Raw genomic sequence first — 138261 nt, 5'->3', positions numbered from 1 at the left:
CAACTAAATAAATTAATTAAATCTTTAAAAATAAATAAACAAACAAACAAAAAACAAAAAGGACACGTAATTCAAACTCTCTGACCCAGTAATCTCACTTACAAGTAGTTTTCCTGCTTCCAAAGAATATCATTCTAGGAATGGATAGTGGTGGTAGTTGCACAACAACATAAACGTACTTAATGTTATGAAATTGTACACTTAAAAATTATCAAAATGGCAAATTTTATGTTATGTGTATTCTACGACAATAAAAAATATTTAAGAATTCAACCAGAAGAAAAGAAGGCAATAAATCAAAATTTTAAAAAGTGATTTTTGTTCTTCTTTTCCTACCCCCCAAAACCCCCATGTTGCATCTCCACTTCCTCATATCAGGGAGATCATATGATAGTTTTTTTTCTCTGACTGACTCACTTCACTAAGCATAATATCCTCTAGTTCCATTCACGTCATCACAAATGGCAAGATTTCATTTCTTTTGATGGCTGCATAGTATTCTATTGTATATATATACCACATCTTTATCCATTCATCTGTTGATGGACATCTAGGTTCTTTCCATAGTTTGGCTAAGAAGAAAAAATGAAAGAAGATGGGATCGGGAGGGCGACAAACCATAAAAGACTCAATCTCAAAAAACAGACTGAGGGTTGCTAGGGGGAGTGGGGGTGGGAGAGGGTGGTGGGGATATGGACATTGCGGAGGGTATGTGCTATGATGAGTGCTGTGAAATGTGTAAACCTGGCGAGTCACAGACCTGTACCCCTGGGGATAAAAACACATTATATGTATATTTAAAAATTTAAAAATAAAAATTTTTTGAAAAGTGATTTTTGTAATATGTTGATTTAAATGCTTGTGTGACAAAATTAATTATAAATATACATTACCTATATTGTTTCCACATCTAAAATAGTCTGCTCAAGCTGGCTAAAAACTTTGAAACTATATTCTTATTGGAGAGGTGGGATTTTTCTTAGGTTTGATATTGCCATATATTTGGGCACGGCAATATTCAACTAAAAATCAATAGCCATCTAAATTAATATTTAATGAATAGAAAAACAAAGACAGCTTTAGCATGAAGTGACTCAGAAATTTTGCCATCCACCAACCACTGAGAACTATCTGAAGAGCTACTATAGCAAATTGAGAAATGTACCAAGAAAGAGAAAGACATGGAAAAAATTAAAGTGGTAAGAGACAAAAAAAAAAAAGAAGCATATTCACAAGATGATGGTTGTCACATTATTTTTAATTGCAAATTAAATAGGAAGTAATGGAAATGCCCAAAGAGAATGAAGAAATTAGCTAAATTATGAACTATGGTACTCACTCTTGAGTGAATATTATGCAACCATTAAAAATTGTAAATACAGAAATTCTTTTTTTTAATTTTAATTTTTTTATTTTAAGTAATCTCTATGCCCAATGTGGGGCTCAAACTGATGACCCCAAGATTAAGAATTGCATGCTCTCCTGACTGAGCCAGCCAGGCACCCCTTAAGTACAAAAACTCTTATAACAACATGGAAATACTTATGGCTTGTGTTAAATGAAAAAAATGGGACGCAAAATATTATTCACATTATGCTCATCAGCAATAGAAATGTATATGTATATATGTGTGCAGATTGAAATGAAACACGCAAAAATAAAGCCAGAGTTGAGACTGAGCATAGAATTATGGGTGACCTTCCCAACCCCGCCATTTTCTAAACGTTCTGTAATGCCATTTCATTGTTGTATCAGTTATCTATTGTTATGACACAAATTATCCCCAAATTTAAAGGCTTACGACAACAAGCATTTGTTTTCCCACAGTTCTTGTGAATCAGAAATCCAGGCACAGCTTTCCCAGATGCCTCAACCTCTAGGACAGCAGCCGCCTCAAGGCCTGAGCAAGGAAAGATCCACCTCCAAGAGCACTCAAGCAGTTGTTGACAGGATTTGGTTCCTCTGAGGTCCTGGCATTGCGGGCCTAGGTTTCAAACTCTCTGTCCCCCGGAAGCTGACTTTAGTTCCTTGCCATGAGGCCCCTCTGTAGGGCAGCTCAAAACATGGCAACTGATTTTCATCAGAGCAAACACAAGCAGGCAAGCCTGATGGAAGTCAGAGACTTCCTGTGGCCTAATCTCAGAACCAAATCTCATTGTCTTTACCAAATTTTTTGGTTGGGAGCAAGAAGTCACTAGGTCTAGCTCACATTCAAGGAATTAGAATCCTTGGGGCCATCTTAAAGGCTGCCTACCACAGTGGTCACCAAAATAAAAGACTTGTGGGGCGCCTGGGTGGCTCAGTGAGTTAAGTGTCTGCCATCAGCTCAGGTCATGATCCCAGGGTTCTGGGATTGAGCCCGGCATCGGGCTCTCTGCTCAGCGGGGAGCCTGCTTCCCCCTCTCTCTGTTTGCCTCTCTGCCTACTTGTGGTCTCTTTCTGTGTCAAATAAATAAATAAATAAATAAAATCTTTCTAAAATAATAAATAAATAAAAATAAAATACTTGTGAGATAGAGCTCTTCTTTTCGTCATCCATGACCCATTATTTTTGGGGAATAGAATTCAGCAACTTCTTTTAATACGCATGCCTCTAGAAACTGGAAATGTCAGCAAACCTGCTTTCCCCTCAAGTCTCTAGAAAGGACCGTACCCCTGCCAACACCTTAGTTTTAGGCCAGTGAGACCTGCATCAGATTTCCACCTCTGGCACTGCAAGATGATAAATTTGGGTTGTTTGAAACCACTAAGTTTGTGATAATTTGCTAAGGCAGGAATAGAAAACCAATAGAAGCCACAAGCCAAACAAATCACAGAAGTGTAGCTTATTCAGTCTCCATTAGATTGAATGCTATTTTCCTTGAAGGGGTTACGTGGAAACACAAGAATTCTTCGGGGCCTGGCTCACAGGACTCCTGTGAAAGCAGTTTAAGCCTGTCATTGCAATCATTAGAAGGAGTCACAGAAACAGTGGTCTTCAATTTCCCATTGACTTTTCACACTGAGTCGTGATAGTAACTTTCATCCAGCACAGAAATTGATTTTAGTTAGCGCAGAAATTGGAAAATATATGCTTGTTTATTTCAATAGAAATGAATGAAAAAATAAAGACATTTAACTTCTTCTGCTACTCAAGGAATACAAAGCCTGTTCTTGGCTTTAAGTCCAAGAATGCAGGGACATTTTGGCAAAGGCAAGGGCAGGGAGGCAGGCAGGCAGCATGGAAGGAAAGAAGGAAAGGAGGAAGGAAAGAAGAGAAAAGGCTGTAATGTCCAGGTAAGTAAGAGGGATCTGGACTATAAACTATAAACTATAAACTATAGATGGAATCCCATTAACCTACATATTCTAGAAAGATAAAGAAGCAAGTCCATCCTCCAGGGATGGGAACACATGATTCCAAATAGTTTAGCCATTTTATTTTTAAGATTTTACTTATTTGACAGAGAGAGACACAGTGAGAGAGGGAACACAAACAGGGGAGAGGCAGAGGGAGAAGGAGAAGCAGGCTTCCTACTGAGCAGGAAGCCTGATTTGGAGCTTGATCCCAGGACCCTGAGATCATGACCTCAACTGAAGGCAGATGCTTAACTGACTGAGCCACCCAGGAGCCCCTGGTTTGGCCATTTTAAAGCCAAGGCTGTAGTGTGGTTGAACGGGTAAGTGCAAAGAGATAGACTTCTCTTACTCGAAAATTCCATGGGATTTTTTTTTTTTTTTCCTTTCCACTCCATGTCAAGGGTCTGTGAATGGAGACTGACAGATGAACTGGGATGTTAAGAGGTAGATTTGCCTGCTGATGGACTCGCTGAGCTTCCATTAACACTTCAGGGAATTATGTGCAACAATCAGTGGGTGTATATATCCCTAATATTCTATTTCTAATTTTTTTTTCAATGAACAATTATGTTTAGTCAATCCCCAGCAGGATTTGTTGGTGAGAGTGCTGTTTTCCTAATGCAAGTTTCTTTTCAGTTAGTCAAGCTAAAGCTGATGACCTGTGTTCACTTGGTGATGTACTGTTAGATATGGTCAGTGTCTACCTAAATGCATTGGTGAATTAAATCTTGTCTGGGAAGATTTGCTCATTCAACCTAGGGATTAGAAATTATATTGACCCAAGAAGCAAGACTTGGTATATTTAGTCTGGGATCTGTGCCAAACATGCATAGCCAGGCCAAGGGATTAGGGAACCCTGACATCATTTTTACTCCAACCCCTTATAAAACATCAAGGTTAGCAATTATGTTACATCATCTGAAAGATACAATTCCCAAGTTTCAAATTATTTTAAAATTTTTTGTGTGGTGCCTCATTCTCAGATCGGCAATATTCAGCGCAGGAAGGGAAAGGAAGGGCCTAGAAGGGGGAAGAAACTGCCTTTAGAAGGACCAGCTGATGTGCTTACTCCCCTTCTGTGATGAGAAAAGCAATACACGGAGAGGCTAATTAAGTAAATTATGGAAAGGTACAATCGAATTGGTAGCAGGATTAGTATTCCAGCCCATCCCTATCTGGCTCCAGATCCCATGCTCTTATCTTGTTTCCATTCATTCTATCTTTGCGGGAGACAAAGGGGGTGTGTATGTTTCATTTCAGTTGGAGAAGTAAGTGAGAACTTTATAATAATGGAATGAATTCAGAATCTCCCAAGAAAAGCTGAATAATAACTTCTGACTCAAACTCCCATCCCTTTTTTAGACAGCCATTTCCCTCCTCTTCTGCCTTTCCTTCCTAATAAAAGCACGAATGAAATTAAACATTAAAACTCCAGGAGGAAAAATATCTCCAGGAGGGCACAGATTGTCATTTATCTTTGTATTTCCAGCGCCTTGTACTTACCTGGCCCAGATTAGGTGCTTGTCACCAGCTTGTCATAGGAAAAAGAGAATGAATTAATAAACCGGGGAAGATTGTTCTATTTATAATGCTTATTGGAACTGCTGTTTCACTTTCAAATGTAGGTAAGTATTTTGTTATTATTTTAAGTCAGCTATTAAATATGTTAAATACTCCAAATTTCTGAAATGTGTTACTAAAGACTGATTCTGGACACGGGATTTTTTTTCCCTCCCTCACTACACACAGACACAGAGACACATTTATCTGTTTTATATTTTTATTATACTCCCCAAAATTTTAATTCAGTTTATATTCAGAGGTATAAACACTCTGAGCTCCAAGTAACTTCTCAGAAAGGGCCTTTTTAAGTTGCATTAATCAAAAAGATTTTCAAAAATGAGAGCCTTCATAGGTCTCTCTAAACCGTAGGTTATTCTTAGGAACGATTTATAAACTGTCCAATTGTAATGTAAAACACAGTTGAAATTATGGGTAGATGCAACAGATATTACCATTAACAAGGAAAAAGGAAAAAACAGTAGTTTCTATTTAAAATCTGGTTGTACTTGAAACAGCTAGATGTACACAACCCGAGACAACAGTCAAAACCTTTCAAAATAATATGTAATGATGGGCTGAGAATTCTACCCAAAATGCACACCTAAGGTTTCCTGAATTAGACTTTTATTTAGAAGCAAGTATGGTACCTTAAGTGTCTTCTAGCAAAAAGCAAACAAATTTTAGAATTTTTCTTGTAAAGCATTACATGAAATGCCTGGTTTCCAAGTGAAAAAAAAAAACCAAGGAATTGTAATTACAACTAAGTCTTGCTTCAGTGAAAAAGCCCATTTCCAGAACATTTGTTCTACCAAAAGTGGGACCTTTTCTATGCAAGACTTCAGTTTATATCCTTGAGAGTAGAGATTTTGTCTCATAATTCCACCTTTGGAGGATGCATTGGTATAAAGAATGTCAATACACATAGGTCACACATGAGGTGTGTTTGGATGGATTATATATTCCAACTGTACTTCACACAACAGGCTCGCTCTCAGCCTAAATGAAGAGCATTTTTAATAAGAAGGTAATAGGACTATAGAGATCTTCGTATGGCATAAAAATACATGGGGAGGTGTATTGTAATGTGAATAAGACTAATTGATCATCTTATTGGAGAAACACTTATCCCAAGATGAAAAATGGCCACATTGTTGTTTGACATTTGGATTGTCGATGACTTGACCAGAAGAAACCTTAGTCAAACACTCCAGAGACATGAACAGTTCAAGAGAGCAGCTGCTTGCCAAAGGTCACTGAGAGAATAATAGGGTTTTTCCTTCACGATCTGAAGAAAGGCCGGTGTTGCTTATATCCCAGGGAAGGGGAAATAAAATGATGGCCAAAAGTCATGCTTTTATTAAAAATACTACCACTCATGTAGCAATAGAATAACTCTCGAATTTCTCTGTAATAGAATCCCTAGATAGTATACATAGGCATGTAACTTATTCTCTGTTCATCTGATATACAACAAAAGTAAAACATTCAATTCTTTTTTGAGAGAATAGAAACTAAGAAAATACCAAGTTGATTTACTAGTCATCTAGCTTGAAAATCATTCAAATGAATAGAATTCCTCTTCTGTTTTGTTTATTTATTTGTTGACATTTTACTTAAATTCAATTAACTAACATATAATGTATTATTAGTTTCAAAGATAGAGTTTAGTGATTCATCATTTGCATACAACACCCAGTGCTCATTACATCAAGTGCCCTCCTTTATGCCTATCACCCAGTTACCCCATCCCCCCACTCCCCTCCCCTCCAGCAACCCTCAGTTTGTTTCCTAGAGTTAAGAGTCTCTTATGCTTTGTCTCTCTCTCTCTGATTTTGTCCTATTTTATTTCATTAATTCTTAAGTTTAAAAGCCAAACTGTCTCTAACTTTGCATAATAAAAAGAGACTTTAGGTAGGCATAAAAGTATTTTTAAAAAGACACAAAGAGCTCCAATGGGTCTCTCTTCTCTCTCATAGCAGTTTAAAGGTCACCTGATAGAAGGGTTGGTGGATGTTCTGAGTCATTCCATGAACCTTTGCTAATTTCAGCATTTCCCGTCTGCTAAAGCTGTTCATGTGAAGAATTTTAATTTTTAGAACTGTTCAGTGTGCTCTCTCTGTCTCTCTCTCGAATGAATAAAAAAAAAACAAAAAAAATCTTTAAAAAAGGGGAGGCAGGGCGCCTGGGTGGCTCAGTGGGTTCAAGCCTCTGCCTTCTGCTCAGGTCATGATCTCAGACTCCTGGGATGGAGCCCCACATCGGGTTCTCTGCTCAGCAGGGAGTCTGCTTCCTTCCTCTCTCTCTGCCTGCCTCTCTGCCTACTTGTGATCTCTGTCTGTCAAATAAATAAATCTAAAAATCTTTAAAAAGGGGGGGACACATGGGTGGCTCAGGTTATGATCTCTGGGTCCTGGGACAAGACCACGTCAGGCTCCCAGCTCAGTGGGGAGCCTGCTTCACCTTCTCCCTTTGCCTCTCCCCCGCTTGTGCTCTCTCTGTCTCTCTCTCTCTCTCTCTCTCAAATGAATAATAATTTTTAAAAAACGTTAAAACTGTTAGAGATTTCAATATCACATTAGCAAATACAACACAACTAAATTATTTCACATGATGTTGGCGACAATGCTAAGGTGACTGGTAGACATGAGATATTCCCAAATCTTGGACTTCTCACTCTTTACCAAGGAAAAGGTTTCACAAAACTACAAATTTTAACCAGTGTAGTGCTACCCCGAGAGAGATACAAAACCTAGGACCATATCATGGGAGGTTAAAATTTCCCCCACTACATCCCTACCCTAGAATTTGTGCACAGTGGATTCAAGTTAAAATATATAGCATGGGCAGACTTGAAAGCAAAAAGAAGTCAAAACAATTTAATACAAGGCCTGAATTGCATGTACGGGAAGGAGGAGAGGCAGAACCATTGCCATTTAACCTTGTTAACGTCAGGCTTCTTACCTGAACACTCCTCCCACACAAAAGATGTACAGACCGTCCTTGCCCATTTTGATCACACTAGCAACCAAGGGCTTTCCAAACAATGGTACTCCAATTCATGCTACCCTCATAGACTGTTCTGAAACTTACCTGCTGATGCTTATAATGGATGACAGAATTTTGGGGGGACCACACCAGTGTGAAATAAATTTTGAGTCCTTTTAGGTATGAACAGCCTCATCTTTTTAACTTAATGGCATTATTTATCAGTAGGCTCTGAAAAGTACAGTATACTGTGGGTAGAGACAAAGACTGACCTAATAACCAAATCACCATAAGATTCAACTTCTCCCTAGTACCTCATCCCCAGGGCCTATGTGACCCCCACATAGCTTGAAGACCATGGAAGAAACTCAAAAACATCTCACCTGTCCTATTCAATGGGGGAAATCCATGTTTTCAAGTCCCTGGGAAAAATGCATGGATTCCCGGAAATAACTAACATTTCCCAGGTGACTACCAGTTCCACAAATTGAGTAATACTAGGTTTTCACCAACATTACTTTTACAAGATTCTCTGCAGATGGATATATTACTTGCCATCAAAGATTGTCAAGATTCCAAAGCTTCTTATGATCTATATGGGGCGTGACTATAGGATCCTCTGCCACAGAAACAGACTTGAGTCTGGAGAGACAACCACCTTTGAAAAGCTGCAGGATTACTTGAAAACAAAGAGTCCTACAGTACCAGCTGGTTCTGGTCTACAGAAAGGTGGTTGCATCCATTCTTCTATCTGATTTTGAGGCTGGGTTGCATCCTAATCGAATCCTTCAAGCGCTTTCATAGTCGCATCCTTGTCATCTCTGAATCCTAAATGTTAAGCTAAAAATGGTGACCCAGAGCTCCCAGAAGATACCTTGTCCACCAGCGTGGCTTTTATCATTAGCTTCTGTATTGCTTTTGACTACTTCTTAAGAAGTCCATGTAAATATTCCCAAATACCACCTCCTCTTTCTCTTGTCCCCTACTTGTTAAAGCTTACAATAGGCACACTATTTAATAGTCAAGTCCTCAGTAACAGAAATTTTGTTAAGAATAAAGAAGTGTTCCTGAATCTTCCATTACCTAAGTGTGTGATACTGGGAAAATTATTTAACCTCTCTCAGCCTGTTTTATCCATCTGTAAAATGGAGCTAATAATACCACCCTCCCCGGGGATATTGTAAGGATTAAATGAGATATAAAATAACTAGAATGTCATAGGTGCATAAGAGATGTTAGGGTCTTTTTAACAGAAGTCCAAATTTATTTACATAGAAACTTGCAAATGGATGTTTTTCTTGCGCCAGCAATGTCTTTAGTTAAATTAACTCTTCACCATTTCTTAATCAAGCTTATTTACAATCTGGGATATTAAGGACGGATTTAAAGTGTTTTGTATATTAAGGGCTGATTTAAAATATTTATATACATGCAATATTACATTCTGTTGCTACTGTCCAGTTAGCTTTATATTTTTACAAATTTTATATAATTACATTGTCTTTATAATATTCATTTTGTGCATTCTCTAGAGTGATGTACCATAATTACTTATTTCTATCTTGGGACTTCTGGTTTGTTTGCATTTCTTCAGTAATATCATCAAATAGGGTTGGAAGGGAGGAAAAACTTTGTGCACAAGAGCTTTTTCTAATTTGTTAGGGTTAATGTTTTAGGATACAGTTCTAGAAATGGTATTACTGGATTGAAGTTTTGATGGTTTTGATTTGCTTTTGTTGATTTTAAGTGCAGGAAAAGAAGCTACTGTGAGGTAGGATTATCAGAGGTCTGAATATGGAGATTTGAAAGGTGGGAAAAAATATTTCAGGAAGAAAAAAGATGAAACATAAACAAGTAAGAACCTAATATGGGGGGGGGGGCAAGGAAAGTAACCTGAATGAAGTAGAAAGTTTTTTTGGCAATAGTGGGAAATCAGGCCGCATGAGTAGATTCTTACTAGAGGCAGCCCTTGACCTTGAGAGTGAGATAAAATAGTTAAAGCTTGCAGTTGACGCCCAGAGCCCAGGACGCAGCACAACGGAGAGGGAGAGGGTTCCTGAAGAATCACTGGGCAGGACTGAGGCTGAACTAGACGGGAAGAACACCAGAGAACAGCTAGAATCAAAGCTTCCCATGTGATGTCAAAGGAGAGGAATGTGGAAAGCGAATCCAAGTGCTTAAAGAGAAAAATGAATAAAGGGACTTAGAAAGAGGTTAGTGTAAGAGAATGCACAAAATTGTACCTCCCCAAAATTCTCAGATACCTGAGTGACTGGAAATGAGAAGATGATGTCACTAAACTGGCAGCAGTCAGGTAACCGGGAGGGAGAACCAGTTGGCTGGAGGAGTGGACTGGGCAGAGGATATTGATTTTGAGTTGACAGGAGGATAGTCAAGTGTAAATGTCGCATAGAAGCAGTTGGAAGCCCTTACATTCTTTAGGACTTTAGTGGTTGAAGTTGGATACTTACAAAACAAGGAGTTTGTGTTGCAGCGTAAGACATTTTACCAGAAGATGGAAAGGGTACTGAGGAGCTTCTGAGATGGTCAGATTAGCCATGGCCTTGGACCAAGGCAGCAGGTCATCCTGAGATGTGCCCCTGGCCTCCCAGGACCCCAATGTGAGAGTCAAAATTTCATCAGAAACCATGTTCCCTTCTCTAGTTCCCTGATCAAATATGTGGTAAAAACACATTTGTGGTGAAACATCAGAGCAAAAAGGAATGAAATTTAGAATTATTTCATTTAAGCTACTGTAGGCACAAAAAGAGCAATGCTATTATAGTGCTCACCCCATTTTACTTGGGGGCCAATAGCATAGCTTTCTTAATTTTTTACTTCACAAGATACCTGTGTGAAAAGACTCCTCTAAAATATATGGCAGAGACCCTGAAACTCAGAAAATCTCTGAAGAACAGTATGAATACCTTTCAAGAAACTACATGATATTGAAAATTTGGCAGGCCTCACACCTGCAAAATCTTACAGATGAGCTCCAAGGTCCGCACCAAACATTCAGAATTCCGGATTCATCTTTCAACTGTAGAAAATTCCACAAGAAGAACCTAATAATCCCCTGGGTCATCCAGAACCACTGAACACATACCCTGTATTCTAAATATAATCCTTTGCATTTTTCCTTAGAGGAATACTAATCACATGTGTGGGCCATATGTTGCAGTTTAATATCTCCCCAATCAGCAAGAAATTTCCTCAGATTTTTCACAGGATCCCTGAGGAACCCGAACTAGACAGCAGGAGAATCCAGTTTGAAGTAATCATCTTAGATTGAATTAAATATAATCATGTATGTAATGGTACCAGGATCTTCTGGAAGAATTTGGGTGTACTAAGTTTTCCTGAACTTGTGTGTTTTATCGATTTTTAATTATCGCTTTTAAATTTCTGGGGAAATTTTTCCATGGAAACAGTTTATAATTCAAGAATCATAAATAAGACTGTTGGTGTAAGGCCATAGTTAATCACCTCAAAAAATGCTCATGCTGTCTGCAAGGTAAGTAGAGAAGGCACCAGAATAGCTCATAGACAGTGGGACTGGCTGTGGCCCAAGAGTCCCCCAACACAATCTGTCTGCCGAGCATTCTCAGTCTTCCGGGAAGGAAGGCTCTGGAAATCACTGGTGGTGAGCCACCCTAAAGCCCTGTATCAGAATCAAACCTGGAGCTTGTTCGATACATCCATCTCCCTAGAGTCCTGAGCCATGGGCCTCCAAGGCCTTCTGAGGGTAGATGCCCTGGATTTCCTGCTTTCTCAACTGTCTGTGAAGTCAGAGTGAATGAGGATGGAAGGGGGTGGTAGAGGACAGTGAGAACAATGGTTTTGATTCTTTTGAACTGACAGACATTCACAGAATTACGTATTTTTTCTTTTTGGTAACTTTGCTAAATTTGTTCGTTGCAATCGAATAAGATTTTGCAGTCCATTACCCTGTAATGGATGTAGCCTTTGGGTATTTTTGAAAACTAAAATTAGAAGAAAAATGAGCAAGTAAATGTGTTGATTAATGCATCTATGAGGATCTTCATGCTCTCTTTTAAACAAACTAATGAATATGTTAAAGCAAAATTATAACATGAAAATAAATATACTTTGTATTTGTAATGACAAACCTGGTTTTCAGAACAACCACCAATGAATTAGTATCGTCAAACCCATTTCAGAGATGGGAGACAGTAAGACCTGAAGAAATGGACTTGTGTCCCACACACTCAGTACGTTGGCTAGAGCAGTAGCGGCTGTCTAAAACCTTAGCCTGGGTGCCTGGGGGGCTCAGTCAGTTAAGCATCTGCCTTGGGCTCAGGTCATGATCTCAGGTTCCTGAGATCGAGCCCCAAGTTGTCGGGCTTACTGCTTGGCAGGAAGTCTGCTTCTCCCTCTGCCTGCCACTCCCCTTGCTTGTGCTTGCTCTCTCTCTCTGTGTCAGATAAATACAGAAAATCCTAAAAATAAATAAATAAAACCAGTGGCCCATCCAAGGGTTAGGGATAGGATACTTGTCAAAAGTTTCAAAGCTGTACCCGATTTGCTTGAAAGAGGAATCATTTTATCAGTATTTTCCAGGCACGAGCATGTTCCTGAGGTCTGTGGCTCCCTTCAGGGGCTGCACTTTCTGGACTCAAGCTGCCTCCCGGATCCTCTGTTGGGGCAGGCAAAGGTGGATGAGGCTCGCTTCCATGTCTGCCTGCCTCCCCACTCAGGGCCAATTTCAGGCCTCCCTCCAGACCTCACCCCACCCCCATGATTCTCCTATTCCTCAGGTAATTCATAACTAGAATTGGAACTGAGGATGGGCATGGTGGCCAGCCTCCAAGGTCCTCCCTTACTTCTTGTCAAATCTTTGTGGAGTCTCCTCCCACATTGGACCAGGGCAGGCCTGTTTGCCCAGTAGAACATTCCACAGTGGGGCGCCTGGGTGGCTCAGTGGGTTAAAGCCTCTGCCTTCGGCTCAGGTCATGATCCCAGGGTCCTGGGATCGAGCCCCCATCGGGCTCTCTGCTCCGTGGAGAGCCTGCTTCCTCCTCTCTCTCTTCCTGCCTCTCTGCGTATTTGTGATCTCTCTCTGTCAAATAAATGAATAAAATGTTTAAAAAAAAAAAAAAAGAACATTCCACAGTGTAGTGTGTCATTTCAGGTGTGTTAGGGTATTGGGGTTTTACCTTGCTGTCTTGAATTGCTTGTTTTGGAGGGGGCCAGTAGCCATGTCATGAAGACACTCAAGCTGGCCCACAGAGAGGCCCTCATGGAGAGCCCTGACCAGCCAAAACTGAGAGGCAGCCATGGTAGGAGTGAATCCTTCAGGCCCAGCCAAGCCATCAGACGGCTACAGTACAGCTGACATCTGGCTGTACCCTTGGGAGAACTCCAGAGCCAGAACGACCCAGCTAAACCACTGCAGAATTCCTGACCACAGAAATGGTAATGTTATGGATGTTGACGTCGCTCTAAGCTACTAAGTTTATAAATACAGAAATGTTTTTTACGTATTCTTTTATTTAATCCTTACCATGATTTTATGAGGTAGATACCATTTTGTTCATTCCCCCAAAAGGAAAGTGAAGCACAGAAGAGGTCAAATGGCTTGCCCAAGGTCAAATAGTAATGAGCGAAGTCCGAACTTGAACCCAGGTCCTCTGATTTCCAAGCCCATGTTTTGGGACTGGAGTGGAAAATCGCTAAGGCTCTTTCCAGCCCAAACAGAGAGGATTCTATGCTGTAAAAAGCTCCTCCTCTCCTCCTTGCTTAATGCCACCTAAAGCACCATCCACCTTTAGTGGCCTTTGCTGGGACCATACAGCCATCCTATCTGCACGAGAGATTTGGGAGGGTCCCAAGCCTGCCCTGGCCAAAGTCTCACATCCTCTCTCTTGAAGTTTCCATTTCTGCATTGTCTCTAGGACTCACTGGGTCCAGTAAAAAAAAAAAAAAAAAAAAAAAAAAAATCCCTGATTAAAACCTAAATATGTTACCTGGGAAATGTACACCAACCTGTCATCACCATCTTTGACCTATTAGCAAAGAACAGAGCCTGAAGGAAATAGGAGACCTGGCAGATATATTGGCGCTTAGGGAGAATTTGAGAAATATCTGAAACTGCCGCATTTCCAGGCATTGGAAGGCCTCTGAGAAGCTGAATACCTAGAAGGTGAAGCAAGAGTAGCTCCTACACACACATCCCACTCATGCCCCAGATGTAGAAAGAGAGAAAAGTTCAGCTTCAATTATCCAAAATTTGCAATCAGAAAACCCAGAGATAGGCTTTCTTAAATATAAGCATATGTATAATTTGGTGTCATTTTGAAAAACACAATTTTATCTTAAATGACTCGTAATGGAGGTGAGGCACAGTGAAATCATTTCTGTTTTGAAAACATTATGCTAATTTAAATAAGCCAGACACAAAAAGATAAATATGATATGATTCCACTTATGCAACGTATCAAGAATAGGCAAATTCATAGAGACAGAAATGAGAATGGTGGTTTACCAGGGGCCCAGGGGAGGAGGGACTGGGGAGTTAGTGTTGAATGGGTACAGTTTCAGTTTGGAGAAATGAAAAAGTTCTGACGATGGACAGTAGTGATGTTTGCCCAACAATGTGAATGCACTTCATGCCTCAGAATTGTACCTTTAAAAGTGGGTAAAATGATGAATTTTATTTTTTTTAAGATTTCGTCTATTTATTTATTTGACAGACAGAGATCACAAGCAGACGGAGGGGGTGGGGAAGCAGGCTCCCCGATGAGCAGAGAGCCCAACGCAGGGCTCGATCCCAGGACCCTGAGATCATGACCTGAGCTGAAGGCAGAGGCTTTAACACACTGAGCCACCCAGGCGCCCCGATGAATTCTAATTTATATATTTTTTATCATATTAAAAAAAATTTTCCCCTATCTTTTCTATTGCTAGAGCTCCAAGGTCTGTATCTGGTCTTATTAACTCCTTCCCATTTTTTCCTCCAAAATGTCTGCCTGACGTTTTTCCTCTTCTTCCTTGCCTCAAGCCTTCATGATCTCTCGCAAAGCCTATTGAAACAAGCTCTTAAATGGCCTTGCTGATTCTGCCTCTTCCTATCCAATGCTTCTCTGTCATCCCAGAGTTAAAAGTCTCTCAGGGCCTCTTGCCTTTAGAGGAGGTTTCACACATATTAAAAATCAGTTTTCTCTCTTATTCAGTGGGAAACCCAGGCTGGACGCCTGTTTCCAATGATCATTGTTCCATTTATTTTTTGAAATCGCATTTTAAGTAAACTCCATGCTACACACATGGGGCTAGAACTCACCACCCTGAGATTAACAGTCGCACACTCTACCAACTGAGCCAGCCAGGCAGCCCTCACTTATCTTGATGGTGAAATTCCGCCTCCGTGCAGAAGGGTACATTAAACTTTCGTGTAGGGTTTCAACTGCTCGTGTAACCAGGTTTAGAGAGGACATTGACAGTTGGTGCTTAGAGCTGACCGGACAGTATGAGTAGATGGAGGAATAGCAAAACGTGCTTCAAAAAGAAGATATAGAGACAAATTTCTCTGGTTTTTATCATCGTAAACCCAAGCATGCGAGGCATCACCTTCCAGCAGGATCAGAGTGGGGTCCATGGACAATTCCTTTAAAAAAAAAATCTGTTCAGGGCGCCTGGGTGGTTCAGTGGGTTAAAGCCTCTGCCTTCGGCTCAGGTCATGATCTCAGGGTCCTGGGATCAAGCCCCGCATTGGGCTCTCTGCTCAGCAGGGAGCCTGCTTCCTCCTCTCTCTCTGCCTGCCTCTCTGCCTACTTGTGATCTCTGTCTGTCAAATAAATAAAAATAAAATATTTTTTTTTAAATCTGTTCAGGGGCCCCTGGGTGGCTCAGTTGGTTGGACAGCTGCCTTCAGCTCAGGTGGTGATCCTGTAGTCCTGGGATTGAGTCCCACATAGGGCTCCCGGCTCCATGGGGAGTCTGCTTCTCCCTCCGACCTCCCCTCTTATGCTCTCTCGCTCTGTCTCTCTTTCAAATAAATAAATAAATAAATAAAATTTTAAAATCTGTTCAGGGGTGCCTGGGTGGCTCAGTGGGTTAAAGCTTCTGCCTTCGGCTCGGGTCATGGTCCCAGGGTCCTGGGATCGAGTCCCACATCGGGCTTTCTGCTGGGCAGGGAGCCTGCTTCCCCCTCTTTCTGCCTGCCTCTCTGCCTACTTGTGGTCTCTGTCTGTCAAATAAATAAAAATCTTAAAAAAATAAAAATAAAAAATAAAAAAATCTGTTCAGTAATGATGGTGTAGAAAACCAGTGTAACACTAAACAGCTCTGGTTAGGGAGTCCCAAATTAGGAAGGTGAATAGTATAGCTCCTTTCCTGGAGGGGACAGACATGGATGCTGTCAACAGCAGTTGTTTTATAACAAAGGTGTGTACAAAATGCAAAGTGGAGTGAAGAAGGGTTCAGAAACAGAAAGAATTAAAATGAACCAAACTACGAAACAAAGCAAGAAGCAATTGGTAGTGGAATCTTTGTCATTTCATTCCCAATTCCTACTAGGAGCTGAGAAAGTTCTGGAAACCCAAAGAGACGGAAGGAGAAAACCTACTCCATGTCCCTGATGCCAGTCTAGGAAGCAACTCACTGTGCATTTCCCGTGGAAGCTGTGGAAGCCCTTCTCCGGAGATCTTCTGCTGGACTTGGAAGTCTCACGTATCCGCCGGGCTGCCAAGTTTGTTAAAGCAAGCGGGATGCATGCCAGATTGCCACTTCCTTTTGTGCTGTGTAGACACAGTCCGAAGCAGGTGAAGCTCCCCTAAAGCACTTAAAGTTATTTTTGGACTTGTCTGATCTCCCTTACTGGTGAGTTTTTAAGTTCCTTGAGGGCAGTACGTCCCACAGGGTTCTGAGAGGCAAACATGGGCCCCACGCAAGCTCGCTGAAACAGGGGGCGGAAATGACTGGGTTTGGGTAATCCCAGGAGGACCACGGATCTACACTCAGATAAGGCGCTACCGCCAGACAGGAACACCTCCCTCGGGGTAAGCCGACACAGGTGCCGGAGCCGGCCTCGCTGCCCTGGGCAGGAGAATCAGCCATTCCCTTACCCTCAGAAAAGGTGGGAAGCTGTTAGAGGAAGAAGGATTAGGCACTAGGCCGGCAGAAACAACCAAACCAAGGCCAGAAGCAAAGTAGATGCTCACAGAATTTTACTAATTCAGCCACGTGGAAGTACCTAGTACATACAGTTAGAGAGAATACATCTCTATTTTAAATTTTCTCACACATACTTTAGAGCTATCAAGCTGCTCTTCCAATAAGCCAGCTTTGAAATACAGCCGACGAAAGAACTAGCATTTTCTCATGGTGGTTATCTAACCTTTCACTAGCCTCCTAGAGGCTTAACAGGACCTGTGTTTTTGGTGTGTTTCTCTCATAGACCACCATGGAATTTCCTAGCTCTTTCTACAGCATAAATGAATGATAGATATCAAAGGATATTTTGGTGCTCTTCAGAAAAAAATGCAAAGGATATTAAGAATACTCATTCTTGGGGTGCCTGAGAGGATCAGTCAGTTAAGCGGCCAACTCTTGATTTGGGCTCAGGGCATGATTTTGAGGTCCTGGGATGAAGCCCTGTGTTGGACTGTATCCTCAGTGGGTAGTCAGCTTAAGGATTCTCTCCCTCTCCCTCTGTCCGCCCCCGCCCCGCATGCTCTCTCCCTCTAAAATAAATACATCTTCAAAAAAAAAGAATACTCATTCTTAAAGTTTCTTGTATCTTTAGAAACTTGCTTTTAATATAAAAAGCAGCATATCTTGACTTTTGCTTTGTAAGTATGGAAAAATGAAAAGTATAGTTTAAGAGAGGTGGGGATGGGCAAAATGTGTACAGGGGGTGGGAGATACAAACTTCCAGTTTTAGAACGCGTAAGTCATGGGAATAAAAGGTGTAACATAAGGAATATAGTCAATGGGATTGTAATAGTGTCCTGTGGTGACAGATGGCATAATGTAGACTTGTCTGTTACTGTTGTACACCTGAAACTAATGTAACATTGTGTCTCAACCATACTCCAATTAAAAAAAATAAGTTCCATAAAAAGTATCATTTTCCATATTTCTTGGTTCTCCATTTTCCTTAAGCTAAAGATATTCTTTTCTTTTTCTTCTGCTCTTCATGACTTCTGCTTTTATCAGCACAATTCAGAGCTTGTTTCCAGCTGGTAGGATTAAAATTGAACATATGTGACACACAAGCGCTGAATTCCCTGTTGAAGAAATGAACGATAGACCTTATCTATCATTTATTCGACTCATGTGAACACCCATGTATATTATAGACATTTTTATTTAATTATTCAGGAATTGGCACATGAGATGCATTATCTAATTCCTCTGGGGTCTTCCACTGGCAAAAAATAAATGCAAAGACTGTGACTATCAAATGTAATTTTCCCTTTTTCATATATTTTAGGGTAATGACTTTATTATCTCTACATTTAATGATTCATTATTTGAAGATTTTAAGCAATATAGAAAAGTACTACAAGTGAAAAAATCAACAAAAGCCCACCATGTAGAAAAAGTCATCATTAACATTAGGTGAACATCTATTTTGACATCTCTCTATGTAGACATGCAGACAGGAGGAATGGTAGATGAATACATGGAGAGATAGTTCGGTACACAGAAATAATTGTATAAAACTGGGTACCTACTATGCACGTTATTTTTTAAATTAAAAAATAATTAAATTTAACAAACAAGAGAAATAGATGAAACTAACAGATAACTATTTCTTCTTCACTGGAAGAGTAGCCTCTAGAAGAGACTTCTGACAATAAGGGGGGAAAATATTTAAAAGTTTGGACTTTTTAGCCACCCAAATGTGTTCTTCAATTTTGTTAAAGTGTCCCTGGAGCACCTGGCTGGCTCGTCGGGGGAACGTTCGACTCCAGATCTTGGGTTTGTGGGTTCAAGCCCCATGTCAGATGTAGAGAGTACTTAAAGACAGAAAATTTAAACAAACAATACTAGGTCACCTGGGTGGCTCAGTCAGTTGAGCATCTGCCTTGGGCTGAGGTCATCCATGGGTCTGGGGATTGAGTCCCTCATCACACTCCCTGCTCAGCAGGGAATCTGCTTCTCCTCTCCCTCTGCCCCTCCCCACTGCTCGTGCTCTCCCTCCCTCTCTCAAATAAATAAATAAATAAGACTAAAGTGTCCCTGATACTACATAATTTTAATTGAGAAAGCTTTAAGCTAACTCTATTTGTCCTGAGTTCAAAATGACAATTATGTTTTACAACTACAATTGGAGGGGAACAGAATTGGAAAATCTGAAACTTTTATTTACAAATAATCTGGGGCTAGCTTGCTTTGTCTTTGTGATGCTTATGAAGTTAGGGACAGGTATTAAGTAATACCTTTATTCATCTTTGATCGATTAGACTGAAATTCAGTCCATTGGTATCATAAAATACATCACTTATAATGGTTTTTTATATGAGATCAGTTAAGAAATCCTTAGCACTTCCTTGTAAACCATATAATTTTCAGAATTCAGGGCCATCTCAAAAATCACAAACTTCCAGTAAAAGTAAATTTGGACTTTTCTTAGGTAGTATCACCATGGAACAAATTCCAAAGCTTCTTCAGAGACACAAACACAGCTGTTTTTGAAGTTTCCAAAGGAACCATATGCTGCTAGAAAAATAGATTATTCTGGTTACATGTGGGCTTTTATTTGTAGTCAAAAGAGAAGAATAAAGTGGGCTTCTTGACAGGTTCACCTAACGAAGTTTTTTAAGATTTTATTTATTTATTTATTTAAGAGAGAGAGAGAAAGAGTGCAAGTGGGGAGAGAGACAGAGGGAGAGAGAATACCAAGCAGATTCCTCTTTGAGTGTAATGCCCAGTGCAATGCTCAACTCAGGGCTTGATCTCATGACCCTGAGATCATGACCCTGAGATCATGACTCTGAGATTCTGACCTGAGCTGAAACCAAGAGTCAGAGACTTAACGGACTGAGCCACCCAGGTGCCCCAACCCAAGGTAGTTTAAATTGTTTTTAAAGTCAATTAGAGATTTTTTTAGAGACAAATGGTATGCTGTCCTTGTCTGAATAAGAAATATTATACTTTTAACTTGTCCTTTGTAGCTCATTATATTTTTTACTGGGAACTTATCTTTTCTACAATTCCTTTATAAGCTAGTAATTTCTTTTCTTGCCCCCTATAGTAAAGCCAAAACACTTCACAAATTTGAAACGTAGCCCAGGTTTCAAATGTAAGAGGAGATATAAACATTTATATATGATAGAGTAATTATTCATACAAGCAATTAAATACTAACACTATTTTGACTATTAGGTCACAGGCATTTAGGAAAAATAAAATACTTTCTATTTACATAGGACTGTCTTAGCATTAATTAAACCTCAAAATGTCCCTCTGCAGCAAGCCTTTTTTTTTTTTTTTCCCCAGTTTAAGGGCAGGCTTTCATAAACCTACAATGGAAATAGTTACAGGTTTATGCACAGTTAAGAAAATTCATGATTCCTCACTGCCAGAGTAGGTAGAGGGAGGAATTTCTTCTTTCTGCAGCAACAGAGTCAAGAATGTGGTTGATTGTACTTTAACTTTGATGTCAACAGAACATAATAACCAGAATCTCTATTTTTAAGGATGATAAATTCAAGCCGGGGGAAGTGCCACAATGTAGGAAACTCATGTAACTCATCACTGCAATCTAATTTATGACACCGTCAAAAGGTCATGCATGTGAATTCACGTGTCCTTTCAGATAGGGAAAAACTGGGCAGATGTATAGTGGATTTAAGTTTTCTGCATTGCCTGGTCAGTAAATTGGAAGCAATGGTCAGTGGTCCAATGCCGCTCACATCCTTATTTCTTCCAGGTTGGATCTTCTAATATCTTGGGCTCTTAATTCAGTGCCTGCTTAGCCATTGATCTCAAAAAGTATTCATTAACTACAATTTTACTTTTATCATGTACCACCTATTTTTTGCTAATTTTATCAATAACCCTAGAGCTTTACTTATTCTCTCCAACTTGATTCCCCGTGATTCTTGTTTCCTTCTCAATATCACTCTGATCCTAGTGGTTAATAGTCTTTCTGGTACCTAATAGCTTAATAAATATTTGTTTTTTGTCTATATATGAATATTTCTCTCCCTTAGCCTGTGTCTTTCTGCCCTAGCTACCCATTAGAACTCTCATACCGTATTCATAATTTGTGAATGCTTATTAAGCATCAGGCGTTGTGCTAAGCAATCTGCATGTATTACTTCTGTTCGTCTGCACAAGTCAATGAAATAAGGATGTTATTATTCCCATTTTTAAGGAAGGAATGTAGAGCTAAGTGACATTGCATTGCCCATTTTAGGATTTGCTCCCAAGCCTGTCTGCCTCCAAGATGCACTCTTGTAACCACTACATTTATTGTCTCCAGATCCTTCTTGAGAAACCCCAACACTAGACCTCATTTGGTTTCAAAAATCCTCTTCCAGTGGCTCTGCTCCCATGAGGTACTCAAGTTTCCATAAGGTACTCAAACGATTATGGTAAGTAATGAATGCAATACAGTATATTACAAAGCCTCGAACAACAACCAAAATGCATTGTACATTATATTCTATAAAGATATAAGGGACGGGTTCACATAACATTCCCACTCTCCATTGGTTTACAAGTAAAGAAGGAAAGTCTGTAGTTCTTCCACTGCCTCTCAGCCTCCTGTTTGTATTTTACTGTGTGGTCAAGAATAGCTCATGTTCTACTATAAATCATGAAATATAAAGAATACCTAGCAAAAAGAGCCTGGCTGATTCGGTGGGTAGAGCTTGTGACTCTTGATTCTGGGATTGTGAGTTCCAGCCCCCGCTGGGCGTAGAGATTACTATTAAAACAAAACAAAACAAAACAAACAAAAAAACTTAGCAAATAAATTGTTATAATGTTCTTCACCTGGTAGAAGAGGTGCTTAATGAGTAGGCCTGAATGTGATGATCTAATAACACTGCATTCAACATTCAGGAACTGGTATAGAATCGCTATTAGGTATAAGGCACTCAGTGAGAGATGAAATACACGCCAGTGGCGAGAAAACTAACCGAGAACAGGGACGAGGGAGACAGTGGCTGGGAAGGAGAGCAGAGGCCAGATCAGCAGGGTCCCTCCATCGCATAGCTGAATGGGAGATGGTTAAGCCTGAGCCAACGGAGAAAGGAAAAAAGGCATGAGACACCCTGAAGAAAAAATAAGCAGGGCTTGGAAACTAATGGAAAGCAGGAGCAAGTTGGATATTTGTATCTCTTTTCTGTAAAAGAAGAGTATTTACTTTGGAATCCCACATATCTTCAAGGAAAAGAAATTCCAAATTATTTCTCTATTCTGAAACCTGTCAACTTAGAAGAATTAAGAACAAAGAGATTGAGAATCAGAACTTGAAGCACTGACACCTATTTAGAAAGTTTCTTATTCCACCCTAATTTATCTGTTCAGAGGGAAGCGGTAACTTCGGGGGAGATTATCACCATTGTTAGCTCTTTTGTTCAAGTCAAGACCAATGAGAAACATCACCTAGTTCATACTTACACACACACACACACACACACACACACACACACACACACACACACATTCTTCTTCTTCTTTTTTTTTTTTTCAATTTTATTTAGGGTGCCTAGGTGACTCAGTTGGTTAAGTGTCTGCTTCTGCTCAGGTCTTGATCCCAGGGTCCTGGGATTGAGCCCTACATCAGGCTCCCCATTTAGTCGGAGAGGGTCTGGTTCTCCCTTGCCCTCTGCCACTCCCCCTGCTTGTGCTCTCTCTCTCAAATAAATAATTTTATTTAAGATTTTATTTATTTAAGAGAGAGAGAGCCTGAGAGAGGGCATAAGCCAAGGGGGAAGGCAGAGGGAGAAACAGACTCCCTGTTGAGCAGGAACTCCCTCCCTCCACCCCCGGCCATGTGGCACTTGATTCCAGGACCCTGGGATCATGACCTGAGCAAAAAGCAGACACTTAGTGGACTGAGACACCCAGGTACCCCTAAATAAATAATAGCTTTAAAAAAAAAGTGAGAGAGAAAGGGGGAGCATGAGGAGCAGAGGCAGAAGGAGAAGCAGACTCCCTGATGATCAGGGAGCCTGATGCAGGACTGGACCTCTGGACTCCAGGATCATGACCTGAGTCCAAGGCAGAAGTTTAATAGACTGAGCCACTCAGGTGCCCCTATACACACACAATCTAAGGACAGATAGCTTAAAATGTAAAGACCTCTTGTTGATGCTGATCTTACACAGCTACATTATTATTAAGTAAATTTTTCAGTAATAACCAGCAAAGTAAGGGATTGTGGCAGAATACTAGGGTGAAAAGGAAACTTAATGACCATCCAGACCAAACCCCTCTGTTTTATAGAAGAGACTGAGGCCAGGGAAGATATGTTCCCTTTTCATTAGAAATCACAACTGGGGGACGTCTGGGTGGCTCAGTGGGTTCAGCATCTGCCTTCTGCTCAGGTAATCATCCCAGGCTCCTGAGATCGAGCCCCACATCGAGTCCCACATCGGGCTCCTTGTTTGGCAGGGAGTCTGCTTCTCTCTCCGCCTCTTCCTGCCACTCTGCCTGCTTGTGCGCTTGCTCTCTCTCTCTCTCTCTGACAAATAAATAAATAAATAAAAATCTTTTTTAAAAAATCACAACTGATGCTAAAATCCACATCTCCTTCCTTAAGGATAATGTTCTCCAACCGCCGCCACCCCCCAAGCCCTTTCCTCAGCCTCAGTGATTCCATCCTTCTGGGAAAAGCTTAGAAGTCAGCAGGGTAGCTGTGATCTCTGGTTCTAGATTTGTATCCCTGAGAAGGAAATACAAAAGAAAAGAACCGCTGGGATGAAATAGAGCCCCATTACCAGAAAGTGAAATAGTTCAGCCAGCCAGTACCCCAGAAAAGCAGAGTGGGATTGAGAGGCTCAGAGTGTAGACCAGAGCCCCAACCTGCCTTTGTCCACATTATCTAATATCTGATGCCTTTAAGAGGTGCAAACAGTCATTCTGGTTCCAAGATTCTGGGAAAAAGCAGTCACTGCTATCATCTTACAAACAATGACTAGGTATTGGGAATGGAGCACTGGTTTCAGAAGGAGCAGATAGGGTTTTATGATGAACCCAAAGACACTTGGGGTCAGTAAAGCATGAAACTCTTGATCTCCGGTTGTGAGTTTAAGCCCCACATCGGGTGTAGAGACTTTTTAAAACCTTAAAAAAAAGAAAAAAAGAAAGAAAAACACTTAATCTCCACTCACTTGGGCTCTTCCAGATCCTGGAAGATACTCTAGCAATTTTGTATTCACGATTTTTTCTCTTAAAGACGTCCCTCAAACTGTAGCTTAGGTTCAAAAAACCCCTAAGAATGGGATGCACTAAATAGTCTAGCGCCCTTTGAAATCCCTCGAAGGTGTCAGTGACTTGCTCTATTAGCTACTTACGAGTCCAAATGACTACTCTGTGGCCATTCATTATATTTATTAAATGATATCAGTAGGGGGCACCTGGGTGGCTCAGTTGTTGTGTCTGCCTTGGCTCAGGTCATGATCCCAGGGTCCTGGGATCGAGCCCCACTTTGGGCTGCCTGCTCAGTAGGAAGCCTGCTTCTCCCTCTCCCACTCCCCCTCCTTGTGTTCCCTTCTCTCTCTGTGTCTCTCTCTATCAAATAAATAAATAAAATTTTTTAAAAAACTATATCAGTAAGACTAGCAGAAGTGGAACAGATAATGTTTAGGGCTTTTTTTAAAGATTTTATTTTTTTAAGACTTTTGTTTATTTACTTGTCAGAAAGAGAGCAGAAGCATGGAGAGCTACAGGAAGAACAGGCAGAGAAGGCAGAAGGAGAAGCAGGCTCCCTGCTGAATAAGGAGCCCAATGTGGGGCTCCATCCCAGGACCCTGGAATCATGACCTGAGCCAAAGGCAGATGCTTAACTGACTGAGCCACGCAGGCATCCCATGCTTAAGTCTTTACAATCTAAGTAATAGACCTTCCTTTCATGCCAATATTTAGGAATTCTTTCCTCTTTGTTCACTATTGAATTTAAACAGTTTCTATTTAATTTATAGTTGTATGACAATTAGAACTTCAGAAGCAGTTATAAGTAAGATGTTAAATAGAACCCTTTTCATATCTGTTGCATGTTCATGCTCTGGAAATATGCTTTAAAGGACAAAAACGTGAAAATCTTTATTTCTATTCAGGTGGAGATTTATCATTATTTGTGAGATATGTTCAGTATGGTTTCACTTTAAAACCACAAATAAAGTTTTAACAATCGGCATTTTTCTTGTCAAGAGGTCTGTGGTCAGACTCAACATTTCTCTGAACTTGATTAGGTCCTGAGGTTTTTCAGTTCAATATTCACCAAATATAGAGCATGTGTTTGTCCATAAGAAATAATTAAGAAGTCCAGAGCCAATACAACTCTCCTGAGTCTGTCCGTCTTTTCTGATGACATGGTAATCAGACGCAACCTCTCCAGTCTCGGTCCTCACCATATAGGAGACTGGGGCAGAATGCATACAATTGGTCTTTTGAGGATTTAGGTGACATTGCTTTAGGTTTTTACATTAGCAACTCTTTTGTTTGCTAGGACTCAAGTAATGGAAATTTAAATATTATTAAATGCTTTATTTCTTTTTCCTCACTCCCAACTATCCTGAATCCAGAAAAATAGACACATGGTCATTCTGTGAAGACAAAGAAACATTGAGCAGTAAATTATACAACAGCCAGAACTGTCCACTGTGTATTCATTCTTGAAACAGACTGCTGGCGGGGAAATTAGCATATTTAGTTTGAATTCTTATAGAATAGACAAGGGTTGTTTTAGCAGTTTCACAGTTTGCATAGTAACCATCATACTTCATGGATGATCTCACTCAAAATAACACAAGGCTCTGAACAATGGGAAGGGGAATGTTCTATAAACAGTCCAGATGGGTTAGGTACCTCCATGGACAAGATGTATTTAATGAAGTCTAAAATCCACTTTTCCTGTACAAACACAGTGTCACTGTCATCCCATGGACTGCATTTACTTTCTTGGGGCTGAACTCTCTTTTTTTCCAATGATAGGCCTAAAATAAAACATGCAGAAGTCATTGAATCGTTTCTGTAGCCTCTTCATTGCTGAAAGGGACCTCCAGAGGTCACCTCGTTCATCCCCGTCTCCAGTCAGGACTCTCCCTAATACTGAATATAGCTGTATAGTGATCTACATTAAGAAAGCTTTTAAAGATCCCTGGGGTTGGTCAAAAAATAGCTAATATTGGCCTGATTCATAGAACAACATTATACATATGTCAAAATAGCCACCTTCATCAAGAAAGACATCCATCAGGGTTAAGTGCTCGCAGTAGCTTCAAAAGGAAAAGCTTTATTTTCTCAGAGAAAAGGATGGTAGATTAAGGAAATGACCCAGCGTGTTGGCATTTTGTTTGTTTGTTTGTTTGTTTAGGTGTACACTTAATGCTTATCAAAAAGGAAACATTGTCTTGTCAAAGACCACTGCAGGGGAAGGAAGAAAGCAAATGACAACTCCTGCAACAAGTCCTTTCAAATAGCTACCAGGATGGGGTGGGGGTGTGTGGGGGAGGGTACTATTGTTTCAAACCAGATCTGATTAGCTTCAAGTCCATGAAGGGCAGATGGTGAAACGTAAGCATAATATTGACAACCTGAAAGACTACTACACTGTATGTTAACACACTGGAATTTAAATAAAAACCTTAAAGGAAAAAGAGAGTGAAACTGTGAAAAACAAACAAACAAACAAACAAACAAGAATAATATTGACAGACCTGCTTTTTAAGTGATATCTTTCCCCCCTAATTGGCTGAGTTTGTTAGAGCTTATAATTTTATTTCTCCAACTCCATTAAACTGTGAGTGTGAAGGACAGGAATTTAAGTGTAATTTCAGTCTTCTAAGACAATTAGTCACATCGTGGATAGTAAGCCTCCACAACTGTTAGACTTCCAAATAATTGGATTTAAAGCACTACACTAGAATCTAAAAGTCTAGTTAAAAGGAGAGCTGAGGTTTATATCTGGATTATTTGAGCCTTGAAGCCCTTTGGTTGAACTACAGAGAGATTTTAAAGATGAAGCTCTAGCTATTCAGAAAGTGAGGGAAATGAACTGCCCCGATAATTGTCCCAAGTGTCTACTTGGCTTTGTGTATTAATGTCGCATTTTTTCACATAGTATTTCTGTAAGGTTGTCTAAAAGCCTGGCCAACCACGCGTGTTTCCAGGGTTAGGAACTGGGGGGCTAGGTAGAAACAAGCTTAGAGACTTTTTACCACATATCCTCTTGCCATCCTTCAAATTTTGTGCTTTGAAACTTCTTTGAAAGAAGTCACTTGAAAGTATTTTGTTTTTAAAAATAGAAAGTTACCTCTGTGCTCTTATTAGGCCAGATGTCAGTCTGGGTTACAGGAAGTGGAAAGCTCTGACGACTGGCCTCGCCAGCCTCCTCTGTAATTCTTGACTTTGGGAAAGGGAGGTCCACCATTGAGAACTTTTGGATGTGCGGCTGCCTTTCTCAGAGAACACTAACCAACTAACAAAACCTTCAGGTTGCCTTTTCTTGTCGTGAGAGCAAGAGACAAAAGAATAAGGAGATCTCTCTACAGTGTCTTCTTGGCTTTACAACATTACACAGTGGACACCTAACCTTTGAGTTAATGGGCAGTCTACAGTCACCCAAAAACTTGCGGGCTTAAAGTAAGTACAGCAACTCCTTAGTTAACTTGAGTATTTGGCAGAGTAGTTCTTCTTCTCCTTTTTAAACTGCTCAGATTATTGTCTGTGACATATAATTGGTGTATACACCCTATAAAATGTGTTATTTTTTTAGAGTTATTAATCTAAACAAATTCCCAGAGCCGAATCAAGAAATTAGAAGAAACCAAATTTAGCTTTTAAGAAAGATCATGAAAATGAAAGGAGAGTAAGGAAAAACAGAGAGTAGCAGATTCTGTAATTTTTATTACAAAAAAAAGTTCAAACCCTTTACATGCTGACATTAAATGTCATATAGAAGTTCATTGCAAGCAAACCTGTTTAAAAATATACATACTGTATATATTTACATTCCAGTCTGAGTAACTGGTGTCAAGGTGTAGTTCAGGTTCTAGTGTTCACCCACCCTGTGGATTTGTTCCACTACTAACTAGACAGCCAGCGATTGTATCTTCACTCAGGCACATGAAGAGGTAGAAACTGCTTTTAAAAGAAAAGAAGAAAAAAAAAAAAAAAGCAAGTGGAGTGCAAACGTGAAGATCACCTTTGAAGCAGCTTAGCTAGATCAGGAAGGCCCTAACTAGCTTTGGTCATCTCAAGCTGAATACATGTAGTCTGTCCTTTAAATAAAAATGAGAAAAACTTTGGGTAGACGTTCTTCTGAGCATATCCGGGGTGGGCAGAGATCAGCAACGAAAGCTCTTGTCACTCTGCACCGAAGGATTGCATAGGACTAAGATAGGCAACACAGCAGCAGGGCTGGGCTGGCACTTGGATACCTTTTCCCTGAAGACACAAATAATACACAAACGAGTGGCTTAAGCGACTTCAAACTGACATCTGTACACCTAAGCCTGGAACTCAGAAGCCCACTAAGATACTTCCTTTCCTGAGAGAAACCTCTGTTAATTTCGGCCCACGCCCACCTCCATCCCAAACTGAGCATACTAAGTCTGGACAGGGGTGAGGCAGCCTATGACTTCTGCAGGCCAAGGTTTCTCAGCCTCAAGACTAAACCTCATGAGGGCTTTTGGGCCTGAGAAGGGCTCCCTGGCTTCTTGCCAGACTTGGCGGTGCTCGTTCCTGAGAGGGGGAGTTGGAGGGAAGCCACAGGGGTGACGGAGGGCAGAAGCCCTTCCCGTTCTCTTTTCTTCTGTTTCATCCTGCGGTTCTGGAACCAGATTTTGACCTGGGTATCATTCAGCTGCAAGGAGTTGGCTATCTCGATGCGTCGGGCTCGAGTTAAGTACTTATTGAAATGAAACTCCTTCTCCAGTTCTGTCAGTTGCTTGGTGCTGAAATTCGTGCGGATCGCGCTGGAGGGGCTAGCGGCTCCATATTCGGCGAGTTTGCCTGCAATGTAAAGACAAGGCATCAGTGGGGCGAGAGGACGCGGGCACACCGGTTAGAATCAAAGTTACAAAGCTTTGGGCAGTCTACAGTGGTTCTCTGTAAACCCAGAGCTCCACGGAGAGCTCCCTCCTAAAATTTCCTCAATGCCTGGCCCATTTTCCAAGCTTCTACTTGGGACACGCTCAATGGAGTGCGCCCACTTTAATAATGCCTCGGAACGCATTTCCCCCATAACTCTAAATGGCCGTCAAGAGGGGCAGCTGCCACGCGCTCCCAGCCTAATTCTTCGGAGGGGGGCTCCGACCCCAGTAGCTCGGTCCGAGGCCCAAGCACTTACTTTTCCTAGGGGCGTTCCTCTTTACTTTCATCCACTCGAAGGTGCTGAAGGCGGCGGGGAGGCCGGAGGCCGGCGAGGCCGACTTGGGGTAGGCACCAGGGGCGGGGGACGCGGTCTGGAAGGTCCCAGGGTGGCCGTCGGCTGGCTCCTTCAGACACGCCGGCAAGGGGCCGGGCTCGCCGAAGGCCGCGTAGTCCACCTGGCCGCTGAGCAGAAAGGAGCCCCCGCCGGAGAAGACCGCTGAGGTCGCGTAGTGGACGTGCGCCCCGCCGTCGTCCGCCGGCCGCCCGAGCGCGCACGGGAAGTCGTAGGCCGACCCCGGCCCCAGGAAGCCGTAGTCTGCACTCCCTGCCGCGGCAGGTGCGGCGCCCGACTCGTAGGCACCCTCCAGGGTGCACGGCGCAAAGGAGGGCGCGGCCGGGGGCGGCGCGGGAGGCTGCGCGGGCGCGGCTGGGGGCAAAGGCGCAGACCGGGCGGCGGCCAGGGACAGGCAGCTGACGAAGGCGCCGTCGCCGCTGCCCAAGGGGAAGGCGGGCTGCAGGGCCACGGGCCGGGCGTCGGCGCGGCAGAACTTGGGCGCGAAGCTGAGCACGTCGCCGCCGCCACCCGCCCCGCTGCCGCACGACACGTACTCCAGGTAGGAGCTCATGGTTCCGGCCCACCCGCCTCCGCGCGCAGGCCGGGGCCAGAGTGCGGGGCCGGACAGGACCGCGCGGGCTGCGCCGCTCCACCTCTGCTCCCTACCCGCGCTGCCTTCGCCGAGCCATGGCGAGCGAGCGGGTGGTAAATAGTGGCCTAATATAGCCGCGGGGGTGGCCACGTGGCGCTGGCCGGCCAATGGGCGCCTGCCCCGCACGGCCGGGGTCCGGACTGGCGCGCGGCTCCACGCGCCTGCCCCGCCGCCAACTTTGCCAAACCCGCGGGTGGCCGCCGTCCAGCACCCCCCGGGTCGGGGAGAGAGCCGGCGTGACCCAGGGGCGGCCTGGGGAAGGGCGGGGCGAGAGCGCAGGAGGCCTGCTACCCGGACGGGTACTGGACGGAGCGGGAACAGAAAGGCAGGACGGGCGTCTCCGGTGAGGACAGAGGGGGAGAAGCTTGTTCTTCTGCATCGGTGGGTGGCTGACCCCTCGGATACGGATTGTGGACACTAAGGTGGGGAAAGGGTTAAAAAGGAGTGTGGATTTCAGCCCCTGGGGACTGCTCATAGCCTCCCCCCCCCCCCCCCCCCGGGAGGGCAAAATTTCCCCCCCCACCCCCCCCCCCCCCCCCCTGAGTCCTATGCGCTTTCGGTTTTCCTGGCACTGGTGTTATTCCTTTCCTAAACCTAGAGTACGGATTTAATTTTCCCTCGTTTTCTCCCTCCTTCCGATTCCCGGGACTAAATTGTATGCCCTGGGTGCTGTGTACCTGGGGCAGCACGACATCTTCACGGTTAGATTTTCACGTTATTTCGCAGCATCCCTTCAGTTGGCTTTCCTTCCATTTGTGGCGGCGGTGTGATGGGGGTACGCGTTGGGGCGCCAGAGGTTTCTGCCTTGTGGGGAAGTCTACCAGATTTCCCCTTCTAACTAGGATGTCCAAAAAGACTCTGCCTTTGCGGTTGAACGCCGGTGGGAGGCTGGCACCCGCATCCGGGCTGCGCACGTTTTCTCTGAGGGGCTTGGCTCCAGGACGCAAAGGCTTCCCAGGGACCGGTCAGATCTCAGAGGTTTGGACGGGCTTGTACCTCGAAGCAATTAAAGCTTCTGTTCCATCAGATAAGTGCTGCGTCGTCTCTTGCGAGTGAAATCTGAGGGCTCACAATGTTAATGGGCTCACGTCTTTCCCTTGATAATATGGTTTTGTTTACTGAGCGTAAAGAGACGGGAAATAAAAGTGCAACTGGCACAGGAAATGAGGAGGAGAAGGGTTACAAAGACAAGCCTCCCATTGACAAACTTTCCAATTTCCTTGAACATTTCTTATAATGTTTTCCTCTTTGGGGCTGTAGGAAAATAACAAATTAAATATATAAATGTTATTTACACACGGCAGTCTTGAAAGAGAGTGGCTTCCTAAAACTGTGTGAATAGGGTCTACTCTTGGCTTATTCAAGTGCCCTTGAGAATTTGGTCTATTATAGCCTCTTAGTTATGGTGACAGAAGTTTTATTATTGTTTTACTGATCCACTTGTCATGAAAGAGCGATTGAGTCCTTGCCTAAAATTCTGCTCTCAGGAAGCCTGGAAAGTAGGAGCCACCACAGTCCAGGCAGCCAGTCCCTACTGGGATGTGAACTTGTGAATAAACAAAGTCACACCAAACAGTGTTGCTGGTGAAGCTGAAGTTGAGCCAAGGTCAGGACGGGTAGGTAGAGAGTACACACCTAGGAATGAGCACAAAAGCTAAGAGGTCTGGGGTTCCTACATCGCTGGAGTTCTTGGATTTGATTGGGAAACAGAATCCTGTGCTGAAAATCGCCCTCAACCTTGATGTTGCTACTTCAGTTCTCTCCCAAAGCCAATCAGATGACAAAGGTCCTAAATAGTCTGAAAAGGGAAAAATAGAGGCTCTTTTTTTTTTTTTTTTTTTAGCTCCCTGATCAGGAAATGATAGAGCCCTTCAGAGCTAGCTCAGGCTTCATATGAAGAAGTATTTCTTTGCTGTCCCTCACTCTGGGCCTTAATACAAAAATACCAGCAACTCAAATGCTGCTGAGGTCACATAACACTTCATTCATGCTTGCCTAGACTTTAATAGCCAGTTTTTATCAGCATGATGACCCAGTGTGCACACTCCTATCTCAAAACTATAAGTCTTTCTCTCAAAAAGTACTTGTTTTTTTTTAAAGATTTTATTTATTTATTTGATAGAGAGAGATCACAAGTAGGCAGAGAGGCAGGGAGAGAGAGAGGAGGAAGCAGGCTCTCTGCTAAGCAGAGAGCCCGATGCGGGGCTTGATCCCAGGACCCTGAGATCATGACCTGAGCTGAAGGCAGAGGCTTTAACCCACTGAGCCACCCAGGCGCCCCTCAAAAAGTACTTGTTTAATCACAGCTCCTAGGCCCAGAGTCTATACTTGCTAAGACCAAGTCAAGAAGGAGGATGGGGCGCCTGGGTGGCTCAGTGGTTTAGGCCTCTGCCTTCAGCTCAGGTCATGATATCAGGGTCCTGGGATCGAGGCCCTCTTTGGGCTCTCTGCTCAGCAGGGAGCCTGCTTCCCCTCTCTGTCTCTGTCTCCCCACTTGTGACCTCTCTCTGTCAAATAAATAAATAAAATCTTAAAATAAAAAAAAAAAAAAGAGGATGGCCTTGCAAAACTTTCTGGAGAAGACTTCCAGGGGGCTGCAACTCAGGATGTAGGACAGAAAATCTGGCCTGATTGTCTGGCCAGTCTGACCAAAACCTGTCATATTAAGCACCTTTGCTCTAAGGTTTCAGGAAAAACAGGCAGCCTAGGCACCTTGGCATACCTCATTGCAACAGGGACCAGGTTTCTGCTGTTATGCACTGGGGGCAAAAGTTGGGTCCTCGCTGTCACAATTAAGCATTGACTTTCATGCCCCCATAAGCTGTCCACACTATTTCCCTGAAGCAAAATTTTAGAGATTGAACTTTTGCTGGTGGAAGAACATGTCCTAAAAGAGAATGAGATTTTTTTAAATCGCATTGTTTTGTTTCCAAAACTATGAGTGAGTGTGGGTGGGTGGGATGTTCAATATTTGTCCAGACCCAATTGCTGTTCTCTGGTAATTGCTTACAGAGAGCTACATTCTGTCCATCCTCTCTACTCCCTTTAATCTCTCAAGCTTTGGTATATCCTACACCTTGGAGCCCAGAGTTGCCATCTCTACTCCTGGACTGGTTCTTGACTCGTTCAGATTGGAGTCAAGACTCTGATTATCTCAGACTCAGGTTCAATATATGCCAGGAACCTACTGTGTAAGAACGTTTTGTTAGGGAAGATCTGGGCTGAGGGAAAAAAAAAAAAAGATGTTCTCAAGCCAAAGGAACAAGAGATTCATTACTGGCACAAGTCTTAGATATATTATAAACCTACTCCAGAAGAATCCGAATCTATAATTTTCTAAGGAGAGATAGGAAGGTATCATTGGAGAAAAAGTATGTAGAAAGATGTGAACCTAGGATACTTTGCGTACCTTTAAGTTTTGTCTCCTAGGTGTTCACAGGGTATGAGAGAAATGTCTTACTAATTTTATTGCTTGTTCAAGTCATGAATTCCCAAGGGTCACTTGCCCTGCTAGGTCCTGGTGCTGTGAGTTCTCAGTGGGAGGTGACAGCAGAGGAGCCTGATTGCCAGGTTGTGTTTGATGTAGGAATGCTTTGAAATCTCTCCCATACTGCTAACACAGGCAGCCACCCCCCCACCCCCACCCCCATGACAGCCTTTGTCTCCCATCTGAACAACAAGTTTTTTTTCTTGCAGACAGAAGACAGAAGTGTTGGAGGGTGGCACTCTGGTCTTCTGTGTGTTTACAGTTGTTCCTAAGAAGTCTCTTACAACCCCTCTCCACAAGCCTCATCCTCTTACCCCTTGGAGATGCCTTGAGCACATGCAAACTCTTGGCTTCACAGCCCCAAAGGATAGAAAGGCCCTGGATTGTTGGGGTGAAAAACAGAGGAGGAGTGGGCTTTTCTCTTAAGCAAGATTCGTAGTTCTCTGCAGCAGACTTCAGTCCTCCCATGATGGAAGTGGGGGTGGAAGGGATCCTAAGGACAGGAATTCTAAACCTATCAGAAGATTTAACATGACCCTCCTTGAGGAAAACAGTTTAGAGTGCCGTGCCTTTCCCTGGGAGCTTTGTGAATGAAAGGATCATGGGTCAAGCCGTTGCCTGGCACACAGTAAACATCCAAGAAATGTTTGTTGGACAGAAATAAAAATGGATAGGATGATGTGTTTTTACCATGACTAATTTTGGTTAAAGGATATCCTTAGATTATTGGCTCCCAAAATCATCACAGAAGCTTCTTTAAAAGTGCAGGTTCCTGAGCCCACCCAAGAGATTTTAATCCAATTTATCTGCCTCCAGTAGGAGTTTTAATAAACCTCTCGGGTGATTCTAGAGTGAGGTTCTTTGGAATCATACTTCGAGAATTTCTGCTTCAGGAGCTGGGTTGGGGTGGGTATTGTTGGGAGAGACGGGTGATTCTGTGGGAGAGACCCTTGACCAGCACCATGAGAGCTCATGGCTAGCTGGAACATGAGAATATCTGAACAATGTTCAGAAGCCTGTGGTAGGGGCAGAGAATGTTGAGGCCAAACCTGAATCTAGTTGGGGTGAAGTTTCCTAAAATAACCTTAAGCAGCAGTCAGTAGGAGTTTGCCAAGTTTTGCTGACAAAGTAGTGTTTTGCAGAGATCTGGCTTCTGCTCCTTGCCACTTTCCTAACTTGGCTTTGGGGATGCTAGTAAGGTAGGAAGTGAAAGGGTTTTGTCTATCCCAGTGTCCTCAGGGAAACTTTCAAGTGGTTTTGAGGTAATGGAAAGAAGGAAGGTGTAGGAATGGGGGTTCTCAAGAGGGAGGAGCCAACTCTTCCTTCCATCTCTCCCAGATTGTCTGGAATGAGCATTTGAGCTCCGGGGATCCAGAGGGGATGAAATGTCTGTTGGACTAAGTTGTAACTCTCCTTTTGGTTAAAGATGGATGTTTCATGTCATAAAATGGCAGTGCAAGAAGGCTCCTTAGAGATAAGTGACATTGAACCTCTCATTCTAGAAAGGAAATCACTTTATTCAAAGGTTGAGAGACAAAATTGTCCTGCAAAAAATGACAGTCAGGTCTCCTGACCACAGTCGGCTTCCTGTCCACAGTTTACATAGAGGGATGAGTAAAGCAGCCCCTCCTTCACGCCGTGGCAGCCTCAGTGCTGAGCCACAGAGCAGTGTTCCAAGGAGACACCCTTGTTTCTGGGAGATCGTACAGCCAATGTGGCTGACTGGGAGGCTTGCCACCCCCCACCATTTGTAATTTGTTTCTGAAATTTGTGCTCCAGACTTCTGAGGCCCCACATGAGATACTCCTGCAAGAGAAGGCAGAGAGGATCTGGCTCCCCACCCCCTCCACCAAGCAAGGGTAAAGGATCCCCTCTTCTCCTGCTAAGCTGATACCTGGGGGAGCAAACAAGAAGTGTCCTTGGGTTAATGTAGCTGGACAGTTCAGATTGAGGACGTGTGTGAACACACACAGGTGCACCCAGGTCAGTTACAGTCATACTAATCTTTTTTTTTTTTTGCTCCTTTATTTTTTAAATAGGTAATAAATTTAAATTTACCTGGTTCAAGATTCAAAGGGTACACAGTGGTATGCAGTGAGAATCTTTCTCCCACCCTGTCCTCAGCTACCTAGTTCCCCTTCACATAAATACCAGTAATTGGTTTCTTGTATGTCTTTCCAGAGATACTTTATACATCATCTATCTATAAATTCCCCACATTTTTTGCATAAATGATAGCATATTAGATGACTCTTTTGCCCCATGCTTTTCCCCCATTGTATTTTTTTTTAAGATTTTACTTATTTAGGGGCACCTGGGTGGCTCAGTCAGTTATATGTCTGCCTTGGGATTGAGCCCTACATTGGGCTCCCCACTCGGTGGGGAGCCTGCTTCTCCCTCTCCCTCTGTCTCCCTCTCCCTCTGCCTGCCACTCCCCCTACTTGTATGCTCTCTTTCTGTGAAGTAAATAAATTTTTTTTTAAAGATTTTATTTATTTGTCAGAGAAAGAGGGAGAGAGCTAGCACAAGCAGGGGAGAGCAGGCAGAAGGAGAAGCAGGTTCTCCATTGCACAAGGGCCCTGATGTGGGACTTGATCCCAGGACCCTGGGATCATGACCTGAGCTGAAGGCAGATGCTCAACTGACTGAGCCACTCAGGTGCCCTCCCCTATTGTATCTTGAAGATCATTTCATATACTTGCATACAGAACTTTCTGGTTTGTTTTTACAATTTCATGCTGTTCTACTCTACATACCTACCATAATTTATTTAACTAATCCCCTATTAATGGGGATAGAAAAGTTCTTGCTTATTTTCAGCCTCTTGCTATTATAAACACATGTTCAAATTTTTGACCTATTAGATAAATTCCCAGACATGAAATAACTTAATCAGAAGTATGTGCACCAGCAATTTTGATACAAAATGCCAAATTGCTCCCCTTAGAAGTGAATCAGTTTACCCTTCTACTAGCAACATAAGAGAATTCCTGTTACCCCATACCCTTGCCACATCAGTGGGATAGTAAAATTTTTTATTTTTTGCCAGTCCAATAAGTAAAACATAGTGCCTCTTACTTACCCTTAGAGCATCTCCAAAAATGCCATTCTTCCTTATCTTGTTTGATCCTTTCATAATTCTATTTTACAAATGGTAATACTGACACAGAAGAGATAAAGTACTTGTTGTCATCACACCCAATGTAAATGGCCAAGGTCAGATGTTCCAACACCCTTTCCTACACTGCACTGTGTCACAAGGAAGCCTAAAGAGGTTCAAAGAGAGTGGGTGGCTTCAAGCATTCTGTGAAAGACACACGATATAAAAAAGCTTTCCAACATCTGCTAAGAGGCCTCCTCTTTAGTGGTCTGATACCAGGACCACATTTCTGCACGTGTCCCTGGAGAGTACCCTCCGGAAGCAGAGGAGCTCTAATTAGCAATATGATCTGACCTAGTCCTAAGCATTAGCTTGGATTCAATATCTGGGAAGCAGGAGGGTGTTGTTTGTAATTTTCCTGAGACATATTTCTCACTAGCCACCCAGGATCTAAGTATTGATTAGCATGGTGTGGGTAAGAGGATGTTTTCCCTAGGTTTTAGCTTTGCATATGACACTCCCTTGGACCTGGTGAAGGTAATACCCAAAGTGGACATGCACACACACACACACACAACACACACACACACACACACACACACGATAAACTTCTGAGGTAGATATCTATTGACTGTTATATTGGTGATGAAACTGAAAGCCAGAAAGATTAAGTGAATTGTTTAGGGTCATACAGTGTATCAGTTAGCAAAACAGAAAACACAATGTAGACCTAAAACTGAATTCTTTAGTTTCCTCTGCAAAGTCTTCTCTTCTCCTCCTGTATTCATTTTGGTGAATGACCTGAGTACTCACTCAGGCCCTCTAAACAGAAACCTAGGGATTAACATTTGTAACTTCTCTTACACTCATCCAGTTATCACCAAGTCCTGTGAATTTGTCCTCCTAAATGTCTTTCCTCTTCATTGTCATTTCCTTAGTTCCTCTCTATGCTGGATTATTGCAACCTCCTTTTTTTCCTTCTTGTCTCCTATCTCTGCTTTCTCCAGTCAGACAGTTTCCCAAAGAGCAGTCTTTCCAAATTTACAACCTCACATCCCAGCTTAAAACCTTCAGTGGCTTCCCACTGCCTACGGATGAGGTCCAGACTCCTTTCCATGAACTCCGTACAACCTCTTTTTCCAGCCAGATGTTCTACTCCAATGTACTGTTCTTGTTCCAGGGCCAGACTTTGCTCTTTCTTCCCTTCTTGTTTTGCGTGTGCTGGTCTCTCTGCCTGGTATGTCCCTCCTTCCTTCCTAAGAAACTCTAAGAACCCAAATTCATTTCCCCTGAGAAGCCCCCCCCTTTTTTTTTGGACACTACAGTGGTGTTAGTGGCCCCTTCTCTTTATTCCAGGAACATCTTGGCCACACCTGTGTTATAGCATCTGTCACACTGTTTCAGCATTCTTTTCCTCCCCTAGTAAATGAAAAGGAGCACACTATTAGTGACTACTTTTTATATCTCAAGCCCGACACAATACGCACAGGAACTGTTCAGTAGGTCTTGCTGAAAGGCAAGGAGAGAGGGAGACACTCTGAGCCAAGGACAACAAGACCAGTATTTCAGTTGCTTAATGAGTTCAGAACACTGTGCAAGGCTTAATGCTTCAGGTTATATCTAAAGCAAAACGATAGTAGAACATCTCTGCAAAGCAAGTTAATTTTCACCCAAGAGGATGCTGAAAGAGAAGAGTGGAGGGGGGAACTGGGATTTTCTTTCAGGGGCTCTTTCCTATAGGCTGAGGCAACACTTAAGGAACTCCAGAAACTTCTCAGCTGATGTCACTCAGAAAAAGAGTAAAAGGGGTGGGGGTAGCCTGGAACTTTCTTAGATTTTACAAGAGAAGTACAAGTACCACTCAAGAAGGGCTATAGGAATGCTTCACCATCCACTTACCCAAGCCCTCCCGAGCTAAACAGCTCTGATGCTAATGACCCCCGCCCCCCCCCCCCGACGCTGCGCGCCGTTTTCAATCTATCCTTTATTCTGTCCCTTTATGGTATTTCTAAAATGGACCCCAAAAGAGCTGATGTAAGATAGTTCAGTCCTTCCTTCACACCAGAAAAGAGAGGAAAGGCATATCATTGTGGTTGGTATTTTAAGTGTATTTTTATTGTTCTTTTTATATGGCATTCTAGTTCCAAGTTCAACCCGGGTGTTATCCTGCTTCCTCCCACACAAATTACTGCTGCAGGTAAATAAGAGAACGAAACTAGCTCCATCTCTTCTCTGAAGTCTAGTCCCTTGGGAATCTTTTTTAAATTCTTAGTGTCTGCAAAAACCTTCTGACCCATTGGGATTTTTCTTATTCCGCCTTGGGAGAGATGGAGTTGCCCGTTTCTAGGCGTAGAGAGGCGTTGAGGGTGACTGGGGAGGGAGGAAGCAGGAGATGTCGGTGGCGGGGGGCGAGGGGAGCCGGGGAGCGGGGGGCGGGGGCGGGAGGGGTGGATACCGAGTCACGTTGCGTCCGGGACTAGCGCTGCCGGCCTCTTGGAAGGGCCGCGGGCCGCAAGTGGTCCGAGGGCGAGCCGGCAGGCGACACGAGGGACCCGGAGCGAGCGGGTGACCGGCCTCGCACCGCCGAGCGTGGGGCGGCGGTTCGCACCCTCCGTGAGCGCTCACCCCGCGTGCTTGCGTCTTGCGGTTTCTGGTCGGCTCCCAGCTGGCCCGGACTTGCTCTTAAGTAGGAGGAACCGCTGTCGAGCGAAAAGTGCACACCGGGTGATTGATGAATTCTTAATAGGACTAACCTCTCCCGCCACCCCCTCCCCAACCCGCGTCACACACAGAGAAATCCTCCTCCCCAGCCCCCTCCCCAGGCCGCCTCGCTGGCGAGAGGGGACGCGGCCGCCAGCCTGTTGGGTGATTAACTCACCGTTTGTCTCTCCGAAAGCGTGCCAGGTGGATTTCGGCAGCCCGGCCGCGACCCCGCGGCTCCCGCGCTCTGCAGTCTGCGCCCTGCCGCGGGCCCGGGGACCGCGGAGCGAGCACGCGCGTCACATGGTGGCGCGGCCCCGAGACGGCCTTTGTGCCGCGCGACCGCCCGGCCGCCCGGGGGCGGCGGCGGCTATTGTTCCCCGCAGGGGAGGGAGGTGCTCAGACTCGGGGTCCAAGCCAGCCTCCTCCCCAGAGTGTCCCCACGTCTGAGGACGGGTGGGGGCTTCCTTTGTGTGTTCTGTGCCTGCGACAGGAATGGCGCGGCGTCGCTGCCCCAAGGGGCAGCAGAGAGGCTGAGGGAGGTTGGTGCCAGTTCTGCCACTACCTCAAGCTCCGCTCAGCCGACCCAGTTTCCCGCTTTGCCCTTGCGGAGGAGGCAGAGAGGCATGTGGTATTTGTAGGGCAGCGCTTGGAACAATAGAGCCATCACAGGGTCTTCTTCCCCTCTCCTCAGAAGTCAGCAACGCTCTTCTTCCCTCCTTCACAAAGGCCCTGGCCCAAAAGATCCTCTTGGCCTGGTTTTAGTCCTGCTTTCCCAATAAAAACATTTCATCTGTTCCACCAGGGTTCTCCATGAATCCTGATTTAAATTAAAGTCTCCTCCTTGGGCTCTTACTAATGTTAAAATCCTATTTTCATTATTTTCCAGATAATACTCTTCCATAAAAATGATCCAGACTAGCTATCGGAACCAGTCCAGATATTTTGCGACTCATAGAGACCTTTTGGGGCCCCTGGGTGGCTCAGGCAGTTGGGCATCTGCCTTCAGCTCAGGTCATGGGATTGAGCCCCACATTAAGCCCTCTGCTTAGTGGGAAGTCTGCTTCTCTCTTTCAATCCCCCTCTGTGCTCCCTCTCTCAAATTAATAAATAAAATCTTAAAAAAAAAAAAAAACCATTAGGGACCTTTCACCTGCTTCTGCTACTGCAAATGATTGGACATCCATTTACATTTCCTCTTCCTTCATGTGGGGAAACCTTTTGTTCACCGTGCTTCAGTCTAGACCTGGCTTGAAAGCCTTGAATTACCTTTGTACTATTCCAACTTGCCAAGTGGTTATGGGATCTGAGGGAAGTGTTCAGGCATGGGCTGTAGGCCAGGAGTATATAATCCATTTGGAACCAACTTTGAGCCCCAAAGATAAGGGCATTTGTAGCTGGACCAGAGACAAGGGAACAATGGAAACTAAGATTTCACTCTCTGTGATGATCTTCACCTCCAGCACCACCAATGCGGTAAGTACAGAGGATTCAACTACCCCGCCTTTTTTTCTCTCCATCCAGGCTCTCAGCAAGAGAAATCTAAGTGAGCTAGTCCTCATAGCTGGGGAGGGTATGGCTGCGACTCAGTCTTAGCTCTCTGTGCCCGGAGTGTCTAGGATAAGTCTGTTCACCCAGGCCACAGATCTGACCTCTCTGGGAAGTTGCAGTGCCCCGAAGTGGTAAGGCTATAGGCCTGTGGGGACTGAGGCCTTCTGCCCCTCTTTGTATTTTTATTTAATACTCACAAAGTTCTGTTCATCCTACTTTTTTTTTTTCTTACAGTTTCTGAAAGAAGGACCAAATTCATGCCAAGAACACCCAGATGAAGAGGACCTTCCTGGATCTGTAACTGGGATTAACCAATTCTTTAAGAGAAAGTTGCAATGAATTCTGAGGATAAAGCCAAACGGGCTCATGACTGTTCCTTGAGTACTGACAGCGTAAACAAGCTTCTGGCTCCTCCTGGTCAAGCGAGAAACACTTTTCATTAGGATGTTGTGTTTCTTCTTTGTTATTCAAACATACACCCACACATATCCTCTTCACCCTCCCTAATGAAAAACCTCAGCAGATGGAGAGCCTAAGCTCCCAAGACTTATGGCTGAGGAGATGCGCTTCACTCAAGGGTGGGTTGGCTGGTGCAGAATGGGGGAGGGAGAAATAAATAGCTAGGGTAGGTAATCACTATCTTTTAATACTCCTTACAGATAGAAATTCGAAAAATCCTGTTCAGCAAGGTTAGCAGCCTCTGGGGCCTAGGAAACCAATTTGGCTGATGTGTCTGTGATAGGGACTAGGCCTGGGGCTGCACCAGGGGGAAAGTACTCACTCTATATTCTCTCTCTCTCTCTCTCTCATTTGAAAGCCTGGACAAAGAAATGGTACAAATGGATGGTTAACTTAATGATTCATCAGAGGCGGATTTTTCTCTGTCAGGTCTCTGGATGAGGCTGAGGTCTGAAAGCCAGGAGGCAGAACATTTACTTAATCGCCCTTTCTTACCACCTTTCCAGGGGCCAGGACTACTCTTCAGATGTTTCCTCTGCAACTGCCCCACACCCCTGGCTGGCTCAGTTGGGTCTCTTTACTCCACTCCAGGATGGATCCTGAGTTTCTCCTGGAAGCCAGGGCAAGCTCTCCCTCTGCCTAAATCTCTTTCCCCACCGACACCACCTAGTCAGCAGTGGGCCCTCTGGGTAGCCTCCTCTCCACCCTGCTTTAATTCACGTTTGATTGCCTGGACAGAACAACCGGGGGCTCCCAAACGGCTGCTACCCCCATCCATGGGCCTGGGTTGTTGACTCTGAGCCCTTTCTTCAAGCCTCAGGGGGATCCCCCACAACCTCCCTGACCCCTCCCCTCCCCCCACTTCACCCTTCAGGGGTCTCTGTAGGAAAAAAATAAAAAAGAGCTGATCAAGGCCTGAGCCAAAGAGCCACTTCCTCTCCTGGAGCAGCAAACGAGGTACAACTCCCAGAGACCAAGGCTCAAAGCCGGCCCAGCCCTTCCTCAGAGCCAGGCGCAGGCCCAGCGGTGCCATTGTGAGGCCTTACCCGACGCGGAGCCCCTGGGGAAGCCTCGCACACAAAGGCGCAGGGTTCCCGGAAGCCCTGGCTGCTGCGAGCGCCCGCAACCCCGAGCCGGACAGTGAGGGGCCAGCAGCCTCGAGGCCTTGGTGCGTTCACTATTGCCCCCGATGAGCCTGTCTCGGGCCCAAGTCACGGGCTAGGCTGGAGGTTTCCTTCTCCTGCCAACTTGCCCCTTCCCGCTGCAAGTCACACACTCCCCCACTTCCCTGGGGATGGAGAGGCCTGGGCTCAGGGCGCCATTGCCCAGTCCGGGCTCCCCTCCCCCACTCTCTCCTTTCTCTGCTACTCGGAGATCGGGGAGGGAGGAGGCGGGTGCCTCCGCGGATAGAGCTGCTATTGTGACCTTCCCTCGCCGAGCGGGAACCCAACTGAGAGTACCGCCGGCGGGGGAGGAGGCGATGTGTGCAGACCTCGGGGTGCGGAGGGGGTGGGACTGGGAAATAAATAAAGGTTTGCAACCTTGGGCAGTTGGGCCCTTCAGAGGGCGTTTGGTTGTGTTTAGACTCCAGTGCTTCCTAACACTAATTGCAGGCTCAAAAGGAGCAGAATTTATGGCGAAGGCCAAGGCGGCTTGTTTATAATTTATGAAGTTTTAAATGGCTGTGCCGCAGACCCCCCCTCTCGCCCTGGCTGTCGGCCGCGCGGGAAGCGCCAACCCAGACTCACCACAGCGGCCCCTCCCCCGCCCCCGGGAGCGACCTAGCGTGCCCATCACATGACACTCAGGCCAATGGCACGAAAGAATCCGAGCTATTCTCAGAAGCCTCGGGGAACCTTTCTCCAAAGGTGTGAGAAAGCCGATTTGTCCAAAGCGAACTCCCCCACCCCACGAGAGAGGGGCTCCTCCGCGCCCCCAACCCCGCACTTCTTTAGAGCCTCGGTGTGAGAGGAAGCTGATGTCAGCCGGCCCGGACACCGTTTAAAGTCTAATCCATGAAACCCTAAGCCGCAGATGACACTTGGGGCCTTCGCAGACACCCGCAGACTCAGCAGATACTCCTGCGGTAACACACCGCGCTGGAAAACGCCTGGAGCCATAATGCATTATGTATTTTTATTATTATTTATGGTAGGAAGAGGAGATGAGGGAAAACCGGGCTGAATCTAAACAGCCTGATAATTCATCTATTTAATATTTAGCCAGTTAAGAAAGGTTGTTGTAATCCCTGCAAGGCAGCAAGCTCTTCTTTGACTTCCCTAATAGCTTAAAAAATAATTTCTTACAAGACAATTAGAAATTCTGCCTATGGAAGCAAATCTCATAGAAAACAATTTTAAGCCTTGAAAGTGGGTAAAATATCCCTTCATTTGAAGTCATTTATTCTGTTGATACACTTCTACAACATGGATACTCTAAACCTGCTCAGATAAAGTGAAATTGAGCAAAAGAATAGTCCCCTCCCACCCCCAATCTAACATGCCATTTTAAAAACAGCACAAAGGAACAAGGAAACTAAATATTATTTGAGCCATCATTTAGCGAAACACAAACATCCAGATAGAAACGATTGTTGTTCCACCAGAAGATTAGAAGTTAAATTATTTGCACACAATGGGAATTTCACCTCGTGTCACCGGGGGATGTAGTAGGAGTTGCATTATTTGTCAAACCAAATAGAGATGCGTGGGCCGACGTTGCTGAAATACAAAAGAATCAAACCTTATCTGAAGGCGCTTTCCAAGTGTCTCCTTATAGAGAAGTGGGTGGACGTTGTCCGCCCCTGGCTAAAGCCATGCTAATATTTACAAAATGGATATAAACCCTTGATGACATTTTTGCCCGTTTTGTACAAAGAAACAGGAATAAACAAGGTGTTTATACTTGTTATGTTCCATTAATGAAACTTTTATTACTTTACATCATGGGGCAACGTTTGTTTACTTTAGAAATGAACCACCAACCATTAAAAAGGAAAAAGTCCTGACAGCATTTCCTAGAGAAAAAGCTTAGGTGCGTGTCTCCAAATGCCCGTTTCTTTTTGTGCACCTTAGCTTTTTCATAGCTCAGATCTTCCTACAACTTCACTTGTGTCTTTTCTTTGATTGTCAGTTTTCTTTTAAAGTTTATTTTGTTATTAGCGCAGAAAAGTGAGCGCTGGCCTCCCCAATGTAAATGCAATATAAAAAAAGTCGATTTGTGTCTAAAAAGAGGGTGATGGAAACAGCACAGCAGGCAGAGCACAAAGCCCTACCCAAATTACCCCATCCAGGACGTTTCTAGGCTTGCATCCTCAGATTCCCACCCCCCCCCCAACCCTCAGGTCAATGCTGCAGTGTAATCAAGTATCCCCAGAACCAGCTCGTGTACCAGATTCCAAATAAATGGAAAAAAAAAAATATATATATATATATATCTCAAAGAGTCAGCCTATTGGGGGGCCTTCTACTGGGATTGTGCGAAAGATAAAAGGCAGAGTAATCTACTTCCAAGTGTGCGTGATTAACACAGATACACTTCGGACTGAGAAATTTTTTTATTCTAAATATTTGTTCAAATAGTACCAGACAATTTGAAATCAATAAACTGTGTCGAGTGGTGAGGGCTGCGGCTGTTCAGAAATGAGTAACTGGTGCGGTGCCACGCCGCGGGGCCGCCTGACTCTACCCATGAAGGACAATTTGCGGTCTTAATCCTTTACATCAACTACAAACACCAGCCACGGTTACAACTGTTCAAAAACTACTCTCTCAACTAGTTCAGACCAAGGGGACTAAAGAGGTGAAACGTGGCCCCCGCAGCCTGGGAGCGCGTTCCTAAGCTTGGCTGGAGAATTCTACAAATATACACATAAATACATTAAGACGAGGATAAATAATCAGGGAAACGAAATGACTCGCTTCAAATAATAAATACAGATCGTTGAGTCCGTTGCAATCCTTACGGGACGGGAAGGAGCATATAAATTAAGGTCTCCGCGACTAAGCTAGACTCGGGCCAGGCCCGGGGCTGTCCGGGCGCTGGTCCCTCTGCAGAGCGCGCCGCCGATGGATCTCAGACTTACCTTCGGGACACCATTACCAGATTAGAGTCCCTCGGTCCGCAGTATATGGCACTGTCAGGGTTACAGTGGAGAATCCGTGCGGCTGATTTATGGCGAGTCACCCAAAGGAGGGCGCGCCTGGAGGGGAGGCCCAGTCGCCTGCGTCTCGGCCGCTGTTGGCCCGAGACCCGGGAGGCGGCGACCGGGCCAGGGCGAGGGAGGGGGTCACCGAGCTGCCCCGCGGGCCCCGCCCGCCACCCCCGCCACCAAAGCAAAAGAGGTAATCGCGCCGCGAGTTCTGGCCGGCGGCCGCCGCTACAGATGCGTCAGTTTGGGGGCCTCGGGCAGGCGTCCCTGAGACGAGTGGTGGGCCGAGAGATCTGTGTAGGTGGGATGAGGGTCGCACGGTCCATGGTGATGGTTGCCGGGAATCTGCGCGGCGCAGCTGTAGTCCACGCTGGCCGAAGACGGGTGCGAGAGGTGGCCCAGGTTGAAGACGGGCCCGGACGCGGGCGCCATGGAGTCGACGAAGTTGCCACCCACGTACACCGGGCTGCCCTGCAGGTTGGCGCTGGCGAAGCCGCCGCCGTTGCTGGCCATGGGGTGGGGCTCGAACTCGGGCGCCGCGTAGCGCTTCTGCTGTGGCAGGCAGCTGCTGAGCGGCGCCGTGTAGGCGGCCAGGCCGTACATGTTGGGCTGAGATTTGGCGAAGGCGGGCGGCGAGGGCGCGTCGTAGGCCAGGCCGGGCACGGGCGGGAGCTGGCCGGAGTAGGCCACGTGGCCGGCGGCGCTGCCCAGCGGCGGGCTGCGCTCCGGGGACTGACCTGCCGGCGAATGCAGGATGCCCTTGGCCTTCTGGTCCTTCTTGTACTTCATGCGCCGGTTCTGGAACCAGATCTTGATCTGGCGCTCCGTGAGGTTCAGCAGGTTGGCCATCTCCACGCGGCGCGGCCGGCACAAGTAGCGGTTGAAGTGGAATTCCTTCTCCAGCTCCACCAGCTGTGCACTGGTGTATGCCGTGCGCACCCGCTTGGACGCCGGGCCCGGCGGGCTCTTATCCTCGCAGCTCTCTCCTGGGCAGGAAGGGAGATAGAGGAGATGCTGAGCGGGAGGGGGGGGGCACCCAGGGCCGGAGCAGGGTGCTTCCCTGGCTCCCTTTTCTTCTTCTATCCCTCCCCCAACCTTAATGCTGGCTGGCTGGAGTGGGGGAGGGGGTCGTCTGAGAGGTGAGACTCCTAGCGGGACCTCACACGCCCCTGTCCTACCTATGAGTTGCACCTGAACCCCCCCCCCCTCCAATCTGCCTTCTGAGGTCCGATTCACTCTGCCACCTCCTCCCCTCCAGCCTAGTCCATCATCCTGTCCCTAAGGCTAAGGCTGTGGAGGAGTTTAATGAGAGACTAGTAGCAGCTGGTAAGGCCTAGCCCCCATTCCCAGCCCCCATTAAAGAAGGGCCAGACTTCTTTGAACACTCTTCCCAGCCTCTGCTGGGGGGTTAGGGAGGAAGGCACCCTCCTCCGCCCCCTTGCTCTGGGACTGGCTCCTGGGCAAAGCACTCCAGGAAGCACAGAATGAGGGTGGAGATATGGGCTCCAGCTCAGCTGCACTGAAGGGCTCTGCACCCCAACTCAGGGAACTAATAAACCATAAAAATACCGCCCCACAGTTTCCAGGGCTCCAAGGCCAGCCTGGGTGCATTTTGAGTATTTCAGGGCTAGGACAGCAGTCTCAACCTGGGTTTCCATTACCCTCCTCCCTCAGCAGCTTGTCCCTCCCTCCCTGGTTGTACAAATGGACTTCTCCTGGGAAGGAGGGGCCTGGCTTGTAGCTGGGAAGGAGGGGCGGAAGAAGCTTACAAGCTAGAAGGCACTTTCCCCCTAGGAGCTGCAGCCCCAGAGAGATCCTGGCTAACCAGAGACTTGATAGCAAGCTAGCTACATCCGAGACCTCAAACTAGCCCTAGACCTGGAACCAAATTCATCTACCTGAAGATAAACTGCATCAAAGGACACAAGGCCAGAAAATTTTAGGAGCCAAGCAAGGCTGAGTGAAAAGAGGGAGCAGGCCTTAGAGCTCCTGGGCCTGCCCATCTTCTTCCACATATCCTGAATGGATCCACAGAAGATCTCAACTCTAGGATCTCCCTTTTCAGGAAGAGAACCTCAAGGCTGCTCCCATTTCAGAGCACTTCCTTTTCCCCTGGGATATGCCCCTTCCCGTTATGGATTTGCTGGGATGGGGAGAACTGGGCTGGGGTAGACCAACTAGAGATCATGGCTAGGTCTTGGAGGCGCTGGTTGGATTCAAGTGTGCCATTCTGTGGCTTTGAGATCTTGGGCAACTCACAGTTTCCTTATCTGTAAAATGTAGCTGTTATCATATACCTACCTCAAAAGGGTTTTTTTGAAAATTAAATTAGATAATGCTTATAAAGCATTTAGCCTGGTTGTTAACATGGAACCAGACTAGCACTCCACAGACTTTAGTTTTTGTTAATTAAAGGGAGTGGGATTCCTGTGATATAGGCTACATAAGAACCCATGCTTGGAGAATCATAATACCTGACTTCAAGTTTTGAGGAGCCGTCAGACGGAAGAAGAAGCTAAGTCATGACCAGCAGCCCAAGAAAGCAGATAGAAGGTCAATATAAGAAAAAGGCCACCTAGTCATAACTGTGGGAGTTGTCCAGCAATGGCACCAGCAGCCTGGAATGGAGTGCCCTGTCCCTGTAAGGGCATGGCTCCAATCGGGGACACTAAGAAGAAAGGCCATTTCTGCATGAGTACAAGTGTAGACCTATGGCCTCCAAAGCTGCACTTGCAGCCCCAAGTCTCTTGCTTCCTAGGTGAGCTAGCTTCTTGGGGTCATTCTGGGGGACTTAGCCTAGGAGGAGCCCCTTCAGAGAGCTACCTGCAGTGGCACAGCTGTTCTTCTGCTTGGAGTTCTGTCGGGACTCTTTCATCCAGGGGAAGATCTGCTTGCTGATGGTGGCTGAGGAGCCAGAAGCATTGGGCCCACCCTTGGCCTTCTTGGCAGGCACTCCTCCTCCAGGATTGGTGGGCGAGGATGGGGGCAGGGTTGGTGGTGGAGGAGGGGGTTGTGGTGGTTGTTGCTCTGAGTTCAGGCCAGGAGGCTGGCTACCACCACCCCCACCCTGGCTGTTCCCAGTGCCAGGCCTCATACAGCTGCCATTGAGTTCAGTTCCTTTGTGGGCTGGGGCTCTCAGAGGTGCGGAACTCTGGATGGAACAGGCTGAGCCTGGGTAATCAGTGTCCAGGGAGCTGGCAGCAGCAGGGGGTGGGTAAGGCTGATGGGGGGTGCCATAGCCATAGGTGTCCTTGCTGTAGCCATAGCCTCCGAAGAGTCCTGGGTTTTCATAGTAAGCAGCCTTCTGCATCGTGCACTCAGGAAGTTCCAGGGCCTGCTGACCCAGCTCAAATAACATTGACCACCACTGTCTCTTTCACTTCAGAGGTCTGCCGAACCCTGAGAGGGCTGGGGTAGCCCCAGGCTCCAGGTGACCTGTGAAGAAGAAAAGTGAAAGGCCCCAGAGGGAGTGTAACTGACAAGATAGTCAATATAGAAGGACCAGCTAGCCTGTGCTCTCCTCTGCCTACCCACTTCCTAGGGGGAGGATCTGAGATTTTATGAAGTTCAGCTTATTTGAACTTTGCAAAAGTCAGAAGGAATTTCTCATAAACATAAGGAAAGACCTTTCCTTCTCTTGAGCTCAATTCTATCCAAGAGACGGGGCTTCCTCCCCATCCAGAAACTATTTTCTTTCTTCAAGATCGTCAATTTAGCTTTTGAAATGGCATAGAAAAGCACTTATGGCCTCATACATTTTAATGGCTGAGTCTCCCGCTGGACTTCGAGCTCCTTGCAGGCAAGGACTGTGTCTTATTCATCTATATATTCCTAACACCCAGCCCAGTGCCCTGTCTGTATTAAGTGCAGTAAATGCTTGTTGAATAAGTGAATGTATGGGTCAATCAGTCAATCATTTGGACACCCGAGGGTGTTGATGAAAAAAGAAAGCTCTATAACACACTCAGAACAGCCAGAACTCTCAAAAAAAAAAAAAAGAAAGAAAGGAAGGAAGAAAGAAAGAAAGAGAAAAGAAAAAAAAAAGGAAGAAGAAGAGGAGGAGGGGGAAGAAGAAGAAGAAGAAAAAGTATCTCCCCCACCTGATTTCAAAATCACAGCATCTTTCATGAAGACCCAGATAGTACACTTTCTGGTGACAGGGTGAGAATCCGTCCAGTGAACTCTGTGGGTCAGCCCTGTGAAATGGACTAGGAGATAAAAACCAAGAACACTTAGACTCCCAAACTTATTTTGAGGTTAGAAAATGTTTCTTCTCTTTCATCTACATTTTTCTAGTCTTTACTTTGTCCTCTACTACTTTTAAATGGATACTGGAAAGGGTGAAGAGGTTTAGAATTTGAAATGCTTGGAGCATGAGAGAACATAGGATGCTTTATAATATAACTATATCATTTTTATCTTGCATCTATTGTGTAAATATAAATTATTATTGACCTCTGCTCTGGATCCTCCACGGCAGCCCAACTCCACCCACTCCACAACCAATGAGAGAACTTCCCATGCCATGATGAATGGACCCAGAATTAGAAGAAGAAGAAAAAAAACTAAGAAAAATTCTATCCCTTTTGTGTCCTCTGATTCTTAATGGGGGTTTCCCTTCTCACCCACTCCACCCCCTTCTCCAGACTCCTAAGGAGTTAAAGTATAACTAATACCATTCAACCACTTTTGTCTGCTTGATAAAGAAAACTCATAGGTCAGCTCCCTGGTCTTCAGGCACCTTTCCTTCCTCAAAACTCCCCAGGCTTCCATCATGGTCATCATGATGGACCACGTTGTCTAGACAACTTATGTGGCCTAATGGATTTGACCACTGGGATCAAAACCACGCCTCCATTCACTCACTTCTCCTCCACTTTCACCGAAGAGCCCAATTTTTAAAATTCTTCATATTAGCCTTTGTTTGGTAGTACTGTTGCCCTTTTTGTTTTAAAATATAAGGGAATCTGGCATTTATCTTGTAAAGACACAGGCCCTTTTCAATGGGATAACAGAATACTAGGATGTGTTTTAGGAATTATTTCTTTTATTGTTCTTAAATGTATTCAGTTAAGATATCTACTTAGCAAAGCTGGTCTTAATCTTTCTTTCATTCATTTTCTTGATCATCCTCTGACTATTAAAGTTACTGAATATCAAATGGAAAGTTACATCCTCATCGTGTGACTAGTATTGATGTGTTTGCCCCCAAGCCAAAGAACCGGGTATTCCAGCTTTGTTTCTGGACTTTTCTTGGATCCCGGTTCCAGTCTTAATCCGTGGGCTCTCCGGATGTCAAAATGGTCACATCTGACACTCAGACCACCAGAACTCACTGCTGCTTCTGTCATTTCATTTACAACTGTGGAAGCAAAATACATGCACCCCCCCCCCACTCTTCCTCCCAGGTTGACCAAGTTTATCTCAATAGGTGGACAAATCACATTAAAGTAGCTTCTTTGGCTACTGACCAGGTCTTTGAAAACAGATGGCTTTACATATATATTTGTTCCTATGGCATATTCCTGAAGAAGCTCTGTGTACTGGGCCTCAAAAGTGTAAATACTTGGCAGCTTCATGAATAACCTCAGTGCCTGTTCTCCTGCATCTGTTTTCATTGTCTTAAGGAATTTCAAGGCCTATTCGATGACACCCCAATGTCTATTGCCCCAGAAGCGAGGGGAGCAGCCCTCTCCTCACCAGGAAGGGCTTTGCAGCCTTCCCCCACATCCATATTATAATGTGCCAAAGAAACCAACTGTCCTAAAACAGAACCCGAGAATATTGTTACAAAATTGGTTTAAAAAAAAAAAAAAGGCTTATTTCTTTCCAGAAATCCCTACTCCTTGTGAACTCTGCTTGAACCTAAAAAGCAGGAATGGGTCATAAATCACTTGGACAATGGTCAACTGTTCAGTGGCTCATCTTTTCGATCACCCCCCCCCTTTTTTTTAAAGGCTTTCTTTTTTTTCCGCCCTTTGGTACCTCTGCTCATTTTTGCTCCGGGACCCAAATGCCTTGGGTCTAGCCCCTGTAGGGGGAGGGGTGGTCTGCGAAGTCCTCGCTGCCCTTTTCTCTCATTCCTCCTCCCCTCCACCCCCGGGGCTCCGGCCCGGGCAGCCTCCCCAGAACCCCACGACACAACCCCTGGCCCCTTCTAGGGTAGGGGCACTAAACGGGATCTGGCTCGACCTTTCTCGCGGTCCCGGGAGGTTGCTCAACTCAGCTCAGGGGCCCAACCGCAGGCTGGGAGTGAAGGGCCGAAGGGTCCCCAGCCAGAAGGAAGGCGGCCTCAAAGCGACCACCCCCGGCCGCCTGGGCCGCGCTGGCCCGCCGCACCCGCCGAGCGTCTGAAGCCGCCGAACCCTGATACTTCCTCACTGCACTTAATTCTGCCCAGGATCAATACCTAATATGATACCGAATAAATAAAAGGCGCTCACAGCGGCCAGGGGACGGGGTTATTAAGCAGCTGGAGCTCTCACGGTGCATATCAATGCACCTGTCATTGTGGTTTGTAACAAAATTTATGACTGCAAGCAAGGCGGCAGTAAACGCTTCAGTAAGGAATGAAAAGAAAAACACTTCCCAAGGCCCGGCACTTTTCAGAAGTGGAAAACAGGCTCCGCGTAGGAGGAAGAGCAGCAAAAGAATTCCCTACTCCGCACTTTGGCGGGCCCCGCGCCCCGCGAGCAGAGGGACTATATAAAGTGGCCATTGCCCTCCTCTCGGAGCAGCTCTGCCGGGCGGCCGGACGCGGGACTGGACGCGCGCTGCCTCGCCGGGGGCGGAAGACCTGCTGCCCGCCGCTGCCTGGGGACGCCGGGAGGCTCGCTGGATGCGAGGAGGCCCGCCCGGCGCTCGCTCGCCCGCCGGGGCCGTGAACACACCGAAGGGCTTGGGGAGGGAAGGGGCGGCAGTCGCCGGGCTGGGACTTGATCGGTGGTCGTAGTAAATTACGGACTGGTAGAGTCAGGGCAAGTTGAAAGAGAAGGGGGAGGCGATGGTTTGCCGGTTGTTTCTGTTGTCTCAAATGTTTCTAAGGTTCCAGTTGGCCTTGGCTCCTTTCCCTGTTTCTTCCTAAACCAGGGCCTCGGAAGCCCACAGATCTCTTTTTGGCGGACCAGACTCTTGTTGGGCATCCCCGTTAATTCGCTGGAACATGGCAACGATTCTTGCTCCCTGTTGGCTTTGCTACTTCGGGATTCCGAAACCACCCCTTTTCAGGGTTGCTCCGTGAGGATATATTTGCTGCAGAGCTGGGATAGCTTTCTGCCCGAGGTCTTCCCGGCTCTCAGCCTGAGCCTCTTCTGCCCTATGGGAAGCCCTGAGCGCGCCTTCTAAATCATTCTTATTTAGCCCAGATAACTCAATACGTAATACACCCTGCATTTAAAGCACTGGGTTCACCCCATTAAAGGACCATAAATTTGAAGGCCGATGATCGGTTATCATGTAACGGGCTGCAGTTCACACTGAGGTGATCCACTTCAAAGCCGCCCTTTGTTTTATGTCTTGATGTATGAATCCTGAGATGGCTACTTTGAGTTGTAGGACAGATGGAAATGTAGTGGAAATTATTATTTTTTTAAATCACACTACTCACCACAATTGTGTGTGTGTGTGTGTGTGTGTGTGTGTGTGTGTGTTCTCAAATTTTGTCAGTAACTCTTTTTAGGTTCTTCAGGTTCCTTTTGATATTCTGTTGAGGCAGATCTGGAACAAAATGGAAAACTCTCAGTGGCAGTTGCTTCTTTCTTACCCAAACATGTTGAGAGGCTTTACCCCTTTTAAGGGTGTCTTAATCAATGTGACTATTGTATATGTTGCCCGCAGTCATTCCAGGCGCCTTCTCCCAGGCAGAAAGGAGACTTGGTTGGCTTCTAGAGAGTGAGTGGACTTTAACACAAAGTCTTTGGCGGGGTGAGGGAAGGAAGAGCTCTGACCTGAGGAAAATGCCAGACCCTCAGGCAGGGGATGGGATAAGTGAGTCAAAGGCACAAGAGGAATTAGTTCTCTCCTCCTGCTTCAACCAGGCTCTAAGCACGCCAGGTGCCCTAATCCCCCAGGCCAAGCCCACCCTCCTAGGAGTGAAAGAGAACTTGCAGAATTAGGGCGGGAGGAAGGCTACAGAATAGGGCCCCAGAAAGAAGAGGAGGAATATGTGGATGGGCCTGGGTAGGTCCCAGTCAATGGCTGTCCTACTCAGCCCCAGTGGAAAGGGAGCTGGGCGCTATTTCCTGGTTTGTACATTGTATCTTGAATGGTTCCCCTGAATTTATTTTATTACAGTAGGTACCCACTATATTTCTGGCCTGGGCTGCTCACCCACTCCCGGGTAGGGATTAGGCTGCAAACCATCCAAGAAACAAACATCCCTTCCACCTTCACCCAGAAGCAGACCCAAGCTGCCCACCACTGTGGGTGCCTAACGGGTGCCCGTTCAGGTCAGGCCAAAGGAGAGACACAATCCCCCCTCTTGCGTCTGCCCTGTGCAATTTGTCGACTCAGTAGTTTGCAAACACTAAACCACGCAGGAGAAAGCCCCACACAAAGCGATCCAGTCCCTTCTAAAGACCAGAGCACGAAGCCATAAGCCTTTGAAGTGACCTTTGGCTCACACGGCAATAACTCACCCCTTAATGAACACCCAACGGAAGCGCCTCAGAGAGATCCCGGCCCGGTAGGGCTCCTAATACTGCGCAGGGGCTTGAGCTTCCAAGCCAGCCTCAGGCCCAGGGGGCGGCCCGGAGGGCTGTGCAGCAGGGGCACACTTTACCCAGGTCCTAGAACCTGACTGGTGGGCCCCGAAGCCACTTTATATGATACATTCATGGGAACAGACATCAACTTTTGCCACTTGACTGTTTTATTTTATTTTATTTTATTTTATTTCAAAAAGAGGGTTCTTTGAAAGTAGGATCTTCCCCTCAGAAGAGAGCTAAATTGGGAGGCCACCAGAGCCAGCCCCGTGCTGCCTATAGCTTTTCTTTTCCCAGCCATGGAGGAACAGGGTAAGTGTGCTCCTGGGTGCTCTGGGATGCCCCGTGCACCCTGTGCTCTGGTGCAGGAGGCTTGGGAAGGGAAAAAGAAAAAGGACCCCAAGGGGGACAAAGTTGGGCCACCCTGAGTCCCCGCTGCTTTCTCACGCTTTCCCTGCTCAGCCCACCCACCGTCCAGCCCAGGCCCAACATCAGCCTCCTGCTTGCCCAGAATCACAGGCTGAACCCGGCTGGCTCTGGTCCACCAGCTCAAGTACCCTTTCCAAAGCCAGAAACTGGGGGAGCAGGAGGTAGCCCTATCTGTGAGCTGTCAGCGAAGAGCTGGTCTGAGGCAGACCCGGCCCTATACCCCACCCCCCACCAGCATCCCCCCGGAAAAGTCTTTAGGATAGGGAGCCTTGGTGCGGATTATTGAAATTTTCGGGGAAGTTATAAGTGAGTGCTCCATGGGGCCAAATGAAATGCTGCTCGCAGTAATTGGATTCAGCTGACTAAGTTGGCAGGCATGCCGCTCCAAGGCAGCAGGCGAAGAAAAATGTCCAGCGACTTTAAGTTCTGATGGAGCCAAGAGCAGGCGATTGACAAAACAACTTTCCTCCTCTCCTTTGATGGCGATGCCCTTGGAAGTCAGTCCCTCTCTAGCTGGAGCCTGTCCCCACTTAGGCTAAAGGTCTAATCCTTGCTTTTTGGGACCCTTCCCTACAGAGGCCCAGTCTGGCCCGGCTGTGTGGCATTCTCCTGAGCCCGGAGCTGCTCACTTGGACTCATGGAGCTGCTAACTTGGGCTTTGGACCCGGGAAAAACCCCAGGATGAATTGTCCTGTCCTCCTCCAGCCAGGAGCCACAGGATCCAGTAAACAAAAGGATGCGAGGAATTTAGAAGCCAAAATATGATTTAGCTTTCATCGTAGGTTCTTCGGGGAGAAGAACTCAGGAGCCCTGAATCTTTTCTCTGACACTACGGAAGTCAAAACCTAGATTAGTGAGGGGGCATGTGGAGGAGCCTCTCAAACTCTTCTGAATAGTTTGGGGGTTCTCTTAAATTTGGGGGAGAAAGCCTGAGTAGCACTTTAACCTCTAAAGGAAAAAAATATTAAGCCAGCAGCAAGAGATAAAGGCGTGCGTATGTGGAGCTAGCTCCCAGAACAATGCAGGGAGCTGGCTGGTCACAGAGTTTATTTTAAATACATATAAATCAACCTGCCTGTGCCCAGCCAGGCAGCCCAAGACACGGAATTAATATGACGCTCCATCTTACTTTGGCAGTGACAGTGTAAAAAAGTTTCTTTTTATTCATTTCATTTTCCAGCCCATTCTCGTAACTGCACATTTACCCCCAAAATACTTCCTCCAGCCCCCGACCCCTTCGCCCACCTCTCCTCAAACTGCCACCTCCTCCCTCTCCAACCCTACCATCAGCCACCCCCAAGCCTGGCAAGGTAGTGTGTCCTCCTAACCTTTGGGTAGGCGGGGAGCACCCCCACAAAGCGCATCTCCTTACGATTAATCACCGTCCTCGATGTATATGTAGAAGTGTATCTAGGTCTACGCGGACTGCCTCACCAATTGGCAATAATCAAGATCACAGATTACACAAAATAAATCATATTTAGTATCCCATTCAGGGCAGCAAGCAGCCCGGTGCCCGAAGATTTCCATTTTGTCATGCAATTGCTTACCTGGATCCCAATTTATCATAAACCTGGTGTCCTCGGCCTCAGAGGGGGCGCCAGTGGGGGGCAGAGCTAGCCTTCCCCCTTTGTCTGCAGACAACACTGTCCCAACCCTGGTCTTGCGCGCTCGTAGACGCGGCCATATACCCGAGCACACAGAATTCCCGGTAGAACGGAACCAGGCTGAGGTTCAACTACCAATAAACGCAGGAGGAACGAGTTCGTAGTCCCCGAGCTGGCTTCGCCCGCGCTGCGCGCCCGTCGGTCCACCCGCCCGCCTGTCCGCTCCCAGGCCCAGAGCGGCGGCCACCCGAGCCCCCACCCTCTCCTGGGTTCCTGCCCAGCCCTCCCAGACCCCCCAGAGCTCGGGGTTTGTTTTGCTTTCGGAATGTGGCCCTTTCTGGATTTGGAGAGAGCCCCGGAAACCCCCTCATAGTCGGGAAATACAGACGCTGCCTTCAAATGCGAGCATATTTGTTCACGTGACCCCGAGGGAAGATTGTACTGATTGAGGCTGAAACTTTCACGCCATCCAGCCCCGGAGCGCAGCCAGGCCTGGGGGCTTAGAGGAGGGGCAGGAAGCGCGGGATCTGGGCCCATCCCCCGGAGCAGACACGGGTGGGCATGGAGCGGAAAGAAAGTCCCCATCTCGCTCGGGACCAACCCAGCCCCAGCCTGGCCGCCGGCAGTGGGATGGGGGCGCTGGAGTCTCTCCCCCCACGACCTCTGACCCTGGCCCGGCCTTCCACCGGACTGGCCCACGGACTGGAAATTTTAGAGGCTGCCTCTCAGAGCCGTCTCCGGAGGCGGCTGTGGAGCATCAGAGGCCCAGGGTTCCCTTAGCTCCCCGGCCGGCCGAGCCCGGTACCTCGCATCCGCACGCACCCAGGCAAGCCTCTGCCTAGGCGGACGCGCTGCTCTCCCCCTCCCGGGACGAGACAATTAGTTGTGGCACAGCGGAGGCTCCGGCCCTAAGGTGGGTGACTCCAGCTCCCAGACCAGGCCAGACACCCCGGGGGAACCCCACCCCCCACTCCCACCCCCCACCCTCACCACTGCTCGAGGCCTCGACTCTTTTCGCAGACGCGGCGGCGGAGTCACCACTCCCGAGAGCCAGAAAAGGCGCCTTAGCAGCAGGCCAGACCGGTAGCGGTTTCCCCTCTCCGCGCCTTGCGCACTCCACTCGGGCGCCCGCGGCCTGGAGCCCCCGAGGCGCAGAGCCGCTGTTTGCCGAGACCTGCGCGCCTCCCAACCTGGGCCGGGCCCACGGAATCCGCAGGCCCCACGACTGACAGGCCACGGCTTCCCGCTTCCTGCGGCGCCTCCCAGAAGGCGAGGAGCCTGCGGTATCAGTCCTGGTCGGGCTGATCAGGGAGTCAAGGGAGCTTCTGTTTAGAAAGAGCACATCGGGACCTGTTCCCAGCACTCTCCAAGTGGTCGGGCAGAATTTACCGTCACAACTCTGCGTGTGAGAAAGAGTTAAGCTCCCAGGCAGGGTGAGCGACCAGCCTCTAGGTCCGAGCCTGCCAAGAGCTTCCCCCTCCCCTCGCAGCCCCATGGCCCTTTCCCGCCCGACCTGCACCCTGGAATCCCGCACCACGCGGGAGTCTCCACCCCATCCCTGAAGTATCCTTGTCATGGCCAGTTCTGCTTCTCAGTGGCAATGGGCACGGAGCAGATGCCCTGTCACCGCTTGCAAAGTCTCCAACAGGCGAAAACGAGCGTGAATGTGCTTGGCAGCCCCGGAAGAACCGGGGAGAAGGGGGTAAAGTCCTCCTCATCCCCCCTTCAGAAGCACAGAAGTCCCCGAGGACAGGTCACAGGCTCCAGCCCCTAGACCTGTCAGGGAGCTCCTCCTTTTGTTCACCTGGCTGGGGCTGGCTGGAGGCCCACTCGGGAGGCCTCTGGAGGCCAGACTGTAGGTGCCCCCAGCTCACCCCCACCCGGAGGTTCCTGCTCCCCAGCCTCCCGCCAGGGGCCGAGCAACGGCCCGCAGCAAGTGTTAATCTCCTGCCAAAGAGGGGGGCCGATTTGCGGGAATTTGTCTCCAGGAAAGGATCTAAGCCTTCTTCAATCGGAGCATATGTTCATAGAGCAATAAACCGGAAAGATTTACAGTCCTCGCCCGGCCCCCAACAGCCTCGCACCCTTTCAGGAATTACTTACGATGATTTATCACATCAACCCGGGCAATTGTCACACTGATAAAATAGCCCGGGCCGGTGCCCGCCAAGCCCAGGACTTGGGAGACTGCTGGCTGCCCGGCTGCCAGCGGGTCTGGGCAGGCTTTTGTGGGTTCCTCTCTGGGCCTACCAGGGTATGTTGAGGTGGGTCGGGGTGGGTGGGGTTGGGGAGGGAGGGGAGCAAATTCTCATTGAGAAAAACGCAAGCAGCTCAGAGAAAGCACCCGGAATCTGCGTCGGAGTCGCTTGCAAAGCACATAAACATTTGTCATCTTTGAATAATTGAATTAATGTATTATTGTTTGAATGTATAATTCATAGCGGAGGAAACTTTGTCTCTATCCTGACGGGGAAATATACACAAACCAAAAAAGAAATCAAAACATACACACAATCCCCAAACAACTACCAAACACAGCCAACTCCAGCTAGCGGAAACCATCCTCAAAGCCAACGGGAGCGAAGGAGGCGAATAAAGAGGCTCTCCTCCCCGGCACCGGCCCTGAGCTGCGAGCTGGAGGAGAATGTCCGCTGCTGTCCCAACCGAGAGCCTGGGGCAAGCTGGAGGTGGAGTGGGTGGGGTGGGAGCCCAGGGGCTAGTGGGACCTCAGGGCTCCTTGGAGGGTGGGAGAAAAAAGGCTAAAATGGGAGGCGACAGGACAGACAGCCTTTGCACCACGACTTGGCAACTCCCGCATATCCCTGCCCCAGGCTTCCTTTCGCCCCCGGGGTCTCCTACTCCAGCGGCGGGTACTTCTAACCCGTGCCTTTATTTTAGATCTTCGCCCAAATTAAAAATACAAAAATAAAGGGGACGGAGGGGAAACTCTTTGCGGGGGTGACAGAAGCAGCAGAGCTTGGGTGGGAAAGGAGGGGAGTGGGAGAAGCAACTCGGAAATCATTATCTGTTGGTTAAAACCTGCCTGGGGTAAAATTTCAACTCGATTTTATAGCCTTCTATTATGACGCAAAGAAAAATTTACGACCCTCGCTTGAAAAGAGGGCCGGGGCCTTTTCTCACCGGTTTAAGAATAGGCAGCAGATGCCGTGACAGCGACCATTGTTCCCGGTAGACACAGGCGACCGGGCAACCTCGGCCCGCGTGCGCCAGGCGCGTCCCCCAGCCGGGCGGGTTTTTAACAACTCCTGTTGTTTTGGAGCAGCTCGCGCACACCCTCGCCCCTCGCCCCCTCGCCCCTCGCCCCTCGCACACCCCCACATGCTCACACACACCCTCTCGCGCGCTCTCAGACACACACTCGGCCGCTCTCAGTAATTTTTCATAAGTGCAAAGCTTTGCTGAACCAAAGGTCACCATCCAAGCCACTAACAACTTCTCGCCGGCGCGCGGTTCCAAATCAGGAAGCAAAGGGAACTATTTGTCAGCGGCCCTGACAGCTAAGTTCATTAAGGATTTAAATCTGAAGAAATAAAAGTCGCCAAAATATTTACCTGCTGGCCGCGCTCCCGCGCCCGCCACTGGGGGCCCGAGGGTGGAGGGCTTGGGGGCGCCGCGCGGCCCCCCTCGGCGGGTGATATTCTTGGGATCCCTGCACTTTCCAAGTCGGAGAGAGCCCTTTGCGTGGCAGATTAATGACGACTCCGTGTTTCTTAAGGGACGTGCTGAATTAATTATTTCGCCAATCACGTGGTCGGGACTTGTAGAAATCTATTCTTATCATCTTCCTCGCACTTTGAAAATTCTCCGGGTTATGAAAGGCCCTCCCCCGGCTGCCGGCGAGCCCCGGCCGCCCAGCCAGGCGCGGGGGGCAGGGAGGGCTCCCCAACATGGCGGGCGGGCGGGAAGCGCCGTCTGCCGAGGGTCCCGATTTACTGTACTGTACTCAAGCGGGCTCGGCTATGGACTCGCTTCCTCCTCGTCCCTGCCCGTGATTCAATACACACCACGGTATTGATGTATTGGTGGGCACAGGAGGAGCCATTAACCAGAAGACGGGCAGAGGACAATCATAAAATGTGTCTGAATATTTAAACTTCTGTCTGCACACTTATAAATACACATGTCCACGCGTCTGAGGCGAGCCCTTCCATATATTAAGGACACATGTCTGATTTTATGCATTCTGCTCATTTCCTGTCGCGAGCAAGCCCCCCCTCCCCAGCTATTTTGGGACTCCTGTCTTGGCCCACTCTTCAAGGCCAGGCAAAGACCAGAGAAAGCCCTCGCGTGAAAAAAAAAAAAAATAGCGCACGCCACTTTTTATAGTGGGGAGTGTTTATTGTCGTCTCAGGGCGGAGGGGGCTCCAGAGGAAGGAGGGGCAGGTGCTGGAGCCCCAGTGGGGCTGAACAGCACAGGAAAAGTAGGAGTCCAAGACTGGAGGCCAGAGGGGTCTGGTCCCAGTAGCCACTGGCCAGTCCCAGCTTGGCCCAGAACCCAGCACTCTTCCAGAGTTGGGAGGGGGGAGGGTCGTGCAGGGAAGTCTCTCTCCCACCACAAAACAAAGAGAGACTGAAGGGGTTTAGGGCTAACCCGGGCCACACAGAGAGCCAACCTGAAGCCTCTTTTTAGCCTAGGAAGTTACTTATTTTCCTTTCAAAATAATAATAATAATGCCAGGCAGCCTGAATCCAAGCTTAGGCTTCTCAACGCTCACAAAATATGGTGGCCAAATGGGAGTGTGTACTTGTGGGGGAAAGGTCAATGACAGATTTGCTAACCCTAACACAGTTTAACCTTCACATGTCAGGCACAATGCAGAAAATAATAAAATAAATTGTTAATATCGAACGTTAGCTTTTAGAAGACTTAATGAAGAAGGCTTCTGTGGAGGCACCAAACAGGATGGAAGTTTTGCTACACCTTTTATTATTTCAAATATAGAGCAATGAATTACATCAAAACTACAGGCAACAATTAGTATAAATAATACTTTAATCAGTGGCAGCAGAACAGTGGTCAATTCTACTAAAAAAGCATCTTGTGTGAACAGACACCATGGGGCTGACTGACAATGTCATCTCCCAACAAAAGGCTGCAATGGACAAAGTGAGATGGGAGTCTGAGGAGCAATGTCCTCAGTAAACACTTCACTCCTCCCCAGTCACGACCCCAACACAGTTTAAAAAAAAACACCACCACCAAAACAAACACTTCTGGCTCATATTTGGGGGAACAAACTGGAAACAAATAAAAGCAAATGGGGCACTGCGCCTTTCCACATCTAGGTTTCTCCAGAGTATGTTCCCAGATGGAAACGCATTTCCTTCCCTGCCCTGGGTGGTGGTGGTTGCGGGGGAGGCACTGCTTCTTCCCTGCCCTACTCCTGTGGGCCCAAATGGACGCTGGGGTCCAATTGGGACCACAGGGTTGAGGGCTGCCCCCTGGGCCATCCAGGCTCCATTAACATTTCAAAAGACAATCCCTGGAAACTGAGGAGAACTGAGACTTATAAACAAAGAAGTTGTTTCTCTGACTAAGTTACTTTTCAAAGTAGTGGGGCTATGTTTGAGAAGAAGCTTGGGTTTTCTTCATCAAAACATGCCTCTTGGCTTTCCTGTGGGGTATGAGTGAGGGCAGCTATGCAGTTTTGGCATTGGGTCTAAAGCTGGAGTGAATAACCTGAACTTCTGGGAAGGGGGAAACCTATATAATAATCTTTATAATATATATGTAGTTTGGTGTTGTGAAAATATATCCCTTCCACCCCCCAAGGAGAAGGTTCAATATATTCACAGATTTGGGCTTTAGGAAAGAATCTTAGCAACTTTCCAACTTGCCTAACCATAGCGGCTCTTTTCAAATGCTACTTCCAAAGACTGCTCTCCATGTTAGAGGGGGAAAAAAAGAAGAGAAGGGTAGTTAGAGTCCAAAAGGTTAAGGGTTTAGAGGTCAGTCCTCCCGGCTGAAATACAGCTAATCGAATAGAAAATTTGTCCTCTGGATGAACCTGATTCTGTAATTTAGCCGAACTTCAGTAAAATACCTTTTCAGCTTCTCAACGTGAGGGCGTCAGAAAAAAGACGTCTTGACTATGTATGAACTCTTTGCTTTTTGTCATAGAAACAATGATGCGAATAATGCAGGAATATCCATCTTTAATATCCCGACGTGGTGATATTCAAGTATTGCCATGTGCAAGTCTGAGAGCCAGGCTCACCCCAAGGAGGAACAAAGAGCTGTCCCCAGGGTCTAATACAAAAGACCAAGGCTTGGAAGATACTTTAGAGAAGTGGAATTTCAGCCTAGGGACTCAGTGAATACCTGCTCTCAGCTCTCAGGAGACACCAAAGAAAATGCGTGCAGAAAAAGTCTTTTTTTCCTACCTCCACCTAAATATATTTTTAAAAAATTATCTCCGAACCTTCTGAAGTATTTTGAAGCACTGAAAAAAAATAGCTCCAGGTTTGAATCTCTCTTTCAAGCTCATCCTTCTTCCCCCACCCCCTTTTGCCACTTTTCCGTAGCTACAACCAAGGGGTTTCTTTTTGGAGCCTGAGGCTTTGGGGTTTAAACTTCCAAAGTCTTGTTTCATTTGAGTATATGAACTCTGGCCATTACCTTTGACTCCTTCCCCCTTATCCTTAAGGGTCAGCATTTTAGAGAAATGAGCTTTGAACCCTTCTCAGGCAAGGCATAAGAAAAATGACTGAAGAACATCACTCCTGTTGTTTGAGAGTGATTTTTCTTAAACCACTATTCTTTAAGGCAAGGAAGAGGGCCTGAAACTTTTATACTTTGACAATTTCTGCTTCTAATTAATGTGTTGAGGGAAAACTTCCTTACATTTGTTTAAAAAATAAAAACTTCAGAAAAAAAAACCCTAAGACCAACTTTTGTGGACTTCTAGATTCAATTAGTTTTCTCTCTCTTTTTTAAAGCAAGATTTCCCCTACTTTCCCACTTCCTCCCCACTACATACCCCCTCTCCCATATAGGCTGTACACCAATTCCTATTTAAAAAAACTGCTATATGGGTTATTTGGAATCCAGCATTTGGAATCCAGTTGGAACAGAAAATTCAGTCATTATCTAATGACCCAGAACATAGAGGTTTTGTTTTCTTTCCCCAGAAGGAAAATGTTGGACCATTTGTTTCTTTCTTTCCCCTTTTCTTTAATCACCCAGAACTAGTTGTAAGCACAGTGCTGAAAAAAGCACATGTGGAAATATATTTTCAAGAACTCAACTTTGAGTGGACCCTTTCCTTCCCTCTAAAAGGGTTAAGGGCCCCCTACACACATTTCCGGGGAGTGGGGAGGGGGTGGAGTTCAAAATAACGCTTACAGCCAGAAGTTAGTCCACACATCTCTGATTCTTCTCCCTGAAACTCAGCCCCTTTCACCTTCTTAAGATTTTTGGCATTAAGATGTCAGTTATTTCTGTACCCTATCCATCCCCCAACAAATAAATATTTAAGCAAATATAATCTAAACATAAAATAACCCGTTTCCACTTTCTTCTTAGACTCATTTCTTTGGGCATGGGGCCACTGGGAGCAAAATACTTTTTTTTCACACTGGAAATTATACAGATAACCAACCCAGAAAGTTCAGAAATCCTGGCCCACCTCTCCTGTTTCCACTGAAAGCACCTAGCGCAGGGGCGGGGGGCAAGCTCCTGCCTCAACTCCCCCACGTTATTAAACCACGAAGATCCCTGGAGGGGTGGGGTGGGGGAGAATGTTCAACTTCACACTGAGATAAAGTATCTCACCTTCATTTGCAAATTCAAAATCCAACAGCAGAGATTTTCATAAGTTTAATAACTCGCCAAGGTTTATGTTCTCAGTAGCTCCTGCCATATGATAATGTACTTAGAGAGAGAATCCCGCCCCCCTCCCACCCCGATTCCGCTCCAGGGAGGGGGCTGCCCTCGGGCAGGATGCTAACCTAGTCCGAGGGCGGCCTGCGAGTCCCAGGTCCACCCCACAGTACCTTAGAGCCCAGGGAGGTGACAGCAAGCCTGGCCTGCCCCCGCAGCTTCGGCTCAGCCGGGAGCGCAGGGAGGAATGGGCCCAGGTTCCCCACTTCTATAAGGTCGTCAGATCCGTGTGGTGGTCCTTGGCCAGCGGCTGCAAATGCTGGCCGGGAGCAGCTGAGGAGGAGCAGGAGGAGGAAGAAGAGGAGGAGGAGGACGAGGACCTGCCTTTGGTGTTGGGCAGCTTGTGGTCTTTTTTCCACTTCATCCTCCGGTTCTGGAACCAGATCTTGATCTGGCGCTCGGACAGACACAGGGTGTGAGCAATTTCAATCCGACGGCGCCGCGTCAGATACCTGTTAAAATGAAATTCCTTTTCCAGTTCTAGGACTTGCTGCCTGGTGTAGGCCGTCCGGGACCGCTTGGGCTCCCCGCCAGTGTAGTTGGGGTTCACTGCGAGACAAAACAGACAGCACGGTCAGGTCAGCGCCCAGCCACTCGTTAGGCCCCTTGCCACTGCCGCTCACTTCCTGGCGCGCCCCGAGGCCCCGCGGCCCTCCCCGCACACTCCCCAGCCCGCTCCCTTCCTCCCTCCCGCCCTCCCGTCCTCCCTGCCCCGTGCGCGCACACACATACGCTCACTCCCACCCACCCTCCCACCCACCAACTCCCCCAGGCTCCCCGGGAGGGGATCCCCAAATGTGCTCCCATCTCCCTGGCCCGAGCCACGAGCTCCAGAATGCCCAAGCATTTGGCGATCCCCCTCTCCTCTACCAGGTTCCCTCGCTCTGAAAATGGAGTCCTCCCCCACCCCACCCCCATCTCCACCCCCTTTTTCGCCCACAGCCAAGCAGCCAGCCACATGGTCCCGGCCTGCTCCCTCAGCTATAAAAATTTATGGAGAGAATAATTGCAGGGCCCATTGAAGCCCCACACGCCCCCACCCACTCGCACCCCCTCCCAGGGGCCCAGGCCTCCAGGCCTGGGTGGGGACTGAGAGGTCGCTGGGCCTTGCCTTACCCGAATTCACGTGCACCTTCTTCATCCACGGATAGACCACGGCGGGCTGCTTGAGGGCCGTCCCGGGGGGCGGCTGCTTGGGGCCGCCTGGCTGGCTGCAGGCCCGGGCGCTGGGCAGGGGCGCGGGCGGGGGCGCCGGGGGAGCGGGGCACGGCTCTCCTGGGGTTCCGTAGTGGCCGCCGGGGCCACTCGCTTCTTGCCCGTGACCCCGTGGGGGCAGCGCAGAGCCGGGCCCAGGACCGCCTCCGCCGAAGGTCTGCTCACCGAAGTCGGGCCGTGGGTAGAGCCCCGGGGACTGGAAGTCTGCACCCTGCACGCCAGCACCGTAGTAGTCGGCGCCCTGCTCGCCTAGGTAGCCGCCTTGCAAATACTCCTCGCACGGAGGGAACTTGGGGTCCACATACTTGGAGTTCACCATATACGAACTCATGGCCATTAATTTCAGAAGGTAGAAAATACTAATTTTTCTCGTGTTGTCTTTTTTTCTCCTTCCATAGGGCCCTCCTACTTGCTGTCAACTGAATAAAGTTGGCGGCCATGTGACCAGGCCAGCCAATAGCGAGGCAGCGAGTTTATCACCGGGTTGGTGAGCATCTCATAATTTTCACAAATTTAACTAAATAACATACGTGTACTCAAGTGACTCGCCATGGCACATTCGAAGGCCCCCACCAGATGTTACTGTAGTTCTAGAGTCCCCAGCACCCTCGTTCCTGGCAGGTAATCCCAGCTTTTGTCTGCCACTGACTTTGTTAACCTGGAGTGCCCTCTCCACTGCCCCCACCCGCCTGAAAACAGCCCCCCAAAATGGGTACAGTTCAAGGAGGGGGATGAAAGCCCAAATTTGTCAGGCTGCAGAATACCACCAGGCCGGTGGGTGAGGCAGCCCTGGACTTAGGCAGAGTACCCCAGGCAGGCAGGACTCCCGCCCGCGGGAACGGGGACTCTGCCATACAAAGGCCGAGTCCTGGCTTTGTCTTCGTCAGGGTCACCCAAAAGTTACAACAAGCTGGCTGGCCTGAATCGAATCAGGCAATGAGTAACTGCCAAGCTTTCTGTGAGTGCCTAGGCTGGAGCGTTTCTGGCCAAAGCCCCTCTCGCAGGTATGGCAAGACTGCCACCCACAGCCCCCCCAGCTGCTGCAGCTGAGGGGTGGGCTTGGAAGCCGCGGATGGCACCCTCACCTCACCCAGATGGTCTCCAAAGGACCCTGCACTCCTTCGTCCCAACTGGCTTTTTCCCACATGGCAGTCCCTGACCAGTGAGTCCCCCTCACTGGGCACCCTCTGACCTCACCCCACACTCCCTCCGGGCAGAGCTGGGGCTGGGGCTACCTGGCCTTCCACCTTGCTCCCCAGTCCCCCCAAACCTATCCTTTGGCCCTGCATTCATGCAACCAATTAAAGGATTACACAGGAGCCTCGGAGGGGTTTCTCCAGGCAAAGACTCCATTATGTCACCAGACTCAGCCCATCCTCCTGGAGTCTAAGGTAATAAAACAGAAAGAAAACTGACCCGCGCCCGCTGCCTCTGGCCTCTGTTTCCGACTATGGCCATTTCGGAGAAACATGAAGTTTTTGCATCGACCATATATTCCCCTAGAATCGAATCTGTGACTATGTGGATACCACACAAATTCGGTTCTACAGGGTATATATAGACAACGTTACTAGCTCCGGGTTCCAGCCAGAGTGGGTACCCCGACTGCTGCCAGCCCCGGCCTCTTCCTCAGAGCCATCACGGGCCCGACACGGCCACTCGCACTTTCAGAGAGGGTTCAGGTAGCTTGAAGAGCTTGGTGAAAAATTGCAGCAACGAGTTCCCCATCCTCCGTACCAGGGCCAGAGGGACCGAGCAGCCAAGGAGATGGGACAGTCATCTTAAAAAAGAAGGAAAGGAAAGGAAAGGAAAGGAAAGGAAAGGAAAGGAAAGAAGAAAGAAATAATCCATCCCAGAAATGGCGGCTTTATTACCCGACCCCCTCCAGATCCAAATTACACCCCCTCCCCTTATCAAGTGGTATTTTCCTGAAAGGAGCAAATGCCCTCAATGGCAGAAGAAAAGATGCAAGAGGAGAATATCCTCCACCCATTCTTTTTCCCAGCGCGGAGGCAAGCCAGGTTGGCTGACAAAGCTAGTTCTCACAGAAGTCTCACGTTTACCTTCCTGGGCCCTGTGCCGGGCGGGCCTCTTGGTCCTGAGGCTGCTGCTGCTGCTGCTGCTGCTGCTGCTGCTGCTGCGGACCCCGCGGCAGGCACTGCTTGCAGGCACCGAGCTGCCCTGGGCTAGGGTCGGCGTGCTAATGGTGAAGGGCAGGGCGAGGGGTCATTCGAAATCATTTACAAACATATCACAAAGTTTCATTATTTTTGCTTTGCCGACAGCAGCACACAAGAGTACAAAAGTTCATGAATTGCACCCGCCCCAGCGCCTCAGCGCCGTCTAGGGCTCACCCCTCCGTTTGGGGCACGAAGAACACAGACACACTCAGGGCCCTGCTGGATTTCAGGGGCAGAAGGATGCCTGGGCTCAAGAGGGGGTTTTTGGATCTCTGACCGGAGGCCAGAGGTGTTAAAAATTTTTTTTGATTGTTTTGATTTTCTCCCTTATGATTCAAAAATGAGTTTCAGCCTCAGCCTGAATCTTGTGTGGTAGATCAGGGAAACTCCCCTCTGCGCCTCCCCCCACCCCCACACAGCCTGGCAAAATTGGCTCCCTGCTTCTAGTCTGCACTTTGGACACCCCCCCACACCATCCTTTGGTTCCAGGGCTTTAGCTATTTTATAGGGACTTCCTGGGTGCCAAATCTAAGGAGAGTCTGAGGCTGCCCCACATCAAATGCCCTTGTTGGGGGAGATCCCCCCCCAACCTCCCCTAATGCCAAGCACTCCCACACACCCACCTGCCTGGGGACACTGGACCTAGGCTTTATCCAGACAAATTGGGGGATCCTGCTGGGCTGGGTGGGGACCGGGTGGGGGTACACATTTTCATATTTGTTAGACGCTGTGACCTGCATTTCACCTTATTGCTCCACTTGCTCAGACAGGTCAAAGCCAACGAGTTATTGATGAACAAAAGCGTTAAATATTCACCTCCCGCTCAACTGCCCATACAAATGCTTTTGATCTCTCAGGCTTTTTGTGCAGCTACAGGGTGCCGAATGTGGGTTTGCAAGCGAGGAGCACTGGCAGAGATAAGCACCCAGAGCAGGGGCAGCCGCAGGAAGGGGGCAAAACCAAGGTGTCCTGGGGACACCAGATTTTCCAGCCTGGAGCACAGAGCTGGTTTTATTTGGGCCAGCCTGAGCACTAGAGGGGAAGTATGAACTGGGCAGACTCTCCACTTCTGGGGAGAAACACAGCCTCCAGGAAGTCAACTAGCCTGCCCACCCTGGAGAGCAAAGAAACCTGGCCCAGAGCCAAGCCCTGGCTTCTTCCACCCTGGAGAAAAGGTGTATCAGCAGAGAGGAAGGGTGCCTGGCTTCCACCGCCCTCCTACATTCCATCTCCCATTAAAATAAAATAATCTCCATTTTGCAGTGAGGGAGGAGGTCACTGTTTTCTTCCTTCATTCTCCTGCCACTACCATCACCTTAATGAGATAGTCTTCCTGGAGATTTCACAGGCCTCCTCAGAAATCTACCTGTCTTCGGGGCACATGCAACTCAGAAAGATCCAAACTTCTGAGCTCAGGACTCCAAGCATCTCTGCCCCTCGCTGCAGCCCTCAGCACCACCACCACCAACACGACGTTTGCCTGCAACACCAGCGGCTCTAACGAGAAAATTCTGGAACTGCAGGCTGAGAGGACCAGAGGTGAACCAGAAGGGTCGCATCCCTCCTTCCTCGCTCAGCCCGTGTCCCCAGCCCAGACCCCAAAGCTCTGGGCTGGGGCCTAGGGTGGGGGGGGGCGGAGCGAGGAGGGATTTCCACGTAAAGCTCAGAATTCGCAGCCCTTCACGAAAGCGGACCAACTCCCCACACCCGCAGCCGTAGGGGGTGACGTTTTTCTTTCTTCTTTTTTATTAAAAAACGAGAGAAGAGAAGTTGGGCAAGGCTGGGCAGCGGAGGGGAACCGCGATGCTTTGCCGTTTGGCAGGCTGGTTCGAGCAGAAAGCGATGCTCGCCGAAACTTGTAAATAGGGCGGGCTGCTAATTAGCTGCAAGCTCTTCACAGAAGCGGAGGCAGCAGCGGGGCTGCACCTGTGCGAGCTGGGGAGGCCTGGAGAGGCCCAAGGAGACCAGGGTGAGAGCCTGCGGTGTGTTCTCTTGGTTGGGTGACTGGGAACTAGGCCCCAGAAAAATCTATCCGGGAGCACAACTTGGAGCCTCCACACCCGAAGAGAGCTTCCCTCGCACCGCCAGGCCAGGGCGGCCAGGGCCCTTCTCCCACCCGCCCAGTCCTGTGGGCCGGCCCTTCCGCCAACACCTCCCCAGTTCTCAATACCGCTTCTTCGCAATTCGGAAGAAACGGGAAGGTACTTACAGAGGCAGTCTCGCATGGTCTCGAACCTGTTGCAATGAAAACGGGGGTCACTTAAATTCCACAGGATAATAAAGCAGAGACAGAAGATACACAGAAAAATGACAAGGCCCAGACACCCCACCAATACCCAGACCTCCCCGCTTCGGGTGCCGCCCCCAGGAATTGCGCCAAGTTCTCCGCGGAGCGGGAGACCGCAATCCTCAAGGGCAGACCCAGGGAGTAGGAGAGTATTGGCCCCCATCACCTCCCCCGTTCCATGCACCCTTGGGCAAAACCTTACTGGTTGCTTGGCCCGACTCAGGCAGCCTGTAACAGGGTTTCCCCAGTGGGAAAACGGGAAGCGAGGAGAAAATGGGCCTTTGTGTGTTCCCTTCTGCACAATCAGCCGGGTGGGCGCAAGTTCACCGGGGAGGGGACAGCCGCTGCATCTGTCCCTTGCCCCAGGTCCAGGTCTGGCTCGCTCTGGCGCAATTCAAGTTTCGGGTGGGTTTCAAATTCCCCAGCCCCAACTAGCGCCCCCAAAACCTGGCTTCTCCCCTTTCCAAAGAAGGACCAGGCATGACTAGGACTTGCCTTCCCACTTCTGCTCCAATTCAAAACAAAGAGCAATTTCCAAGGGAAATGAGGACCTAAATGATAACCAAAGGAGGAGGAAAATCGATGGGTTGGAAGGTAAAGAGCAATGCTTTAGATTGTCCTGCAGCTCCATGGATGTGGCAGCATTTTGTCAGCATTGCTACTGGAGAGCCCACAAAGCAATCTTACAAAGCGGTGCTCCTCACAGGGGCTGGTGTCCAGCTTTAAGTTTTCATCTATTCTAGGATGGCAGCCTTCCCTGAGAAATCTCAGAAGCAAAGCCCTCTCCATCCTCATCCTTTCTCTCCCTCCCCTTCTCTCCCCCACTCTCTCACTCTCTCCACCTAGACTACCACTGTTTAATTCCACGTCTGAGACAGATGCTCCATTGGGAGGTGGAGAGAGACAGTAAGTCCCCTTTTGTGAGGTAGGAGCTCTCAGTTCCTAACTTTCTATGTGCAGAAGGGAGGGGAGGATCCCAAGATTCCCATTCCATTTGTTAATTTCGGTTTAGGCTAAAATGAAAATTCACTTCTCTGGGACTTCTGCTCACCCCAGGCAGGAACGACAAGGCAGAGAAATCCCCCACCCCTGGAGCTGTCCTGGAAAAAGTAATAAGGGACTTACTGGTTTTCTCTCCTAGTGGGCAGGGGAACTGGGAGTAGCACTGTCTCCTTCTGAGCCTGGCGCTAGCTGGAGCCTCTCACTTCCCTATCGCTGCTCCAAGAACCAAGCATCTGCACTTGTATGCTCTTAACCTAATTTATGGTGGGAATTATATTTTGGCTTGTCAACTCTCAAGCCATAAAACAAAGTTTATTGGAATCACGTGCTCGTAAATAGCCACTCAGGTCTCATCTCTGCACAACCATAAATAACCTTCGGCTTTAAACTTTTATTCACTAAATAAAGGTTCACTGCAACTGTTCTCTCACATTTAAATAGTTCCAAATATTCAGGATGCAAGGGGGGTCATATTCATATCAATACCCTGGGCTTTTCAAATAGCATCTTTTCAGACAAGTCTGTTTAAGTTGGAAGGTAGTGCTATTTCGAAAAGACTGGTTGGTGGGCATGTCTTATGATTCTTTGGCTGCATTCACTGTGAGTACCTTCAACTGCTTTCTTTCAATCATTTTGTAGCTCTAGATATGGTAAATAAATAAAGAGGAAAATCAAAGGCTACTTCTGACTCCCTTATACCAGGAATTGTTTGAGATTTTGTTCAAACTTCAACAGAATATAGGGTGGTTAGAGAGAGGCTGGGTGGGCTTGGGGTGGGGGGTAGCAGTTGGAGTTAACACTTGGCTCTGTATTGTTGTGGATGGGCTCAGTGAGAAAGGTGAAGGTAGCTACATGCCTAGAGGTTTCTATAATTTGCTTAGCTCTGAAAGGGGAGACTTTGCAAGTGACCAAACTGCTTAAAACAGCAAGACTTGGGGTTTGGTAAAGTGAGAAACTGGAGAATAGCCGCATCGGGATCTTTGGCAACTGAAGCTCTAAAAGAAGGTTATAAAACAATAAAACAGCCCTGGTGTGAAGGGGACAGGGTGTGAGGAAGCAAATGAGGTTCTAAAGGAACCCAAGCCCAGGAAGTCAGATGTCCTGCTCCCACTTGGCTAGGGGCTCACGGTCCCGTGCTCAAACCTGAGTGAAATGCTACAGCCCCACACTGCCACTCCCACTAGAGGGTTAGCCTGAGAGACGAGGAGGGAGTGCGCTCTCCTGCTGAGAAAGCCCAGAAACGGAGCTTGGGCCCAAGTGAGCTCAGTTGGGGAGAATAGGACATTCTATGCTGGGAGAGGGGGCGTGGAAGCGATGTCCCCAGCTCCCACCAAGTGGGGTAAATCAAAAGAGAATTGACCCCCAGCACCCTTCCATAGCCCTCCAGAGTTTCTACCAATCAGTGGGAAGACATGTATGATTTTGACGATTCTGATGAAAAGAATGGGGATTATGTGTAGGTTTGTAGAGCACACACACACATACATGATTTCTAAATCAAATTCAGTGCAAGAGTTCTCATCAGCAAGTTCCACCAAGCCTATGAAAGAGATCTCTCTCTACAAAGATCTCTTTGCATTCTAACTTCCACCCATTCTCTGTGTATTTCTAAGCCCTGTGTATTTCTAAACTTCCATCAGCTGAAGGCGGGGAGCTGTTGGCTCACACTCTATGGCATTTATTTCTTCTCCCCTCCCCCATTAGCCTCTTAGGAGGACCTTTTTCTTTTACAGTTGGTAGCATTCGTTTTAAAAACACGAGTAAATGTCAACCCTTTAAAAAATGATTTCTGATTCTGTTAGGACTAGGTGAGCAGCTTCAAAATTAGTCCCAGCTAATCCACCATAAAAAAAAATAGTAATAATTAGACTTTGAGAGGTTGAGAAAAGATTTCTTTATTTTTCCTTAAGTTAATAAAACAGAATTAATCAAAGGATGTGTGACTTTCTAGGCAATTGTGTGAGCTTTTCATGGAGGGTGGGGTACAAGGAGGAGACCAGGCTGGGGAGGTGGTTGTTTGAAACAATGCTGAGTGCCTGATCTGGGCTCAGTGGATAGATTTTGAATGAGTGGCAATGAAGGACAATGACTGGGCTTGCTTGCAGGCTTCACTGTGGCTCACGCAAGAAGAATAAAATGACACAGCCTATTCTGTATTTTGAGATAATAACAGGAAAGTAACTAGCATGCAGAGGAAAAAGGAAAGGAAGACTCTGAGGCAGACATCTTCAATTATTTTCTAATCTTAGGGCAGTCAGGCAACATGATTAAGGAGAGAGTATCCACCTTCCTACAGTCTTCCCTCGCCTCCGAGCCCCCAGTGTCCTGGGCTTCTGTGAATGAATGAGCGAGTGGGGATAAGAAAGAACAAATTTGGTCTAATAAGAAAGCTGAGTATCAGGGAGAACAGCATACTAACTTGGGCCAATTTGTTGGAGTTTTCTCAAAGAGTTTCAATGGTGGTGGTGGTAGTAACAGAAGAAGAGGTGTAGAAGCACAGGTTGAAGCCTTCTTTAAAAACCTGTAATGATTTGGGGGGAAAGCAGGACTCTGAGACTATCCCACCTCATTTGCCTGGAAAGGGCCAGTCCTGGGAATTCCTGCCCAGAAAGCTCCCATGAGGTAGGGCTCCACCAACCTAGAAGCCAGAGCAGCTTCCCAGGAAGGAGGATAAAGTGAAGGGGCATCTGCAGGTTTCAGCTACACTCCAAATGTAATGAGGTTTGCTCTCTGTCCACTGGAAGGGCCAGGGCTATGTGGCCCCAGGGAAGAATAGTCTGACATTGACTTTTAAGAGGCCTGTTGCCCAGAGGTAGTACTGAGCTTTCCTCTTAAACTAAGTGTCTGCATAACAAGAACAGGTAGGGATGGGACTTTGAATGAACTCGGGGGTGGGGGGGGGGACAGATGGTAGAAGAAGACTACCTAGGCCTGGCACATGGGAACACAGGATAGGGGTAGAGTCAGGGAGGGGCTGAGCAGAGAGTCCCAAGTAGGGGAGAAATATGATCCCATGTTCCTGGCACTATACTCTATCAATGAAAAAGGAACACTTTTCCCACTACCTTGAACCCTATCTCCTACAACGGAGTCTGTGCTTAGGAGCTCTGGCTTGGTGTCCTCTGGGAAGAAAAGATGACCCCAGAGCAAAATTCCAGTAGTGAGAGATGGGATCCAAATGAACGGGCCCTGAGGCAGGGCCTTTGATGATGGAGCCTGGGACTAGAGAAGACTCCAGTGGTCTCAAGAAGGGTAGGGTCTGGGATGGCCACCTTAGCACTTTGAGAAACAAGAGTGGAGGTTAGATGGCACAGGAGTTGGGGATGGCTGGGGACTACAGCGGTCCCCTATGCCATAGGCCAAACTTCATTTGGCGTGGTTGAAAGCTAAAGAGACTATATGTATTTTGAGAGAAAATATGCCCCAGGTGAACTCCTGGTTAAGCCAAGAGAAGTCGCTTGGCCAAGGGCTGCGGAGGCCTTGTTAGGAAAAGTCTATAAGCACAAGCCATGGAAACCAGGACTAGGGGTTGGAACCTGGTTGCAAGGGGTCTGCACAAGTCTGTGGGTTGTAGCATGAAATACTATTTATATAGCTCTTTTAAAAAGAAAAATCTCAAAAATCTGGAAAGGCTGATGGAAATTGAGGGGATAAGTCCTCTCCAAGATACACCTTGATACCACTGTGGCGCAAGTTGGGCTTGTCCAACTTAGCCCTGGAGCCTAGATCTTGGAACACAAGCAAATTAAGAGGGATTAGGACACTTCTGGCATCCTCTGCTCTTGCCCATTGGCCTTTTGCTTTTTTACCCTGCTCCAGATGTCAAGAGGCTAAAAAGGGGATACTTGCTTTGGTGCGTGGGACTGACAAGTGGTGGTGGAGGTGGCTTTCTCAAGAAAGGCCTGAAGCCCTTGGTAGGAGTCATGAATGGGCCTGCATGGGTGCAAGGCCTCCTTGGTCTGCCGGTCTACCCACTGAGGGCCTAGGGGCATTTTCCTTCCAGAGGTGTCCCTGAAGCCCACCCATAGGCAGATGCCACACACCTAAGACCCAAGGGGGGCAGGGCCTACAAGGCCCATTACAGCAAGAGGAAGCATCCCTGAACTAAGTTCTTCTGGGTATGTCACTGCCTGTGTGACCAAGCCTAAGGTCTGTCTTCTCCTTTGTAGAGTTCAAGAATTGGGTGAGTGAACCAGGTCTCTTTCAGCTCTAAAAGTCTAGGCCTGATGTTGAGCAAAAAAGAGAGAAGTAGAAGCAACGTGTACTGAATGCTTGTTATGTGCCAAAACACAGTTTCAAGTACTTAACCAGTGAGTTAACGTACATAAGGTAGTTAGAATAGTGCAAGGCACATAGTATTGCTATGTAAGTAAAAAAAAAAAAATTTAAAAATCTTCATAATAGCGCTTGAAGGTACTCTTATTCCTACTTTTGATATGAGGAAATAGGCCCCCTGGGAATTGTCCCTACTTGCCTAAGGTTACATAGCAGGTAAGTGGTAAAGATTTGAACCAAGGTGGTCTGGACTGAGAACATACTCACCTATTTAAAATCTCCAAGTTAGCAAGAAATCAATGTCCCCTTCCCTAAATGGGAGCAATTAATTAATCAGCCTATGGGGTAGTGACATTAAAAAACACAATTAGGGAGGGAGCTCCAGGAACCATGGTGGGGGGTGCTGCTGCACAGTAAAGGGAGCTTGGCCCTTGGAGGCCAAAGAGCATTGAAAAAGCAGGAGAGACACTTGACCAGTAGTTCGTAACTATAAGCATGCTTCTTAATTGCTTTTGGGAGAGTGTTTACAAAATGCAGGTCCCAGATATTCTGACTTAATAAGTCTGGCCTGAGCCAGGAACCTGAGTTATAAACAATTTGAACTCAGGTCTTTATTAAGAATCATTGCTCTGAAGTACGGAAAAGAGAGAAGAAGGCTGCATTGCCAACAGACAATGGGAGATCAGTGGGGTTGGATCAGGGCCGACTGTTGAAGTTGGGTGTCACAGTGGTGCAAGAAATGACCCGTCGAGTCCACCAAAGTTCTGAAATGGGCGCGGGGGTGAAGGTGTGTGGGGGTGGTGTGGGAAAGAGCTGAGCTGAACATCTGCAGTGTTCTCAGGCTGCAAAGTCAATGAGATTTGCCCCCTCAGAGCCTCAAGGAGACCCAGAGGGAATCCCTTGGAACCCGGGCCCTGCCGTAGGAGAGTCATGGCGAGGCCTGTCCGCCTGCCATGGGAGGCGCTGGACGTTGTGCTTTTCAAGGCTGCCGATTCTGGGTACCAAGGATCGCAGTTATGGGTAGGTGGCAAGAACAGTAGCCCAGCCAGGGGGTATGGTTAAACACGTCCCCTCCTACTGCGGGGCCCTAGTGTCCTGCTTTTAGGAGCCCAGCGCGCAGAAATCGCGCCACCTCCGGGAAGACGGAGGAAGTGAGGTGGCCCGCCACCCTGCAATCTGCCTTCAGGCTCTGCGGCCTCGGGTTGGCCTAAACTGTCCATCCCGGGAAGCAGCCCTCTGGGGTGGGCGCAGTACCTCCGACCCTCCACAGTGGCCGAAAGCACTAGGCGACCAAGAGGAGAAGGGAGGAGAGTCACGTGTCCTCCTCACCCCCGCCCGCGCCCGGGGCCTCACCCGCGCCGCCGCAGCGGGCAAGACGCTTGTCCTACAGCGCCTCCTCCTGGACAAGGCGCCAGACAGCCGGCCAGGGGGACTGAGCCTGCCCGGAAAACCTGAGGCTGAGGCTTCTTCGCTCGGGTGGTGGTCTTCTGACACCAGAGCCTGGGAGCCGGTCCCTCAGTGTCCCCTGGGGGCGGCCAGAGGTCCAGAGGATCCTGAGACACCCCCCCTTCCCGTACCACCCCAAGGCTCTCGGCCCAGGATCATGCATCCCCCATTAATTAGGCAAGTTCAGGCAGAAAATCCCTTCAGTTTATCCGTTTATTTATTTATTTGACCAATCTCAGCTGAGCAGCTGGACCCCACAGAGCCCTCGAACGTGCTGCACTGGCGTAACAAAATCCGGGAACGGTATGGCTGAAGGACTGGCCTGAAGTTTGGCGGTTTGAGCAAACGCCAGGAGGAAAGGCTTTTTCCTAAAGCAGAAGAACCAGGCTGAAAAAAAAAATCTGTACACTTCCTGAGGATCACGCATAAAAATTTTCTTTTAAGGTGTTGAAAGTGTGTGTGTGCGTGTGTGTGTTTCTTTTAACACCTTTCTTTGAAAGATTTGGCTTCCCTTTGGCCACTAGCTCGTATTTGCAGACTCCTAAACTAGGATGGGATGGTGAGTCAAGATGATTGAAAATAACGTAGTCAAGGACAACATGTTTGGCTATATTTAGATTGAAGGCTGAAATAAAGGAAAGATGAGTAGTGCATGGAGGGAGGGAGGGAGGGAGGGAGGAGTGGAGAGATCAGGTTCTATCTTCCTGCCCTGGGTCCACTCGCCCCCTCCCCCATCCGTGCCTTCTGGCTGGATCCCCGGGCTGGGCTATTTCACTGCACATGCGCCAGACGCCAAACCAGCGCTTAGGGCACTGAACTGCAAGAGCAGCTCGCGCGCTGCTTTGCGGTTTGCGCCGCCTCGCACTGCTTGCGTTCTTACCTGCGGAGGAGCTTGGACGCCCCATCTCAGAGAGAGAGGATGCGTTACTTTCTCTTTTCTTTCTTTCTTTTTTCCAGGAAAACCTGTATTAAAAGCCCCAGCCGTCCTCTCTAATTTGCAAGCCCTGTTCCACCAAACCACCCAAATCGCCATGTTGCCAATGTACACTCTCAAGGTTGTCATCTGGATCAGCAATTTCACATCTAGTACACGGCTTCCCTTGACTGGTTCATCGAGGCGGGGTGGGGGAAAACCACCCCACGTCGAGAAAGCACAACTTATCCTTCTTTCTGCACAACCATCAAGTCTAAGGGACTCGTTCCTAGAAAGAGGGTATTTATTCACACCAATTCCGGAAAAGTGGCCCTAAATTGGACTTAAGTCGGAATTCCGAGTTCTTGGTGGCTTCTCCCTATCTTCCGGTGCCCCCGCGTGCCCTGCCCCGCGGCCGCACTGCGGCAAGGCCGTAAATACCTCTAACAGCTGCCTGCCTGCCCAGAGTGAAATACTGTCTTTGTTCCGATTTCCCCCGCTTCCCTAGCTCAGAAAACAGAATTCTGGCGAAATATACTTATTTGAAGGAGCATCTGACTGGAAAATACGTTTGGTTTTCAGCCCTGTTATACATTTATAACAGCGAGTTTTGCGCTTTTCCCTGGTCCTCATGAAAAGTGCAAGCCCAGCTCTCAGCCTGACCCGTAAAACACCGAGGCTCCGACATGTCAGCGACTCCCTGAACTGTAAACGGAAAGAGGTTCGGGCTGAGGACGCTGGGAGTTACACTTCCTGGCTTATGAGCTTTCAGAGTCAAAGTGTTTTTTACTTGATTTTTTAAAATATTGAGTTTAATTTTTTTTTAAAAATTGGGTTAACAGGGACAATGGGGGCATTTCCGGCAGTAGCAAAAGCGTTAACTAGTCTCCTCCTGGCCTGAGTTCAAATGTGATTTGCAGATTATTTATTCCCTTAAATGCAATCGACCGTTAAGTTCCAATAAGCTCTTAATGCTACCACAGGACTTACAAAGAACCCTTCAGTCCTCGGTATCTGCCCATGACCTCACCCTCTGCTGGGTAAGAAGACCTGTGGCAGGCCTAGGTTTTTAGTCACGGGCACACTCAGCCACCCAACCCAGGGAAAAGCAACTGAAGCTGCCAAAACTAGGGCTTGGTCATCATGGTCACAACTCCTCCCCACCCCCACACTTGTCCCAACCCATCTAGGGGGCTACTTAGGCTTTGGAACTGCCAGGGGACAGGCCTATGTGCCTCTGACCTGGGGCCTGCTTTTCAATAGGTAATGCTTTTTACCAATATGAGACAATGATCTCAACAGCCATTGTACCGTAGTGGCGAAATAGTTACAAAATACAGACATTCCAAATAAAAAATATCACTCAGTTTCTTATTTGTGAGACCATAGTGAGCCACGACAATTCCTCAGACGTCAGCCGACCACAAATAGTGGCCCTCCATTTTGAAGCCAGCGCGATTCCATCGCTCGAGACCACAGAAACCTTTCTACACAAATGTCATTTATTGTTTAGGAACACTTTTATGGCCAAAACGATTACAAAGAATAGCTGGAATATTATTAGGATCTGCCGCTGGGTGCTCTGGAGGCGGTATTCAGCTGTGCGCTGGTCCACGCCATGCGCAATGCGGCATATTGTCCACAGGTTTTACTCTCTCACAAGGTGCTCATGAGGGAATAGTCAAGAGGATTTGAGAGATGTATCCTCAAGTGCTGTTCAAAATCGGTGGGATAAAAGAGCATTCTTTTTTTTCTGCAAAGGCTTTTCTTTTGATGCATAGATAATGTTTCAGTTCAGTAATTTTGAAGAGGGTAAAATGTTGCTATATAGCGTTTATTGGAAGGCAAAACAAAACAAACAAACAAAACCCCACCACGACAGTGCAATTAGAAAGCAGGATATCTAATCTTTTCCTGTTCTGCCAAGTAAGAAACACTCGCGATATTTGAACTTAGACACGCTGTGAATTTCTTAAATATCTGTTGATTTTTACCCAAGACCTGCACCGGATTTTATGATCCCATTACCTCCCAAAACATGTATTCATTTTGTGACATAAAATAATCCAAATTCACTTGATAGATTATTAGATGTGGGAGGAGCCTTTCTTAAATTGTTATAAAAATTATCTAAGAACGAGAGAAACGGTTAAAAATATTTAAAATTCCATCTCATACATAAGGCCCAGTAAACCATAAACCCCAGAAATTAGCCAGCATCACTCACCAAAGCCTAGATTAACAAACTGAACACATCCTGGGTACGCAGAATCCACCCCACCCCCACCCCAGCCCCAACCCTCAACCCTCAAAAAACACCTGTTAGCCTCCCAGATACCTCTGACCACAGACATGCCGCAAAACACTGCTCTAGACTATCGAGTGCCCTTAGTGACCCGCGGCACAGCTAAGACGCCCAGGAACCATCTACAGATTCTTCCCAGGGTGGGGACTGAGGGGCTCTCCATCCAGTGGGGTCCTATCTCTCGGAATCTCGAAGGGAAATGAGGCTTCCCTTGGACTTCCGAGCTCAGCCGGACCCCACCCGGGGCCCCAGGGGACGCCTGCTCAGAGATGGAGCGATTAGGAAGCAGGCGGGCGCAGCCAGCCACCCCAAGGTACCGGAGAAGTATAGGGAGTCGGGCCAAGCTCACCGGGCTGCCCAAGGAGGTGGGCGCCTGGAGCTCCTCCGCGGCAGTGGAGGGCGCGGGGAGGAGCGACTCTTACCCCGAGGCTGCAGAGCCGGAGGCGGCGGTCGGCCGGGGCGGCTGCAGTAATCCATTAAGCGCTGCCGGGCGACGTGCACTGGGGGCTTCAGGGATCCGCTCACGTTGGAGAAGGGGTCGCCCCGGAACCGCGAGGCTTCAGTCCCCCGGAGCAGGCCGGCTGCTCCCGGCGGGCGGTGTCGGCGACGGCGGGGGCCTGAGCGCCCCGGGCTCCTTCCGGGCTCTCCCGCCCGCCGGGCTCCCCGCCGGCTCCGGAGGCTGCAGCGGCGCGGCCGGAGCGAAGCGGCGGTGGGGCCACGTTGGGCGCTGGGCGGGAGCGGAGGCCGCCGCGGACCCCGCAATCCCGCAGCCCGCGACTGGATCCCACCTCTGCAGAGACAAAGGTTAGAAAAAGAGGGGGTGAGGCTCCAGGAAGGCAGAATGCGGGGGGAAATTCGCCTGGGAAATCAGGAAAAAGGCCGTGAAGGCGAGCGGCGCCTGCACATGACCAGCCGCAGCCAATGACGACCGCAAATAGGTCATAAAAAGGTCTATTACCAAGTTGTAAATTTTCTTCAAACAAAAAGGAATTTGCTGCAATTCCTTGCGGATTTTGCACATACAGCTCGCAAGCGCCATGTTTTTTCCTCTTTCTCTCCCCGCTATCTTCTGTTCTTTCTCAGTGTGTTCTCCTCCTTTTCCTTCCTTCCTCTCTTCCTCTCTGCTCCTCTTGGCTCTCTCTGCGTCTCTTGCCTCCATGGTTCCTGACTCTCACCTTTTCTAGGAAGTATATCTTTTGCTCTTTTTTTTGGTTTGGCTCGAAACCTCTGCTGAATAGAGCGTTGTGTTGGGAAATGAATGCGGTGTACTGCACAGGCGCTCCGGGAGGTGCTCCTGGCAGTCACCCCCCTCCGACTCTCCTTGCTGCGGGTCACTTGGCTTCCCCTCCCCTCCCGTCACAGAAAGGCCCGCTCCCGAGCGGCAGCCAGGCACTTTCGGTTTTTGCCCCTCTCATCTCCAGGCAAGCCAGACCCAGTCATCTAGCGCAGAAAACCTGGGCTCTGCAGGCCAAGAAAGCCCGCCCTCCCCCTAACACCTCTCCAACACAAACTGGGGGCCCTCCCATTTCTTGGGGTTTCTGGGGGTAGGAGAGTCACCAACCAGCTCAAAGTCTGGAAATGGTTTTAGGCACTTGTCAACTTCTTCAAAATAACATTTGAACTCCCAATGCTTGGCATTTATCTTGGCAGAAATATCCTCCTGGAGAGTGCTGGGTTCAAGGGGAGGCAGTCTTTCTGGATCCCCTATGAAGCCCCTTGCTTTGTCTCCCCTAAGTGCAGTTTTTATTTCTATGCAATTTAATTATGGTTTCCCCTTCTTCCATTGCCCCCCAAATGTCTGTCCATCGAAAAGACTGCTCAATGCAACACTGAAGGCGAGAGGGGCTCCATTTGTTCCAGTAAAGAGCGGACCCTCGATTTCAACCTTGGGGAAAAAAACAGTCCTTTTTCTTCAAAGGCAGGAGTCACATTCCTTTTGTACTTCTGATAGAAGCTGCTCAGAGAACACCAGCTGAAAGTAAATGTCCTTGAGGGCCCCAGCATTCTCCTCATCATTAATGCATGGGCATGACCATCCAGGCTTCAGAACCTGCCTGAAGGAGGTAACCCATCCCCCCATCCTTTCAAGGACACCATCTTTGGACTTCTAGTAATGCATTTATACATACTTGCATTGGATGTCTACGGGTAGATTTTCTGCTATTAACATCATCATATCCAGTAAGTACCTAAGTGAACAGAGACTTAAACAGAAAACACACAGCACCCTCTAAAGCAGGCCATTTGTATCCCTTGAAAAGGTTTCGATGATCTTGGATGTTTTTTATTAAAGAAATTCTGTTGCCATCTGTCAGCAAAAGTGATATTCTTTCTAGAAACAGTGTGCTCTAACTTTACTGGAGGGAACCACAGCAGTATCCAAGATCCATTAAAATGTTCTATTCCCCTGTCCACCCCCAGATTCCAGAAGAATCAGCAAACACCAGGGAAGCAGAGGACACAAGCTTGGATGTGAAATAGCAACATCTTATGCATTGAAGAATAATAAAACAATATTTTTAATTACAAAAGAAAATGTGTAAGAATGTGTGGGGCAAATATTGGGGCCCTTCCGAGCTAGAACACTTTACACTGATCTGTACACATGGAACTGAACAGAGATTGCTCACTTTAAAATTTTTCTAAGAAATTATCTCAATTGCCAATTTTCCTCTAGCCACATAAAAGCGAACTTTATGACCCTCCTTTTCAGCCTGGGGAAGGGGGTCTGGGAAAAGACTTTGCACTTTTGAAAAGGCAGCCATATTTGCACTTTTTCCCCTGTGCAGAGTTGTAATCCAGGCGATGTGCCGGGCTTTGTGGAACCTCACAAAATGGCAGTCTCCGAACTGATTTTTCTCTAGAAACCTTTGAGACCCACACCCTTTTGTGTGTTTCTGGCTCTTGCAAACAGAGAACCTAAATCACTTGGAAGGCTTGGTTCTTTCATTCAGTGTTAACATTGGAGGGTCCTATTTTTCTCTAAACGGTTTACAGACCTCTCTAAGCAGACTCTAAACAATCCAGGGCCAAAAAGCATCGCTCGATTTTCAAAGGATTGTCTGAAGGTTTATGCAAATTTCTGCAGCAAAAATGTTTGCTCGTTTTGCTGCAAGCCTCAGATGTTTACAGATTTGAGCCAACTAGAAGGGTATCTTCTGGGCTCCTCACCTCGAGTCTGTCTGCATGAAACACCATGATGGGGAGTTTCTAGTCACTAAAAGAAGATGGTGTGTGTGTGTCACACACACACACACACACACACACACAGAGAGAGAGAGAGAGAGAGAGAGCGGTGTAATTCCCCAAGCTCTTTATTTGAAGGTAGATCTATGATTTTCCCAGCTACAAAAAGAAACATATATACCTACATTTATTTATGACCAACACTTTCTGCAACGTGTAATCTATGTGTAAGTACAAATACACCAAATATATACCCAGAATACCAAATTTGTATATGTACAAATACTCTGCAGTGCATCACGTACTACAACAGAATTTTTTTCCGTCAAGAGCTACAATTTTACTATGGGTTGGGGGCGATGGGTCAAGAAGGTACAACACTTCCAGAGCAACACAGAATATAGAGGAAATAAGGACATTGCTACCTCCTCTTCATTTCTTGATTACCACATCCATTCATGCACCAGGTCCCGAGTTTTGCCCCAAATCAGTGACTCTATAACTGCATTTTGGGGAGCATTTTTGAGTGGGAGACAGCGAATTTTGCTAATACAGGAATCACTTAAATGGAAGGCAGCTGGAGTTTAGTAGCAAGAAGCTCTAGCCAGCCTGTGGCCGCCACCACCATTGCCACCGCTACTCTACCAACCCCCACTGCCACCACCACCCCCCAGGCTGTTTCCTAGCCATGCTTTCAGGGGCTTGGCATCTTTGCTCTAGAAGCCAACAGCGGAGTCTCAAGCAGCACACGGAGCAGAACGTTTCCAAATCCAGCATGCACATTTGCAGCTGTCTCCTCTCGTGCAAATGTTTCTTAAGCTGCAGGCCACCCGTGACTTAAAATTGTCTTTCCTGGCTCAGGTCAGTGAAAGCCATGGCCACAGCCTCTTCCCTGGATAGAAAGCTAGGAGGTGTTTCACTTCTGGCCCCACTGGTGCCAACATTTCCTAGGTCCTTGAAGTGGCAGGCAAATAGCCCAGCAATGCCTGAGGGGCTGATTCAGGCCTAAGAGAGATTCCATTTTTTTTTTTTTACCTGTGCAATAAAAACCACTCTGGAAATTAAAATGTACCTCTTTAAAAATAAACGCATCTAAAAAATGCGAAGAGCCCATCAATGTCTACCTTATGAGATGCTTCCGTTTCTTCGGGAGAAGTATTAGTTTACTTGAATTTTTCCTCTTCTCTACTACCCCTCTTCCCCCTCCTCTTCCCTCATAAAATGGCAGCTGCAGGAGCAGCCTCCAATGGAAAATGGATATCTTGTTAATAACAGATCTCAAACCCCAGCATCAGCACAGGCTCAGCGGAATAATCTGTGGTGTAACCCCGACTCTGGGTCTTCTTCCCCCACTGGGCCCACAACTTGAGTCTTTTGCGAAGTTCAAAGCTTTCACAGTATCTTAGCAAGGTTATTTAGAGCAAGATGCAGCTAGGATCTTGAGCCTAGCCAGCCCTCTATGGAATGAAAAAGAGACCCCTCCCCTGCATTTATTTATTTATTTTTACAAAGGAATGCTTGTAACCCACTTCTTTCTTTTCTTTTCCTTTTCTTTCTTTCTCTCTCTCTCTCTTTCTTTTTCTTTCTTTCTTTCTTTCTTTTCTTTCTCTCTTTCTTTTTTAAATCAAATAGAAGCTTTAGTGAAATGTTGCCTTCCAGTAGCCCAGATGGTGGTTCCTGACTCAGGGAAAGGATTATGTGCGGCGCTCAAAGACACTACCTCTAAAAAAGATTCATTTCTTTATTAAGGAGCTAGCTATGTTCTGGAGCGGTTGTTTACACTCAGATTTTTCTGCATTTGCTCTCAGGGCTTGTTTCAATAGGTGAGGCCATCCTGGAGAACAGCAGAGGACGTACCAACCGACATCTGAAGCGCACACAAGTTGGCTCAAAATGGGCGTGCAAAACAGAGCGAAGGAAATACAAATAAATATGGCACCTATTCAAAAAACGGATCACAGCAGTGGCCACAGCATAGAGACCTAGCGATTTCAGGCAATACCAAGCGCAGTTCAAAACGAAAGCAAGTTGAGAAATGAGAGGCATTCCACAAGGCGACTTGCCAGAGTGAAAAGTTAATGAGTGAAAATGTTATAATTGGCTTTTCAAGTATTCATTCACTTTAGATTATTAAATTGCCACAATATGTATAGACTACAGAAAATTATTAAACATCAACTATGACATTTTCCTGAAACTTTTGTCATTGGCCCAACATCTTCCCCAAGTTTAAGGAAGCTACAGAGCCGGACGACACATTACACTCTTCAGCTAACATGTGCTTTATGAATATTTGGCCCAGAATTTTCCCAGAGATATTACATTTACAAAATACTCAAAGAAACCTTGTAGAAGTAAACAAAAGACACCCGAACCATTCATTATAAAAGCAGAAAAAGAAAACATAAATAATACGCTTTAATCAAATAACATAAAGTAAATATTCTGCAGGCATAATTTTTTAAAAAAATTAATAGATCTCTTTTAATTTACTCACCATAAAATGATTTTAAGTGTTCAAGTGCACTTGTTTGATTAATAAAGCATTTTATATTCAATTATTTAGTGCTAATCATTAGGAAGTTTATGTTGTTGAGGCAAATCACCAGCTCAGACATTAAAAACTACCATTATAAAAATATAGCAACAAGGTCAGTATCAAATAACCCTTACATAGGACAGCTCAAGGACTGCTTCTATGTGATACTAGAAACTTTAAACACCCAAACCCCTCTCAAAGCGCAGAAACCTCAAGAGCAGTGACATGAAGGTAGCTTGAAATACAGGTAAAGTCTTTTCCAACAAAGAAAATAGATGGTGTCCAACAGCATGTGTTGATCATTAGTTTTAATAGTCTGTGGTAAAATTTTAAAGGTAGAAGTTAATTTGTCAGGCCTTCAGCTCTGTCTTCCTCCAGCTCTTGGGCTTCCTTTTTGGTTTCCCCATCCTTTGCCTCCTGTCGGGAAACTGGGAATTTGTCCTTGTTGTTCTCTTTTTTCCATTTCATTCTCCTGTTCTGGAACCAGATTTTTACCTGTCTCTCCGTGAGGGCTAGGGCGTGGGAAACCTCAATTCTTCTCTTCCTGGTCAGATAAGGGTTAAAAAGGAATTCTTTTTCCAGCTCTAGGGTTTGGAAACGACTGTAGGTTTGTCTTCCTCTTCGTCTACCAGGAGCTGCTGATTAAAAAAAAGAAAGAAAGAAAACAAGCGTTTTAGAAATGTGATGGTGCCTCTGCAGGTTGCTGGAGCTTTCTGGAACGTGTCTAAAGGATGAAATACAAACAAGTCTCTAGCTCTGATATATATAGGATATGCAGGCAAAAGGAACAGAGAGAAGGTCTTCACAATTACTGTCCCCATCATCTTTACGCGGTTTCTACTTTGCGGGAAAAAAAAAAAGTATTACTTTATGAATAAGAGCTACGATAGCTACATAAGAAAAAGGAGAGGGCAAGGAAAAGGTAGTTTTAAAGCTAGAACGTGAGATGAAAGCAGATTTCCCCCCCTCTCCCCGCATTGAAAAAAAAAAAATGCATCCCAACCTTGTGGTCTCATCCAGGGAAACATTTGAGAAGGAGACGAGCTCTGATTTAAGTGGTCTGGGTCCTCGCCAATATTACCACTGGACGATTTACAGTCAGGATATTGTACCAGCTCGGCCTCTTGCTGGGTCGTAAAAATCGGCTGTCTCTGTAAGTTATCGTATCCGTAAAACTTCGCGGGCTCCCCGTGACAGGCAATCCCGCCGCAGGGGGGAGGCGGAGGCGGAGGATGCGGAGGAGGCGGGGGGGCAGCCTGGAAGGCTGCGGCCGGGCTGCCCCCGCCGGGGTGGAAGTAGTCCTGGCAGTGGCCCGGGCCGCCCCCACCACCGCAACCCGGCCCGGCGGGCGGCGGCGACGGATGCGGGTGCGCGTGCGCCTGCGGGGGCGCGTGCGGGAAGCCCGCGGCGCTGTTGCCATAGAGCTGCAGGGCGGCGGCGGCGGCGTGGCGGCTGCCGACCTCGGGCGCGAAGTGACAGTCGTAGTAAGTGGGATTGATGGCCTCGCCCGCCGCGGCCGCCGCCGCCGCCGCCGCCGCGGCCGCCGCCTTGTACTTGGAGTACAGCGGGTTCACGAAGTAAGAGCTCATCGGGGCGGCGGCGGCGGTGGTCAGGGGCCGAGGTAGGGCGGCCCTGGGCGGGCGTTGTGCAGCAGGCAGGGAGCGCGCCTCAGCGCGGCCGCACTGCCGCGGGGGCCTCTGGGGCGGCTGCTCGCTCCGCCGGGGCCGCCGGGCTACGTTGCTGCTGCTACCCACCCGCCTGCGCGCGCGTCGCCTCTGAGGCCCGGCCGCCGCGGGCACTTGGCTACTGGACGCTCATGCCCGGCTCCCGCGCCCGCCGCCTCGGCCTCGCGCCGCCTCCCTCGCGGGTCGCGGGGCCTCACCCAGCCCCCGCGCTCACCACCCGCCCGGGCTCTCCCGGCGCGCGCCGGCTCGGCCGCAATATAATCGCCGACGCCCCGGGTGACCTGCCCCGCTGCCTCCACTGTTTCCTCTCAGGCACCAGGCGGCCCTGAGCGCACCGGGACAAGAAAAAAAGTGCGCCCGGCCCACGGGGACACTCTTTGGCTTCGGTTTACAAACGCCCGCTCTGGAGGGAAGAGAAAAAAACACCCTCTACCCGCCACCACCTCTCACCTCGGCCCCCCCGCGGCCCCCTCCCACCGCTCTCGCCGCCGCCGCCGAGGCTGCCGCCCCGGTGCGCCCCGGCGAGGCATTTTCGCACCACGCCACTGAGTGGAGAAGATGGGGGCGAGATAACCGCGCGGAGGGATCCGCGCGGAGGCGACACCGTTGCTCCCGACGGGACTCCTCACGCTGGCCGGGAGATGCCTCCGCCGGCCTTAAAGGGGGCCCATAAAGCCGCACTGCCAAGGGCTCGCCTTGCCCCCCGGAGCCCAGGGAATGTGGCTCGCGGCTGGCGTGGCGGGGGCGCGAGGGAACCTTACACTTGGTGGGGGGGAGGAAGGAAGGCCACTCCCAGGGGGCCAGGGCAGCAAATGACTCCCTCCCCTGGCCCCTAGAACAAACCCCCGGAGGTTGGCCGTGGCTTTTGCGCTTCTGGACACGCGGGCGCAGACCGGGGAACAAGGGCAAGTGGTGTAGACTGACCCGACCGCGTACATTTGGGTTGGGTCCGGAGTGGTTTGATTAAAGGCCACAAAGGTGATCCCAAAACCTGGCATTATCAAAGCGAATCTACGGCCTTTTTTTCCAGGCGGGCAGGCCTTGTGGAAATGAGATGTACATTTACCCTTGACGCACTGCACGCCTGGCTGAGGCTCCCAGGTTAATTGATATTTAATGGAAATCATGCCTATGAATATAGTTTCCATCATTTCACCCTTGATAGACGTCAGCACCAGGCGCAGGGGGAACTGAGGAATGTGGGGGCGGCGGGGGCGGGCAGATTAGCATTGCTGAGGGAGTAAATAGAAAAGCGGACAGAAATGTTCCAAGGCGGGAAGGAGAACTCACGCTCGGGTGGGTGGTATTTCCTCGAGCAGGACGCGCGGCTCCCGGGTCTCAGCCCCGGCACGGAGCGGACCAGGGCAGGCGGTGGCCCCGGGCGAAGCGCGGGGGGCCGATGCCTGCGAGTCCCCACTTGGAGGCCCGGGCCGGTGTTAGGATTGCTCCGGTTCTGGGCAGCTGCAGGCGGCGCCCATCGTCTGCTAATGATTCTAGTTCATCTGCCAAGCCTGTGAAGTGACTGCTGAGAGCGGGCGCTGGATTCAGCTTAAAAAGTTACTAATTTTTCCGAAAGAAAGGAAAGAGAAGGGTCATCCTAGCTTGAAGGATGAGGAAGAGAAACGTCCTGTGTCATGTGGGCAAGTCGAATGTGAATCGGCAAAATACTCCTGGTTTTACATGCCCGCTCGCCGTTAACCGCCGTTTTCTCTTCCTCATACCTCCTTTTTTTCTCCCTGTCTACTCCCGTATTAATGTCCAATAAGTATAATAAGTCTGTGTTGAGTGCGTTTTCCCTCGCCGACTCGGCCTTTTTCGTGGGCTCTTCAAATGACCGGGGCCCCTTTTCCTTAGGGATAATCTATTGCTGTGAGGGCACCAGGCCCACACCAGCCTTAACCGACCTCGGAAACATGCCCCGAGCCCACGGAGGGCGCTCCCGCTAAAACTAAACCACACTACGCCGGCCTTTCACGCCAAATGCAATATCTAAAAACCCGAGACGGCCCCCAAAGGCGCAGCAGGCCAGTCATTTCCACTACCCCCTACTCCTTGTGGGTTGGTCCTGTCTGTGACTGCGATCCTGAGGTCAGTCCGTGTGGACTGAATCATATTTTGCAAATGGAGAAAATGAGATCGAGACGGAAAGGCATAACAAGATAATGTTCAATACTCTTTCAATTGTTTCTACAGAATGGCTGAAAATGGTCGAGGTAAACGGATGGTTAATGAATTTCCAGATGATAAAGGCATGCTTTATTTTTTAAATGAGTGGGGAGTGGAGGGTGCGGGGTGGGGTGAGGGGAATGGGGTTTGTTGTTTTCTGCCGGATATACCCAGGTAAAACTTCCTTAAAATCCGAAGGCGAACAAAGCTATTCTGATAGTTAACGATTTGTATTTCAGCCTTGCAAATACCCAATTAAAAGAGAATTATTCTCAATAAAGCCTTGGAACCAACTTTGTAATTGTGGCTTTTTAAATTTCCGTGTTTGGTGTGCGCGCTTGTGCGTTGTTTAAACTCTGGATCAATGAATGGATTTTGGAACAGAATGGGAAAAAGAAGAGCGATCCCAGATGTCAATACTACAAGGCACCTTCCAGAACTGTGTTTTTCCTTGGAGGTGGGTGGGTCGCAGAAAAGAAACACAAATACTACGAAATTCATTTCTACACATTTCTGGCCTAATTAAGAAAGCATTACAACACATTTCCTCTTGGGACAAAACACTTAGCTCCCCCTCGCCCCCACCCCAAGCATTCTGTTTATAATCTGAATGGGAAAAGAGCGCGATTAACTTTGTAAATAAAGATCTATGCTTTTTACATGCTTGTTTTGTTAGACTGCATTAACTTAACCATAACATTTTATAGTTTCAGCTGTGCCATAGTCCAAATTTTCTGAAATCCTGACTAATCCAAAATTTTATACCTAACAAACACGCCTGGAGAATTTAATAGTGTACACTGCTTCTTTTTGGTTAAATTTATCCTGATTAAGAATTAAAAATAAGATTGTAAATATTTTAAATCAAAACCTTCCTCGCCGCAGCGCCAGCTTTACGAGATTACAAAGTGGAGCAACAGCGCTCTCTAGTGGCAAAATGCCGCCTCCAGTCGACCGAGTTTAACTTCCCTTTATCCGACTCAGACCAGTTCTAATCTTGTTCTTTATTTTGACTGGGGCTTGGATCGTTGACACTAATAATGCTTCATCCCTTTGATTGTCAACAAGTCAAGTGCAGCAAGCAGGGGCTCCTGAACGCCAAAGATATCTGTACTCCCGAGAGCTTCCAATAGTGTCTTTTTCAAAAGCTTCCAGACCTTCTTTTGCCAGACACAGTAGGTCCCCATTCTGTAATCGCCCACAATTACAGGACGGGCTGGACTGCAGAAAAATTACAGCTTTCTAAATATCAACTACAGCAGGCTTTTTTGTCAGAGGAGCCAGGCACTTCGAAAACGAAGAAATGATAGTTCATTTTATTGGTATTTTCTTTTAAAGCTTGTTGCTCAGCAGTAAATCCTGAACATTTGCTATTTTAACTTCTTATTTTTAATCCTTCAGGCCCATTTCACTGGGCAATCTGGGGACAGATTACTGGAAGGCAGAACTAGAAACCAAATTAAAAGCTTTTTGCTTTTTGCTGGATCTCTGAGTGGCTGTCTGGAAAGGCCCTGTTTGGCTGTGTTTATTGGCATTTCTATACACAATAAATGAGATTTTAAATTTATATCACAAGTCACAGAGTGAGATAAACTGACTAAGCATTCCACTTGAATTTTTGTTAAAGCAAAGACTTTAATCAACTGAGTTATTTCCTTCGAGGTTAATCTTTTTTCTCAATTTCAAAAATGTTTTCTTCCAATTCAGCTGTAACGATTACATTTTTTATAAGCAAAGAGAATTTAGAATTTAGAACAATACTTTTGCTGCAAAGTTTGGAATGGAGGGCCAGGTACTTTTATGAAAGGGCATTTAAATACATCTTTCCCTGCGACGATTTGGCTGGGAGACCCTGGGTTCCAGTAAATGATTCAAGATCACTAACTTCTCCCCAAATAACAGGCCAATTAAAAAAGAAAGAAAACGAGCTAGACTGCCGCCATAGTGAACTATTATAAAGAGCCACCCACCATAGGCTAATTCTAATACCCGGCCCGTCTTAAAAATCAGAAATATATCATCTCCTCTTTCCTACCCTCCCCCATTTTTATTTCCTAGGTGCTCACACCTCACGGGGAACTCTCAAGCCCCTGCCTTCTTGGTCCAACAGTCTTGTTTATATTTTATTGTCCAGATTTTAAGACCCAGTTTTGTCTGCATTTTTCCCTTCCTCCCACAAACACAACATCAAAATGAGATGGTTTCAAAGCGAAGCGCCGAGCCTGTCGTAAACTCATTACCTCCAGACGTCTCGCCGGCTGGATGGCTTTATGACACCTTGGCTCTTCCTGTTTTCAAAGAGCTCTAGGTATCGGGTTGGCCGCAGGGGCGGGGGTACGCTGCACCTTCTGCCGGATCTGGGCCTTGGCTTTCCCTCCCAGGCCCCCTCTGCTTTTCCTTCAAGTCTCCTCTTTCATCAGGATCCCCCCAAACTCTGCCATTGCCACCCCCCTTCTTCCACCTAGCCCAGGCCACCCGGCGCCACCCACTCTCCGGGCTGCAAAAGCTGTGCTGGGCCCAAACCTTCACTTACAATGACCTTCATTTTAGCTCCTGAAGGTGGACCTTAGAGGGCCAAGCTAGGGGCTAAACTTGCACTGGAACTGAGGGGGGGGGAAGGGGCACGGAGATGGGGTAGGGGTAGCTGCGGAGGAGAGCCTTGACCATTTTGATCTGCTAAGGTCACTTTGGGGCTCTTGAGTGTGTGCAGGGCGGAAGCTTGCAGCCTAACTGGCTCAGTCCTCCAGGAGCCAGCCAGCCTTTGGAGGTGGGGGAGTTGCTCCAGAATGCAGTTGGCCTTTCCCATGTTTAGAGAGGGGAGGGGATGGCTTGGTACCCTTGAGCAGGCGGAAACGGGGTGCGATGTGCCAATGTCCCTGCGAAAGGGTGCCTGGCTTCTGGGGCCCGGGGGTTCCGCTGTGAAGCTGACACTGGGCCGAGGGCCGGAGTTGGCTGAGAAGCTGGAAGCAGGCTGGGGGAAGGAAAGAGCAGCCAAGGGCCCCCCTCTGTCCACATAAAGGATAGACTCAGAGGCACATCGGACCTTAGATGGAAGGGCCCCAGATTTTTAGCAGTGTCTCCCTCCCAGGGATGGGAGAGAAGTCCTGTGGGGGTGGTATTTTGCAGAGACAGAGAAAGCAGGCACACAGTGTTCAGGGCCAGCGTCTGGGCTCCGTTTGATCAGGTCAGCATTTATTGGTAGGAAGCGGTAACATTTACAACTGGTCCTCAGGCAGGAACCCGGAGGGCCTACACCCGCGGCCGCCCACGCAAGCCGAGCCCTCCCCAGGAGCGATCGGCCCCTCCAGTGCACTAAGAATAAACCCCCCCACCCACCAGAGGCCCTGGGCTCCCCTCTCGGCCTCATTTCAGGTCTCAGCGAAGGGCCCGCGGGCTCCCTGAGGAAAGGGGACTTTCGTAACTGGTGGGCAACCTGGGCGGGCCTCCCACCGTTGTCGCTCTGCCTTCATTCTCAGAAGTGGGGCGCCCTTGGCCCCTGCTTGAGCAGCACTGGGGGCTAAACTACAGCACTTTTCGGAAACATAGGGGACATTTACACAGGGGTGGGCTCCTCAATCCAGCGTGCACTCACAAAATATAGCATTTCCTATGGAACCAATGGTTCAGGAAAGAGAGGGAGCAGGGAAAAGGCAAAACCCAAAGCCACTTCGTTTCTCCAACACAAAAGCGAGCAAATACAGAGTCCCCCAAATACCTCACAGAGACCAACCACACAGTCACTTCTACCTAAAAGGAGAGGGGGAGGAAATGTCCGAATCGCTGGAGAGTTTCTGGAAATCAGCACCCACAAACAAAACCCCCACTGCCTTTGCAGCGCACAGTGGTCCCGCCAGCGCCGCGTCGGGTCAGTCTCCTTTGGGGCATTTCTCCTTGCTCATCTTTTTCATTTTCATTCTACGATTCTGGAACCAGATTTTGACCTGTCTCTCTGTGAGGTTCAGAATCCTTGCCACCTCGTAGCGCCGGTCCCGGGTGAGGTACATGTTAAAGAGGAACTCCTTCTCCAGCTCAAGCGTCTGGTATTTGGTGTAGGGACAGCGCTTTTTCCGGGTGGAGCGAGCGTGGATCCAGTTTGCTGCAGGGTTATCTATGAAGAGGGGAGTTTGGAGAAAGGGATCGAGGGGCGGAGGGGAGGCAAGGAGAAGCGACAGGGTGGGGGAGAGAGGTCGTTAAATTAATTTCACCGAGGATGGCCGCTTTTCACAACTTGGGGGGAATTATCATAAAAAGCCTTAATGCCCGCGCTCTGTTTACCGTACAAACCGCGCGCCTAGGGTAGGTGGTTATGGGAAGCTTTTTATGGATGCGTGTTGCTCGCCTAGGCTAGAGTAGGCGTCTAGACGTTTTTATAGGTTAGTAAAACTATCAGTTTTGCACATTCGAGCCTTACAGGTTTCAGCAATAAATCAGGGGGCAATTTCTTTTGCACTTACTTGGGTCAAGTTGCTGCTGCTGCGGCGGCTGCGGATGCTGCTTCTCCTCCTCCTTCAGTGGGCAGCCTGGGCTCGGGTGGTCGCTGCAAGCCGAGGGCTCCGACGAGCCTCCTGCCCCAGACCCGGACCCGATCCCTGCCCCGGGCGCGGTTCCCCCAGCCGCCGCTGCCGCCTTGTCCCGTAGGAACGAGTTGCAGGAGAACTCGGGGCCGCCGCTCCCCTGGGACTCCCGGGCCGCGGAGCACTCAGTCCTTTTGGAAGAGGAAGACGTGGAAGTGGAGGAGGAGGTGGAGGTGGCGGCGACAGGGGTCTGGGCCGCTCCGGTTTCAGGCTTAATCCCGTAGTGCCGCCCGTTGAGTGGGCCGCTGGGGCCGGGGCTGGGACCAGGGCCCGGGCCACCTCCACCCCCGCCGCTACCGCCGCCGCCCGCGCCGCCGGGAAAACCCGGCAGCGGCTCCATCCAGGAGCGCATGTAGCGGCCGGGCTCGGAGGCGGCGGCGGCCAGGGGCGGCGGGGGCACGTACGGGTGGTAGAGGCCGCTCATCGCCGCCGCCGCCGGGGGCTGGGCGGGCACCGCGGACCACGAGGCGGAGAACACGGCCGATTTGGGGGCAAAACTACACGAGGCAAACTCGGCGGCAGCAGCAGCCGGGCTGTCGGCCACACCTGTGGGCCTGCCCTGCGCGCCGGGCCCCGGCGGTCCAAAGCGCGCGGCGAACACCTCGTCGCCCTCATGGCCTATGAGCGAGTCCACGTAGTAGTTGCTGAGGGTGCCACTGGAGGACATTTTGAGGCGCCGTGCGCTCCCACCCAAGGTTACACTGCCCGCCGCGGCGCCGCTCCCCGCCGGCGCCGGAGCGGCCGACTAGTTCGCAGGCTGCAGCTTCCACCATTGGTCGCGCGGCCCACGTGATCATATTTACCAATACCGGGAGTAAATCAGTCCGCTAAACTGGGGGCTGCTGTGATTTAAAAAAAAAAAAAAAATCATCATCAACATAAGCGCCGCAATTAGAGCCCATGGGCCCGGTCCGTGCGCCCAGCTCGGTCCGGCCTGGCTCGGACAGCCTGGCGGTGGCTGGAACCACTACGCCCGACCGTGGCCGCAGGAGGCGCTGGGGACTATTTGTTCGTCTCTTCTTGCCGTCCTCGGTCCTGCAGTTCAGAACCAGGCGCTGCCTCTTCAGCCCGTGGGCTCAGCTCCCGGCCGCGGGTCCCGGGCGAACCGAGCGCTGGGCCAGAGCCCCGGGCGGCCCAGGGCACGCAGGGCGGCGTGCGGCCCGAGGCAGGCCGGCCTTCAGAGGCGGCCCCCTGGCGCCCGAGGGGAGTTTTTTCCCTGTGCCTTTCTCGCTACCCAAACGCACCCCTCCCTACACATACCCACACACGCTCTCTCACAGCTTGTCGTGTTGTTTAAAACAGGTGGAAGACCTCTGTAATGATATTATGCCTTTCAATAAAAATTTTATGAGGTGTATTTGATTATAGATTAATGTGTCCCTAATAAAACGGACGGATGGAGCAGCTCGGAGGGCCTCCTCCCCCTAGCACACTCACACACGCCCGCCCAGCCACACACACCCCCGACGTGAGGCTAAGCACACGCCACGGCCCGAGGGGTGAGCTGGGGCAGCCCGGCCCGCCGACTGGGTGCTGCGGCGGCCTCCGCTGGGGCTTCTGTGTGCCCTCGGAAGTGCTGGCAGACTGCAGCGTAGGCACCGCGGGGACGGTGGCGGCCAGGATGCCTTGTCTTTCTCCGGGGCTGCTGGAGAGGCCCTGGAAGAGAACACGCCATAGGGCAGAACCCAAATGCTAGCGCAGGCCCGCTCCCGCCCACCGCCCACAGCCTGCCTCAGAGAGGCCAGCGGGAACCGCATCTCCCCGGGGCCGGGCGGCCGCTTCTTGTGGCGCCACTGTCTTCCGAATTCTTCTTCTTCTTCTTCTTTTTTTTTTTTTTTTTCTCCAGAAGTAAGGCTAGGCAGCCTTGAATCTGAGGGAAATGCCCATTGTCACTCCCAAATCCATGGTACAAAGCCTCGAATGCTCGGCTGGGAGCCGAGACAAAAGCAGCCTGAGAGCGGGCGGCAGAGGATATATTCCTCACTCTACAAGTTGCCCAGAGCACCCTTGGAGGGATCCCAGCCCACCTCGAGCCCCGGAAAGGAAGGGGGTAAATGGCTACTTATGGCCTGATTGATTGCCTTTGCCAATGGCTTTCTGATTTTGTTCCAAAGGCGATGCCTTTGCCTGTAGCACGGGTTTTCCTCTGAGACATGGCCCCCTGTCAACAACTAATGGCGCTCCCCACATCGCAGGGAGGAAACGGATAAGTTAAAATTGCCCTCCTTCTCCTGCCCAACCAATGGAGGTCTGGGCAAATCTATTCCTGTGTTTCCAACCTGGCACTGATTGCCAGCCTTCTCTCTCCCACCCCTAAGAAATGGCTCCCCTAAAGGGTTCTGTCTTGGAACTGGGGAAGGTTCTTGGTTTTCAGGAGGAAGTTTAAAACTCTGAATAAATACTGAATTTCCCAAAGACTCCCTTGATGGGAACTGTAAGGCTCAGAGCCCCTGAATAAATAGATTCATGGGGAGAAAAAGTGAAAAGGATGTGTTTGGTGAAGCTCCTTGAAGTCGGTGGAGACCTTTTGAAACCACAACACAACATGAGGAAACGAATTCTCTGTTGGCTCTTCCCTCTAAGGCCTCTTCTCCTTTCTCCCACAAAGGACTAGATAAGCCTGGACTCTCTCGGTGAAGGCTGGATGGAGTTTTCCAAGCTGGGTCAGCAGCTGGAACATTGGACTTCATGTGAAGTCATGTTCATTTGCAAAGTCCCTTTCAGTCACCTTTTGTACATTTTCTTGTCTCCCCGATACAGTGGCTCCACCCAGCAGTTTATAGTTAAATAAGGGGAGCATTACCTGTGGAGGGGGAATCTTTTTAGAAAATTTTACGAAAATTTCATGTGGGTCACTGAAAGCTAATGACTGAGCATGAAATCCTTCCACAAGGAAACCAGGGCAAAGTGGGACGGGAAAACTCACCCATCCTCGGATTCGCTGTTGCCTGGCTCTTCTTGCGCTTGGGATAGGGTGGGGGTGAGGGCAAGGAAGGGGGCAGAACTGGAACCGTGGCAGTGCTAGCTGCTGTTTGTCCTTGTTCCTGTAAGGGAGGCCGGCGGCTTCCAGGTGGGCCAGACTGGTTTCAACCTAGCCCCTGATGATGGCACACCAGTCAGAAATCACCAAGACCCCACTGAAAGTGTTAGAAAATAACAAAACCAAAACCAAAGACAGGAAAACACACAAAAGGGAGCTGTGGGGAAAAAAGCAGCGGGGGCACGGTCTTACTAGGCTCTGGTTAGAGGGAAACATACACCCATCTAGAATTCAATTATGTTACTATCCTGGGGAGGTGGGGGTAAGACTCCCCTTCTTCCCAGCTAGGAAAACAGCACACCCAGGATGGATTATCACTCCCCTCCACCAACAACTGCCGAATTTTAGCACCCTAGGCCTCCTTCAGCTTCTTCCATCTTCCTCCTTCTTGCTCTCAGTCACCATCCTCAACAGCCCCAAACAAGCAATTTAACCGGAAGATAATCTCACCAAAGGCTTTCATTTCCATCACAACATAGGTCCATTTCAGAAAGCAGAGGGAGCAAACTCGTTTCCAGAGTTTATTGCATTATACATGCGACCAGAACATGCACAGAAAGGACAGGTTGCTGTTGTACTTCTACCAAACCACAGATGCACCACAAGGGAAGGCTACAAGGCATAAGTCGTCAATATTCCATCTCACCAAGGACAATTGCTAAATTCATTTGCGAAAAGATACATTGTAATGTGCTTTTTTAGTCCCCCTCCCCCCAAAGCTTGTGGGTTTTCTTAATCTTTTTTTTTAAATATATATGTAATTTAAGTACTTTTAAGTACTGAATGTATTCAAAAACGCCATGAGATCATGGACTAACCACACACAGAGACCTTTTGCATTAGGAAAAACATGAAAAAGTCACATTGCTGGATGGATGAATGAACTGATGGATGCTGTACAGTTCCAATAAGTTAAGACCCAAATGAAAATGCACAGTAATAGTTACCCTGCATTACGATGAAAAAATAATAAATTACACGTGCTAGTTTTTTTTAATATATATATACTCATAGGGATTACAGATCACTTGCAGCACGAACAGAATGACCCCAAAGTCACATTCTAGCAGGAAACAAAACAAAACAAAACAAAAAACAAAGAGCAATGAAGGTTTTGTTTCCGCCTTCCCAGTCCTCCAGCACTCGGCCCTGGAACGCGGTGCCCCCTCTCCAATTCTGGCCTCCGACGGGCCTGGGACCTAAGAGAAGGTGAGGTTGGCGGTCAGTTCTCGGATCCGGTTCTCTCGGCTCATCTTCTTGAGTTTCATTCGGCGGTTTTGAAACCAAATCTTGACCTGCCTGTCAGTGAGGTTAACGCTCTTACTGATCTCTAGGCGGCGCTCGCGGGTGAGGTACATATTGAACAAGAACTCTTTTTCTAATTCCAGCGTTTGGTGCTTAGTGTAAGGGCACCTCTTCTTTCTGCCACTCTTTGCAGTGAGCCAATTGCTGGTTGGAGTATCAGACTTGATTTCCTCTAACAAAATTAAAGGGAGAAGAAGAAAAAAAATCAAGAATTTTTTTTTCTCTCAGTCTTTTCAAATGTACCCTTGGCCATGACCCCGCTGGGAGCCAGGCCGCTTTGGGAAATGCTGGTATTAAACATTACTCATATGAGGTGGGCCCTGGAAAGGATTTTTAATTGACGCCAGATTAGTTTAAATGCCCAAAATGACACAATGGGCGGGTACTCTTGCCTTCGGTGTCAGGGTTCTCTCTCTTTCTCCTCTCAACTTTCTGATTTGCACAAAACATCAGTACAATAGTAAAGTTTCAGGATCTCCCCAACAACATTCTAACTGGGCAGCTTATAATTGGGCTGGAGTGGAAAAAGCAAACCACAGCCTGAATAAGACTACCAACCCCACGGCTGCCTCACATCCCCAAGTCTGCCACTTCTTCCCCACTTTTCCTGCCCAGGTGAGGAGCCCCACAACCAGGTTGATAGTTGCCCTTCTCTTTCAAAAGATAACCAAGGAAGCGAGTACACCTTCTCCGCCTGGGGCATTGTTGTACTCCCCAGAATTTCTTGCATTCTCATGCTTTCTTGTCCCCACACAAAAGCATCCTCCCACCCCCAGAAATGTGGCTCCTTACTGTGGCCCACCTCTGGGCACTGAGGGAGAGGCTTAAGGGCAGGGTTCCTTCTCAAAAAGCCAGCACTCCAGGCTCTTTGCCCCAGCCCAGCCCTAAGGCTGACCCTGCCGGGTGGGCCCTGCAGATTCCATTCTCCCCCCCACTTCAGCCTTTGCCCTCTTTGCAAATGGATTGCAAAGCTTATGGCACTTTCCCCCAGACAAAGCCAAGGTTACCTAACCCCGCAGAGGCTGGGAGCCCTGTTCCCCAGTCCCAACGCCAACCAGCCTAGTCATTTCGTTCCCATTGCCGCCCCCAAGCTCGCAGGATGCGGGGTGCATACACTTGAACACGAACACAGTGCCTTGGACCGCCTTAAAATCATCATTGGGTGAAAGGCAAAGCTGGGACTGCAAATCTGAGCAGGAGAAAGGAGGTTTTGGGGCCGTGTTTACGAGCCGCAGGTCTCATTTGCCCTCTTCTGTTGCGTTTCAGGTCTAGCTCAGGAAAAATAAACCCGGCAAGCCCTTCCTCTGCCCAGGCGCCATCAGCGTGGGGCCAGGACTAGCCAGGAGGGCCAGGGCAGCCGGGGAGAAGCGGGGACCATCTCGAGACTGAGACTGCCCCTCTAAAAGCCAGGAGGAGCGGCACCTGCCAGTCGGGCCCCGTCTCAGCTGCCCCCGCTCAATGCTGGGCACCCAGGCGCTCCCGCTCCGCCGGGTTCCCGGGCTGCACGCCCCGCTGGGGTGGCAACTTGCTCATACCGACCTTTGCTTTCCTTCTCCTGTACTTCGGGACTGGACACGGAGACCTCAGCCAGGCAGCTCCTTTCTTCCGGAAGGCCGCCCTTGGCCTCGGGGCTCTCCACCTGGGAGACTTTGGTGGGCTCTTGGCCGCTCACAGGCTCGTTCATCTTCTTTTCCATCTGCAGCTGGGCGGCCGAGAGCTGCGGCTTGGCCGCGCCGCGAGGGTTGAGCTGGAGCATGACTGTGGAGCTGCCTTCGGGGCTGTTATTGTACTCTTGGGTTTTCCCGGTGGCGTAGGTCTGACTCAGTCTAAAATATCCAGGGACAGGAACTTCGGGGTTCTCAACGGGACAGGACTCAGGGACCAGCCTCTGGTACGAAGGGACCTCAGCAGAAATGAGTTTGTTGCGCTTATCAGAATACATGCAGCAATTGGATTCTTCCTTAATGTTGGTGGTGAAGGAGCAAGTGGGGACTTGCTGTGTAACAGGTTGCTCTATTCGACAAGATCTGTTCGGGTCTGTCCAACTGTCTACTTGAGGTATATAAGGATGCACATTCATACCCATATTTTGGTGGTTCACTTCTCTTTTGGCCAGAGACGGGAGCAGTCCACAGGTTTGCATTCCATAGGTCCCCATGTCTGCGCTAGGTGGTGGCATGTACATGCTGGCGCTGCTCGAATAAAAACTGTCACTCCTGCAGGCACTGATCAAGGAATCTACTAAAAAAGTATTAGCAGCAGGAGAGCTGTTGGGAAAGGACATTTTGGGGAGGAATTTGAAGAAGAGAGATTGTGTCCTTTGTAGGCTGACATCTCTAGGAAAACATTCCCCGTGTAATTGTGGATGCCTCTGCCGACCACATGACAACCAAGCCAATGAGATTTGAAAATGGCCTTGAGCCGCAGCCTCCTCGCAGGTCACGTGCTCCAGAGCCCGGCCGGCCGGCCGCGTAAGCGCGGACAACAGCGACATCTACTACGCGCCCGCGATAGTGCGCGCCGGAGACAACCGGTCCAGCGCTCTCCGTCGCCCGCCAGCCTCCCCGGGGCTCGCTCAGCCGGCCGGCCCCACTCGCGTCCCCCGCTCCGGCCTCTGGGCCCCGCTAGCGGAAGGAAAGCCTCAGCCGGAGGGGCGTCCGGGAGAACGGGCGGGGAGGGAAGCCAGAGTGCCGTGAGCCTGCACACAGAAGCATGCCCCCGCACACACCCAGGCAGAACGCGCCCGAAAGCCGGGGCACGGGCGGGGGGTGGGGGCCCGGCTGCTTAATTTTCTCCCGGGCAGCGTGGGAAGGTGAGTCGGATTCCCCGTGCTCAGAGACATCCCACCCCAGGGAGCCACAGGAAGGATGTCTCACGCAAAGACGCGATCAAGTTATCGTGGGGAGCGGAGGCAAGAAGGGCGGCGAGGGCTAAGAGGCCAGGCTGGCCGGCCCGGAGCCCCGAGGACTGGCCGGCCCTGGCGCTGTCCATTCCCTCCTCCAGCCCGAGGGAGATGCTGGATCCAGGCCCCTCCGCGCCCGGGCGGGCTGCCCAAGCCTTCGGCTCTCTCGAAGGAACCACACCCCGACCTCTGGGGCACGGCCGCTGGGAGCATTCAGCCCGGAGACAATCCCTCGCCAGCAGTTGGCTATCCTCGAAAGCGTCCCTCCGGTTTCCAGCGGGAGAACTAAACCGAGATTTCCCTCCCTACACACCCTGATAATAATGAGCAAAGAGGAAGGAAGGAAGGAAGGAAGGAAGGAAGGAAGGAAGGAAGGAAGGAAGGAAGGAAGGGAGAGAGAAAGAAAAGAATTTTTTCAAGGAAAGGGGAAAACTCTCGCCCTCAGACTCCTGAAGTTTGAGAAAACTGGCTGGGCCGAATAGGAGTGAGAGAAAGATGCAAAGGTGTCATTTGGTTCTTCTGCAAAGAAAAATATGTTTTCCTTTTATGGATTTTGTAAAAGCATTGGTTTCTGACAAGTGCAAGGTACAAAAGGTTGTGGAATTTATTAATACATATTAAGAAGAATCAGGGCGATCAATAAAATTCTCATCTACATTCTTGGGCTACTTGGTAATTTTCTTGCTTCTGAAGGTTTTTAAAGAGTTATATCCGCTGTTGCCACACACGGGAAGATATTTTATTAACAAATCAATCGAGACTTTGTAAAGGATAAGATTAATAGTTAAGATTTAGCATAATGGCGTTCGCTTTATGAATTATTGAAAATTATACTATTGATTTTTCCCCTTCGCTACTAACCAAGAAGGTCAATTTTTGTTTTAACACAAATCGTCAAATATTAAAAGCTATACTTTTGTCAGAAGTTGAGTTTTATAGTTTTGGACAATTCCTAAAATTATTTGACACCATTTTGCTTGGGAAGGGAAGGGAGGAAAAAAAAGGAGGTGGGAGAAACTTAGTCCTCTGTTTCCTTTGGTGACGGAAAGTTCTGTAAAGAGGATTTGGTCTGGGGTTGTGGTCGAGCTCATTAAAGAATAACCACCATCACCACCATGGAAACTCAGAGTTTTACGAGAAACTTCTCCAACAACTTCCTTTCTTGTTCTCTGGTTGCAGGCGGGTGAGCTGCCCTTCACAAGCCCCGGCCTCCGGGCAGCAGCGGGGAGCTTTAACCTTGATTTCCAAAGGCTTGCCCTGGTTGAGGGGCCAGGCCAGGGCACAGGAGCCGTCCTCAGGCTTCCCAGATCCCCTTCCCTGCATCGGAGAGAGGAAATGGGCCCCAGAAACCCTGATTGTGAAACAGTTCTCTGTCCGGAAAGGCGTCTGTGTTTTCTTCTCCCCACACTCGCCCTGTCATGGGCTGGCCTTGGGTTTCAGGCCCAGAGACTGAACTTGTGGGCAAATTGGGTTTCCGCCTCAGCTGAACATTTCTTTGGAGCCTGATGCTCTTTAAAGCGCCTTAGCATTCTGGGGTGGGGGGACTAGGAGCCTGCTCACTTCTTCACAAAACCCTTCTCCAAAAACCCTCTGTCCCCCTCCCCAAAAAGAATCTCCCCGGCCTGGTGGAAACAGGCGCTGAACATTATTTTCGGCCTTGGGACCACTTTGCCTGTCCCCTCGAAGTGCCCTCGCCCAAACAATAACCCCTTTTAAAAAACTTCGCGGTGGCAATGAGACAGACCTTTTAAACCTTTACGCAGCTGTTCAAATACAACATCATTGTCAGGTTAAAAGCCTGGCGCCTCTAACTGCTCCGGCTGCGGGATGCCGGCCCCGGCGAAGCCCGAGGTTTAGACATTACCTTTCCTTGGGGTGGCTGTTTTTAAGCTTGAGGATGGGGGTGGGGTGGGGTGGGATGGGTGGAGAGGAAGGCAGGGAAAAAAAATCCAACTTTTGACTCTAGTCTGTTGCTACTCCTGTTCAAAGCTAACAGCCACGGACCGGCACCCCAAAAATTGTTTTATCAGAAGGTGGAGATCGTGATCCTAGCCTCAGCTAAGCGTGCCCAGGGCTGGACAAAGTGCCCGCTGCGCACGCTCTCGGCGGGCGCCCTGACGCCAGCCTGGCGCTCAGAGACGCTCGTCCCTTTGCCTCTCAGCCAGGGTCGCTGCCTGGAACTCGGTTCTCCAATTCTCCCTATCCCACTCGTGAGGCAAGACTGTTCAATCTAATCGGGAATTTTATGCCCATCAAATGCCCTTTCATAATCTTTATTTATACATGAAGAAAACATTCAGGCTAAAACCCAGCAATTCCTCGCCAAGCGGGTAGGTCTATGGTGAGCCAACACAAGCAGGATCTGCCTTCCGAATTTGGGGGCCTTTCTGTTTCAACTCTGGGGCCTTTGGGCTCTAAGTCACCCCTACATTACATCTGGCTTTACATGGTTCTTCTCCATTCACAGAAAATATGTGTCTCGGCTCTGATTTTGAATCTATTATCACAAAATTCTCTTTTATTCCTTCTCAAGTATCTGTCTTTAGACCAGTTCCTTGAAGCCAGGGACGCCAATATTTCAGAGGAATTTTATAATAAAAAATAGAGCAAAATAGAAACAATACAAGGGAATGTTCTGGACCTGGGAGGATGGAAAGTTCGGTTAAGACTCTAACACTAAGTTGAAGAAAATGAAATGAAAGGCAGTGGCTTTTAAGGCCAGCCTGTATTTTGCTTAGGAGTATTTAATGTAGCTGCATAGCTGCTGTTTTCGATCATCTTTAGATCAGTTGGAGCAGTTACCATTAATAATAAATCAATATTGCACTATAAAGGAGATGAATATCCATATTTGTACCAAGACATCCTTCTCCCTGGCACAGCTCTTTCCAGAGAAAAAATTTAATAGGGTCGCTTTAGCGAGAAATTAGCATTTGTAATCCAGAAGTGGCTTGCATCTGCGCTCTTCTGTCACCAGGAAGAACAGTGACCCTGGGCCTGAGTAGACTTGGGGACTCCTAGGTTAGCCCTGAATTGGGGCCCTGAGTGGCCTCAGGGCTGTGCCATTCCCTGGGGGCAGATTGGATGGGAACAAATTTTAAAGGCTGCTTCCCCAGGGAGCCCCTCCGGGTTGCACTGAGCACCTTCCAGCCAATCTGAAAAGAAATCGAGGGGGCAAATGGGCAGGCTGTGGAAGCCACCACCAACTCAATGAAGGGTCTGTGGAGACTCTGCAAAAGGGCAGGCGGCCGGGAGCCTCTTTCCATCCCAGACACAAAAGACTCCTACTTGGCGCACTTTCTCTCCAACTCAGGATATGAGATCTCAGTGATTCAAAATACATGGCTGTACTCCGTGAGCCCCACAGGCTCTGAACAATCAGGAGGGGTCGGGTCCGCAACCCCCGGAAGTCCTGGTCCAATCCTCTGTCCTTTCTCAGACCCATCTTGGGCGCTGCGGGTAGGAAGGGAACTGCAGACGGCTGAAAGCCCGTTGTCTGAGGAAGGCTGCCAGCCAAGGCCAAGGGGCTTCGAAAGCCCACATGCACCCTTGCTGGAGCCGCCTGAAGAGGAATATAACGACATTTGGGGAGGAGGGTTCTCTCCCCACCTGGACTGAGACCCAGGTTCCGCTCGGAGAAATGTCGCTTCGCAGTAGCTTAGCAGGACCCGTGGTCAGACAGGTGGGAGCCGGGGGTGCCCATGGGGAGCACCTATGCCTCTGGTTGGTGCCTCACTGGGGGGCTCATGGCGCCCCAGCCTCCACTGAAGCTGATGCCAGCTCCCAGGGGTGGACCCGGGGCCTTTGGTTCAGGGTTTGGAGAAAGGAGACAGAGGCAGCAGAGCCGAGGAGGCCAGCACTAATTCTGGGTGTTGCGGGGGCTTCACAATGAACTTCGGGAAAAGAAGGGACAGGCACTCTCCCCCAGAACAGCCCATGCCTGTCCTGGAGCCCTCCCTTTTGGACAGAGGATGGCGACGCAGGCCCTCCCCAAAGTCAGGGGCTTTGCAAAAGGAGGTTGGGGGGTAAGAGAGCATGCAGCAAGAAGACTGCTTCCGAGAGCTGGTGCCAAAATCAAACTCCGTTCTCAAGGCCAGCAGGCAGCTGAAAAGAGTGTCCAGGGTTCTATCAAACGCAAATCTCGTTTGCTTCAAATGCAATCCCCATTCTATGCTGCCTTGCCTCATTGTAAAAACGTTTCCCGGGACAGCCTGCTGCTTCCTGCAGCCGCATCAGCCCAGCCCGGCCCAGGCACCCCCAGCTCATAGTTCTGCCTGCGCTTCTCACTAGGGGCAGCCCCGGTGCCAGGCATGGCCGGGTTGGGGGGCACTCCCTTGCCCAGAACGACCGTCTCAGTCCCGACGCATCTCATTTTCTCTGAGACCACACTCAGCTAAGTTGCCAGCGCCCGGATCAGCCTTAAACAAAAGCCTTTTAATCATCCCAGGCGGTCGGAGAGCGTTATCAGGCGGACGCTGTTTTGGGGAGGAGTTGGTCCTATCCTCATATTGTTCTCCATACTCAAACCAACAAGACAATTAATTTCTCTAATTGAATTAGCTCTCAGTGGCATGACCTATTTCGAGATGTATGTATCGGTCTTTTAAAAAAAAATCTCTCCTTGACACCACCAGGTTATACTAAGGTATTCTTTGCAACAGCGTTATCTTGAAGGAGACAACGATTAGGTGATTGTCTGTTTCAGGAATATGGTTTATACAACTTCCCACACCTCGTCGCTGCTTAGAACAAACAAACAGCAAACAAATACCTTAGTGGCCCCGTGTTTCTAACCGGCTGAGATTGCCTATTAGAATCAACATTGGAAAAGATAGGGTACCGCGGCCTCTCCGCCACACGCGGCTTCTGGAACGTGAGCGCGCCCCCGTGTGGCTCTCCAAGGCCATGCAAACGGGAAATGGTATCTCTTGGTTCGGCTTACCTACGGTACTGGACACACAAGCTTGCTACATTTAAACGCAGTTAAAAAAAAAAAAAAGATAGATGGAGAGAGAAAGAAATAAAGCAGTTTTAAGCTCCTGCAACGACCATACTACTAGGGGACTGACATTTTAACGGACGCCCAGAATTCCACACAAAGGAATCCCCTTCCGAACGAAATTATTCAATTATTCTCTTGCAATTTTCACCAAAGGTTGAAGGACACTTTGGAAAACAATATAAATATTTTTAGTTTTGTTCCATATCATAGAAAGCACAATAACTTATCTGATGGTGCAGCAGTTTTTTTCAAATACAACGAAGGTGTAAATCTGACTAAAGCTTCCTCTTTCAAATGCCTGCTTTGAAAGCCGTGGTTCTTCATTAGAGCAAAGAGGACTGCTGTCTGTGACCACCCCCACCTCCGCAAAAAAAAAAAAAAAAAAAAAAAAAAAACCACCTCAGTATATACTAGCTGTATAAAAAAACATGCTGGTAGACACTTAAATCTAACCAGTATTTTAAAAAGAAGTCAACTGCTATTGAATTACACAAATGTTTGAAGGGAAATTAAGGTTATTGATCCTGAAATTAGGCATTTGCTTAGATTTATGGGGAGCCCCTGATATGATGCTGTGTGGTCATAAATGTATGTGGGGGTCTGGATATGTGTAAGCATGTCTGTGTGAGAGTGGGTGGCGGCTGAATATCACAGAAGAACTTTAAGGCGCCTAATTATTCAGAAAGGTTAAAGGTGATGACCTTGACATTTTGGAAGTTCAAAGGCATACACTTATGCACTTATGTTTTTCCTCCCCCCCCCCACCAAACTTTGGCAATTAAAAAAATTTTACGTTTGGAAATGCATACCTCTTCTGAAAATGCATGGGGTACTGTACATCTTATGGATTTTTCCTTTTTTCTTTCTTTCTTCCTTTCTTTCTTTTTTTTTTTTTTAACACTTTGGGCTTAGGAGAGGTTAAGAGTCATGATTCACTTTACCTTTTTTCAGAGAAAGAGATGCTTTTCTCACTCCTACGGTTTATTGCACATTGCGGAAATCTCTTTTGGGCCCACCAGAAGGTGTATAATATAACCCAATTAAGCTGTTTAGAACTTTGGCTTTTATGGTGTTGTCTAGACAGTTCAAGGTTTTGTAAACAGCCTGGCCTGGCCCAGCAACATAATGTATAGTTCGGCCCCCACCACATTCTTTAACTTGAAGCGATAAATGCAGTGAGAAGTGGGTCTGCAGCCTCAGGCCCTATTCCAGGGAGGGGTCTTACCTTCTCTACCACATGCCTGCTGTGACCCTAGCAAGGATCCCAAGCCCTCTTGACCACTGGTAACTCCCTTTTAGCAAACTTTTTTTTCAAAGAAGCTTTCTAATTTTGGTTTCTTTTTTTAAGGGACCTTGGGTCCTGACACCTTGTTAAGATTAAATTTAGATTTCTAACAAGTTTTTTTAAAAATGAATTTTGTCTCTTCAGAAATTCCAAGTTCACTAAATTGGGGGTGGGGGGAGTAGACTTCCTTCTTAGGTTCCTGCTGCCCCAGCCTCACTGCCTACAGAAAACAGCACCAGAATGGCTGGGTCACAGCCTTAATTCAGAAATTCATCCCTGAAGTGATTTTTAAAACCGGTGTAGCCTAGGCAGGGTGGGAGAGAGCTACTCTTATTTCAGCGGGATTAAAAAGCGTTTCACCTGGTTTTCAGTTGCATATGGGAGAAGGTTCTGGCCACCAAAATCCCCTAATAAGACACTAAACTTCTTTAAAGAGTAAAAAATCATATAGTGTGTTGAAGCTGTAACCTCCATTTTACCAGAAACCATTTATTCACACAAAACACAGTGACTTATGCCTTCATACGACAGACCAACAGGCCGAAGATACATTTCCCAGAGTTTAAATAATCTGCATTCACCAAGGGGATGATCAGGTCCCTTAAACTCAGAACAGAAACAAGCACCTTCCAGCCTAGCGGCCTAACTCTCTACAGATCCCACAGCGTCCCCACGGGGACTCTGAGAGAAGGAAGGAGAACAACAGCACATTGGCGGTAAAATTGTAAAGGGACGTTTGCATTTACCATTTTCCCCTTATTAGGATCCATTCGGCCAAGTCCCCGGCCTCGTCCGCAGGCAGCAGTGGTCGCTGGGAGGTCCCGAGTTGACCGTGGGAAGGAATCGTGGAGTTCCACAGAGAAGAGACGTCATTAAACCCAAGGACACTGGGCCTGCCCAGGGCAGGCTGATGGGGAAGTGGGTGGGTGAGTGGGGCTCGGGAAGAGGGGTGCTTCCTGGAGCTCTCAAAATAAGGGGTTTCCAGTGAAATACTGCAGACGGTCTCTGTTCAGTTTCTTTTCTTTCATTCTGCGATTCTGGAACCAGATTTTGACTTGCCGGTCAGTGAGGTTGAGCATCCGAGAGAGTTGGAGTCTTTTCTCTTTGTTTATGTACACGTTAAAGAAAAACTCGCGTTCCAGTTCGCGGATCTGGTACTTGGTGTAGGGACAGCGCTTTTTCCGGGACCGCTGGGGGGCCACTGCAAGTCAAAGAAACCAAGAGGTGAGAGGAGCCGCTGGCTGCCCACCCCCGGCAGCCCGCCGGCCCAGGCCCGCACGAGGGCCAGGCCTCGGGCCCTTTGGGGACGTCCCCTGCCGCCACTGAAAGGCCCTGCCTGCGTCGTGGGGGTTGATATATGGGCGGGCACAGGAGAGAGTGCGGGCGTGGACCTGTGTTCACGCCCGGACACACACACACACACACACACACACACACACACACCCTGGCACGGAAGTGGAGAAGCAGAGGGCAAGGCCGGCTCTGAGTTGGAACCCGAAGGGAGAGAAACACAAGCGCGCCCAGGCATCTGCTCTACTCCAGTCAGCAGCGCGCGTCAGCCAGAGGCTTGGATAAAGTCCAGTTCAAGGATCTCCCCACCCCACCCCACCCGCCCTTAAAAGTAGGAGGCTCGAGTGTCCACGTTCACAAAGTGGCTTGAAATCTGCCCCCTTCACTCCAGGGTCTCTAGCACCACCACCCCCTTCCAAACTGGGGAAAAGCTCTCTGCAGCGATTAATGTCCCCTTCGAAGTCTACCTTAAGCCCACCTAAATTGGTTTCCTATCGTAAACACACTTTACAGCGGCCCGGGAAATCTTATAGGATGTATAAACCCCTTCGAACGCTTATAAAGTGGCACATAAAACGGCGCAAGCAGAGGGAGGCCCCCGCCGCCCCCCCGCGCCCGCGGCCCCCCGGCCCAGCAGCCCACCCCGCACCGGGTGCCTACCTGTGCCGCCACTCTTCTCAGCCCCCGCCTCCCCCGGGGGCCCCTCGCCATCGCCGCCGCCGCCTTCTGCCGCCCCCTTGGGCTCGGAGCCCGGGGTCGCCTTGGCGCAGGGACTTCCCCCGCCGCCACCGGCCCCGGTCTTGGGGTCGCCCTTGTCGGCAGCGCCCTCGGGCTGCGGCGGCGCAGGAGGTGGAGGGGGCTGCGGCCCTGCGAACGGGGGCCCGGGCGCAGCCTCGTAGAACTGATCAAAACCCTGCGGCAGGATGCCATTTCGGCCCACGGCGCTGTAGAAGTTGGAGGCGGCGCTCCCGGGGCCGTGTGGCGGTCCGGGCGCGGCGCACACCGGCTCCGGCGCCTTGAAGAGCACGTCCGGCCGGCGGCCCGCGGGAGGCAGCAGCTCGCGCTGCATGGCCGCCTCCTCCGCCGCCGCCGCCGCTGCCGCGGCCGCCGCCGCCGCCGCGTAGTAGGGAGCGTAGCCCCCGGCGCCGCCGCTGCCGCCCCCGCCGGGGCCGCCCCCGCCGCCGCCGCCCCCAGCGCCGCCGCCGCCGCCGCCGCGGTACGGCCACTTGGTGCGCTCCAGGCCGTAGTCGCGGAAGGCCACTTCGCGCACGGGCTGGACGTGCGGCGCCAGGTTGGAAGAGTAGGGGAAAGTCATCTGGCAGGACGACGGTTGCGATAGGAACGACGGCTTGCTGGCGAAGTCCGACGGGGCCACATAGTAGGCGCAGCCGGGCAGGTACATGCTGGCTGCGCTCGGGCCGCACTCATCAAAGTCGTTCATGGCTCCGCGGCGTGCGCGCCGGCGAGCCCCGGGCCGCTCCCCGCGCCGCCAACCTGAGCCATCGATTGCACAAGAGGCTTGGGCCAGGATCAACTAAGCAAAAATCCCCACCGGGCGCTGACGTGCAATTCATCTTGATTGATTCTGGTGGTAATTATGTCACGTGACGCCATGGAGAGAAATGTCCTTATATCTATATCAGCTCTCGCCAACACGCCCCGGGACGGCTCCTGGCGCCGAGACACGCGCGCGCTGGGGGCGGATCAGTCTCCAGCTCCAGCCAGCACTCCCCGGGCGCTCCCCGACCTGGCTGAGCCGCAGGCCGGTCACCTGTGCGCCGCCGGCGGCTGCCACTGCTGGGTGCATCTGCCACCGCCCGGCTGGGCCGCCCGCCCGCGCCCGCCCGCCCGCGCCGCTTTAAGTACGCGGACCGAAGCCGGCGGGGAGGAGGAGGGAGGGGGAAGTAGGGGGAGGAAGGGGGAAGGGAAAGGACCGGAGAGCGGAGGGGGGAGCCCCAGCCTGGGGCACAGGGGACTAGGTGTGAGGTTGTGAGGTTCCCACCCCCCACACCCCTTCCTACAGCCGCTCCCTCCCCCGCGACGCCGCCACCCTCTGCAGCTTGCGGGTCGGGAGCTTGTTGCTTCTTGCTCAGGGGGCGTAATTGCGCCACTCTCGGGGCTTACGGAGCCCTGATTTACATATTTCTCAGCCCTGCGCTTTCATCGCAGAATAACTTGGCCCTTTCCACTACTGACCCCGGGAGGGCGAGTGCCAGGCTCGAAAAAACCTACACCAAAACCTTACCAGGAGCTCACCCAGGCCAGGGCCTCGGTGCGCACTCGGATCTCATGCCCTCTCTCCTCCTCTCTGTTCCTGTCTTCCTTTCTCCTTCCTCCGCCTCCCTTCAGTCTTCTCACTTCTTTCTCTCCCGTCCACTCTTCTCCTACTCCCTTCTCTTGTTCCCTCTTGCCTTTTCCCTCTTCTTACTTTCCTTGTTTCCTCTCCTCTTAATCTCCTGATCCTCTCTTCCTTTCCCCTAGCTGTGTGTCACCACCTCTGTGTTCTCCCTGTCGCCTCTCTGCCTTTCCTCTCCTAATGCTAAAGCAAGGAGGAAGTTTAGCCAGCGGAGACGCCCCATGACCCTCTAGAAGTTGGGGGGTCTGGAGAACAAAAGGATCTGGAGTCCTACTCTAAAGGTACCTGGTCTCCCACTCCCCACCACCGGAGACAAACCACTGACGCCTCCACCCTCCTCACCCTCTCTGCTTTTTGGCCTGAGCTAGGACCAGCTCGCCTCACAACCGGCCCCTTCCCTGGTCGGAGACCCGCCAAGGGCTACGAATCCCGAATCTCCGCCGCCTGGTCTCCCCTAGGCTCCTGCGGTGCCCTTGCGCCAGCATGGTCCCTGTGGGGGGCGGGGGTAAGCCCCCCCCCCCAGGTCCCTCGGCTCTGGGGAGGGGAGCAGAATGCTCTCAGCAGCTTTTTCCTCCTTGGTTGAACTTCTCTGCAGCACTTGGCCCCGAGAGACCCCCATCCATTTGCCCCAAGGCCTCACTTTCTTCCACGGCCGCCGGGTCCCTCTTTCCTAGCCCGGGGGTCCAGGGGAGGCCTGGACTCCCGCCTCCAGGAGAGCCAGCGCTTTCCAAAGGTAAAATCGGTCTCTCAGAAAGAAGCTTTCCAAACCCAAATCCCAGAACCAAGGGCAGGAAGTTGCCCCTCTCCCCAAGATTCCTAAGCCCAGGCAATTCCAGCACGGGGTTCTGGGCCTCAGCCCTATGCCCAGAGCAGGCGGTGCAGGCTGTGAAGCTGGTTCCCTCCCTGGCCCCCGCTGCCGCAGTGCCCGTGTGGCGAGCTCTGCCCACCATGCCGACAGACAGAGAAAAGGCGGGTGATCGGAGCTCATATCTATTTTCTGGCCGTTGTCCCCCCCCCTTTTTCTCCTCCCTCCTTTTCTCCCTCCCACTCTTCTTCCTCCGCCCCCTCCCACCTCTGCTTTCCTCCCAACACTGCGCAAACGGGTCTGTGGCGACTGGAGGGCAAGGAGGCTCCCCCCGCCCCAGAACTGCCTCTCGTTTTGTGAACCCTCCTTCCAGCTGGCACCCTGGCCCAGGTTCCCTCTCGCCCCTTTCTCCTCAGTCCAGACCGCCAGCACACTTATCTGCCTCTCATCTCCATCGCCCGCCAAGCCTCTCACTTTCGGCTCGTGGTCGACGCCCCTGGATCTCTCTCCTAAAATGGCTCCCCGGACACTAGCCCTGCGGCAGCTCAGGACCCAGGGCAGCAGCTGCGGGGACCCCCCCACCCACCCACCCAGCCGGGTCTTTACGTGTCTGGGAGTGCGCAAAATTCTCGCACCTTCTCTTTGCACGGGGCGGGGCGCAGGCAGCCCGCTGCCCCCAAAGCGAAGCCTGCTGACCGCTGAAGAGGGAAATGGGGAGGACGGAACCATTCAAGTTCAACGACATGGCGATGGCGGCTCCGGTTGGAGCCGCGCTTTGGCGGGGGTGGGTGAGCCATCAGCAGCGGCGCGCGGGTGCAAAGGGGAAGGGGCAGCGGACCCCTTTCTGCGCGTTTGCGCAGATCCCCGCCCCCACCCCCAACACTTGGGCTTTCATTTTGGGCCCAGCCCGCTTCGGCCTTTTGCCCCAGCTCCCTCCTGGATCCTCACTCCGAAACCCAAGGAAAATCGCAGCCTCCCGACCCGCGCGTCCCGCGAGAACCTACCATGAAGACTCCAGCGTTGTGGCCTTGTCCTTGCCTGCGCGGCCCCACTCGAAGCACAAGCGCATCCGACCCTTCCCGCACAGCCAGCTGCTCCGCGAGTGGTAGCTTTCCGCGCAGCGCCCAGACGCGATGCGGTAATTTTGAGCCACCCAAGATAAGACACTAACTTGACCTTAACTTTGTCAGGGCGCCCCTGGTATCTGGAGAACGTGAACAGACACTGTCTGGCAGCCCTCGTAAAAGCTGACTGGGGAAGGGATTCTGAGTCATTTCATTTATTGCCACTACAGTTCTGCAAGAAAGCTTTTCTTCCCTGCCAAACTTTAATTATTTATGCTCTTTTGGGAAACGAAAGAAGAGGAGAAACGCGGGGAAAAACACCCAGAGCCAGTCCCTTCCCTGCAGAGCCTTGGGAATGGGCTCCCTAAGTCAAGTGACTGGAGAACAAAAATGTGGGGAGATCACCTTTGTCCAAGGACGGTCGGACAGGCGCTGTGCACCCCCCCCCCACGAAGTGGGGGGTGATTGCAGCTGGGAGAGGCGGGGTGAAGAGGCCCCCCCCCCATGAATATTTACAACGGTTCTGGATTTCTCCTCCACCGGCGGGCCTCCCGGAAACCTCCCTAGTCCTCCTCCTTCAGAGAGAGCCCCCAGGCCTTAAGAGTCCCCCGGTGGGCCCTCTGAGCTTGCAGCCGGTTGAATGCCAGCCGAAGCCATTTTTTCTCGTTTAAAACCCTTTTTCTCGGTCAAGAGGCCTGCCCAGACTGCAGCATTTCGGAGGACGCATTTGTCTTTGTGCAAGAGAATGTTGAGCCCTCAGATTTCAGCATCATTTCTCTCTGCATTTGTTTCTTAGGAATTTTATCGTGGTTCCAAATCCCTGCCAGAACCTTGGCTAGGAGAGGAGAGAGGACATCACCGCCTTTGAATTTGTGCGGATCAGTAAGGGGGATAAATTAGAAAAACACTGCTGAAGCTCCAATGGACAACGAGATTTTACACTTAGAATAATTTCAATCTCTTTGGGGAGTGGTCTCCATGAATTTCTCCTTCAACCTCACCTCCCAGACTAAAGAGAAAGAGCACGATGATTTAATGGTATACATTGGAAAGAAACTGTTTCTCCGTGTTATCCTAGGGCCTGCATCTAATTCCGGTTTCCTAGTCCTTTACCCAGCTCTCTGGACTTGAGGTCTGCGTGTGGCCTCCGCCTTTGTTCGGCTGTTTTGGGAGAGAGACTCAGCTCCTGGTGCAACTAGCTCCCGGAGCCCCATCAGGTGGGAAGACATTTCTAAAGATAGGGACTCACAACCTCTTGCTTCTTTTTTCTGTGCTGTTGTATTTTTTTCTTAAAAGAGCTGTTTTTAAATTGTTTTAAAATACACATCAAATTTGCTTCAGGAAAGGGGAATCGGAGCCCACGAATACTTGGTATTAGAAATTTAACGGTTTTGCTAATTCTTCCACTATTTAACGGTTTTGCTAATTCTTCCTAAAACTAGGAATTCTCTAGTTTTAATTTCAAAGCTAGCTGGGATCTGAGGTCTGCAAGCAGATAGTGAATGCTGAGCAGACTTTAACTTCCCAGCTTCAGCTAGAGGCTCCTAAGGCCTACAATGGGGTGTGGAGGCCACATTTCCCAAGGGAATCTGCTGGGCTCCAGACAGAAGTGCCAGGATGCAGAATTTCCATAGGGCATAGCCTGTTCCAAAGTAGCCTGACTGAAACATGGCAGGGAGAGATGTTTTGTGTTGAAATCTGAGGATCCTCATATCTTGACAACACCCTTCCCCAATAGCAAGCCCTAAAGTTTGAGAATTTAGGCAAAATATTGAAGCACTGGCCTACAAGCTAAGAGTTCACTTAATGCCTTCCAATCCGCTCCAAGACCCCCGTCTCCTCCCACTTGGATGCTTCATACACATTTTGTTCAAAGGCTTTTATACACCATTTTCAGACTGACTTGGAAGCCATTTTCTCATTTAATGAACAGTCAACACCTGCAGTGAAACCACAACCAGGAAAGAAAAACGAATTTCGTGGCCTCGAATCATGAGGAGGGAATCTGGAATGTTTTTGAAAAATTGACATCAGTCCCTTGACAGCTTGGCTGGGACCTGTATATTTATTTCCACTCAAAACATTTTGATGTATCTGATATATACAAGCTATTGTTTTTTGGACAAAATCAATACAACACAAAACATGCACAACAACTATTAGATAGCAAAGAAAATGTAATTAGTCTAAACATAAACTGCGGTAGGTTGGACTGAGGCTTGGGGCTCTCTGGGAGGTGCTCGCTCCAGATCTAGGGCCTAGTCCTCCGCTGAAAATAAGTCACTGGACTTGAGGAAGGAATCGTCAACTCTTTGGCTGCCATACATCTCAGTAGGAGCTGGGGGGTGCTACTTCTCAGAAGGAGAGGGAAAAGAGGTAGGAATGATAGAAGGAGCTGGAGGGGGGGCTCAGTTTCTCTGAGGGTAAGGCAGGACACCCCAGCACAAGCAAAACAACTCCATCTGGCATCAGGAACCCCAGTCTCCACAAAGCAAACCCAGCAGGGCCCAGGGCCTTACAGGCGCCCCTGAGGCAGGCCAGATGTGGGCTCAGAAAAGGCACAGTGGCTGAGGCACAGAAAGGCCCCCTGTGGAGTTGTGCGGTGGTGAAGAGAGTGAGAGAGGGTGAACTTCTCTCTACTTGGTCAACAGCAGCGACCAGGGGCTAAGGATTTGAGGGACCTCCTTCTTCACCCCCTGGCTGATGGAGGAACTTTCGTCTCTCCCTATGGTGGCCCATTATCTTAATTCAAGAAAGACATGTCCACAACTTTATCCATCTGAAGAGGGAAGCCATATTTACAGTTGGAATGTAGGACACCCCTCTCCTTGCTCACTCCCTTCTCTTCCCCCTGGATATTTTTCCCACCTCCTAGTGCAACCCAGCCTCAGAGCAGATTAGCAGCTGTCCTCACCAGAGCTGAGTCCAATTACCGAGTGCAGGGCTCTGGCCTAGACATATGGGAGGAGATAGGAGAAGTAGGAGAAATTTTACCAGCCCTGTCTAGAGACCGCAGTTTGCCCTGGAGCCTCAGCCTCCCTGGAATCCACAGGAAGGAAGTATCCACCCATTCTGTCCAGCTGGAGGGGCCAGCCCAGCCCAAACTCCGAGGGGTCTTCAAATTTGTCCAGCCACACCGTCCCTCCCCTTCCCTTTCCTCCCGAAGTCTGAATGTTTAGGGTGGCTTTTGTCCTTCAAAACCAGCCAGGGCAGAGAGGAGGGGGGTGGTGCCCTTTCTTTCTCCAGATCCAAGTTTCTGGCTTTGCCACAAGGGGTTTTGGCTGCAAAGAGACAGAATTGTGCCTGCAGCCCTTTTCTACTCCTTCCCGAAGGACTTCCCAGATTTAATTCCACTCAGAGCTCTAGCGGGGTGCCTACTAAATTCAAAAAGGACTGGGGAGAAGAGGAAAGGGAGTCTAGGTGGAAGCAGAAATCCAAGTACAAGGGTGCTAGAGTGAGCGCCCCTGTAAATAACCCAGACAAGAGCTAGGACAGGTGACCCCAGACCCCCACTCAGGAAGCCTCAAGGCCAAGGTTATACTTCGACTTCTGCAGAACCCTCCCAGAGAGCTGGAAGCGTAGAGAGAGGCCCGACTGGCCCGGTCTCCAAATCCTCTGCTGGCTTCCGGGGCGGCAGACTGAGCGGAAGGGTGCTGGGGACCAGCGGAGAAGGAGCGGAAGGAAAAGCTCCTATCCACAGCTCTCCCTACACGCCAGGTCTCGGTTTTAAAAGGGCAGGCCTGGCCAGCTGCGACCATGCGGGGAGCTAGTATAGCGCCAGTGCCTGCTCGCGCAGGACTACGCGCTTCTTTTTCATACGCCGGTTCTGGAACCAGATTTTGACCTGCTGGTCGCTGAGGTTCAGCCTGTTGGACAATTCCTTGCGCTTCTGGCGGTTGATGAATTCGTTGAGGAGGAATTCGTTCTCCAGCTCCGCAATCTGCTGCTTGGTGTAGGGTTTCCGCTTCTTGCGGGTCCTCCCTGGGGCCGCCCCCCACGGCAGGCCTGCAACACAGCCCCAACCCAAGTCAGCCCGGCCAGCCGCTCCTTGTAGCCTGCCCGCCCTCCGCGGCTCCCTCCCACTACACACTCTCCCCTGCACCCCACCTCCCAACCCAGCCTAAACTGGCCCAGGGAGCATGGCCACCGTTTACCGTCGGGCAGCGAAGGTCGCAGGCAAGGGGCGACGCTCGCCGCCTGCACTGTCATGTTCAAGTTGAGCGGGCCCTTGGCGTCGTCCTTGAAGCCGGCAGCGCAGGGGTTCCCCTCGAGTAGGGTTGCAGAGCCCGCTGCCGCACGGCCCACACCAGCGTAGTCGTACTTGGCCGCTTTGAGAGCAGCGGCCGCTGGTGCCAGGCTAGACTCGGGGACGAAGGGCGGCCGCGCACGGCCACGGTCCTCCGGCCCTGCAGCCACATCGGGCGCATAAAACTTGGCGGGCTCTTCGTGTCCGTCCTTGGCGCCCAGGGGCTGCAGGCCGAGCGGCCCGGAACCAGCCAGGTAGGGCTGCGAGAAGCTACCGAAAGCGGTGGCACCGGCAGGCTGCGCTGGGGCGCAGGGGGCGGGCGTGGTGGCCCAGGGCAGCGCGCCTCGCGGGTATGAGATGGGGGGGAGTGCGGCCAACTGGCCGCCATTCGGCCGCAGGTTGGAGAAGTAGAAGGAATCAGGCGACTGCAGATTCAGAAGCGAGCCCACATAGCCCGCTCTGTAGAGACTGCGCTCACACATCTCCAACAAAGGGCTTCGGCTGCGCTTGCAGCAGTATTTAGTTACAACCGGGAATAAGAGGACAGGCTCAGACGATTGGACGAAACTTTGCCTGCAGGTTCTTCAAAGCCGGTCATTTCAGCACCGCCTACATCCCCCCGACCCGTTTCCCCCCCTTCAGGGTATTATGATAACACCCGCAATATTGGATGGCGAAGGACGAGGCTGCCAGGCAGAGCCAAGGAACATTGAGCAAAGGTGAAACCACTGGGAGTTCCCAGGCTCAGCTTCAGGAGCTTGGGGACATTGGGTGCCTTTGCCTGAATGTCCCTTGGGATCCTTATTGGTCTTGATTAGCTTTGAACTCCCTTTTTCCACTGGCTGCCTGGGCCGGGCTTGCTTCCACCAGCTTTAAGTTGCAGCTAAGGCCTTTTCCAGTACTGTGCACCTCTAGGCTTGCAAGGAGAGCCCACGGTGTGGTGGGGCTACCAGCTCTGTCCCTAGGCCTGAGCAATGCTTCTCAAATGCTGATTCCTCCCTGCCCTGTCCCTCTGGAGAGGATTCTGTGCTAGTGGTCTAGCAGCGAAGACCCACACACTGCCTGAGCCTGGCACAGTCCAAGAAATTTGCTGATGGAGGAGAAATGAAGCATAAACTCTGCCCAAGTTTGGCTCCCAGGAAGGTGGTTTCACACCAGTTCTGGTGTGCTTCTCCATGGCCAAGCCCTCTGCTCCCAGGAAAGTTGAGGCCATCCATGTCCATGGAGAATGCTGGCCAGGTAAGGGGCAGCTGCATTGGCCAATTGTGGCCAAAGGCTACATTCCTTTTATCGCCTGGAGTCACCTTGGTGACTACATCCTGCCAACCAGAACTCCAGGCTGTTCAACTCTGCAGCAGGCAGATCAAGATGAGCTCCCCTGACCTGATGTGGAAGGACAGAAGAGCCAGAGTCATTCGGCTGGGAACAGCGGGGCCCACCGAGGAAGCAGGCTGGCGGCGTTCCTCGGCTCAGTGCCTCCAAGGCGGCTGGCGGGTTCGGGGTTCTGGCGAACAGGGATGCATCGGGCCGCTCTCCCTCGCTGGGAGCAATGCGGCCGCCCCCCTCCGCAGGCCCTCCAATTTAGTTTGGCCAGAGGGCTATGGGTCCTCCTCTCCTGCCTGGGTCTCGAGAACCCCAGCGACCGCGTGACTGGAGCCCGCCCCAACCTGCAGCCCGCCTCGCCGGTCCCAGAGCCAAGCTGGAATTGGTTAGACCGCCCGCTCCGGCACGGAGACCACACAGGCGCCGCCGGAGGGCAAGGCTGACCACCGCGCTGCGTCTTTATTGTGTGAGTCATGGCGACCGATTGGGCGGCTCTGGGGAACGCAGTCGGTCTCTTCCTCCTGCTCTAGGGCGGGAGCAGGGGGTGGGCATGGGGATGTCCCGGACTCTTCACGGTTCTGTCAGTTTCTTTAGGAGTTCAGACTGAGAGACAACTGCGCTCCCGGTCCTTTCGAGGGGTGTGGGGTGGGGTGGGTGGGTGGTGTAGGCATAAGCTGCAACCTCAGTTCCTAAGGACTTAGGGGATCCAAGCTCTCATTTTGGGAGACTCTCCCTGTTTTCCAGGAGCTACAGCCTCCCCAGGCCCGAAACTCCAGCTCCAGGGATCCCTGCAGTCTCATCTCCTCCTGTCTCAGCATAGAGTGATGCGCCGGTATTTCCAGGTTCAGGGGTGTCTTCTCCGGACCGTTAGGCATCCGCACAGCTGCGCTTTACCCCTAGGGACTAAAGATATAAAGGGACTAAGTGAGAAACAGAAAGACTAGAATAACTAGACTCCCTCCATTTCTCCTTGACTCAGAATGGTGGCGCAGCCGCCCTACCTTATCTCTTGGATTTATAATTTCCGAGGTCCAGCAAGCAAAGTTGTACGCTGGGATCTGGGAGCTGGAGACTGCGCCGAGGGGCGGGGTGGGCGGGGTGGCGGGGGGTGGGGGGAAGGGCAGGAGGCTTGGCGGGTGAGCTAGGGAATGGGAGAGGATTTGGGCAGGGAGCTAAACGGAGAGCTCTGCCAATGCCGCCGACCGCCCAGGAGATGGCGAGCGAGCTCCACGCCTGGCGACCGGCCGCCGCACGGTCAAGATCAACAGTGAAGGGCGGCACAGCCGGCCTGGGGTCGCCAGCCCGTGCGGTCACGGCCCGCTGCCAGGCTCCGCCGAGTGTCTCGGAAAGCCGGAGATCGTGACAGCAAGGCGGGGCGGGACAGCGGAGTCAGAGGCACCAGCAGGCTGCCAGACACGGGGAAGCGTCGCGGCCGCCTCTTTGTCTGGCGGTGCGTCCCGGCTGCAGAGCGTCCTTCGGCTCTTGACTCACGCGGAGACGCGCGGGCCTCTAGTCTCCACCAGTGGCGCTCGAAACCTGCCGCGTTTCGGAGGCGCTCTCCCTGCGGCCTCTCAGTTTCCACCCGAAGGAGAGGCCTCTCTCCGAAGCTCCCTTGCCCTGGCTCCCCGCGGGCCTCCCTTCCAGCGCTTCGGCCACCTACCGGCCCCTCAACTCCCACCTCAATTTGGAATATAAAAGGAATGCATATAAATAGCAACGTCTTCATCTGTTATTGATTTAGCCATCATTTCAAATTCCACCGGAGAGCATCTGAGCAGTTTTAATCTTCAGCAAACCTCCCATTTCTCTTGGGCGGAGGGAAACTGACCGGCACACTACAGATGAAAGAAAAACCTCGAGGCGATCCCCCCATCCGACAGGAAACCTTCGAAACCTAGGAATGGAGTGCGGCCCTGGAGTCTGGCATTTACGGAAAAAGGAGGGAAAACAGGCCGGTTTCACATGAAAGCACATCTTGCAAGGAAAACAGAGAAAGTGTTAGAAACTCTTCCTGAAAGTGAAAGGTCGGGGTCCATGTGTCCCCATTTTCAGGGGTTATTTCTTCTCCAGTTTGAGTCATAGTCCGTTCTCTCTCTCTCCCTCTCCCCCTGTCTCTCTCTGTCAGTTCAGATGAAGTTGGCGGCCCTTAGCCAACCATCGGTCCAAGATATGAAAGAAATCAAGCCGGGCCAGAGAAAACGAAAGTAGCTTTGGACCGTGGGGCTCTGCGCCTTCTCTGGCAGATCCGTAAGGGAACCCTCCCGCTAGAAGAGTTTACATATTGTGTGAAGTTTTAAACATCTGTATTTAACTTACATTCCAAAAAGTTAGCAACCACTAAATCGATTTGTGTCCCGGCGCTAACAAAAATGAGGCACCCAGTTCCTCAGCGGCCATTTCTCACAGTGGCAAAAAGGCCTCAAAAAGAAAGTTCATAGTGCCTAAAAATTGCGACTAGAGGTTTAGGGTGTATAATTATGGTTTCAGTCCTCAAATGCTGTTTGGAGCCTGCTCAGAGAAGGCGATAAAGGATCAGCTTGAAATGTTTCTTTTTCAATTGCCAAATATGGATATGTCTAATTTCAAGACCTTCCAAGAACAGATATTTACAACAGCCTTTCTAGGAAGAACACCTTCAAGCGAGCACAATTACCTATACCCAGACACAAACATACGTATTGATTAAAAAAAAAAACTATTTGAATAAGGTAGTAATATTCAAAGAGAAGGAAAATTTTTATTGGAGATTTTTTTTGTCTGGCAAAAAATGCCATTTCAGACACCACAAATTATATTCTCATTTAAAGACATCACTACTTATGATAAAGACACAGGGAAAAGGGCAGAGAGGGGTGGCAGAAATGGAATGGAGGTTTCAGAGAGCAGAACTGGGGTTGAGTGTCCTTCATCTATAGAGAACATCGTAATGTTCAAGACAACTAGATTTTATAATAAATAAGAGCACAAGAGGTAACACAAGCTTGGAAAAAGAAAACAAATATATAAAGACACAGAAGAAACAAGAGAGTTCTGTTTATTTGCATCTCCCTAGGAATTAAAAAATGATTTTTAAATGCCTGCAGCACTGCACACATAGCTCACAGACATCACATCTACAAAAATAATCTCTCAGTTGTATAAATATGCAGCACTTTAAAAGTAGTTATTTATCATCACTTTCAGAAAGTTTTTTTTCCAAAAATATTGAACTATAGAGCTCCACATTTTTCGTATTTGTTAGATGTTTTAAAACTCCACGAGAGGCTCAATACATTTGTTCAGACAGTCGAGTTCTTCACTGGGTTCTGGGTAAAAGTTCCCACCCCTGGCCACACTGATTCAGTCTCTTTCAGGGGACTGAGGAGATCACCTCATTTCTAGTCCCACAGATCCAAGGTCAAGGAGGAAGTGTGCATTTATATCATCCACGGGTCACTGTCACACTTGCGGCCATTTAAATATCTGCATCTAGAGCTGGGGAAATGAAGGCATCCATGAGGACACATTATTTTCAAATTAAAGATTATAAGAGCACAAATCGACAGGGCATACTAAACACATAGAACTACAACAGCAAATGAAAGATCCGAAGTAGGAAAGATTGTCTTCATTCCAATATCGATACAAACTCTATTTAATAAGGTAGCTGCTTTTAAAGCTATCACAGTACCTCCAGCTGCCTGCTTTTAGACTTTTCCGGTGACCCAAGAGCACTGTCTGCCCAGAGCTGTTTCCACTTGCCTCAGGGTAACTGCTGAGAGCTAATGATTAAATTGCCCAATCACAGGATATAAATGACTGCAAATCGTTCTACCCTAATAGATTACGAAGATAATCAGTGCTGGAAACAGGCATATGAAGTGATTTAAGAAAATAAAACCCTAAAATCATAATGGCACTTCTGAAATTCTTGGGGGGGGGATTATTAAAAAATACTTCAAGTCCTTTATACTGGCCTGGAGGGAGAAACAGAACATTAAAAACATCATTAAAAAAAAAACCTAGACAAGAACAAAATCAATAATAAACAAGTAAGAAACAGAACTACAAAGTCAGGTTGGGCAGCAAAAGGTTTTAGAGCCAGCTAAGGGAAAGAGAGAAAAACAATTCACAAAATTTGCCATCATTGGCAGGGAGATGGGGGGAAATTAAATACATATTCAAGTCTTTCCGAAGGTCTTTTGGAGACAATTGAAAGCATTTAAACTCTCTTTGGCCAATCTGGTCCACATCAGGAGACAGTGTCTTTGAGCTTGGAGACGATTTTCTTGTCTTTCACTCTTCGGTTCTGAAACCAAATGGTCACTTGTCTCTCGGATAGGTTTGTGGCAGCCGAGATCCGCCGCCGCTTGTCCTTGTTAATGAACTTGTTAATGGCATACTCGTTCTCCAGTTCTTTGAGCTGCAGTTTGGTGTAGGGCACCCTCTTCTTCCTCCCCCGACGGTAGACACACATATCTGGCTGATTTAGAGCCACATCCCCTGGTGTAAAAAACAGCATGAAAAAATTAGACCAGGGATTCTGGAGCACCACTGGGGGCTGTGTGTGTATGTTTGGAAGGGGTATGGGAAATAAAGAAAACCAGGCTGTTTGCATTTTATTATTATTTACACAGACATGTTATTTACACATTATTAAAGAAAGATATTTACACTTCAAAGTGAAGGCCATTTGATGGACCATCATGGTTTCTCAAACCATCATCTTAACAAGCCTTCAATTTTATGGCATTGTTATTGGGGACAGTTATAAGGATAGTTTCTGCAAATGTCTGTTGCACACATACAAACATACACAGACCTAAAAAAAAAAAATCCAGGGTTTTTGTTCAAGCTTTGATTTCTTGTGTTCCTGTGTTTGGAGTTTGCGAGCTCTTAGAAGCTTTAGTGGTGACCCTGGGAGAGTCATATCCTTCAAAAGTGGGACCCAACTGTTTGACACTTCTTCGGGGAGGAGGAGCCAAGGCCTGAGCAAAGGGCACGCAAAGACCCTCAACTGTGGGAGAAAAACAGGCTTATGCCGGCACACGAGAAGAAAAGGGTTGTGAGGGGGACCGTTTAAATCAAAGGAGAAATTTACAAATTTCAGGCAAACCACAGGAACTGTTTCATCAGGTTAACCTTGGCTGGGCAAGGGGCACAAGCGCAGCTTCCAAGTAGGGACCTACACGCCTGGTGCTTTCTTTCCCTTCTCTCTCTCTCTTCCCTCCCCCCACTCCTTCCCTCATGGCTTCCCCGTCCACACCCCCCCCCCCCCCCCCCCTCCCAACGCTCCTACCTGGAAAGGATGATTTCCAAAAGTGGGAGCCCTGTGGCTGGTCCTTAGCGCAGTACACCTGGCTGTTCCACCCGTTGGCCAGCGTCCAGGACTGGTAGCCCTCCATGGAGATGTACGCCTCATGCCGAGGCTCCCCGGAACCGAAGGTAGACACCATGTCGATGTAGCCAGGCACATGCTGGTAGGGGCTCGTGTAGCCCTGGTAGAAGGACACCTCCTTGGCTCTGGCGGGCACCTCGTTGGCTGGTACGCTGCTGCTTGCCAGGCCCGACACGTCCATGTACTTCTCCACCGGGAAGCCTCCCAGCGAGGCGTGCGGCGACGACTTGAGAGCGTTTTGCTGCAAGCCCACGCCGTGTGACATGCGGCAGCTGTAGTAGCCGTTGCCGAAGTGGTAGCCGTAGCCCAGAGCTGGGGCGCCCGGCGGTGCTGCAGCGGCCGCGCCGGGCGCCGGACACTCTTTGGCCGAGGGAGCCTCCGGACGCGCTGCGACCACAGCCGAAGATGACGACGACGAGGCGGAGCCCGCGCGCTCAGAGGTCCCGGGGTATGCGAAGCCCGAGGCCGCCGCCGCCGCCGCCGCGGCCGCCGCCGCCGCCGCCGCTGCGCGTCCGGAGTGTGTCCCGGCGAATACTGGCGCCGAGAGGAAGCCGCGACACTGGCCCGGCGCCGCCGCCGCCGCCACAGACGAGGAGGAGGAGGAGGCTGGGGCCGCTCCGGCGGCCCCACCGTCCGCCCGCAGCCCGTCCATGTCCCAGCTCCCCGCGCGGCTCATGGCCCGGCCTGGCCCGGCCCCGGCCCCGGCCCGGGCCCCGCGCAGGACACCATGGCGCGGCGCGCTTCCTCCCTCCTCTCCTTTCTCTCTCGTTCTCTCGCTCCCGCCCTCTTCCTCTCGCCCTCTCTCCCTCTGCGAGGCTCCCGCCTCCCGCCCGCCCGCCCTCCAACAGGTTAGCTCATCGCGGGACGTTTATAAAAACGAAGTTCAGGTTGGGAGGGGGCCTGGGCCGGTCGGGGGGCCTCCTCCCTCCCCGAGGGCTCCCGCTCGGGGCCGCGCCATTGGCTGCGCGGGGCCACGTGGGGGTGGGGGCGCGGGAGAGCCTGGCTCCTGGCCGGGGCCCCGCTGGACCCACCCACCCGGGCCCCTACCTCTTCCCAGCCCCTAGTGCAGCCCACCGCCCCTTCCCGCCCTCCCCCGGACCCAGGCCTTTGCGCCGCAGCCAACCCCCACGAGTTGATTGCGCGACCGCCCATCCTAGGCCCTGTCTGCGACTGAGACGGGCGCCGAGGCCTGCGCCTTGTTTCGGCCAGGGCTGGTTTTGCCACCTCTCCTCGGGTCCCGGAGCTGCACAGCTCAACGAAGGCGAAGGACAAAGATGGCCAGAATGACGTGAAAACAGATTGCTTTTGGATCGCGTTGCTTAATCCCTTGGATTAGCTGACCTAGACCCCAAGCCCGAGGAAGTCTATTTTTCCTACCTCGAACAACCGCCACGGGCATTTCACGCAGGTTGTCATAAGGGATCCTCCGAATTAAGACTAATTGGAGCAGGTCCTCCCTAAACACACACATACAGTCCACCAGGAAAATGCCCACGAAGCGCCCTTAGGGACGGGACAAAGACTTACAAGTAAGTCAAGCAGCAGAAAAGACTCCGCCACGACACGGCGAACTTGACGATCTGCCCCAGCGAGAAAACTCCTGATGCCTGATCCTCAGCACTGTTCGCGTTTACACTCAGGCCAACCGGGAATCACTTCTCGATCTGGCCTCCGCAGCCTCGGCGCAGATTCCCCTGGTCAGCAGAAACACCCTGCAGAGGGCACCTGGAGAAAGCCACTCCGCTGCCCGCCCGGAAACTTCTGCGCCTCCCCTGCAGCCCGACTCCCTCCTGCATTTTGCAGCCACCACCCACCCCCGCCCATTACTCACACCAATTAATTGAAAACTTCACTTTCCCAGGGACCTTTGTTTCGCTTTCTTTTCCAAGCTGCCAACTGCGGAGAACTGAGAGGGGCAAATTAAGAGGGTGTTTTTTTTTCCAAGCCAAGTTGAGGCTCCAGATAGGAGCAGCCCTGAACAACTGGGTCTGGCCTTCAGGGGAGAGAGTGGGCTCCTGGTGTCAGCCCTCACAGCCCTGACCGACTCATCCCTTTGCACCATTTCTCTGCTAAGGAGCCCCTGCCCACCACCATCCATCTTAGTCGCTGGGGGGTGGGGTGGGGGTGGAGAGCTGGTGTGTCTCCTGGGGTAAATTTAAGGGTCCGGCTTAGGAGCAACATTCGATCTGAGCAGTTAAAGGTGCTGGGGTGGGTGCAGAAGCCCTCAGAGTGAGCCTGTTTGGTTCTGCAGCGTTAACTCCCCAGGCCAGCCCATCTTCAAGAAAATCGCACCCATGAGCCTGTGATTGATGAAGCCAGCTTGTCACCCAGCCCTGCCATTCCTGGACCCAAGACGCGACTGGATGGGGCGAGTAAAAAAAGCCAAAAAAAAGCAAAAAAAAAAAAAAAAGCCTCCTGGGCCTGGCCTGGCATTGCAGGGTGGGCTGCTGGTGTCGGGAGTGTTGACACGCAAAACCCAGTAACCATAAAAGGCTCAAATAAAGGGGAAAGTTATGAGAGGGGCGCTGGAAAGGAAAAGCAGGGGAATTTGACCTTTTTGAAGTCCTAGATGTGTTCATGATCAAATTTGAGTCAGAGAGGCTTGAGCCTTTGCAGAAAATCATAGGGAATAGAAGTTTTCTGGTGCGAACAATTTTGGTTACTTGAAAAATGGAGGCAAAAGTTAGTAACGGAAGCTGAATCGGCGTTTTAAAAACACCAGCCCGTGCTAGGTGACAGAGGTTGCTGATTTTTTAGAAGAGTGTCGTGGAACATCAACCTGAAACACTCTTATTTTTCCTTTGTCTCCCTTGCTTTTTCTCAGAGAGGGAGAACAGAGTTAAACATTTTCCCCCCATGATCTCAAAAAGCAAATTTGCTGAAATAATTTCTAAGGCATAACTGGAACCAATGAACTTTCAGTCTTTTAAAACTAAATATCCCTGTGATTCCTCCCCCCATACCAGAGACCTCTGTGCCACATTCTAATGGATAAATACATTTTAATAGTCAATTATACGTCAAAATATGAAGGAAATGAAATTCAGCTAGGAAGGAAGAATTTGTCAAGTTTTGCCGATTTGAGACAGCCCTTCAATTTTGACTGAATTTTCCATGCAGCAAATTAAGTTCTGCAGGGCTGGGAGGAAAGTCTGAATTAATGCCCTCGTTGAAAGACACTTCTCAATCATGGCCCTGCCTCCAGTTGCCCTGTGGGACCTTCACAGAACTCGGGGTTTCTCTGTCCATCCTAGTGGATATTGGGACGCGGGACGTTTTAAACAATAAGGAGTATTGCCTCTTGCTATTCTGCTGCTGAACCTGCTTCCAGTACAGCCTTCAAGGTCCTGGACCTGGGGGAGGGAATTCCTAAGGAGGCTTGGACTGGACCCTGTGAGAGCCCTTAAACCCAGCACCCCAGGGCAGCGGCTGCTATGGGATCATAGGGCTGCGGATGAGTACCAGGCAAAGTCAGGGTTGCTCTGTTTATGAACTAATAAGACACATAATTTACAAGCCAGGGTGGTAGGTAGTAGAGGAATTTTGAGGCCGAATTTGCGGAAACATTTCATTTAGTTTGTGTACCCTGTGTCCGAGTTGATTTTAGGTTTAAGCTCAATGGAAATACTTTCCTTTAATTGGTCAGGAGCACAGACTGAACCCTGTGTATGTGTGTGGGTATATTATGCTGGGACTTTAACAACAGACATAACATTTGTTAAATGAAAATCTTTTGCAGCCAGACAGAAATGTCTCCAAACACTGACGTCTTATTCAGTGAAACCAGTTTTGTCACATTTCCAGATTTGGGAGAGAACCCCTCATTGTCCAAAGTCTTATTGAGAAGGGAGGGCAGGGAGAGGGAGAGGGGGAGGGAGAGATCATCTCTGTTCTCCTTTCCCACCACTCACTCGTTCTCCTTTCTCCTCTCTCTCCATAGGCACCCTTTCTGGGAATCAATAATGTTCTGAAAATCACACCCTCTCTTGTCCTCCTTGTAGATGATCTTTCAAATCATGCCCTTGTCCTGGGTTGGGGAATGGGTGGATGAAGTCTGAGATTTAGACTCACTGAAGAACAGAAGTTCCTCTGCTTGCCAAAACAGTGAGCTCAATTAACCCCCTAATCAATGGCCATTAGCACCAGACAACAATTACCAGCTCCTATCAGAGTGGGGTGCTTGGAATTCCTTTGAAAGTCTTTTCCTTGATGGCCACACCACGAAGTGCTGGACACCCCCCTAATTAACTTGTAAGAAGCCAAAAATTAAGTGTAGAAATAAAGTCTTCATTCCAGAATAAAGCCTTAAATCCAGCGGGACTGGCTGGACCGTGTTCTTAACCAAATCTGTGTCCTGCCAACTTTGAATCTAATTTCTCTCTGTAGGCAATATCCAGTTTCATTCAGGTTGGAAATATATATTAAGAAAAATAAAAATAACATCCTAGGGTAAAGAAAGGGGTCTCTATCAAAAGCCAGACAGTGGAATCCTCAGTTTGGTCACTTTCTATATCTGAGATGTATTCCATTTGGATTTTAGAACACAGTTAGGCTTTATCAAATGTAAATTGTTTGCAGCAACAACAAAACACTCTCTAAACCCAAAGTGCTATTTGGTGAATCTAGGTTGGCCTCCCACAGAGCAGAGGGCTCTTGTTGGGAAGGAGAAAACTCCAGTCCTGGCAGGAATGAAACACAGCAAGAGTCTTCCCTCTTAGAGAAGCACTAACCTCTCTGAGAAGGGGGTGCTGGAGGGTGGGCCCAGAGCTGGAGGATATCAGTAACTTGTTGCCCCCCCACCTGCCCTCCACGAAACAAAAGCTGGGACTGCAAACAGTTTTCTGCTATTTTGCCTGGTGTCTCAAGGCGTGGGGTTTTCCTCGTATGCACTTCTCTAGCAAGGTCATTGTTAACTGGAGTCCAGCAAGTGCTCACTCTTTTGGCCTTTGGAAATGAAAGAAAGTTAATGTTCCTCTTCTCCCCACCTTCTCTCTCTCCCTCTTCCTCTCTCCCTCTTTCTGTCTCTCTCCATTGCCCAGAGCCCTTGGTCTCTATGAGGAATCCCCGTGTGGCCACCAGCAGGGAGAAAGGATGAAGATTAGGGAAATGCCTAACCAAGAAGGTGGGCCGTGGGGGGGATGGGACGTGGGGTGGGTGGGAGGCGGCGCGAAGGGAGTGAGGTGGAGGCAAGTGGTCAGGCTTGCTTTCCCGCCGGGGCAGCGCGCAGTTCCTCAGGCCTGGCGCTAGATGTCCCTGCAAGTTTTCCCGTGGCGTCTGAGGGCGCACAAGCTTCAGGCAGACAGCGGGTCTGGGTAGCCCCAGAGCCCGGGAGAAAGTACCTCCCCTCCTCACCCAGGGCCGTCCCTCGTCGGGTGAGCAACTGTAGCGGGAAGGAGGAGAACCAGAAGCAGCCAGAGGGACTAAGAGCGCAAGGACTGCCAGCCTAGGGATGGCCCCAAAAAGATGCCAGGAGGGAGTCAGGCCTGAGTCGCCAAAGCGGCGACTCCTTCCCTTATAAACCGAAACCTCCAAGCCATAAGCCCTGGGGACTGTATTTAACTTAAAGAAAATGCACCAGGGGTTCGAAGCCTAGGTTTTAGCGGTTCTGCTGTCCCTCTAAACCCAGGCGGCCCCAGTCCTCGAGCGAGCTTGCTTCCGGATGCGGGCCCGCGCCGGTTTGGGGCCCTCTTCGCCCAGAGCCTACCGCGCGGAAGACCGCAGCCAGGCCCCGGGCGCACGCGGGGGCTCCGTTGCAACTCCGGCTTTACCTGCGCCCCTCACCTCGGGCAGCCCCGACACATTTATATTACCTTCAGTCCAAGGCCAAAAGTGTTTACCGCTTCACCTCGAAGGACCTGCTGCTGCTCAAGAAACAAGGATTTAGTCTGGAGGCCCAAACTGCACCTCCAAATAAAATAAATAAATAAATAAATAAATAAATAAGACCTCCTTCACGTAATTCCTCCTTTGGAACAAAACCTGTTTTTCAGTCCATTTGGAGAAAGGCCCTCCCACACCCTCACCCCCAATGCACCTTAAAATTTCTTGACAAACCACGGGGGCATGGGCTGAACTCTTGTCTTGTTTTATTGAGTGAGTCCTGTATTTTGGTGGTGAGTAGAAGGTCTCAAATATGGCCCAGAGGTTATGATAAAAACTGGGAGCATCTGACGGGTCGTTCTCAGTTTCAGCCTCCACAGTCTGGGAGAGGTGCAAGGTTTGGGTATTTCATTAAAAAACATTAACAGAACAGTTTGTTAATCTTTTTCACTATCTGCTATACAGGCTCGGTGTTTTGGAGGTAGGCCTGTATTTCAAGAAGATGTATGCAAAAATGAAAAAAAAATCAACCAAAAATGCTGCCCCAAAGCTTTTAAGAACCTTATAACTTGGATATTTTCAGAGATAAGTTTAAATCAGCAAGTTCTTCAACCTCTCTGTGTGGAAGGAGTCCATCTCCGTAAAAGGTATAATAGAATCCATCTCTAGAGTGCTTCTAGCTTTAGAGGAGATAATATATGTAAAAAACACTTGTAATTTTAGAGTAAAAGCTACATAAAAGTTCGCCAACATTACTAGATTAGTAGATGTGGAATCTAAAATTAAGTAAGGGACATTAAATATTGTTATGGGATGTTCACCGTCTCTGGTGAAATATTGTCCGCTAAACGCAGTGTAATGAAAAATTATAGGTGTCTTTTACTGTGAGTAATTTCCCTGACGTGTTTTCCAATGTACCTTTTATAATTAACGTGCTAGAATACGAAATATTAGTGTTATTTAAAAGGTGCAAAATAGTTTTCAAAACCACTAATGAATGAAGGTGTCGCCTAGAAACGGTGTTTTACCTTTTCAACAGACTGAGGTCCGGTTTGGCGCAGGCTTTGGGACCAGAGGCGTCAGGTCCCAGAGGAAGGGAAGAAAGGAAGAAGCGTGGAGTGAAGGAGGAAGGGGTTGCCGTCGGCACCTCAGCCCCCAGCTGCGGCTTCTGCGATTCAAAGTAGCTCACAGCTGCCGAAACCGCGAATAAAACAGACGGGGGCGCCAAACGACAGCAATAAAGGCATCTGTGACTTCCGCCTGGGTCGCGCCTGGGCCGATCCCAACCCCCGCCAGGGCCTCGGCCACCCACGAACCCGAGCCTGGACCGAAGTGTCCCATTCAGTTCCCTAAGCAAGTGGGACTGGGCTGGGGGAGTACCCTTCCCAGGTTCCTGGGGCAGCGACTTCTCTTTGTCCGGGGACCCTACCGGGGGTGGTAGAGCTGGGGGCATAGACTGTGGAGCTAGGAGGGAGAGGTGGGGGCACTCGCAAGGCTAATCTTTGAACGCCTTAAGGGCCAGAAAGCCGCCTCAGGGAGGACTCGTACTGCTCAGAGTTGAGTGGCCTCTGGGACAGGGTGGGAGGTGGACGCCGAGGCCGGTGCTCTTCCGGGTTCCCGACACCCACTCCACGTCCCTCCCCCCCCCCCACCTCTCCAGCCACTGCGTGTCTATCCAGCTTTGCATTTCTCACCTTGGGGGAGAATTCCGTTTATTACCTAAAGAGGTGGATTTGATTTTCTAAGCAAAGCTCACGTTGTTCAAATAAGTTGGCGCCGAGGGGAACCGGAGAGAAACTTTTGGCATTGACTATGTGTATAAATGTATATAAATATACTTAACACCTCGTCTCTCCTTACATTCCTGACGCGCCCCCAACGGGTTCAAGGTTAAAAGGAAAGCGCCAACGGAGAGATGGGCAAATAGATTCTGGGTTTGCCCCTAACACATCCCAACGTGCTGGGTGTGGCGGCAGGGAGGAAGGGGGGCTGGGTTGGGGTCTGAGTTGGCGCTGAGGGGAGGATGCAGGACCCGCGCCCAGAGCCCAGATTGCCAGGGTCTCTCGGCCTCTTCGGAAGCTCGAAGGCCGACCTCCGTGTCCCGTCCCTATCTTATCGTGTCCCTGCCTGTGACCGCGAATCTCTCCTATTTTGCTGCTGGCTGGCGGACCCGCACAGTGCTTCGGAGGCCGGGACAGGGTGGGGCGCAAGCGCGGGAGGAGATGTGCAACGGCCTTGAGTGAAGATTGATCTTCGTTAAAATGGTTGCCACCGGCGTCATTATGACCATCAAAGTTATCGCCAAGAGGCTCAGCCTCCAAACTCAGGCCGCAGGAAGCAGCAGCAAGGCTGGTACGCGACTCTCCGCGCCCAGACTCAGCACCCGGCATACTCAGGGCCACAGGTAAGAGGTTGGGTTGGGGTAGGAGAAGAAGGAGAGAAGAAAGAAGAGCAGAGTGGAAAAGGGAGGGCAGCGGATGGAAAGGGAAGGAGGCTAAATCCCTTCTTTCCTCCTTTGACCTAGAAATTCGGCAACTTTGCCACAAATAATTCAATTTGAGGATGGGGGGGAAAGCTGGCAACGTAGAAAGTGGATCTGGGGCAGCCCATATGGCGTTGTAAATCGCGACTGTGTTTAAAGTTAGCTGTCGAATTCTACTATGAAATCGTCCAGCCGAGTTCATTTCCCCCAGGGAAAATGCGTAGGCGAGAAGCCTATCCATCAGCAGGGTTATAAAAGTAAAAAACCCAGGACTTCAAGTTCAGAACTCACTCTGCAAACGGTGTTAAAAAATCAGAGAGGACCTAATGATTTCCGTTTGGAGGCGCGGGCCCAACGCACCTCCCCAGCCACGTAGCACTAAAATGCTTTCAAAACTCTACGATATTTCCTTTCCCTTTCTCTCTCTCTCTGTCTCTCAGCTGGGGTGGGAGGAGAGCAGCCAGGCTGAGGCGAAGAAGTGGGGAGAGAGAAAACTCGGCGCCTTATTTGTTAAATAAAATACATATTTGGTTCTGAAATTCAAAAGATAAGTAATCCAGACAGGAGCGCAAGGTCTCCTTACGCAACTCTTCCTACATCCTCCCTCTGGTCTCCTCCCTTACCCCTCCCGCTTGTAAATGTTTAAAAAAAAGGGGGGGGGCTTCCCGACGATCTACTCTGGAAAATCAAAGCATTATCTATTATTTAACACGTATCTATGTCCGAGGAAAAATGAGGAAGGCGCTGCATGATTAGGACCTAAGGGGCAACCCAGCAAACTGAGAGCGTAATGATGCCCCTAAATGAAGGGGGAAATGTGCCGCGGCGCGCTCTATTAATCAGACTGTCAATTTCACCCCCGAGGCCAAACCCCCGGGCGAACAGAACCGGCTCTGAGCGGGCAAAGGACCGGAGCCTTCCTCCTCACTTCTTGTCTCTTCTCGCCTCCTACCTGGATCTATTTGTCTGCTCCGAAGCCGCCTTCATTACCCACTGACAGGAGCGTGTATTTATTTGCTTATAAACCTGTTACAATAAATGATTATTCGAACGGCGTCATTCGTACCTTAATGACGAGCGAGCGCTACTTTTTGATGAATGACATCTCGGGCTCGGAAGGATGTATGGGTCATTTTGACCAGTCATTCCCTCGCTCTGGCATCCCACAATTTTTCCGCCTCCCTCCAAAAGAGATAATAATATTTAGAGGCGCTCGCTGGGGCTGAATGAGAATTAGCCCTAGGCGCAGCCCATCATTAGGACGGGACAGCGGGCCACTGTGACATTTTTTAGAAAGCTGAGATGATGGAAAGAATAAGAAAAGAGATGATTCTGATGGAGAGAGGGCTGCACAGCCCCACGGCCGGCAAGCGGTTCTCCAATTTGTCCGATTCGGCTGGCAGTGCTGTGCTCGAGGCCCTGGAAAATTCGCAGCACCCGGCTCGCCTCAGCCCGCGCCTGCCGTCCGCCCCCCTGCACAGCGCTCTGGGAGACCTCCCTGCCAAGGGCAAATTCGAAATAGACACTTTGTTCAACCTGCAGCACCCGGGCAGCGAAAGCACCGTCTCCTCCGAAATCGCCTCCGCAGCCGAAGGCCGTAAAAAGCCGGGTCATTATTCAGAGGCGGCCGCCGAGGCGGACATGAGCAGCGACGTGGAGGTGGGCTGCTCCGCGCTGCGCTCCCCTGGCGGCCTTGCCGCCGCGCCGCTCAAGGAAAACAATGGCAAAGGTAACCTCGCCGCCCTTGCCGCGCTCTCTGGTCGCATCCTCCCCGTTCCGCCGCGGCTCCTGCTGGCCCTTCCTACTGCCTTTGCCCCTAACCGACTTTCTTCCGCAAGCAAGCTGCACCCAGCGGGCTCGGGAGGGGGCGGGACGCATGCTGGGGACCCTGCACTCCCGCTTTGCTCCTTGAGTCCCCCAGCGAGGCATAGGCCTGGGGGGTTCCAGGCCCGCCAGCCCGCTGTCGCCCGAGTCCTAGAAAATGTTTCTGCGGGCTGGTCTAAAAGCCTGTGCGAGCTGACCGACCCCTAGCCAGCCGCTGAGTCGCGCTACGGGAAGGGTGCCCTGGTAGCTGCTCTGAACTCCGTTACCCCTGATTCCCCAAGGCCGAGTGGAGGGGGCATCCTGAGTAAGTCGGAGGGAGAGTCACCGGGTGCCTCTGGGAGACTCGCTTGGGTCAGCGGAAGAAAAGAGTTGAAAAGTAGAGTCCACTCCCCAATGGTTCCGGTTTGAGCTGCTGCTCTTTCTCATCTTAAAAAATATTTTTTAGCCAAACCCAAAGACTATCAAAGAAAGGTTGGGAGCCCTACAAAAGCTGCCCTGCCGTCTCCAGACCAGGGGAAACTCAGAGCTTACCAAACTACGCCTAGATGTAGGCATTTTCCCTTGACCAATTTTCCTCCTGACTTGAAAATTTTCAATTACTTAAGGAAAAAAAACCTTCCTAATTGAGTTCTTATTATTTGGTTATGAAGGGGTCCCCAAACTTTATTGATTCCATTAAAGGCGGCAATTTATAAGTACGACAGACCCTATCAATTCAGGCAGCATCTCGCCTTCCTCTCCCGGCTTCCCCCATCCGCGCTCAGCCCCAGCGCGGAGATCGCGGCCCTACAGTGACTCTCTCACTGTCGGCCGTTTGTTTGCCAGGGTACACGGAGAGCGGCTCTGCCGCCGGCACCACGACGTCTGCGTCGGGCTCTGGCCTTGGCAGCCTGCATGGAGGTGGCGGCAGCGGCGGTGGCGGGGGCGCGGCGCTGGGCGGCTCCGGCTCCGGCGCGGATCAGGTGCGGCGCTACCGCACGGCGTTCACCCGCGAACAGATCGCGCGCTTGGAGAAGGAGTTCTACAGGGAGAACTATGTGTCTCGGCCCCGCCGGTGTGAGCTAGCGGCGGCGCTCAACCTGCCGGAAACCACCATCAAGGTATTGATTCCAGCACGCGCCTTTTCTAGCCTCCTCGGGGTGTCTGGGTTGATTTTTGTTTCTCCTCTCTTCTTCCTGGGTGGCCACATTTAGCTGAGGGCCTGAAAATCCGCAGGGTACAGTCACCAAAGGAACTGGCATATTTATTTCTCAGCTGCTGAATCCGAAGGGTTGCCCGGCCTTGCTGACCTGGGAAGGCCCGGGAATGGCGGAGCCGATGCCAGAAACGCTGGCCTCTGTTCGATTCTGCCCAGCGCCTGCCCAGGTGTCCTTAGCTTATGTCCATGGCCCCACTTTCCCCTCGGCGGCAAAGCCGGCTGGTCTTTGTTCCTCTGGCACGAACCCTAGGTGAAACTTTTCATCTGCTCTTGATCTTGGAGATTTATTTTCCACATAAATCGTTACAACAAGGAGAAAGGAATACTGTATTTTGAAGATCGATTGTGTTGAGAAAGTAGTTTCCTAAACATTTTTCTCTTGGGCAGCAGTGGGGTGGGGAGAGAAAGAATGCAACCTTGGGGGTGGGAGGGAGGATACAACGAAATTGTTCTTCTATATCTCTAGGTGATTAATTTTATTAATCTGGGAGAGACAGCTGGGAGGTTGGGCGACTTGGCGAACACTTCACGGAGGATCCCACACTAGAAAAAGAAAAGAGTAAATTGCAAGGGATAAGGGAGGTTGTAGAAGTCTCCCTTTGGTTTGATTAGGCTTTCTTTAATTTAGAGTTGTGACGAATGATGTCTTCATTAGACTGAGTTGGGAGGGGTAGAAAAGTCCCCTTCCCAGTTTAAGAGGGTGTTGCTCCCGCCACTCATTTGAGGCAAACGATTCCAACAAAATCATCCCTTCGATATCAAAACCGAACGTGTGCCCTTGGGGCAGGTTGTTGCCGCTCAGAGGACGCAAGACCTCGAGCGGCGACCTTTTAGAAAAGCTGCCGAGATAGCCCCTCTTCAAAGGTGGCCTAGAATCCCGTGCAAATCCTGGGATTGAGAGAGGGGTGCTCAGCAAGCCTGGGCACCAGTGGGTGGCGGGGAAGGAAAGGAAAGGTTGCGTTGGGATCTAAAACGCAGCAAAAAGCAAGGGAGCAGGAGCCGAGGGCAGAAGACTATTTTCGCGCAGGAAGGTGTGCCCATGGCTGTTCCCACTGTCGCCCTCACTACCAGCTGGGAGAGCAGAGGGGCCTCCAAGGGGCGCCCAGTCGGAGGGGAGTAGTAGGTCAGGCCATGCGGAGGTCCTGGAAGGGTGGAGAGGTCCAGGGCGGGGGCTGAGGCCTCCAGGCACTCCTTAACTCGGGCCGCGGCGCGGCTCTCCCCTCAGGTATGGTTCCAGAACCGGCGCATGAAGGACAAGCGGCAGCGCCTGGCTATGTCGTGGCCGCACCCGGCCGACCCCAGCTTCTACACCTACATGATGACGCACGCGGCCGCCACCGGAAGCCTGCCCTACCCCTTCCACTCGCACGTGCCGCTGCACTACTACCCGCACGTGGGTGTCACGGCTGCGGCCGCGGCGGCCGCGGCCTCCGGCGCAGCGGCCGCGGCCTCGTCGCCCTTTGCCACGTCCATCCGTCCGCTGGACACCTTCCGTGCCCTGTCGCACCCTTACTCGAGGCCGGAGCTGTTGTGCAGCTTCCGCCACCCGGGCCTCTACCAGACGCCAGCGGCCGCCGCGGGGCTCAACAGTGCGGCCTCCGCAGCTGCGGCTGCTGCGGCTGCAGCGGCTGCGGCCTCGTCGGCCGCGGCGGCCGGGGCGCCCCCCAGCGGCGGCTCCGCGCCCTGCTCGTGCCTCAGTTGCCACAGCAGTCAATCCGCCGCGGCGGCCGCGGCAGCCGCCGCCGCGGCCCTGGGCTCCCGGGGCGGTGGCGGCGGCGGCGGGGGTGCAGGCGGAGGCGGCGCAGGGGCCGCCGGGGGCTCGGACTTCGGCTGCAGCGCCGCGGCGCCTCGCTCCGAGAGCGGCTTCCTGCCCTACTCAGCGGCTGTGCTTAGCAAGACCGCCGTGAGCCCACCGGACCAGAGGGACGAGGCGCCGCTCACCAGATAACTACGTCGCCGCCGCCAGGGGGCTGTGCCCGCCACTCTGAGCGTGCCCGGGAGTCCCCTGAGCGCCCCCCGCGCCCTCTGTGCGCCCATGTGCCCTCTGCGCTCTGCCCGCTGCTAATGCTGCCGCCAGGGGGCGCCCTGGCGCGGGAGGCCGAAGGGAAGCTGCCCCGACCGAATTGGGGGCAAAGAGCCGCGCGAAAACCCGGCGGGTGTATCCCTAAATTTCTATTTTTGTATTTGCTACCCAGCAGCTTCCTCGTGTTTCCCACGGCCCGTGCCCCGTTTCCCGCCTCTGTCCGGAGCTCTTGGGTCTTCCCGAAGACAATCCCCTTGCCCTCAAGCTAGTCCTCTCGGGTACGGGGTCCTGACCGTAAGCCCTCAGGCCCAGGTTACTCTCCTGAACCACGTGGCCAGAAGCAATGGAGAATCACAACAAAGAGAGGGGAATGGTGGGCGCTAGCGCGTTGTGCCGGGGGTGGGGGTGGGGCAGTCACCCCCGAGGTTCTTGCTGCTCTTTTTCTTCCAGCCTTTCTTTTCTTTAAACGAGGGTGAGGGGAGGTGGCAATCCCCCCCGCCCCCCGCCTGAGCTTGTTAGGGGTCCCGTGCACGGAGAGCGGAAGAATGGAGGTCTGAGAAGGCCAGGAGGGCGGTTGGAGAGCGCGGTCGGCCGCCGGTTCTGTTTGTGAGACGGTTTACCGCGAGGTTTACCGCGTGCGGGAGCGAGGCGAGAGGGGGCTGTGGCCGTCTTCCCCCGCAAGGGCAGCGCGGAGGCAGGCGGGAGTGGCCGCCTCGCCTCCACTCTCGGCCCACCCCGGTTCTCTTTTGATCTTCGGTGAGGGATGCAGGCGTCTTGCATATTTTATGCAAAAAGTAATGGCAAAGGAGGGTGCCGCAGCCAGGCCTGGAGTGGAAAGGGAAACGAAGGGAAGGGGAGGGCAAGACTGACAGATCGTTGTCTATTTGAAGAAGCGTTTCCAGCTCAGTTTTCCAACTACCGGGTTCCATTCCATCTGGGAAATACTTG

The 138261-nt window shown here is 49.7% G+C and overlaps 10 protein-coding genes across 14 annotated transcripts; 1 reads left to right on the top strand and 9 right to left on the bottom strand.

The window, feature by feature from the left end:
- Nucleotides 1-27919: 27919 nt before the first annotated feature.
- On the bottom strand, nt 27920-30120 carry HOXD1 (homeobox D1). Its single transcript, XM_032855962.1, has 2 exons — nt 29381-30120; nt 27920-29043 (listed from the first exon to the last, which is right to left on the bottom strand). The coding sequence occupies exons 1-2, from the start codon at nt 30027-30029 to the stop codon at nt 28709-28711; spliced, it is 984 nt and encodes a 327-aa protein (XP_032711853.1). The 5' UTR covers nt 30030-30120; the 3' UTR covers nt 27920-28708.
- A 14749-nt stretch (nt 30121-44869) lies between these two features.
- HOXD3 (homeobox D3) lies at nt 44870-59984 on the bottom strand. 2 transcript variants are annotated; one of them, XM_032855958.1, is made up of 4 exons: nt 59868-59984; nt 49658-49765; nt 48381-48992; nt 44870-46543 (listed from the first exon to the last, which is right to left on the bottom strand). In XM_032855958.1, the coding sequence occupies exons 3-4, from the start codon at nt 48913-48915 to the stop codon at nt 45786-45788; spliced, it is 1293 nt and encodes a 430-aa protein (XP_032711849.1). In that variant the 5' UTR covers nt 48916-48992; nt 49658-49765; nt 59868-59984; the 3' UTR covers nt 44870-45785. The 2 variants fall into 2 exon arrangements, with proteins under 2 accessions (XP_032711849.1, XP_032711848.1); XM_032855957.1 differs by lacking the exon at nt 59868-59984 and adding an exon at nt 56239-56504.
- A 4136-nt stretch (nt 59985-64120) lies between these two features.
- Nucleotides 64121-66888, bottom strand: HOXD4 (homeobox D4). The gene is made up of 2 exons (XM_032855961.1): nt 65315-66888; nt 64121-64747 (listed from the first exon to the last, which is right to left on the bottom strand). The coding sequence occupies exons 1-2, from the start codon at nt 65748-65750 to the stop codon at nt 64407-64409; spliced, it is 777 nt and encodes a 258-aa protein (XP_032711852.1). The 5' UTR covers nt 65751-66888; the 3' UTR covers nt 64121-64406.
- A 17842-nt stretch (nt 66889-84730) lies between these two features.
- Nucleotides 84731-87947, bottom strand: HOXD8 (homeobox D8). 2 transcript variants are annotated; one of them, XM_032855960.1, is made up of 2 exons: nt 86550-87947; nt 84731-86181 (listed from the first exon to the last, which is right to left on the bottom strand). In XM_032855960.1, exons 1-2 carry the CDS (start codon nt 87133-87135, stop codon nt 85889-85891), a joined length of 879 nt encoding a protein of 292 aa, XP_032711851.1. In that variant the 5' UTR covers nt 87136-87947; the 3' UTR covers nt 84731-85888. The 2 variants fall into 2 exon arrangements, with proteins under 2 accessions (XP_032711851.1, XP_032711850.1); XM_032855959.1 differs by having other exon boundaries at nt 84731-86184; nt 86550-87943.
- A 4601-nt stretch (nt 87948-92548) lies between these two features.
- On the bottom strand, nt 92549-97036 carry HOXD9 (homeobox D9). 2 transcript variants are annotated; one of them, XM_032855956.1, is made up of 3 exons: nt 96898-97036; nt 93852-95627; nt 92549-93505 (listed from the first exon to the last, which is right to left on the bottom strand). In XM_032855956.1, the coding sequence occupies exons 2-3, from the start codon at nt 94636-94638 to the stop codon at nt 93264-93266; spliced, it is 1029 nt and encodes a 342-aa protein (XP_032711847.1). In that variant the 5' UTR covers nt 94639-95627; nt 96898-97036; the 3' UTR covers nt 92549-93263. The 2 variants fall into 2 exon arrangements, with proteins under 2 accessions (XP_032711847.1, XP_032711846.1); XM_032855955.1 differs by lacking the exon at nt 96898-97036 and having other exon boundaries at nt 93852-95687.
- Nucleotides 97037-97518: 482 nt separating this feature from the next.
- Nucleotides 97519-101562, bottom strand: HOXD10 (homeobox D10). The gene is made up of 2 exons (XM_032855953.1): nt 99856-101562; nt 97519-98488 (listed from the first exon to the last, which is right to left on the bottom strand). Exons 1-2 carry the CDS (start codon nt 100808-100810, stop codon nt 98211-98213), a joined length of 1233 nt encoding a protein of 410 aa, XP_032711844.1. The 5' UTR covers nt 100811-101562; the 3' UTR covers nt 97519-98210.
- Nucleotides 98376-110236, bottom strand: HOXD11 (homeobox D11). 2 transcript variants are annotated; one of them, XR_004382475.1, is made up of 3 exons: nt 109456-110236; nt 108252-108706; nt 98376-98488 (listed from the first exon to the last, which is right to left on the bottom strand). XR_004382475.1 is itself a non-coding variant. In XM_032855954.1 (2 exons), the coding sequence occupies exons 1-2, from the start codon at nt 110234-110236 to the stop codon at nt 108471-108473; spliced, it is 1017 nt and encodes a 338-aa protein (XP_032711845.1). In that variant the 3' UTR covers nt 107118-108470. The 2 variants fall into 2 exon arrangements, 1 of the variants encoding a protein (XP_032711845.1); XM_032855954.1 differs by lacking the exon at nt 98376-98488 and having other exon boundaries at nt 107118-108706.
- Nucleotides 110237-116786: 6550 nt separating this feature from the next.
- HOXD12 (homeobox D12) lies at nt 116787-117748 on the bottom strand. Its single transcript, XM_032856204.1, has 2 exons — nt 117175-117748; nt 116787-117025 (listed from the first exon to the last, which is right to left on the bottom strand). Exons 1-2 carry the CDS (start codon nt 117746-117748, stop codon nt 116787-116789), a joined length of 813 nt encoding a protein of 270 aa, XP_032712095.1.
- A 5072-nt stretch (nt 117749-122820) lies between these two features.
- HOXD13 (homeobox D13) lies at nt 122821-124642 on the bottom strand. The gene is made up of 2 exons (XM_032856203.1): nt 123868-124642; nt 122821-123071 (listed from the first exon to the last, which is right to left on the bottom strand). The coding sequence occupies exons 1-2, from the start codon at nt 124640-124642 to the stop codon at nt 122821-122823; spliced, it is 1026 nt and encodes a 341-aa protein (XP_032712094.1).
- An 8928-nt stretch (nt 124643-133570) lies between these two features.
- EVX2 (even-skipped homeobox 2) lies at nt 133571-137238 on the top strand. Its single transcript, XM_032856202.1, has 3 exons — nt 133571-133997; nt 134918-135192; nt 136516-137238. Exons 1-3 carry the CDS (start codon nt 133571-133573, stop codon nt 137236-137238), a joined length of 1425 nt encoding a protein of 474 aa, XP_032712093.1.
- The last annotated feature ends 1023 nt before the right edge of the window (nt 137239-138261 follow it).

This window comes from Lontra canadensis, unplaced genomic scaffold (assembly GCF_010015895.1).
Source record: "Lontra canadensis isolate GAN:19392208 unplaced genomic scaffold, GSC_riverotter_1.0 scaffold11, whole genome shotgun sequence".
NCBI lineage: Eukaryota > Metazoa > Chordata > Mammalia > Carnivora > Mustelidae > Lontra > Lontra canadensis.
Note: the sequence above shows the minus strand (reverse complement) of the source record. Positions and strands in the feature narration are given on the sequence as shown.

Bases quoted from the DNA above. Each gene is read 5' to 3' on its own strand.
- HOXD1 (XM_032855962.1), bottom strand. From the start codon at position 30,029: ATGAGCTCCTACCTGGAGTACGTGTCGTGCGGCAGCGGGGCGGGTGGC. The intron at 29,044-29,380 runs GTAAGTGCTTGG...TTTACATTGCAG, and splicing joins GAGGAACGCCCCTAGGAAAA to GCAAACTCGCCGAATATGGA.
- HOXD3 (XM_032855958.1), bottom strand. From the start codon at position 48,915: ATGTTATTTGAGCTGGGTCAGCAGGCCCTGGAACTTCCTGAGTGCACG. The intron at 46,544-48,380 runs GTAGCTCTCTGA...CTTCCTGCCCAG, and splicing joins GAACAGCTGTGCCACTGCAG to GAGAGAGCTGCGAGGATAAG.
- HOXD4 (XM_032855961.1), bottom strand. From the start codon at position 65,750: ATGGCCATGAGTTCGTATATGGTGAACTCCAAGTATGTGGACCCCAAG. The intron at 64,748-65,314 runs GTAAGGCAAGGC...TTTGTCTCGCAG, and splicing joins GAAGGTGCACGTGAATTCGG to TGAACCCCAACTACACTGGC.
- HOXD8 (XM_032855959.1), bottom strand. From the start codon at position 87,135: ATGAGCTCTTACTTCGTGAACCCGCTGTACTCCAAGTACAAGGCGGCG. The intron at 86,185-86,549 runs GTTGGGATGCAT...TTTTTTAATCAG, and splicing joins TCCCTGGATGAGACCACAAG to CAGCTCCTGGTAGACGAAGA.
- HOXD9 (XM_032855956.1), bottom strand. From the start codon at position 94,638: ATGTCCTCCAGTGGCACCCTCAGCAACTACTACGTGGACTCGCTCATA. The intron at 93,506-93,851 runs GTAAGTGCAAAA...CCCTCTTCATAG, and splicing joins GCAGCAGCAACTTGACCCAA to ATAACCCTGCAGCAAACTGG.
- HOXD10 (XM_032855953.1), bottom strand. From the start codon at position 100,810: ATGTCGCTGTTGTCCGCGCTTACGCGGCCGGCCGGCCGGGCTCTGGAG. The intron at 98,489-99,855 runs GTCGGTATGAGC...TAATTTTGTTAG, and splicing joins ACAGGAGAAGGAAAGCAAAG to AGGAAATCAAGTCTGATACT.
- HOXD11 (XM_032855954.1), bottom strand. From the start codon at position 110,236: ATGAACGACTTTGATGAGTGCGGCCCGAGCGCAGCCAGCATGTACCTG. The intron at 108,707-109,455 runs GTAGGCACCCGG...TTTGACTTGCAG, and splicing joins TGAGAAGAGTGGCGGCACAG to TGGCCCCCCAGCGGTCCCGG.
- HOXD12 (XM_032856204.1), bottom strand. From the start codon at position 117,748: ATGTGTGAGCGCAGTCTCTACAGAGCGGGCTATGTGGGCTCGCTTCTG. The intron at 117,026-117,174 runs GTAAACGGTGGC...GCTGTGTTGCAG, and splicing joins GCGACCTTCGCTGCCCGACG to GCCTGCCGTGGGGGGCGGCC.
- HOXD13 (XM_032856203.1), bottom strand. From the start codon at position 124,642: ATGAGCCGCGCGGGGAGCTGGGACATGGACGGGCTGCGGGCGGACGGT. The intron at 123,072-123,867 runs GTAGGAGCGTTG...TTTTTACACCAG, and splicing joins TTGGAAATCATCCTTTCCAG to GGGATGTGGCTCTAAATCAG.
- EVX2 (XM_032856202.1), top strand. From the start codon at position 133,571: ATGATGGAAAGAATAAGAAAAGAGATGATTCTGATGGAGAGAGGGCTG. The intron at 133,998-134,917 runs GTAACCTCGCCG...TTTGTTTGCCAG, and splicing joins CAAGGAAAACAATGGCAAAG to GGTACACGGAGAGCGGCTCT. The intron at 135,193-136,515 runs GTATTGATTCCA...CTCTCCCCTCAG, and splicing joins TGCCGGAAACCACCATCAAG to GTATGGTTCCAGAACCGGCG.